The following is a 104,306-nucleotide window of genomic DNA, read 5'->3' on the forward strand; positions in this document are numbered from 1 at the left end:
AATAGTAATTATTTCCCTGCACAGCTAATACTTAAAGGGGAACTCCACTTAAGGGTAAAAACACACTTGCGTATTTGCAGCGAGGCTCGCTGTGGATCTCGTCCCTATACTTTCAATGGCAGACAAACACGCAGCAAATGGCAGACAATCAGTGAGTAGCACCGGGACATGCCGGGACCCGCTGAAGCAAGCAGGAGCGGGGACCCGGTAATGTATAGTGTCCAGCAGCCAGGGGGTTAATGGGGCGGGCTGCGGACAAACTCACATCCCTGTTGCGTGTTTGTCTGCCACTGAAAGTACATGGACGGGATCCGCAGCGAGTCTCGCTGCAAATACGCAGCAAGGGGGCTCGCTGCGGATCCGGACAAGTGTGTTTCTACCCTAATGGTGTGTTCACACCTACAGGATCTGCAGCTGATTTTCTGCAGCAGATTTCATTTAAATAACTGAATACAGCATCAAATCTGTTGCAGATCTGCTGCAGATCCTGTAGGTGTGAACGCACCCTAAGGGTATAAACCCACACACCGTATACACAGCGTATTTACTGCTGCGATACGCAGCGAATACGCAGCAAAAACGCAACAAATACGCAACAAAAACGCAGCAGATTAGATCTAAATAACTGAACTCAGCATTAAATCTTCACCATCAAACTGCTGCGTATTTGCTGCGTATTTGTTGCGTATTTGTTGCGTATTTGCTGCGTATACGGTGTGTGGGTTTGTACCCTAAGAAAGATTTCACCCTGTTTAATCCAACGCATAATGCAAGTTTGTAATTGACTTCTATTACATGAATTGGGCCATTTATCTGCAGCACATCCTGACTCACATCCTGAAGCTGCTGAAAGTCCTCACTTCCTGGTCTACTCTGTCTCTACTCCTCTGTCCTCCCCCTCCCTTCTGAGACCAAAGTCACATGATCTCTGTCTCTTCTGTTGCCAGGCAAGCTGTAACACCTCATCTGTAACCCTGCCCACCACTAACATTGCACCAATTAGTGAGCACCTGGCCAAGGGGTGGGCGGGGAAACAACAGAACAGTGACAGCCACCTGAGCAGTATAGGGGAAATAAAACAGTTATTTCATCTTTCTCTTTCTAAGACAGCGATGAGCAGATACTTCAAGATGAGGCAGATACTTGGCAGTTGGCTCTGAGGTGCAATGCGTGATGGGAAATGTAGTTTCCTGGCCGGCGCCATCATGGATAGGTTTAGAAAAACTTGTAACTCGGGAATGGCGGCAGCTAGAAAGACGGCTCAAAATACCCAGGACAACTTGGGGAGAACAGCTAGGTTTGGGAGCACTTAAAGTTTTAGCTCTTGGGTAGAATACTTCTTCAAGGCCATGTTCACACCAAGTATAACGACGGCCATTCTGTGACCCGGCCAGATCACAAAATGGCCGGTATTACTGAAGAGCATCCCGGCCGGTACTGCAGCAGCGGCCGGATGATCTTCACTTTTGATTAATTCGGATGCCGGTGCGCCCGCATTTTAATTCACTGCTGCACACGCTCTGGCCACATGCTCCATTGTGTGAACTGACATGTCTTCTGCGGCCGCTATTCAATGAAAAACTGACATGTATACACTCCAGCTGGGATTCCATTCATTCACATACAACGTATGTGTTGTGTAAATCACGGCCGTTGTTGCACATTGTGTGAACATGGCACCATTTACATCTGCATTAGAGGGTCCATTCTGCACTTCTAGAACAGTTTTCTTGTTTTTGATGGAAAAAATATTTCGTAAAGCAGAACTATTGTTACTAACAAGAGAACACCTTGGTAGAATCTGATGGACCCTATGTCTGGTGTCTATTGTATAACGCAACCAGCAGAATATCATGGCCGATAAAAACGGAAATGACACTTTCCTTCTTAGCTAAAATACTCTTCAAAAATGCTGAGGCAAAGCACTCGCTTCGGCAGCAAATATACTAATATTGGAACCACAGAGAAGATTAGCATGGGCCCTGTGCAATGATCACAAGCAAATCTGTGAATCGTCTATAGGTTATAAGTATGTAATAAAGTTCTAACCTATATTTTTCTTCACAGAAGAAAAGACCTCGCATGGCATGACCGTTGGTGTGGTTGTCCTCGTCATGCTTTTTCTTGCTGGCGCGGCCGTTGCCGTCTTCTTGGTTTATAAGAGGAGATGGATACAGCCACGACCAGAAAATGGTTTCAATAATCGAATATACCTTGACGGTAACAGCGATGGCATGAATGTCCTAGTGGAAAGCATAGAGCAGAATGAACATTAAAATGATGTAAAATCCAACTGTACCTGTACAATAATATCCTGGATCATGTATTATACATTTATAAAGACTGGTGCACAAGATGCTTCAAATCAATAAACATATTCTTGAGAATACTTGTCATACAAATAAATTTTATTTATAAATATAAATAAATAAAAATTTTTATATGTGCATAATCGCCAAACTAGCACTTACAAGCCAGGGTGTATAGCCCTGTGTGTACAGCTCTGAGCTCTGGAATGAGGGGATGCAATGAGCTGCAGAGTAGTGTCCTATTAGACAAATCGATTTTAACGATAAATGATCAAAAACAAAATTGTTTATCGTTAACTTGAAATTGTTCACCATATTACACAGAACGATAGTTGCTAGTTACGATTGTTACTGTGGAATTACAGCGATTGAATGTGGAACAATTAACGATGATCTAAATCAACAATCAATAACATATGAATCATTTTTTCCCATCGATGCCTGCAAGTACACAGAACAATTATCGTTTAAATTCAAACGATATAACGATTTTTCACACGATAATTGTCCCATGTAACAGGGCCCTAAGAGTGGTGCTGGTGGGATGGTTGGCCTTGTAGTGCACTGCAGCCTTACTCACTCACTCACTCACTCGTCTCTGCTGGCCACTAGGGCTTTATGGGAATTTGTAATTTGAGGTTTGCACCTGGTAACATTATATACTGGTAGGAATATGTGAGAAGTCGTCTTGGTTTAGTACTATATGGATATTACGTGTTGACATTAAGAGGTTCTTCTGTGGGGTTAGCTAAATTAAAGGGGTTGGCCACTTTATAGTAAAATAGTTCAGTATACAGTGTGGTGTCCCACCACGGGTGTTACTGGTCTATACACCCTTTGCAAAAGTCTGTACTTCAAGTGGAGGAATAATGAAGTTGTGCCTAAGTTTTACCACTAGATGTCGCTACTATTTGTATATGCACTTGTATATTGCACAGCTGTAGTGAACAAGGGGTTATTGTTTGTTTATAATCTGCGCACCAATAAGAGCTCTCTTCTCTTCTTCACCTATATCTATTCTTTTCTGTACTGCACTTTGTTCTCCACCACTCACAGTAGGTATTACACATCCTGTAGGAAGTTGTCACATGGGGAGAGGAAGTACACACCCACACTTAGAAAGTCTTACCCAAGTCTTGGTGAAGAGAGGACACAGGACAAGACTGTCCCTGCAGTAGTTCAGCTGGGCTCTGTCTCTTCAAGGTCCCCAACAGGCCAGTGTAGTCTAGTTGTGAGAGAAGCACTGAGTCTCTTTTTTCTCCAAAGCAACACTTATTCTTATTATGCAGTGCTAAACTGTTCGGGAGAGGATAAGTCAGAGATCACCCCAACCCACACCGTGAAAGTGCAGGACAGTATCCTGAAACAAGAGGAACTGATACAGATTGAGCAAAGTTGCTACAAGCCTACATACTCTATCTTACAGCGCAGGTGTAACCAGGTAATTTGGCCACCTTGGTCAACTCAGGTAACAAGGTCTGGGGCTTGTGTCACCCTAGGAGGATGGGTCACCCGACACTGTAGGGCAATAAGTGGTACAGCGACGATTCTATTTTCAAGTCTACTATTTTCGCTTCACTTCTCAGCACACAACCAAGTCCGTTTAGCTCCCCTGCTCCAAAAGCTCTTAACGCAGATTGTGTATAGTAAGAAGTCTATTATCTGCTGCTGTATCAAATATTTCTGCAGTAAAGATTTTATTTATGGTAACAGGACTCAGTGATTATTGTTCCAGCACCTACAGAGTCACTACTCTATCCTTGGATCATCTCCCCTGCTGTGGTTGGCGGAACTGATAGTCCGGGTGGGTCACAGCTCCACTCTGGACCACCGTGATAAGTACCCAAGGGACCCCCTCACAGCCCAGCAGGTCACCAACCACAGGGGAAAGGGTATAGCTAGTCACCCTAAAATCAAAGCAGCTGTGCCTCCATACCTGTGTGCTTAATCGGCACTGGCGTCACGACAGTACAATAACTCCGACTATACTCCGACCAACCACCACAGTAGTGGCGTCACACATCACCATCTGGCAATTAAGCGTTTGACTGTAGTACTTCACATACAGTATAAGTAAGTGTACTCACTGCCCTTACTGACAGCAGCTCCCTGTGTACCTCCAGGCTGTGCTGCCCTGCTCTGTGGTGTTCCTGCCCATAAAATGGCTGACATGAGGAGCATGTGACCGTGCCCCGCCCCCAGTGTCCACCACTGAGCCTGTCTATGGAGATTACAAGGGGCGGAGCATGGTCACATGCTCCTCCATGTTGGCCATTTTATAGGCAGAAACAAATCAGCTTCCATAGCCCTGTCCCTGCGCGGTGATCCACCCAGGAGACGGATCACTCTGCAGGGGGGCAGGGCTATAGTCCCGGTTGGCCCTCCACCTCTAATGATCATCAACGGAGGAGTCTGGCCTGAGGCGGATGACTGCCTCTTGATTATCAATAACCCCTTTAATTCTGATGAAACATGGAGTCCTAGAACTATTTGTTTTAATTGAATACAGTGAATTGCAAAACTGAGGCAGGTCAACCACAGATGTTAATATTAGCTAAAAGGAGAAGTAAAATAAAACCTGCAAACACAGCTTTTTTTTATGTCCGGTATAAAATTACAACATTTTGTTGTTAGTTTGAATAACATGACAGAAATGCATCTTTACAATTCTTCTTCTTCTTTTTTTTTTTTTAGTAAGTAATAAATCACTCGTGTTTTTCTAAGGCTATGTTCACACAGCGTAAGGGAAAGGAAACAAGTCACTATCTGCAACTTTGTATCAACTTCGTAATGCCGGAAGCGATAATCACAGTGAGTTCATAAGCAGCTTGACTGTCCAAGGATTACAAAGAAGCTACAATGTTGTAGATAAAGCCTGCCAGGGACTTATTTACATCAGTCATCTTGGAAGGGAGGGGGGGAGGTGGAGGAGATGGAGAAAAAAGCTCACAAATAGTGTCTTGAGCAGAAAGCAGCAGCTCAGAACTGGGAGAAAAAGCCTGAATAGGTAATAACAAATTGACAGACTCACCATGGGCAGCGGCATATGAAAAGTTATGTTTGAGTGGAATACTACTTTAGGTTATGTCTCGGTTATGCATATATGTAAATGACTACAGGTCAGAACTGATTAGACATTGGGGCATTAAAAATGCTCTCCCTGCTGCTCCATAAAATGTCCCTCAGAGGCTCCTTTTGGGTATTGTACCACTTGGTGAGAGATCAGTGCCTGCAAAATGTTACTCTATGATGCACTCAACATTTTAGAGACTTTAAAAGGGGCACATCAATGGATTGAGAGAAGCAGAATTTTGCCCTCTAGTTCATTCCGACCAAGCTGTGGGACAGTGGTTACATGACGGCACACTGGGAAAACAAAGTCCAGATGGCCCGAATGGACCAGTAGCAGAGAAGATGATCAAGCACAAGCAGCTCCCACAGTTTCCTTGTCAACCATCCAGATACAGGCCAATACACCCCATGTCTCTGCCCTAAACATTTCTAAGCACTTAAAGGGGTTATCCAGAGCTACAAAAACATGGCCACTTTCCCCCCCTCTCTTGGGTGGGGTTTTAAACTCAGTTCCATTGAAGTAAATGGAGCTAAATTGCAAACATCACCTGAACTGGAGACAAGAGAGGCGGAAAAGTGGCCATGTTTTTTGTAGTGCTGGATAACCCCTTTAACAGAAGAAAATCTGGTGTAAAGGCATACATCTTCCCTTCAAGAAATACTTAATAACAGCTAATCAATAATTGATCTTCATGTCCTTACGTCAAGAGAAAAAAAGCTGCTAAACAGTTAGGTCACCTCAAGGGCCCACTAAAGGGTAGGGCCCACCGGGAGATTCCCCTGCTCCCCTGTGGGCCAGTCCGAGCCTAGATAGGGAACCTTTGCTCTCAGGCTGCTGCAAAACTACAATTTCCATCATGCCTGGACAGCCAAAGCTTTAGCTTTGGCTGTCCAGGCATAATGGGAATTGTAGTTTTGCAACAGCTGGAGAGCCAAGGTTCCCTATCCCTGCATTAGTATGAACAGTAGCTAATATCCAGAGGAATCACCATGTGCAGCATGGACAGCAGCTAGACGGGCAGGGAGTCAAAAAGTTCATGGTAAGTATCACAGGTATCTGGAGCCATACCGACTGTACAGCATCTGACAGCCGCTGAAGGGTGCATGGGCGAGGATCTAGAGAGTTGACATGACAACAAGGCGGTCCCACAGATTTACACTTGGGTTCAGGTCTAGGAAATCAGGAGACAAAGATAATACTTGGAGGTCTTGGTCATGCTCTTCTAACCAATTCTGGACGTTTCTGTCCATGTGACATGTCTCATTGTCCTGCTCGACATACCCATCTGCCTCAGGGAAGACAAACAGCATGCAAGTGTGTACAGTACGTGATCTTCAAGGATGGGTTCCTATACAGATAGTGCATCCAAATATTGATATATGATATATTACCATCCTCCTCAATGTAACAGAGCATCATACGGTACACAGGAGGGAGTGTAAACGTTTTCTCTATCTAAAGCCAACTTCAAAGGAATCTGCTAAAAGCCTTAGGTGGCAATGATTGCAGAGTCCCATCAAATCACAGTAATTCCCACTTTAAAAAACTGAGACTGTAAAAAGATTGGCTCAGCTTTAGTTGGGCAATATTCTCTCATGTGCAGCTGCTGCTTCCCTATTTGTTCTTGTTTGTTCTCAGGATATACATTTCTTAGAAAATCTCCCGGCTAAAAGTTCATAATTTATAATATAATATAAAATAATAACAATGATAACAATAATAATAATAATATTTTTATTTATATAAAATTTTTATTGTACACGACTCTTACACGACCCGATGTGCTGTTGGGTATGAAGGGGAATATCAGGTGAATAAGTGTTCCTAAGACCAATTATTACAAATACTTGGTTCATATCTATGAATCGTATGACCCAATTTCCAGACAAGGTGGCACTCAACGGCCACAACAAGGCTAAGACTAAATATGGCTGGTCCTCAACTTCCATTGATATCCATAGCACCTTCCTTCTGTGTATTTCCATCATCGATTCATACAGGTTAATATGTGTTCCAAGTGCCCTGATAGCTTAGGTACCCTCCTAATGTTTCCCAGTCACCTCTAGTCTTGAGGTGGAGGTAGAGACCTGACACCAAACACCACCCAATACATTTTATACACATGGAGATTTTCTACCTCCCTCTCCGATTTTTCCATCTCCTCCCTCTTTTATTTGCGGTTTTCAATTTCACTCTTGGGTTACATCTACATCTGACTCAACGTCAGGCCAACTCCTTACTTTACATATGCGGCAATGTGCCTACACCTTCAGTATTATAGTCAGTATAAAACTTTGATTTACCGAAAGAAAAAAAAAAAGACTAGATAATTTCAAAAACCAAATATGATGCAATGAACTGACCAAGGGGAGTGTTGTCTATTTGAAGGATTGCGGCTTTCTAGTTAAATTGTGTAATAACCATGAACAGGAGTTAGTGCATGAATGTTGTAGGGTGGGGAGGTTCTTTTTGCTTTTGTGGTCATTATATAGAGACCACTCTTTAGACTTTGACACTTTCCGTAGTGGACTGTAACTGGACCTGCTAGGTGTCGTTATAGTCTCACCGTTTCGTTAAGAGCTGGAGAGAAGAATGAGAAATTTACAATGACTGCCTTCATATTACTCCTATTTCTAAATCTTTTGTGGTCATCTTGTGTACTGGGTGAGTAATCCTTCTGATTATGTATATGTGTGTATGTGTGTATACTGTATATACAGCCTATATCGTGAATTATATGATTGTTTGTTTCATGACATACATTTGTGGCATAGATTGTAAGGATATGCAACTAAGGTTGGTGACTTATAGGGCCACTTAATATGTTGGTTTTGATGGTTTCCCTACAGGAGACACCCCTTGGCTTGGCCCGTCCTTCCCAGAGGGATATCTGGCTAGTCCTGTGTTTTGATGAGACTCCATGGGCTCTTCTTTTGCATATTCATGTTTCCCAGGGGGCAATGCACCTAGGATTTTACTGCATTGGGCGCTTTCACTAGCACCCGGCAGTGTTATCGTTTGCTTGATCTCCCTGAGATCAGCGATCTGTTTCTCTTATGGCTCTACTAGGCATTGCTCCCACCTAACCAGAATCCTGCTCCACACTGATGAGGGGCAACACCCCGAAACAGCTGTATGTGGATGGATACCTGGCCTTGATTTTTCTTTGACTTATAGGGCAACTTAATATGGTGGTTTTGGTGGTTTCCCTACAGGAGCCCCCCTTGGCTTTGTCCTTCCCGGAGGGATATCCGGCTAGTTCTGTGTTTTGAGACTCTTTAATGAGGCTCCACAGGCTTTTCTTTTGAATATTCATATTCATGGTCAACCCATGCTTTTTTGTCCATAGATTGCAGGGATCACCACAGTTGGACCTTCTTGGATCTGACACTTTAAGAATTATTTTATGAAGGGTTCACACTACTTTTTTGCAATCCATTTTTTTCATCCGCTTTTGCAAAAAAAACAAAACGTATGCAATTGCGTGCATCCGTTTTTCCATTGACTTCCATTATTAAAAAAACGGATTGCAAAAACGTGTGAACCCAGCCTTATATATTATTTTTAAATAAAGCTGTATCCATTTCTCAGCAGTTTCTCAGGGCTTTCAAAACCTCTGCTTGCAGATATTGAGTAGAAATATTCATTGTTTATATTGTGCATGTCGGCTGATCACGTGCTATTACACCAAACGATTATCGGCTGAAATGGCCGTTAATCAGACAAGTACGTCCAATAATCATTTGGTGTAGTGGGAATATTAATGTAAACCACATCAACTAATCCAATGTTAGCAGGAGGTATTCATAAAAATCTTCTTATTTTTCAGGTGCCAAAACCTTTTTAATCCACAATGAGTCCAGCAAGCGATGTCTACAAGCAGCCAAGTCTGGGCTCATTATGGCCGAATGTGATGAGAACTCCATAATGCAGAAATTTCAATGGATTTCTAAAGAACAGCTTATAAATGTGGGGACGTCACAATGCCTGTCCGTATCATCTCTAGCGGAAGGGTCAGCAGTGATGCTGAGAACGTGTAATGGCAACAGCGACCTCCGGAAATGGGAATGTAAAAACGAGACCTTGTTTGGAGTCCAGAAAGCTGATCTGTACATGTCCTACAAGGATAGAAAGAGACTTGTCCTCTTCTCACAAACACAAGACTGGAGCAAATGGAAAATCTATTCAACCAATGATGATTTATGTGCTAATCCTTATGAAGGTAAGGGGGATATTATACCTGTCATTGAAAGGGTCTTGCCCTCTAAGAAAATGGAGCTCAAAGTCTAAAACTTGGAAAGGTGCAATACCTAAATCTATACTTATCTCTGGTATTACAAGGATAGACATTAAAGGGGAACTCCAGGTAGAGGTTAAAAAAATGAAACTTCTGCAGAAGAATAACGCATTACTTACCTATCTATTCTAGTTTTGAAACTACCAAAAATCCATTTGTTTTTTTGGGGGGGTTTGCTCTGTATTGTGTTTCTGTCCTTCTTGGTTTAGCATTTCCCAGAATGCAATGCTTTTTCTCATGTGACCATCACAGCCCCCACTCATTACAATCAGAAAAATTTGTGCTGCACCTGCTTCTGGCTGGTCTAAGATGGTGAATCAGTCAGGGGATCGGGTTATCCAGCCAAGCCTCCAGTGACATCATGCCCTGCCACCTGTCTGTATCATCAGCCTGTGCTCAGCAAACACATACAATGTGAGACAGGGGCATGTAATATTTGTCTCCTAGGGGGGGATAGCAGCAGGAGCAGGAGACAATGTGAATTGGCACAGAGGTCATTTTCTTTTCACTTCCTGGATTTTTATCAGCTACCAGTGTGGCAGAACCGTACAGATACAGTAATACATTGTATAGACACATATATATATATATATATATATATATATATATATATATATATAAAACTTTTAATGTACTTTTATTAGAAAACAAGTTTTTCTTATGGGAAGTAAGAGCAAGAGTTGGACTTTTATGTTTGGGGCTCCCACATCTGGCGCTGGTCACCTGCTCCACTATGTAGCTTCCTTCATTCCCTATACTAGCTCAGTATAGAAACTACATAATGAACAGGAGACATATGCTGACATGTTTTGTTAATCAGTGAACACTCGCCAGGCATGGGATCGCATAGAGCCGGTTCTTCCACACCAGACTCCCCCTCCATGCCTCTATGGACCTTGCTACAGCAGTGTTTCTCAACTTCAGTCCTCAAGACCCACCAACGGGTCATGTTTTGTGGATATCCCATACAACGAACAGCTGTGGCAGTTACTGGTGCACTGACTATAGTTATATCACCTGTTAAATCCTCAAAACATGACCTGTTGGTGGGTCTTGAAGACTGGAGTTGAGAAACACTGTGCTACAGTATGTACATTGGGGTGCAGTCATGCTGGAACTGAAAACGTCCAAACGCAATTTGTTCCAACAAAGTTGAAAGTGAGAAAATTGTCCAAAATTTCTTGGTGCTGACACATTAGTTACTGTCATTAGACAGGTCAAAAATTATTGATTGCTGCCAAGACCCTCTGCGATCCCGAGATACAACCAGGAGGAGAGCATGGCAGACGTCTCTTCCAAGATGTCAATAAAATTTGACTTTCTTTCTTGCTTCTTACTGTCTATAAAGCGAAAGGCAAACACACAAAAACACAGAACAATGCAACTCCTCACGGCAATGGCAAGATGCAGACCCATTACAGACATGAAAATCGTTAAAAGCAGCCCCCCAAAAAATATTTTAGCAGTTGGGGGGCTGCTTTTTAACGATTTTCATGTCTGTAGTGGGTCTATGTCTTGCCATTGCATCTCTGGATCGCAGTTGGTCTAGGTAGTGATCATTAACATTTGACGTGATGACATGTCAAAAGTTATTTTAAAGTAACTCTTTAAGATCTCCCTTCATTGAAAGTAAGGATCTTAGGCCAACCCCTGATGAACAGCTCCATAGCATTATCTCTCCTCCACCATTCTCCTGGCATTTACCAAATCCGGGCTCAGACCAGATAGAGAAGTGTGAACTGTTGCTCCACCCACCACATATCCACAACCGTACAGTCCAGATGTGGTGTGCCTCACATTGCTCCACCGTCATGTGATGAAGCTGACAATGCAGATTGTCAGCTGTAATTTTATGTGGTTTCCACTTCTCAATGAAAGTTCTCACAAATTCCTTACACATGTTAGTAAAGACAGACTGCATTGGTACCAGATGGATAGTGTACACCTGTTTTTCAGCATTTTTACAATAATGTTATATGTTTTTTTCATAGAAATTTACACATTAGGAGGAAATGGTAATGGTCAACCCTGCAAGTTCCCTTTCAAATATGGCCCAAAAATTTATGTAGACTGTACAACTGATGGACGACAAAATAAAGGACCCTGGTGTTCAACAACTCCAGATTTTAACATAGATAGGCTATTTGGATTTTGTCCCTTGAAAGGTAAGTGTTATAGTGATTTACATTGAATATGTTACCTATTGCACTTATTTTCAGACAAAAACTACTGATTTGGATGCCCCATCAGAAGAACCTGGTGTTAGTCCAGACAGGTACTGTACTAGAACTCTGAATGTTAAAGGGGTATTCCACACAAACCTAACTTTTGATATGTTGCTGCCCATGATGAGACTAACAATTCCTTCGATACTTGTTATTAGCTATTCAGTCTCCTTCTCCCAGTTCTGAGCTGCTGCTTTTTGCTGAAGACACAAAAATTTGTGTGCGCTTTTCTCTCTGTCCCCCCTCCTCCCCGTCCCTTCTGAGACGGTTGATGTAAACAAGTCCTTGACTGGCTTTATCTGCAACACTGTAGCTTCTTTGTAATGCTGGGCGGGTTGTTTTGAGGTCAAGTTGCTAATAAACTCAATGTGATTAAATTACATTGCCCTATGGGGACAAGTAAGAGATTGTGGGGGGTTCGACCTCCGTGCCCCCCAACGATCCTGTGGATAGTGGACAAGTAAGTTTTATAAAAATGGGCACCAATTGGTGCCCATTTTTATATATATTTTTTTTGTTTTTGTAGCTAGCTTGTTTGTACAACACTTTTAGATATACTAAGAAAAGTTAAATTTAATACGTGATTCCGGAAGTATATATATTTATTCCATGTATTTTTTGACCAGTATTATCTGCGGAATACATCGTGTGACACAGCTGTGATTTTTTGACAAGTAAGTTTTAATCAGAAAATCCCTTTAAACATTAAATAGTACCTGTCACCAAAAATAACTTTTGATGGCTGATGACATGTCAAAAGTTGTTGAACACAGTGGATTGCGCTGCTGCCTGCTCTCTCCCCAGCTATATCTCCCTATCACGGGGGGTCTCAGCAGTGAAACCACCTGTGGTCAATAACTTTTGATATGTCTGATATGCCATAATATTATTTTTGATGACAGGAAGTCTTTAAAGATTAAAAACATAAGTAGAGTAAAATAAAGAAATACTGAGCTATTCACTACACAATGGATAACAACGGATCCCGAGAGGGCCCCTTAACCTAGGCTCTGTTCTTCTTCTACTCAGTGGCTGTCATTTCACTGGATTGAATTTTTAATAGGAAGAGTCTCTCTAGGAGACTAATATAAGCAATCACAGGGTTGTTTATACTTATCAATGCAATACTATTTTATTACATTGATCAGCCAGATTGGTGTTCTGCTAGTAAGGTCTGCGGGAAGCAATATGGCTGGCATGGAAGACTAATAAAGACATCTGTCTGCCATATTAACTGATCGGCACCTTGTGATCACATTGCAGCGATGCTAATGAGTCACACGACACCCCGAGGCAGCTGTCAGTGCACCTTGAAAGAACATACTGTCGGATATTAAAGTTTTGATAAAGTTCCTTAAATATGTCACACATTTTTTCTCAGACATGTCTGACAGCAATTGGAAAACAGATCCTTTTAGTGGTGCCAGCTATCAGATTAACTATCCGTCAGCCCTCACATGGCACCAAGCGAGAATAAGCTGCCAGCAACAAGATGCAGAACTACTGAGTATAACCGAGCTACATGAACAAGCTTACATCTCAGGTAAGGAGCAAATAATATGGTAAACAATAGCGTACATTTTACACCATGGGACACTATGTATAATGAATGTGAGAGGAACACTTGGTGTGGTGTGAATATACAGTAGTTGTATATACCCATTGAAAACTTTTTATTTAAAAGTTTTTTTCTGAGCAAAATATTATGATTAGTTATCCACAGGACAGGACATGAGGCACTGATTGGCTGGGTGCCATGACTAAAGCCCAAATTACACGGGGCGACGGAGAAGAGCTGTCAGCGCTCATTTGCTCCTCGTACCCCGCTTGCTGCCGGCGCTATTACTCGTGTCGAAAGCGAGCATGTGAGGGGGCCACGGGAGCTGCCAGGGTGATCGCTAGATCATCCGGGCGGCCCATAGCAGATCTGCTGCCGCTGCTCCTATTCCGCGGAGTGATGGCAGCAGATCGCTGCTATCTAAGTTGTTTGTCTTTCAACATGTTGCAAGACAAATGACTGCAACGATCAGCCGACATCGTTCATTTCGGCTGATCGTTGCCTTCTATTACACAAGATCTTTATCGGCCGTAACGGCCGATATAGGCTGAATACGGACGATAATTGTTTCGGTTAATAGGGCCTTAAGACCTGTAAAAGAAATGCGTTGATCTGCTGACTGCATAGATCAAGCAAATACAAATGTCGGCCTCCTCTTGCCAATTGGGTAGAAAGGGGAAGCGGTATTGCCCGAGGAGAGGTGGAGTGTTCTTCCAAAATTCGCTAAATGTATTTTATTTATGGCTGCACACAAACGTAAATTATGCCTAAAATGTATGGCAGATCGGAGCTGGAGTAGATTTCTGAGATTTCTAAGAAGCTTGTCCAGAAGTGAATGCTTCGTGATAGATCCAGCAAAGCAAACAATTCCTAGTGACCAGGCTTATATTTTTCAATTTTGGCTTCTTAAATTTTGCCTAGTATGACAGATGATCCTCAAGTGCATACTTATACACCAGACACGTTCTGGAACATCTCAGACGAGAGGCAGTAAAGACATCAATAATCAATCTACTGGTAAATAGCAAAGAAGAAACTTCAGTTCAGTTTCTGTTCCTTTGTATCAACTGAATTACATAGAAATAAATCTTTGGAGTTAGAAAACATATGTTTTCAAGGGATAGACTATTGTATATGTAATGTATCATGTTATCTATCTGTATCTTGCAGGATTACTGAGTAGCCTTACTGGAGCCTTATGGATTGGGCTCAATAGTCTGGACCTTAATGCCGGCTGGCGATGGGATGATGGAGATCCTTTTAGGTATCTGAACTGGCTTCCAGGTGAATATTAAGGTTAATTTGGATAAAAATCCATATATCTATAGTCTGCACTAAATAAACATTTGGGGATGTGATGTCAAAGACAATGCTGCGTCCACTGACCTGGCCTGTGCCATTATGCCACTAAACGTGGCAGCTTATCGCAACAAATGCGAGAGCTGTGGGAACCCTGCATTGGTGGTGCAGCGAAGGAGGTGAGGCAGATTAGATGGACCAGTGGTCTCTTTGTGCCGACAATCCTCCATGTTTCTACAATTCATTAGTGTCAATGCCTTGAGATGCACGCTGCACAACACGCCATAGCCATAATTATCATATTGTCATAGCCTAATGATAAAGCTTTAGGGTATAAACCCACACACCGTATAAGCAGCGTATTTACTGCTGCGATACGCAGCAAATACGCAGCAAACACGCAGCAAATACGCAGCAGATTAGATCTAAATAACTGAACACAGCATCAAATCTGTACCAACAAATCTGCTGCGTATTTGCTGCGTATTTGTTGCGTATCTGCTGTGTATACGGTGTGTGGGTTTGTACCCTAAATGTGAATTAGTCAAGATTTATTTAGATGTCTTGTAGTGTAGAGTGTATGGTCTCACATAGTACACCCTCCGGCCGGGATCCCTCGCGGCGCCACAAAGAACTGAATAGCAACCGCAGAAACCCATGTGAGTGCACACTATGAAGCGAGCGGCTCCGGCCGTTTGCTTCAGAGTGTGCTGTGAGGAGTTCTCATGCGCGCGCTCAGATGCATCCGCGTCAGAACTTTGCGGCGTGAAAGATCATCCGGCAGGTACTGCAGTACCGGCCAGGATGATCTTTTCAGAGACCGGCCGTTCCGTGACCTCTTATGTTCCGGCCGGTCTCTTACGACGTGTAAACATAGCCCAAAGTTCAAAGTACTTTGAGGCTAATTTAGTGTGGATTTGGTGCAGGAGTACATAATGGCTACAGAAAAACAATAAACACAGTCCAACCAATGGGGGCCCATTCATTGCAATTGTTGGCAAGTGTCTTGAAACTATTGGTGGACTTCAGTTTTATATAAACAGCAGAATCCTATTGGTAATATTTTATCAACAAGTCCTAGCGATGCTTACTCTCTATTTACTGCAGCAAGTTTTGTTGTTACACCAGGATCCACCCTAGGGATTGCAGTGTACAGCTATGTTCACACAACGTATATTTTCGTAAAATCACTGCCGTTGTACAGCGGCCGTGATTATTACTAGAATATATGTTGCATTGCTGTCTATGGGATCCCGGCTGGAGCGTATACGCATAGTATACACTCCGGCCGGGATCCCTAGCGGCGCCGCAAACAACTGACATGTCAGTTTTCTGTGGCTGCTATTCATTATATAGCAGTAGCAGAAAACCATGTCAGTGCACACTGTTGGAAGCGAGCAGTGGAAAGTTCTGATGTGGGCACGCACGGATGCGCCCGCATCAGGACACTGTGGCCCGAAAGATCATCCGGCCGGTACTGCAGTACCGGCCGGGATGATCTTAGAGACACGGAATGGCCGGTCTCATACAGCATGTGAACATGGCCTACAAATGCAGGGATGCAACATTTATGTACACAATGCCTCTCCTTCAGGGGTTAAACAGATAACAAAGAAATGAAAGAACATCAGTAATCATAGCATACTTTACACTTTTTAGGAAATCCATCAGAAGACCCAGATGTTAACTGTGTAGCGGTAAATTCTGAAAACTCAAAGTGGGAAAGTAAGAACTGCAAGCAGAAACTGGGCTATATCTGTGAAAAAGACAGCAGAAAAGCCCCAGTGGTCCCCTCTCCAGGTAGGAAACAATGGCACCGGCACAGAAGGTTTTCTGGCTGTAAGCAATAGGTGGGACACCTTAACAGCAGGGTATGTTTTTTGCAGATTATTATTCACAGAAGTATACAAAATTTGATGGCCAGATAACCTCTTTAACCCTTTAAGCACAGCGCCCAAAATGGCCTTAAGGACGGGAGCCATAACTCTTTTATTTTTTCCAAGTAAATGGACTAAGGGCTTGTGTTTTTCAGGAACCGATGTACTTTGTAATTGTGCCTTTTGATCTACCATGCCATGTATGATGGAACCCCCATTGGGGGTGAAATTGGGAAAAAAATACAATTCTGCAAATTGTGGTGGTGGTGGTGGTGGGGGTTCAGTGTTTACGAAATGCACTTTACAGTAAAACTGACATGCTATCTTTATTCTATAGGTCAGTCTGAATACAGCGATATACATTTTACATAGCTCTCCTAATGTTTTACTATTTTTATTAACAGTAAAACTTTTTTTTTTTTTTTGCAAATAGATTAGATTACAATGGCCCTTTTTTTTGACTCTAGCGGTTCTATTTTTTCACGTATGGGGGTGTATGGGGTGTAATTTTTTGTGCCATGATCTCTAGTTTTTATTAATATCATATTTGTGTAGATGAGACATAACTGATCAATTTTTTGTTTCATTTTATTTTAAATAAAATGTAATAAAAATAATCAATCCTGGCAGGGTTTTTTTTACCGCTTTTTGTTTACACAGTTTACCGTGCAGGAACAATATTGATTTAGTTTATTAGATCAGACGATTACGCTCGCTACGGTATATATAAAAGTAGGCATGATTTATCATGTGCGACTATGTAAAATAGTCGCACATGGGTCGCAGGCTGACTCCACACTAGAGGTGGTGTATTTCACCACCTAATGTGGAGCCAGTATGCTCTGTGGGTCGGGTGCAGTGCACTCGGTCCAAGGAGTGTAAGCGGTTAAGTAGTGATAAAGTATCAATACTAACCCTCTGTGGCTGTACAGTAAGGAGGGGTGTATAGCGCACCCCTCCTTACAGTACAGGAGCAGGGAATCCCCTCATTAAGCCAGGATTCCCTGCCCTATGGGGTTTCCCACCCACAAGCAGAAAGCAGTCTGCTTCTGAGCTGGAAATCTAAAATCCCTGCACAGAAGTTACAGTCTGGCTCCCTTCCTTGCTGAGGCAGATGCAGTGAGCTCTCCATGTGTGTGTGTGTGTGGGGTGGCTGGGGGTTACCTGCTGCTTTATCGACATACCGACTTACCGGGACATACCGAGACTGCTACCAACTGTGGACAAAGCAGTAGGTAACCCCCAGCCCCCCCCCCCCCATGAAGAGCTCACTGCATCTGCCCCAGCAAGGAAGGGGGCACTTAACACCTTTTCTGCCGGGGTCCCGATCGGTCAGTGACATGAGCACAGCTCCTTTCACTCACGTAAGTGCCGCGATAGTGGCACTGCAGGGGTTAATGGCGGGCCGAGGCGCAAACACAGCAGCCCATCATTAACAGTGAGGACCTGGCTGCATATAGCATATAGTGAGCTCCTGAGCTCACTTCAAAGCACGGCTGTTCTCCATGACATAGGGGTAAGGCATGGGTCCTTAAGGGGTTAAAGAATGTGGCCTTGGTCTCTCCTTAAGGCCCTATTACACAAAGCTATAATCGACCGTATTTGACCAATTATTTCTCAGTACGGCCAATAATCGTTTGGTGTAATAAAATGCAACGATCAGCCGACATGCACAATGTCAACTGTTGTCTTTCAATATCTTTTAACATGTTGAAAGACCGACGTTTCAAATAGCATCTATCTGCTGCTGCTATCTTCTGCGGGCTACCCAGACAATTTAGCGCCCCCACCCCCGCTCTTTCCCACTCACTGTCTGCATGTGTAATAGCGCCGTCAGTGAGCAGGGAACGAGGAGCAAACAAGCACTGACTTGACAGCTCGCTTGCTCCTGCAGATCGGCCCGTGTAATAGGTAAAAAGACCTGAAGATGTTTCCAATAAACATGACATCTACATATTCTTGTCTTATTACAGGGACTAAGGACCCCACCTTTTGTCCTTCATCATGGATTCCTTATAACGGATACTGCTATCATCTGGTTCATGAAAAGAAAACTTGGCAGAACGCCATGTTGTCCTGCAGGAAAGAAGAGGGTGACCTTGTAAGTTTGCACAATATTGAAGAAGCGAGTGCTGTTGCTTCACAGTTTCAGTTTGGTGAGTATCTACTGGTTCCTCCTAACCCTAACATTAGATTATTAGATGGGTCCAGATCCTCTTTTTGATCTTGGCCGTGTCTGGATGTAATAAAATTAAAGTGTAGCTCCATTTACAAAGAAGTCAGCTCTTATATCCAAGGGTTAGAACTGATGTCAGGAGATGCAGTAGGGGAAGCGGGGAAGAAGCCTGACATGTTTGGCAGCTTCGTAGGTGAGAATCTAGGTCCAACTTTTCTTTAGGAATGGTGCACCCTTCCTCCTCTGTTGTATCCCATAATGTCATTATTCTGCATATAGCCATATAAATACCATGTTCTTCCAGGAGATGCAGAGTACATCTGGCTTGGTTTGAATGACTTGAAGACTCAGCTATTTTTTGAGTGGAGCGATGGATCACCAGTGACATATACAACATGGCAGAGAGGAGAACCGTCTCACCTCATTGGAATACAAGAGGATTGTGTTGCGTTATCCACTAAGGTATACCATGGTGAACCTAGAATCATGTTGAAGCTAAAGTTGATGTGTTTATTAATGGTGTTAATAGTGTAATAAATTCTTTCACAGGACGGACAATGGGCGGACAAGATATGTGAAAAATTGTTTCCATATATTTGCAAAATGAAATCCCTGCCGAGTGATCAAGGACAAGTTACCGAGGTTCACCCTGGATGTGATGAGGTAAAGTAGCAATGGATTTTTGCCCTTTTTTTTTTTTATCAAAAATATTTTTGAAGTATATAAAGAGAATGAACATGTAGATATACAAGCAACTTTTAACATTGTAACCCATATATAATAACTAGGAACTGGGAACAATGCCATAGAGTGAGGAAAAGGAGTGGATGTAAAGGAGGGATGGCATGGGTCATGATTAGAGATGAGCGAACCTCGAGCATGGTCGAGTCGATCCGAACCCGAACTTTCGGCATTTGATTAGCGGTGGCTGCTGAACTTGGATAAAGCCCTAAGGCAGGGCCGTTTCTAGCTTTTCTGCTGCCTGAGGCAAAAAAAACTAAATGGCGTACTATTATGGTGTACTATTGGTAAATTAATTATTTTCACATTGGGTATTATGATGGTCTGCAGAACCTCATCATACACCCCATCTGCGGCAGAACATCATAATACACCTCAGCTGCTGCAGAACATCATACTACACCCAATCTGCTGCAGGACCTCATACTACACCCAATCTGCTGCAGGACCTCATACTACACCTCAGCTGCTGCAGAACCTCATACTACACCTCAGCTGCTGCAGAACATCATACTACACCCAATCTGCTGCAGGACCTCATACTACACCCAATCTGCTGCAGGACCTCATACTACACCTCAGCTGCTGCAGAACCTCATCATACACACCTCAGCTGCTGCAGAACCTCATCATACACACCTCAGCTGCTGCAGAACCTCATCATACACACCTCAGCTGCTGCAGGACCTCATCATACACACCTCAGCTGCTGCAGGACCTCATCATACACACCTCAGCTTCTCAGGTGATATATAGCAGCACAAGTGGATATACATGTACACTATGCCCCAGTCTGTACATATACAGTATATATCACATGTGCTGCTATATACCACCACCTCCAGCACTATGCCCCAGTCTGTACATATACAGTATATATCACATGTGCTGCTATATACCACCACCTCCAGCACTATGCCCCAGTGTACATATACAGTATATATCACATGTGCTGCTATATACCACCACCTCCAGCACTATGCCCCAGTGTACATATACAGTATATATCACATGTGCTGCTATATACCACCTCCTCCAGCACTATGCCCCAGTGTACATATACAGTATATATCACATGTGCTGCTATATACCACCACCTCCAGCACTATGCCCCAGTCTGTACATATACAGTATATATCACATGTGCTGCTATATACCACCACCTCCAGCACTATGCCCCAGTGTACATATACAGTATATATCACATGTGCTGCTATATACCACCACCTCCAGCACTATGCCCCAGTCTGTACATATACAGTATATACCACCACCTCCAGCACTATGCCCCAGTGTACATATACAGTATATACCACCACCTCCAGCACTATGCCCCAGTCTGTACATATACAGTATATACCACCACCTCCAGCACTATGCCCCAGTGTACATATACAGTATATATCACATGTGCTGCTATATACTACCACCTCCAGCACTATGCCCCAGTCTGTACATATACAGTATATACCACCACCTCCAGCACTATGCCCCAGTGTACATATACAGTATATACCACCACCTCCAGCACTATGCCCCAGTCTGTACATATACAGTATATACCACCACATCCAGCACTATGCCCCAGTGTACATATACAGTATATATCACATGTGCTGCTATATACTACCACCTCCAGCACTATGCCCCAGTGTACATATACAGTATATACCACCACCTCCAGCACTATGCCCCAGTGTACATATACAGTATATACCACCACCTCCAGCACTATGCCCCAGAGTACATATACAGTATATATCCAGGGGCGGGCTGGGCCGGGGGGCAGGGTGGCATCTGCCCCCCGGGCCGTTCTTCCCCACTTCATTGAAGGGCCGCACAGCTGTCACTCACTGACAGCTGGTTGAAGGTGTCAGGGCTGCCCTGCAGCTTCTTGCCTCCCCAGCGCTCTTTTCTCTGTCACCTAAGAGCGCTGAGAGGCCAGGCTGTATTGCGGGCCACCGCTGAAGCTCCGCCCCCTCCACGCAGTCAAGCCCCGCCCCCTTAGCAGACCCCTATACTTTTAACTAAAGCCTATGAGGCTTATAGTTAAAAGTAAACTGCTGCACCTTCTCCCTCCGGCCACTAGGGGCTGCTCTCTCCCCCCAGCTGCCACTAATACAGCCTGGATAGAGGAGCCGGAAAATTGAGAAGATGGTGGTCTGCAGGGAGCCAGGTAATTACTGTACAGGGGAGGCCTACAGAGCAATCCCTGCAGCCCCCCTATCCCTCCTGATAAGGCCAGCGATACGATTTTACCTACCTGCACCGTACCTATATGACTACACCTATATATATTGCCCTCTTAAGAGACTGGAGATGATCAGAGCGTGATGAGAGCGTGATCAGAGGGTGACAGAGAGATGTTCTGGATAAAGAAGAGGAATGCTGGAAGCACGTCACTGAGAACAACTCCTGGAAAGTTATCATTTGTAGACACAATCCCCAAGGACCCAGAGACACTTATCTATAAACAATTTATGGAAAACAACTACATTGTGCTCTTGGATTCATGAAAAAGTATCTTTGTACAGAATGTATTGTTCTACCCTTTTTGACCTTTTTGAATAATAATAATGAATACTAATATAAATGCCATTGCGCATGACTGAATATCTAAATCACTAGCACCGCCTCATCTATGCCTTATTAGCATTTGTTACCACCCTATATTTTATCTGTCTATAAAATGTGATTACCATAATAAAACTTGGGCCATTTTCTCCAGGCTTATAATCATGATACATTGTCTTATCTGTGTCAGTGACGTATAAGTAACGAGCTGGTAATACTGCAGGATTCCAACTCTAGATATAATTATAAAACCATCCTTTACCTGGGTTTTTGGCTTCTCTCCATAGAGAGAGGTCAACATATAAATTTAACCTTAACATTTGGCGTCCGAACTGGGACTCAGCCTCTTGCAAACTAGAACGCAGACAGACGGGATGTGGTGATTTATCCGTCATCGGACGCGCAGATATAACTGGCCAGGTAAGAAAGACTTTCCTTTCTTACGTACTATCTGTGCCTCAGGGGAACGGATCTAATGAGATTCCCGTCACCTGTGTTCTCTATATGTTTGTAAAGCTGAGTCTAATTGTTAGACAAAGAACTCTGTAACCCAGGATAGGACAAGGTTAAAGTGCTGCATTGCCGTCGCAAACTGTTGTGTGATTGAGATAAGCTGTTGCTGTATTTATGCTGAATTAAGGAAAGGGATTGCCGAACTTATTCACTTCTGCGTCCTTACGGGGAGGCTGTGATTAATGCTTAACCCTTGTAATACAGCATGGCATCGAGAACAGCTGCGAGGTCACAGACAGTAGGCATATAACTTTTGGAGTGAACGGGTTCCTGATAAGTGATATCTGTCTCGAGCAGCGGGAACAATACTTGTATTGATCCCATTATTTGTGCTTGTACTGTGGTAGAGAGCAGGTCAGAAGATCTGTGACTTACCCCCTTGCCCCCTAGGAGGAATTAGCAACGAGGGACAGTAGGTTGCTGTAGTGCGTCGCCATAGTGTGTCACTGTGACGGCTGGGCCTATAGCGGCTGTGCTTGTTAAGACCTAAGGTTTAGGTTTCGTTCCCCAATACGCTACCTAGGGATTAGCTGAGCAAGGATGAGACAGTTATTCTCTAAAAAAAAAGGGATCACCAGTCTCCACAAGAAGTTTATGTGAAGCTGATGTGAAGCTAAGGAAGAGATAGTTAGCGATGGGCATGAGAAGATGCAGTGCAAGATCTAGAACAGATCTTTAGGAGGTTTGATATGAAGGCAGATACATGCCTTAGCCCCACCAACCTCTGGCTCTCTGACCAACACTTGGGAAACCCTTTACACTCCTGTGCACACTTATTTTTGCCTTGTGGGTAGGTAACCAGACCTACATGTAACATGCAGGGCAAATGGGTCCTTGGAATTTCCAGGAACCTTAGGGGTTAATCTAAGTACTATCCCTAAGGGGGAATCAAGGATTAGAGTTCTAAGAGGGGAGGGTGTGGAGTAGATAGATGAGAGCCAGAGGGTCAGACAGAAGGAAAACATTCAGGATAATGGGTGGGAAGCACAGGTCCAGCTGGGTGGACATGTCATGTGCCGGTGACCAACAATATCTAGATAAGACAGAATATTGTAGTGTGTGTGGCAGACCTAAGCCACATCATTATGTTACACCATTGTACCCAGTTTATATCTGTATACAAACCCCAGATCCTGCGAAAAGCCAACCTACGTCCAATGGTGGCGTATAGACCCTTTGCTCTGCAGGAATCTTCCCCTTGGTCGGCTGTTGAAGTAGTTACTTTGATTTAAAGTGCCCCTTACCTGATAGTAAGACCAATGCCTTTTGTGGAGGTGGGCAGCCTAACCTCAAATAGTGTATATTGCCATGTAAGTGTCTAAGTACAATGCCACGTACTCAGACAAGGAGAACAGTCCAGCTCATTGCTAGATACAGTACTGAGAGAGCTGAAGAGGTTAATTAACGTAGTGAAGCAGCATACAAAGTTTTTTTTGTGTGTTATTTGTTATGTTTTGTACAAGGCCATCAACCAGCTCTGAGGGCTGCAGATCACATGCAAGCAGCATTAGAAAAAAAAAAAGAATCAGAGCTGTTAGTGTAATGTAATGTACGCTCCTACATTATACTGTATTTCAGCCAGTCTTACTAAGCTGGTGTTCCCCTTTAGAAGTATGTTACGTGTTAAAAAAAATGTTGATCATTTTCTGTTGTCCCGACCGTGGAACATTTGCTTATTTAGCTACGCCACTTTTCTGTAATCAGCCCTCAAAGATGGCGACGGAAAGCCAACCACTCCCTATATCATCCACGTCTGTATTATAATTGTGACGTCTCAAAACCATGCCCTAAGCCAACACCCCTATATCCGGTTATCTAGTCCGGTGGCCATTTTAACTCCTGGCATTTCTGTCCTCCGCCCATACTGCTTAGTGTCACTGAGGGGGCGGGCACAGGACTCTCCGATAGAGTCTAACAACTGTTTTGCACATTTATTAATGAATATTATTACCTGATGGTGAAGAAAGTTAGACAAAGGTTTGTTGGAGGGAAAAGCAATGAGACTGTTTGAAGGAGCTGGGTCTATTAGACCTATTAGTGTATAAGATTGTTATACGGAAGTGTCAGTAGGAGGAGTCAGAGAGAAAAAGTACGTTTATTTGGAATGTCAAGAGAAAAGTGATAATTGGTAAAGATCAAACGCAGAATTTTGTGCACTTATTAAGAACCCAATGGTATAAGGAGCCTGTAGTAACTTATTACTGTAACTTACACATTTGTTTTTAAAAAGTATGTTGTAGGTATATATATGTATCCCAATATATATTGTAAGCAGATTTTCTTTAAGTGTGTGTCCCCAACGTATGATATTTCTAAGAAGAAGTAGTTTACTACAGTAAAATATATATATATTTCTATGTAACTTTATTTAACAAGTCTTTATATATATGTGTATATATGTGTACACATCTATCCTAATAAGTTCTATGCAAATTGTTTTTTTTTCCTACTAAGTTATAAGTATGTGTGCCACTGTCCAAGGTTACAGTCTGGTGCATAAGAGCACAGCGCTGATATCTTCTGTAACTTCAAGGATGTTAGAAAAAAAAAGAAAAAAAAAAAAAAAAAACTTCCAAGAAATTTTAACTCTTGTATCTATGATTTTACTGCTCACTGCTCAAGGTTAGAAGTGAGGTACAGAGCGTTCTGCTTACTGATAAGAGACGCTTACTAGAGGAATGGATTTATTTCAGCTAATGATGGTACAAATTAAGCTGAAGGTTCTGACAAAAAGAATTATTCTATATACCGTATGTTTTACATTTCATCTTTAAGGTGTGTTTTATTTAATTTTTTTTTTCAAAAGAAGGTTAATATGGGACGAGTGTACAATGTTTAATTATTTTTATTTGTTATTTTTAGGGGTAACAGTTTTGTGATGATTATAGCAAACTGGCTCATGACTATATTTATATATTGTCTTATCACTAGTAAAGCCACACCCATATCCATGGCTCCAGTCTGCACTCCTTATGCCCCGCAATATATATATATCTTGTGCTAAGTGCATTGAATCCAGCATCTCTGTTGCCTATTGATGTAGATTCAAATGGGGGAGGGGATGGAGGTGAATGGAAATGGGAGCAGCCATTTTGATGGAGTAGCCAATTTTGATGTTTTAAATTTTTTTTTAAACACCATACAAATTTTTTATTTTTGAATAAGGATGTTTTTATTACTTATTGTGTTTGATATTTTAAATTGTGAAAGATGAAAATGTAATTGAAAGCCCAAATATTAATGAAAGTTTAAAAGTTTTCATTGTAGATTATCCCAGACTTTTCAAAGATGGATGACACAAGACGCAAGGATATATGGTGACCGCCATGCAGTGTGACGTTCCACTGCAGAAACCGCTCCTGCCATAAGCTGGAGGTGAGGACAATCACTGAGACATGTAAGATGGTTGAAGGTAACTGTGCAGATGTCTATATGAAGCCCACCATTATGGGTTAATTGGCAAATTAGAGATTTGTTCCCTGGGCTTACCAAAAAGCTGCCATAGAGCGGCTGACGCAACGTTCACGCAGACAAACCCTGAAGGGTGATGGATGATGGATGAAACTGGTGATGCAGTGGTTTCTATGCTCTTCCCAAGGTAACAGCGTACAAAGCGTACAAGGGAATGGGGAGATGTTTCCGGTCTCTTCCTGAGGTAACCGTACATAGTGTACAGGTGGAGGAGGAGATGTGGATCTGTTTGTTTTTAAGTCTTTTCCAGAGACAATCAGCAACAAGCTGAGAGACCAGCGGATGGAGAGAAGGTACAGGGTAAAGATGGCATCCAATAACTATTTGCCGACAGCCTTGTATCCCACTGTAAGTTATCTGATAAAACCAGCAGAAGGAAGCCATGTGTAATGTGGTGTAGTATCCTCACATTGGGCAGCCCAGGGGACAACAAATATAGCAGAGAGGGTTGTGTACGGCTGTATTATCTACACCTGTCATAACCTACTGTAAGTAACACCGTAAAGTGCCTGTCTGCATAGTCTGTCATCTTCCTGCCTGTTTCAGGGAATGTAAGTGGACGTCATCCACCTGCCACAGGTGGCCTATATAGGTATGTCCTTGTCTGTATTGGTGTCTTCTTTACAGGTCAAGCCAAAACTATGGGAGACGACAAAGCCAATTTCTGAGGTGATACTAGTGGCCTTAAAAGAAGCGATATAACTGAGGCCAAGAGTCCAAGTGTCTGTAAAGAGGCCTGTCAGTCAAAAGATGGGTTTAAGGATAAAGGATCCATACCAATGCTACTATTACAAAAAGGATCATAGGATATATTATTCTCATAATAAGGTCTTTGAAACCTTAGGTGATGTATCGTTTACACTTTGCTTTTATTTCTATGGTGGTTATCTTATGTGTAATATGTGATGATCTCAGTCAGACAAGAGACAATTCAGTAGGATCCAAATATTATATCGGTAATAAGCGCTAAGTTACTTCATATTATTGGTGTATGTATTATACTATATGATTATGTACAGGAAGAGATGTGACCATGCGACCAGTCATTAGTCCTGTGTGATCTAATCATAAAGACGTTTTCTAGGTACAAAATGAAGTAAAAAGACTAAAAAGAAGTGGGAATTTTGAGAATCCGGTACTAAAGATTGTGAATTCACTAATTGGTTATTATAAGTGAATCTAGTGGTTACATAGTAGGTCACATTGTGGAGATTTTATTGCATTTACCTGTTATGCTGTTTTTGGTTTATGTATCAATGAACTTTTATTTTTTGCTTTTGCCATGAGATAAGATTTGTTCACATCTAAACTTTTCTTTTTCAGAAACTTTTTAAAGTTAGTTGTTGTGACTTTCCAATACCCACATGATACCAAAGTGGTAGAGTCCTTGTGATAGAGTCACGTCTGTTATATACAGTGAAGAACTCATTGTCTGATCACTCAGTGTCACAGGGAGACGTAGGAGTGACAGGAGACTAGTTAGGTTCGGGACGGAGGATTGTCTTACCTTTAAAGCAGTCCTACGGTAAAGGGACCTAGAGAAGGGGGCTACATCTGTAGTCAAGATTAGGGACAAATCTTAGGGACAGGAGTGATGAGACAATAAGGTTTGGTTATTTTGATAAAATCCGGAGAGGTATTTGTCATATACATATATTAGTTTGGGTATTGATAATAAGCTTTTATTTGTTTTGTTGTAACTAAGCTGTATATTGATGTATACTGTACAGACTCACCCATTGTTTAGTATTTTCTTTCGGTTATTGCAGATCTTACTACCACATCTGCTGTAAGTTTGTTTCGCCATCTATAACTTTCAATAAAACGTATGGTACTATTTTTGTCTATCCTATGGTGATGCCCATAAACTAATGGGAGTCCTTCAGGGTCTCTTCCAAGTGGTCTTATGCATAATACTGATCTGTTTTTCAGTAAAAGTGTTCATGTGTATTTTCTCTCGTATAAAACCTCGACAAACAGGAAGAAGCTTCACCCTCATATAAGAGACTAACGTTACTATGCTTTCTTTCTCTTATCGGTTCTCTTGAATCTGTGCCGCCTGGACATTTCTGGAGGTTGGATGCTGTACTAGTACTTGGAGGATGTTTTCACCTGTGGTCCCTTGATCAACCTGCGGCTGAGGGTGGAGTCCTTAAAACCTCCGGCTACGACCCAACCACCAGTGATGAACCATATCCATGCTCCACGTATGTCAAATGGGGGAATGATAAGGCCAGCGATACGATTTTACCTACCTGCACCGTACCTATATGACTACACCTATATATATTGCCCTCTTAAGAGACTGGAGATGATCAGAGCGTGATGAGAGCGTGATCAGAGGGTGACAGAGAGATGTTCTGGATAAAGAAGAGGAATGCTGGAAGCACGTCACTGAGAACAACTCCTGGAAAGTTATCATTTGTAGACACAATCCCCAAGGACCCAGAGACACTTATCTATAAACAATTTATGGAAAACAACTACATTGTGCTCTTGGATTCATGAAAAAGTATCTTTGTACAGAATGTATTGTTCTACCCTTTTTGACCTTTTTGAATAATAATAATGAATACTAATATAAATGCCATTGCGCATGACTGAATATCTAAATCACTAGCACCGCCTCATCTATGCCTTATTAGCATTTGTTACCACCCTATATTTTATCTGTCTATAAAATGTGATTACCATAATAAAACTTGGGCCATTTTCTCCAGGCTTATAATCATGATACATTGTCTTATCTGTGTCAGTGACGTATAAGTAACGAGCTGGTAATACTGCAGGATTCCAACTCTAGATATAATTATAAAACCATCCTTTACCTGGGTTTTTGGCTTCTCTCCATAGAGAGAGGTCAACATATAAATTTAACCTTAACACTCCCCACACACAGCATCCCCTGCAGCCCCCCATCCCCACACACACAGCATCCCCTGCAGCCCCCCATCCCCACACAGCATCCCCTGCAGCCCCCCATCCTCCCACACACATAGCATCCCCTGCAGCCCCCCCTATCCCCAAACACAGCATCCCCGGCAGACCGCCCTATCTCCAAACACAGCATCCCCTGCAGCCCCCCTATTCCTCCCCACACACAGCATCCCCTGCAGCCCCCCTATTCCTCCCCACACACAGCATCCCCTGCAGCCCCCCCCTTCCCCACACACACAGCATCCCCTGCAGCCCCCCCTATCCCCAAACACAGCATCCCCTGCAGACCCCCCTATCTCCAAACACAGCATCCCCTGCAGCCCCCCTATCCCTACACACACAGCATCCCCTGCAGCCCCCCTATCCCTACACACACAGCATCCCCTGCAGCCCCCCTATCCCCACACACACAGCATCCCCTGCAGACCCCCATCCCTACACACACAGCATCCCCTGCAGCCCCCTCCATCCCCCCACACAGCATCCCCTGCAGACCGCCCTATCCCCAAACACAGCATCCCCTGCAGACCGCCCTATCTCCAAACACAGCATCCCCTGCAGCCCCCCTATCCCCACACACACAGCATCCCCTGCAGCCCCCTCCATCCCCCCACACAGCATCCCCTGCAGCCCCCCCTATCTCCAAACACAGCATCCCCTGCAGACCCCCCTATCTCCAAACACAGCATCCCCTGCAGCCCCCCCTTCCCCACACACACAGCATCCCCTGCAGCCCCCTCCATCCCCCCCACACAGCATCCCCTGCAGCCCCCTATCCCCAAACACAGCATCCCCTGCAGCCCCCCATCCCCCCCCACACAGCATCCCCTGCAGCCCCCCCATCCCCCCACACACAGCATCCCCTGCACCCCCCCATCCTTACACACAGCATCCCCTGCAGACCATCATCCCCACACACACAGCATCCCCTGCAGCCCCCCCTATCCCCACACACAGCATCCCCTGCAGACCCCCATCCCTACACACACAGCATCCCCTGCAGACCCCCATCCTCCCACACACACAGCATCCCCTGCAGACCCCCATCCTCCCACACACACAGCATCCCCTGCAGCCCCCCTATCCCCAATCACAGCATCCCCTGCAGCCCCCCCCCCTGTCCCCAAACACAGCATCCCCGGCAGACCGCCCTATCTCCAAACACAGCATCCCCTGCAGCCCCCCTATCCCTCCCCACACACAGCATCCCCTGCAGCCCCCCCTATCCCCACACACAGCATCCCCTGCAGACCCCCATCCCTACACACACAGCATCCCCTGCAGACCCCCATCCCTACACACACAGCATCCCCTGCAGACCCCCATCCTCCCACACACACAGCATCCCCTGCAGCCCCCCTATCCCCAATCACAGCATCCCCTGCAGCCCCCCCCTGTCCCCAAACACAGCATCCCCGGCAGACCGCCCTATCTCCAAACACAGCATCCCCTGCAGCCCCCCTATCCCTCCCCACACACAGCATCCCCTGCAGCCCCCCATCCCCACACAGCATCCCCTGCAGCCCCCCATCCTCCCACACACACACAGCATCCCCTGCAGCCCCCCTATCCCCAAACACAGCATCCCCTGCAGACCCCCCTATCTCCAAACACAGCATCCCCTGCAGCCCCCCTATCCCCACACACACAGCATCCCCTGCAGACCCCCCTATCTCCAAACACAGCATCCCCTGCAGCCCCCCTATCCCCACACACACAGCATCCCCTGCAGACCCTCATCCCTACACACACAGCATCCCCTGCAGCCCCCTCCATCCCCCCACACAGCATCCCCTGCAGCCCCCCCTATCCCCAAACACAGCATCCCCTGCAGACCGCCCTATCTCCAAACACAGCATCCCCTGCAGCCCCCCTATCCCCACACACAGCATCCCCTGCAGCCCCCCTATCCCCACACACACAGCATCCCCTGCAGCCCCCTTCATCCCCCCACACAGCATCCCCTGCAGCCCCCCTATCTCCAAACACAGCATCCCCTGCAGACCCCCCTATCTCCAAACACAGCATCCCCTGCAGCCCCCCCCTTCCCCACACACACAGCATCCCCTGCAGCCCCCTCCATCCCCCCCCACACAGCATCCCCTGAAGCCCCCTATCCCCAAACACAGCATCCCCTGCAGCCCCCCATCCCCCCCCACACAGCATCCCCTGCACCCCCCCATCCTTACACACAGCATCCCCTGCAGACCATCATCCCCACACACACAGCATCCCCTGCAGCCCCCCCTATCCCCACACACAGCATCCCCTGCAGACCCCCATCCCCACACACACAGCATCCCCTGCAGACCCCCATCCCTACACACACAGCATCCCCTGCAGACCCCCATCCTCCCACACACACAGCATCCCCTGCAGCCCCCCTATCCCCAATCACAGCATCCCCTGCAGCCCCCCCCCTGTCCCCAAACACAGCATCCCCTGCAGCCCCCTATCCCCAAACACAGCATCCCCTGCAGACCCCCCCCATCCCCAAACACAGCATCCCCTGCAGACCCCCCTATCCCCAAACACAGCATCCCCTGCAGACCCCCCTATCCCCAAACACAGCATCCCCTGCAGACCCCCATCCCCACACACACAGCATCCCCTGCAGCCCCCCCATCCCTACACACACACAGCATCGCCTGCAGCCCCTCCATCCCCCCCACACAGCATCCCCTGCAGCCCCCCCTATCCCCACACACACACAGCATCCCCTGCAGCCCCCCATCCCCACACACACACACAGCATCCCCTGCAGCCCCCTCCATCCCCCCCACACAGCATCCCCTGCAGCCCCCCCTATCCCCACACACACACAGCATCCCCTGCAGCCCCCTCCATCCCCCCCACACAGCATTTCCTGCAGCCCCCTATCCCCAAACACAGCATCCCCTGCAGACCCCCCATCCCCACACACACAGCATCCCCTGGACCCCCCCATCCTTACACACAGCATCTCCTGCAGCCCCCCTCCACACACACAGCATCCCCTGCAGCCCCCTCCATCCCCCCCACACAGCATCCCCTGCAGCCCCCCCCCTATCCCCAAAAACACACAGCATCCCCTGTAGCCCCCCCTATCTCCAAACACAGCATCCCCTGCAGACCCCCCATCTCCAAACACAGCATCCCCTGCAGACCCCCCTATACCCGAACACAGCATCCCCTGCAGACCCCCATCCCAACACACACACAGCATCCCCTGCAGCCCCCCATCCTACCCTCCCAGCATCCCCTGCAGCCCCCCATCCTACCCTCCCAGCATCCCCTGCAGACCCCCCATCTCCAAACACAGCATCCCCTGCAGACCCCCCTATACCCGAACATAGCATCTCCTGCAGACCCCCATCCCAACACACACACAGCATCCCCTGCAGCCCCCCATCCTACCGTCCCAGCATCCCCTGCAGCCCCCCATCCTACCCCCCCCTCCCAGCATCCCCTGCAGACCCCCCATCTCCAAACACAGCATCCCCTGCAGACCCCCCTATCCCCAAACACAGCATCCCCTGCAGACCCCCATCCCCACACACAGCATCCCCTGCAGCCCCCCTATCCCCACACACACAGCATCCCCTGCAGCCCCCTTCATCCCCCCACACAGCATCCCCTGCAGCCCCCCTATCTCCAAACACAGCATCCCCTGCAGACCCCCCTATCTCCAAACACAGCATCCCCTGCAGCCCCCCCCTTCCCCACACACACAGCATCCCCTGCAGCCCCCCCCTTCCCCACACACACAGCATCCCCTGCAGCCCCCCATCCCCACACAGCATCCCCTGCAGCCCCCCATCCTCCCACACACATAGCATCCCCTGCAGCCCCCCCTATCCCCAAACACAGCATCCCCGGCAGACCGCCCTATCTCCAAACACAGCATCCCCTGCAGCCCCCCTATTCCTCCCCACACACAGCATCCCCTGCAGCCCCCCTATTCCTCCCCACACACAGCATCCCCTGCAGCCCCCCATCCTCCCACACACACACAGCATCCCCTGCAGCCCCCCCTATCCCCAAACACAGCATCCCCTGCAGACCCCCCTATCTCCAAACACAGCATCCCTGCAGCCCCCCTATCCCTACACACACAGCATCCCCTGCAGCCCCCCTATCCCTACACACACAGCATCCCCTGCAGCCCCCCTATCCCCACACACACAGCATCCCCTGCAGACCCCCATCCCTACACACACAGCATCCCCTGCAGCCCCCTCCATCCCCCCACACAGCATCCCCTGCAGCCCCCCCTATCCCCAAACACAGCATCCCCTGCAGACCGCCCTATCTCCAAACACAGCATCCCCTGCAGCCCCCCTATCCCCACACACACAGCATCCCCTGCAGCCCCCTTCATCCCCCCACACAGCATCCCCTGCAGCCCCCCCTATCTCCAAACACAGCATCCCCTGCAGACCCCCCTATCTCCAAACACAGCATCCCCTGCAGCCCCCCCTTCCCCACACACACAGCATCCCCTGCAGCCCCCTCCATCCCCCCCACACAGCATCCCCTGCAGCCCCCTATCCCCAAACACAGCATCCCCTGCAGCCCCCCCTCCCCCCCCACACAGCATCCCCTGTAGCCCCCCCATCCCCCCACACACAGCATCCCCTGCACCCCCCCAACCTTACACACAGCATCCCCTGCAGACCATCATCCCCACACACACAGCATCCCCTGCAGCCCCCCCTATCCCCACACACAGCATCCCCTGCAGACCCCCATCCCTACACACACAGCATCCCCTGCAGACCCCCATCCTCCCACACACACAGCATCCCCTGCAGCCCCCCTATCCCCAATCACAGCATCCCCTGCAGCCCCCCCCCTGTCCCCAAACACAGCATCCCCGCCAGACCGCCCTATCTCCAAACACAGCATCCCCTGCAGCCCCCCCTATCCCCACACACAGCATCCCCTGCAGACCCCCATCCCTACACACACAGCATCCCCTGCAGACCCCCATCCCTACACACACAGCATCCCCTGCAGACCCCCATCCTCCCACACACACAGCATCCCTGCAGCCCCCCTATCCCCAAACACAGCATCCCCTGCAGCCCCCCCCTGTCCCCACACACAGCATCCCCGGCAGACCGCCCTATCTCCAAACACAGCATCCCCTGCAGCCCCCCTATCCCTCCCCACACACAGCATCCCCTGCAGCCCCCCATCCCCACACAGCATCCCCTGCAGCCCCCCATCCTCCCACACACACACAGCATCCCCTGCAGCCCCCCTATCCCCAAACACAGCATCCCCTGCAGACCCCCCTATCTCCAAACACAGCATCCCCTGCAGCCCCCCTATCCCCACACACACAGCATCCCCTGCAGACCCCCCTATCTCCAAACACAGCATCCCCTGCAGCCCCCCTATCCCCACACACACAGCATCCCCTGCAGACCCCCATCCCTACACACACAGCATCCCCTGCAGCCCCCTCCATCCCCCCACACAGCATCCCCTGCAGGCCCCCCTATCCCCAAACACAGCATCCCCTGCAGACCGCCCTATCTCCAAACACAGCATCCCCTGCAGCCCCCCTATCCCCACACACAGCATCCCCTGCAGCCCCCCTATCCCCACACACACAGCATCCCCTGCAGCCCCCTTCATCCCCCCACACAGCATCCCCTGCAGCCCCCCTATCTCCAAACACAGCATCCCCTGCAGACCCCCCTATCTCCAAACACAGCATCCCCTGCAGCCCCCCCCCTTCCCCACACACACAGCATCCCCTGCAGCCCCCTCCATCCCCCCCCACACAGCATCCCCTGAAGCCCCCTATCCCCAAACACAGCATCCCCTGCAGCCCCCCATCCCCCCCCCACACAGCATCCCCTGCACCCCCCCATCCTTACACACAGCATCCCCTGCAGACCATCATCCCCACACACACAGCATCCCCTGCAGCCCCCCCTATCCCCACACACAGCATCCCCTGCAGACCCCCATCCCTACACACACAGCATCCCCTGCAGACCCCCATCCCTACACACACAGCATCCCCTGCAGACCCCCATCCTCCCACACACACAGCATCCCCTGCAGCCCCCCTATCCCCAATCACAGCATCCCCTGCAGCCCCCCCCTGTCCCCAAACACAGCATCCCCTGCAGCCCCCTATCCCCAAACACAGCATCCCCTGCAGACCCCCCCATCCCCAAACACAGCATCCCATGCAGACCCCCCTATCCCCAAACACAGCATCCCCTGCAGACCCCCCTATCCCCAAACACAGCATCCCCTGCAGACCCCCATCCCCACACACACAGCATCCCCTGCAGCCCCCCCATCCCTACACACACACAGCATCGCCTGCAGCCCCTCCACCCCCCCCACACAGCATCCCCTGCAGCCCCCCCTATCCCCACACACACACAGCATCCCCTGCAGCCCCCCATCCCCACACACACACAGCATCCCCTGCAGCCCCCTCCATCCCCCCCACACAGCATCCCCTGCAGCCCCCCCATCCCCACACACACACAGCATCCCCTGCAGCCCCCTCCATCCCCCCCACACAGCATTTCCTGCAGCCCCCTATCCCCAAACACAGCATCCCCTGCAGACCCCCCATCCCCACACACACAGCATCCCCTGGACCCCCCCATCCTTACACACAGCATCTCCTGCAGCCCCCCTCCCCACACACAGCATCCCCTGCAGCCCCCTCCATCCCCCCCACACAGCATCCCCTGCAGCCCCCCCCCTATCCCTACACACACACAGCATCCCCTGCAGCCCCCCCTATCTCCAAACACAGCATCCCCTGCAGACCCCCCATCTCCAAACACAGCATCCCCTGCAGACCCCCCTATACCCGAACATAGCATCTCCTGCAGACCCCCATCCCAACACACACACAGCATCCCCTGCAGCCCCCCATCCTACCCTCCCAGCATCCCCTGCAGCCCCCATCCTACCCCCCCCCTCCCAGCATCCCCTGCAGACCCCCCATCTCCAAACACAGCATCCCCTGCAGACCCCCCTATACCCGAACATAGCATCTCCTGCAGACCCCCATCCCAACACACACACAGCATCCCCTGCAGCCCCCCATCCTACCCTCCCAGCATCCCCTGCAGCCCCCCATCCTACCCCCCCCCTCCCAGCATCCCCTGCAGACCCCCCATCTCCAAACACAGCATCCCCTGCAGACCCCCCTATCCCCAAACACAGCATCCCCTGCAGACCCCCATCCCCACACACAGCATCCCCTGCAGCCCCCCTATCCCCACACACACAGCATCCCCTGCAGCCCCCTTCATCCCCCCACACAGCATCCCCTGCAGCCCCCCTATCTCCAAACACAGCATCCCCTGCAGACCCCCCTATCTCCAAACACAGCATCCCCTGCAGCCCCCCCCTCTCCCACACACACAGCATCCCCTGCAGCCCCCTCCATCCCCCCCCCACACAGCATCCCCTGAAGCCCCCTATCCCCAAACACAGCATCCCCTGCAGCCCCCCATCCCCCCCCACACAGCATCCCCTGTAGCCCCCCCATCCCCCCACACACAGCATCCCCTGCACCCCCCCATCCTTACACACAGCATCCCCTGCAGACCATCATCCCCACACACACAGCATCCCCTGCAGCCCCCCCTATCCCCACACACAGCATCCCCTGCAGACCCCCATCCCTACACACACAGCATCCCCTGCAGACCCCCATCCCTACACACACAGCATCCCCTGCAGACCCCCATCCTCCCACACACACAGCATCCCCTGCAGCCCCCCTATCCCCAATCACAGCATCCCCTGCAGCCCCCCCCCTGTCCCCAAACACAGCATCCCCTGCAGCCCCCTATCCCCAAACACAGCATCCCCTGCAGACCCCCCCATCCCCAAACACAGCATCCCCTGCAGACCCCCCTATCCCCAAACACAGCATCCCCTGCAGACCCCCCTATCCCCAAACACAGCATCCCCTGCAGACCCCCCTATCCCCAAACACAGCATCCCTTGCAGACCCCCATCCCCACACACACAGCATCCCCTGCAGCCCCCCCATCCCTACACACACACAGCATCGCCTGCAGCCCCTCCATCCCCCCCACACAGCATCCCCTGCAGCCCCCCTATCCCCACACACACACAGCATCCCCTGCAGCCCCCCATCCCCACACACACACACAGCATCCCCTGCAGCCCCCTCCATCCCCCCCACACAGCATCCCCTGCAGCCCCCCCTATCCCCACACACACACAGCATCCCCTGCAGCCCCCTCCATCCCCACACACACAGCATTTCCTGCAGCCCCCTATCCCCAAACACAGCATCCCCTGCAGACCCCCCATCCCCACACACACAGCATCCCCTGGACCCCCCCATCCTTACACACAGCATCTCCTGCAGCCCCCCTCCACACACACAGCATCCCCTGCAGCCCCCTCCATCCCCCCCACACAGCATCCCCTGCAGCCCCCCCCCTATCCCCAAACACACACAGCATCCCCTGCAGCCCCCCCTATCTCCAAACACAGCATCCCCTGCAGACCCCCCATCTCCAAACACAGCATCCCCTGCAGACCCCCCTATACCCGAACATAGCATCTCCTGCAGACCCCCATCCCAACACACACACAGCATCCCCTGCAGCCCCCCATCCTACCCTCCCAGCATCCCCTGCAGCCCCCCATCCTACCCCCCCCCCTCCCAGCATCCCCTGCAGACCCCCCATCTCCAAACACAGCATCCCCTGCAGACCCCCCTATCCCCAAACACAGCATCCCCTGCAGACCCCCATCCCCACGCACACAGCATCCCCTGCAGCCCCCCCATCCCTACACACACACAGCATCGCCTGCAGCCCCTCCATCCCCCCCACACAGCATCCCCTGCAGCCCCCCCTATCCCCACACACACAGCATCCCCTGCAGCCCCCCCATCCACACACACACAGCATCCCCTGCAGCCCCCTCCATCCCCCCCACACAGCATCCCCTGCAGCCCCCCCTATCCCCACACACACACAGCATCCCCTGCAGCCCCCTCCATCCCCCCCACACAGCATCCCCTGCAGCCCCCCTATCCCCACACACACACAGCATCCCCTGCAGCCCCCTCCATCCCCCCACACAGCATCCCCTGCAGCCCCCCTATCCCCACACACACACAGCATCCCCTGCAGCCCCCTCCATCCCCCCCACAGCATCCCCTGCAGCCCCCTATCCCCACACACAGCATCCCCTGCAGCCCCCTCCATCCCCCCCACACAGCATTTCCTGCAGCCCCCTATCCCCAAACACACACAGCATCCCCTGCAGACCCCCCATCTCCAAACACAGCATCCCCTGCAGACCCCCCTATACCCGAACATAGCATCTCCTGCAGACCCCCATCCCAACACACACACAGCATCCCCTGCAGCCCCCCATCCTACCCTCCCAGCATCCCCTGCAGCCCCCCATCCTACCCCCCCTCCCAGCATCCCCCGCAGCCCCCCATCCCCACACACACAGCATCCCATGCAGCCCCCCCCCCCCTCCACACACACACAGCATCCCATGTTTATTATTATTTTTACTAATAGGGGGTGCGCACATGAGGGGGGCGAGGGGAATTTCGACAGCAAAAGTGATCATGTGAAGGGAAAAGTGACTATGGTGAAAATACAGAAACCCCAGTTTCCCAGCATCTTGTATTGTACTCAGTGTAATGGAGGTCACCCAGCTTTCCCAGCATCTTATACTCAGTGGTTGGTAGCCTCGGGGAGATGCACAGTAAATCTATACTGTGCAGCTGAAAACCATATCAGCACAATTGTGCTCTTACCAAATATTACCCTCCCAACATCAGTGCAGGGATGGTGGATGATAACCCGGGCCTGTACTTCTGCCAGCAGCACAGTTTGGATAATGTCTCCAGCCCTTCTGGTCATTTGTGACCAGGGAATTCCCACTGCTCTGTGTGAAAGGGCCAGAAGTCTCTTTGTCAATGTAAGTCTATGGGACTATGATCCGTGTCAGCGCTGAGCCGTCCCATGGACTTATACAGGAAAGTGTCTTCCGACCCCTTCACAGGGAACAGTAGGAATTCCTTGTTTACAAATGACTGGAAGGGCTCAATGTGTTATCCGAACTGTGAGAACATTGCCGCTGGAGGGAGTATTGGAGTGGGTGGCATCTACCTTCCTCGCACTGATGTGGGGAGCGTAATAAAAGGTAAGGACCAGAGTGGTCCTTGAAGGATGGGCCGCTAGCCGGCTACTCATGGGCCACTGCTGTGTACCTGCCCCCCAGGCTAAAATGTGCCAGCCAGCCCCTGTATATATCACATGTGCTGCTATATACCACCACCTCCAGCACTATGCCCCAGTCTGTACACTATAGTAATGAAGGGGCTGGAGTCCAGCACAGGCAGGAGGAGGGGGAGCACACACTGTCACAAAGACGGATTATGTGCTTTCTTCAGTGTGCACACTCTCCTAGAAGCACACTGCACTGCCTGTAGCTCACACATCCACACAGAGCACCACACAGTAGTAATCCCAGAGCTACAGACCTGGCACATGGCTCCCTCTTGGGTCTGAGACCTTCTCCCCCACCCCCAATTGTCTGGACCCCCCCTCCAGACCCTCCCCCTTACAAACAATCATGACCCTCAGCCACCAGCCTCCCCCCTTTCCCTCGTTGTTATACTCTCTAGTACTGGGGAGGAGGAGGAGGAGGGATCAGCATGTGGAGCCGCTGTGGCTGTCCGTTCATGCTCCTACCCAATCCTAAGGAAGACTGCCAGGTGACGTCACACATCACAGAGACGAAGCCCAGCAGTTCCTGGGGAGGGCGGCAGGGGGCGGCCAGGCACTCAGCACTGATACGGGTCGGGACTGCTGTCATTTTAGTGAAGTTAAACTTCACTAAAATGACAGTGGCAGAGAAGATTGTGCCGCCCCCTGCAGGAACACAGGAGCTGCCGCCTGAGGCTGAAGCCTCAGTCTGCCTCATGGCAGGAGCGGGCCTGCCCTAAGGCTACGTGGAAAACATGGATATAGTCATTGGCTGTATCCATGTTTTCCAGACAACCTTAGAGCTTTATCCAAGTTCAGCAGCCCCAGCTAATCAACTCGAATCAAAATCGACTCGAACCCGAACCCGGTTCGCTCATCTCTAGTCATGATGGAAATTTTGGTTGGAGTAGTTCTGACACTTCTAGAGATGTGATATGCAAAATCGTGTTACATTGTACTTTGTATATGTTTTAGCATTTCTCTAAAAAGAAATTCCAAGGGGTTAAAATGAGACTGAGAACTCAAACTAACAAATTCCTCCGATTCAAAAACCTGATTGACTTACTTAAGAGATCAATTAACGGATGTTCTGTTCTTTTCCACTTCAAAGTAACGAATTGCTGCACAGCCGTGATCAAATGTATCAACTGTGTGGCTAAGTGCCCTATTACACAAAGTGATTATCGTATGTATTTTGCCGAGTAATGACCATCATGGACGATAATCACTGCGTGTAATAAAAGGCAATGATTAGCCGACATGCACCAACCTGTTGAAACACAAACGGTTAGTATAGCAACGATCTGCTGCTGTCGCTCCATGTAATAGGAGCGGCAGCCGCAGACCGCCACCGTCTCCTATGGGCTCCCCGAATGATCTAAAGATCGTCCAGAGAGCTCCCTGCGCTATCTCTGCTATTACAAGCACCGACAGCAATCGGTGAACTAGGAGCAAGTGAGCGCTGATCTGACATGTTGGCACTCACTTGCTCCCTAAGATCACCCTATGTAATAGGGGCTTTAGTCGCAAGAGTTAGAAAGCATTGGTGGTAATATTTGCCAATTTATCTTGGACTAATATGATCTGTTACACAGAGCCATTAGACATAGAAAAAAGAACCACTCTCTGTTCCACAGTACCGGCAGAGGTCACTGTCACATAAATTGTGCTTGAACATTTGTCAACTTTTAAATGTTTGACAACAAATTGTACATCGGGCGAAGAAAATAAATTAAGTTGATGGTTACCTCTCAGCATGTAGATAGTTGCCCCCCCCCCCCCCATTTCATTGTTTCTTATTAGGAAGACAGTTGCCCTCTCAAATATTTGTCCCCTACTAAGTACATAGGTGCCCTCCTAGTAAGTAGAGAATAGTTGCCACCTTAGTAAGTAGACGTACCCCCAGTAGGAGGATAGTTTCCCCCCAGTAAGTCTTCCTATACTATATAGTTAGTTGTCTTCCTAGTCAGTTGTTGTCCCCCACTAGTTAGATAGTTGCCCTCCTAGTAAGCAGCTGTCCCCCACTAAGTAGATAGTTGCCCTCCTAGTAAGCAGCTGTCCCATACTAGGGAGATAGTAGTCCTCCTTGTAAGCTTGAGGTTATTAGGGACACAGGTGGTGTTCCTCATCCCCCCACTGCACCACTCGGCCCGCCTCCTATTTCTTCGGTCATGCCTACCTATGCGTATTCCATAAAGCATAAGCAGGCCAGTCTTTTAGGTAGGCATGACCAAAGGAGGGGGCGGGTGGGTCAAACATTGCACAGGGGGGCCGAGAAACGCCCCCAATGCTACTAATGAGCTCATTTGCATATATTTTTATTAAAGTTATCAAGAAGGTACGCGGCTGCAGGGAGATATTAGCAGTTTGCACACACCTGCTGATAGTTTCCCTTTAAGAATCACATAAACTATCACATGAAGGAAAATTGTGACTATTTAACTTTATGCTATTGCTTTGCATATGTAAAACACCTTTTATATAGTGTGCTAAGGACACCAGTAATTCCAACACAGTAATCCCTGTTTATAGAGTTAATAGAACTAAAAAAAAATGAAAATAGTAGTAAATAATATTGTATTAACCTTTATTCTTGTATAACCAGGGCTGGAAGAGACACAGTTCCTACTGCTATCAAATAGGTGATTCACTCAGTACATTTGCAGAAGCTAACAGCGCATGTAACCATCACGGAGGCTTTCTGGTGACTGTCAATGACAGGTGATTATAAATTCTACAAATAACATTTCAGTTCTAAAAATAACTTATGGCTATGTAGTTAGGAGCTCACCCACTCATCAAACTGGGCTCTTCTCTAATTGTATCCACATCTCTAGGACTCAAGGGACTTCTGAGCCGGCTGGGGCTCAGCGTCAGACTGACGCTGATCCCGGCTCGGCAATCCATGCATCTGGTCTGCTGCAGACCAGAGCAATACAGCACTGATCTGATGGATCGGTGCTGTATTGCTCTGGTCTGCAGCAGACCAGATGTATAATGCATACTACACTAATCTCTATGGGAGATCAGTGTAGTTGTATTAGAAGTCCCCCAGGGGGACTTCTAATTGATATGTATGTTAAAGAAGAAGTTTTTTTTATTAATAAAAATTCCCCTCCCCTAATAAAAGTATGAATCACTCCCCTGTTCCCATTTAATAAAAATGAATAAATATATTTGGTATCACCGCGTGCATAATCAATTGAACTATTAAATGATCCCATTCCTGATCTCGCACGGTAAATGGTGTAAGCGCAAAAAAAATTCTTAAGTGCAAAATTGCACATTTTTGGTTGTATCAAATCCAGAAAAACTGTAGTAAAAAGTGTTTAAAAAGTCGCATATACCCAAAGAAGGTACCGATAGAAAGTACACATCATGGCGCAAAAAATTACACCTCACACCTTCCCATAGACCAAAAGGCAAAAGCGTTATAATGATGGAAAGCGCAAAACTGAAAATTGGCTCAAACCTTAAGGGGTTAAACCAAACCTTTGAACTAGCATACTGCCTTTGGCATTAGTAGAATAACTCTTTGTCTGCCCTTACCCTTTTTCCATTCATTCATTTGCATTGATGAAAACATTTTTGCACCACAAACTACTATTAAGGACCCTATTACACGGGGCAATAATATGCTGAATCAGGCCGATTTGGCCATTGTTCCATGTAATAGAGACAATGATCAGCTGAAAAGCGATCATCAGCTAATCATTGTCTTTTAGCAAGTTTAAAAATCATAGGCCGCTGACTGTGCGTGGCTACATGTAATAGCAATGCATGGTCGGTGGCTGGTGACAATGTAAGGAAAATAATAAAGTTTATACTTACATGTCCAGGCTTCCCTGTTGTCATGCAGCCTTTACCCATTTTCTTCTCCCCACAGCCACCTCTGACACCTGTATCTGTACTGACAGGCCGCTCAGCCAATCACTGGCTGCGGGACTGTCCTGTCTCGGTTAGTGATTGGCTTAGTGGCTGGTCACTGAAGAGACGGGGCCATAAGTTTCATAGGCGGCGGCTGCGGAGAGCAGGAAACTCCGGGAAAAGGCACCAGGACAATGGGGAAGCATGGGTAAGTATAAACTTTATTATTTTCTATGTGAAATCAAGGGCTGCATGGGCATCGCCAACAATGTCCATCCGCATATGATCATTGAGCTATCTAATAGGCTCAGTAAGTAAGCGCAGATCTAGCAAATCGACGCCCAATTAGACTCACTTACACTGCTCATACGGCTCTAAAGTTACAACATCTTTGTCTGAAGCTTAACATAAAATATATGTTCATTGCAGGATTGAGCAGGCCTATATAACAAGTCTGATTGGGGTCAGAGCTGAGAAATATTTCTGGACAGGACTCTCTGATATAGAGGATAGGAAGACTTATAAATGGGCCAACAAGGAAACAGTATTGTATACACACTGGAATGCCGACATGCCGGGTAAGTCCATTCTATACTCTATGGCGCTCTTACCATGATCCATGTTATGGTTTGCCAACCAACACATTGTTACCTAGACTATACTGTACATGCCCCTGACTATTTGCCATCACATGGGTCCCTGTGCATATCTCCATCATGCCACTCTGCATCAGTATTTTCCTTCTCTGTAGGGAAAGGTTCTGATTAGTGATCCTTCCACAATCTATGTTCCCAAAACGTCTCTTTTTGGCTGTTTTACGCTGTCTTTTTGGATGCCCGTCATTTTGAGACGGCTGTAATCTGCATAATACAGCTATATTTTTGTCTCAAAATGATGGCTGTCCAAAAAGATGGGCATAAAACAGCCAAAAAAGACATTGTGGTAACATAGTCACATAGTGACAGACTCAAATCTGTGAGGTTGGAGCTGGAATTAACCAATAAGCAATTTCCCCTGGTAGCACTCGCCTCCTATGTACTCAATTACATACTGTACATAGGAGGGTTGCAGAGAAAGGACTACAGTATTAAAAGCCATACTAAATAGAGCTCACCCATTCATTGTACAATTATTTATGAGGGTATCCTAAGTTATCCACTGCATAGTTAGTAAGTTCCTGATCACAGGGGGTCCGACCACTGGGACCCCACCGATCGTGAAAATGGGAGTCCCATGTCTCCTGCTAGAATAAAGCACTGTGCTCAGTTATAGTATCTCCTTTAGTCCCATGATTTGTAAATCATTGTTTTGATAACCTGTTGCCCTCGGTTATGACCCACTAAGTTGGGCCAGGCATGCTCAGTTCAGCTGAAATATCCAGGAAGTACAGGCAGTTGGTCTTTACTAAGCCTGGAAGCAAGGTGGATTGTGGGAAAAAGTCTGCACTGTTGCATGGCAATAGCAGGGCCACAGTTCAAAGAGGAAAACAGTACAGAGATGTAAGTTACTTTAGTAAAACATCCCATTTAATCTCCCTTACATACATTATATGTACGAGGTACACATTCAAAATTATCTTGTCTCCATCCTAATTGGACACCTGGCTCCCTGTTCTGGAGATCATGTGGCAGTGTTTGCTAAACAGTTTTTGCTCTCAAGATTACCGTATGTTTTGGCATATAAGGCGACTGGGCATATAAGATGACCCTTGACTTTCAAAAAAATTGTCTGGGGTTTGCCTTATAAGGCGGAAAATGTTAACGCCTACCTGACCGCAGAAGGCGGGTTAACTGTAGTTAAAGAAAAACAAACAGTTAACTCATCTGTGACTCATTTCCAGCAGTCACACGTCTCCCATCCCGTTCCCGGCGCAGGCAGTGTGACGTACACTGTCTGCGCTGGAGATCCGGAAGCTCTCCCAGGCAGCTGAGCGTCTCATCGGAGAAGCTCGGAGACACTCGGCTGCCGGGAAAGCTTCAGATGAATGACAGAGGCTTCGGGGACTTCCGGAGCCTCTGTTGCTCTCCCGAAGCTTTCCCGGCATCCGAACGTCCTCAAGCTTCTCCGATGAGACGCTGGGCTGCCTCCGAGAGCTTGAGATGAAAGCTTCGGCGACCTCCGGCACAGGCAGTGTCAAACTGCCTGCACCGGAAACAGGACAGGAGATGCGCGGCTTCCGGGAACTGGTTACAGGTGATTTAACCGTTAGTTTTTTTTATTGTGGTTGTCGCATACAGTGGGGAAGCGGCCATTTTTGAGCTCCCCCACCGGCAGCAACCATACGCGGCGTATAAAACGAACCCCCGACTTCTGAGAAGATTTTTCGGGGTAAAAAAGTCATCTTATACACCAGAAGATACAGTATTTATATACAGTATAAGCAAACATGAGAAAATATAGTTTTCAGCTGCCAGACCTATTGTGATCATACTTCACGTTAGTTCTATGAACATATATCAATAAGTTTTTTGTCACAACATATAATAATAATTGTTATTGTTATTTATATAGCGCCAACAAATACATAGACGGAAAAAAATCAGACGTTACAGAGATATACATATACTTATCCATACATAAGGAGTAAGGGCCCTGCTCGCATGCATGAGCTCACAGACTATTAGGGGGGGGGGGGGGGTTGAGACAAAATGGCAGAGGGGCAAAGTGCTTCAATGTTACATTTCCTTCAAGGCAGAAGACAGGGCTGTGTCGCTATGAGGACTGGAATTAGAGCAGGATTATGGGATGTTATAAACTGTGAAGAGAAGACTAAGTATGTGTGCAAAAAGTGGGCACAAGGAGCGACACCACCGCCTATCCCGACAACAACAGCAGAACCAACATGTCCAACCAATTGGACTTCAATAGGAGATGCATGCTACAAGGTAAGGGAACCTGTTTATGCAATAATTATATTAATAATCTATCTGTCTGTTTTTGTGCAATGCATCGTGCAAGGGAGGGGCCTGACTTAAACATTGTCCAGGGTAACCAAGTGCGGTCTACCTTCTTACTCTGACCATGTTTCTCTGCTGTCATGGACTCCATACAATGTAGGACGTCTAATTCTGCCACCATTTTTGCAATTAAGGGAGGAACAGTGGACTACTTTAGGGGATGAAAGTTTTTGCTTCCGTCAAAAAAAAGTGGTGCAGTTATTCCTATTTGGCAGCTAGGGAAGGGCCCGGAAGTGACAACAAAGCTAGGCCAGGAGAGGGGTGATATCTTTGTCTGTTACCTCAACACATATATCTCAAAGACATCACACCAGAAAGGCTGTAAAGCCGAGCAATCCCACCAGATGTGGCGCATAGTCCCACAGTCACAAAACAAATTGGAGGTCAGGCAGAGGTCTCAGGCCATAATCCAGGTGTGCCAAACAGTCCACTGTCCTACAAAGTATGTATCTAAATATTCTTCAGATGTCATGATAGCTATAAATTGCAACATGTGAAGTGAACTCCAATGTGGGTCATTACCGGCTGTTTGACTACATTAGTGCAGTCGGACGTAAGTGGGTTAAAGGGGTTGTAAAGCTCCTCTCTTTTCTGCCCAATGTGCCATTGTGTAGGTAGAGATGTTTCTGTAAGGTGTGTGCCACAACTGCTCTGGAAACCATAGGCGTCCTAATAATTAAAATACGGCAACATATATCTCATATCTATTTTTTTATACAGACCCAAAAAAGTCTTGTTTACAGACACAGGGACTCATGCCGGACATAGCTGTGTATACTGACCATCATTCATCATCCATTTTTTTGTTTCTACAAAAGATATACAGAATACTTCTATTTACATATCTGGATTGGTCTCCTAATCAGTAACCCGGATGAAGGCTTCACGTGGTCAGATGGCTCACCTGTAAGTAATGTTAGATCTGGTCAGACCTTGTTTTTTCATTCATTCACGTTTGACGTATGTGCCAGTGCTGAACATATCCATAGCATCGTCCAGAAAGGTGACCTTTACTTTTAACTCACTCTAGTCTTGGTTGCTTTGGAACTCCCTTTTTTACTGTATAGAAAAATGTATCCTCTAGCACTTTCTTATAACTAAGGATGCTTTAAAAAAAAAAAAAAAAAAGGAACTGCACTGTACCTATGTTTTAGTTTCATGGGCTGTCAATGAGCAACGTGTGCCGCTGTATGCCTAAGTGGATCTAATACATCTTTCCAGTACCTGCTATATTTTAGAAACAATACTCCCCCCACCCACCCATCCCCATAGGTAGAAAGAGGGGGGGGGGCAAGAAAGCAATTAAAATAAATTATATACTTCTGCCAAGGATTGCTCTGGTCACTGCAGGAGACTCCACGTCTTCTACGTTAGCCCACATACTCCACATTCTCTTATATTTCTTTGTTGCTTTTTACGATCTTTTGTTTTTTGCTAACCAATATTCATAAGATTCTACTCTATTGACCAGGGCAACCCATTCCTCCAATACTGGAGCATTATCACCAAATCATTTTCTAGCGATGAGTATCTTAGCCAGGTTAACCAGTTTGTTCTTTAGGGATCGAAGATAACTAATAAATTTATGTGAATCAACCTTCCAAATTGTGTATTACTTGTGTGATCAAAGGCAGTCTGGAATCCATATTGGTGAGGCTTGTAAGAGATATAATATTTGGGACAGGATTATCATTTTAACAATCCCTATCCGATCAGCCATTTATAAGGGCAATTTGACCCATATCTCCATCTTATTTTTAAATTTTTTTAACATAGGGACATAAATTCTTCACAAACTCTTGGACCAAAACCAGAATATTTATTCCTAGATATTTCAAGGTTTCACCTTTCTTTAATACTGTAACCAGATCAGATAAAACCGCACTAAATTTTAATTATTTTCTGGATAGTGTGCTCTGGAATCCTTAAAAACAAGAGAATGTCATCTGCATGCAATAAAAATGTATCATTAAGCCCCATCAAAGCCCTGTACTCCATCTTCTTCTCTAAGTCTAGCAGCCATCGGTTCCAGATATAATGCACATAGCAAGGGCCAAAGGGGGCAACCTTGTCTAGTCCCTCTGGACAGTATAGAACATTCTGTATGATTGTCATTATAGCCAACCCTCACCCTAGGCTGAGTATACAGTAGTTTTATCCATGCAATTAGATAGTTCCCCATTCCAAACCTCTCCAACACTTTCCACAGGTAACCCCACTCCACCCTGTCAAAAACCTTCAAAAGATCAGGGACCACTTTGGCCAATCTCCGTGCCAATGCTCAAACTGTTGAGCAGGGAGATCGGCCAAAGCGACTCCACTCTTATGGGGTCCTTATCCTTCTTCCTAATCAGAGTGATACTTGTTTCTCTTGTGTAGCCCGGGAGCACACCCTCCAGACAGGATTCATAAATTGTGTCCATTAACCTCTTAACGACCGCAAGCACATATTAACACCCTGCGGTCGCCTCGGGGAACCTGCGCGGTCCCGGGTGCTTCATACAGCCGGTCAAATCCGCGTGCCTGCTAATCAGCATTTTAAATGCTATTTAAATGCAGCTGTCAAAGTTGACAGCTGCATTTAAAATGCTTGCTGTCCCACTCCCTGGTGGTTTAGTGGGGGTAATCACCCCCCCGCGACATTGTCACGAAGGAGCGATCCACGTGTCTGAGGCCGACCGGGGTCTGTGCCGTAATGGTGCTGATCCCGACTCAGCATTCTATTGTTTTCGGCTGCAGCAGCTGGAAGCAATCCAGTGCCTCATTGATCTATGCTGTATAACTATACTGCATAGATCTCAATGAGAGATCAGTGTGCATATACTAGAGGTCCCCCAGGAGGAATAACCCTAAGCCCAGGGGGAATAACTCTAACCACAGGGAGACTTCTAGTATATGTGTTTAAAAAAAAGTGTTAAAAACCCTCCCCGAATAAAAGTTTGAATCACTCCCCTTTCCCCATGTTATAAATAAAAATAATATATGTATATATTATATGTATATATGTATGTTCGCTACACCCTACTATGGATATTAGGAGGTGTTGGGGGATATGTACTCCGAGTGCACTACTATTCTGACTCCCAAGAATAAATAAATAAACATGTTTTGTATCACCCAAAATATTAATTTATCATATTCCTGATCTCGCACGGTAAGCGCAAAAAAATTCCAAAGAGCAAAATTGCAAAATTGCAAAATTTTTGGTCGCGTCAAATCCAGAAAAATTGTAATAAAAAGCAATCAAAAAGTCGCATATGCACAACCAAGGTATTGATAGAAATAACACCTCATGTTGCAAAAAACGACACCTCACACAGCCCCATAGACCAAAGGATAAAAGCATTATAGGCATGGGAATACAGTAGAGATGAGCGAACCGGGTTCGGGTCCATCCGAACCCGATCGTTCGGTATTTGATTAGCTGGGGCTGCTGAACTTGGATAAAGCTCTAAGGTTGTCTGGAAAACATGGATACAGCCAATGACTATATCCATGATTTCCACATAGCCTTAGGGCTTTATCCAAGTTCAGCAGCCACCGCTAATCAAATGCCGAAAGTTCAGGTTCGGATCGACTCAAGCATGCTCGAGATTCGCTCATCTCTAGAATACAGCAATTTTAAGGAACATATATTTGTTAACAATGGTTTGAATTTTTTACAAGCCATCACATAAAACAAAAGTTATACATGTTAAATATCTTTGTAATTGTAACGACTTGTGGAACATGTATAACAAGTCAGTTTTACCCCAGGGCGAACGGCGTAAAAAAATAAAATAAAAAATGTGTTGTTTTTACAATTTCACCACACATTAAATTTACTTTTGGTTTTGCAGTGTACTTTATGAAAAAATTCAGCCTGTCATTGCAAAGTACAATTAATGGCGCAAAAAATAAGGGCTCATGTGGGTTTCTAGGTGAAAAAATGCAAGTGCTATGGCCTTTTAAGCACAAGGAGGGAAAAACAGAAGTGCAAACATGCAAATTGGCCCGGTCATCTAAGGGGTTAATGCAGGCAGCAAAATATCTGAAAACTCTTTATAGATATCAAAAAGTAACCCGTCTGTACAAGGGGCAGACTGAGAAACTAGCTAAGGATAATCTTAATTCCTCAATCGAAAAATTGAATTTAATTTAATGTATCTAATACATCTTTGAGTACTGAACAGAGCCAACGCAGAGGGCAACTTATGTTTAAAGCATTGTATTTTTTTTGTAGTGTGGTTTTAATATTAGACATCAATTAATGTTACACTTAAATACCAAGGAAGCCATGATGATCCAGCTCAACTCCGCTCCAGATTAGGTGCTTGGATTAGCTGTAATTTCATCGTACAATAACGCATTTCGGGAGTGACATTCTTCTTTCTGTTTCAATCTGGAGAAGGTGGAATCTCACCTCTGAAACACGTTGAACTACCATATTACTTTTAAATAAACTTAAGCTATCCTAGTTGGAAGAAGTGATTGGACACAGTAGTTTATCTGGCATACACCACCAGGCTGAGCCACCCAACTTGCTTTTTTTGCCACATTGTTGGGGGGTAACCATATATTCTATGCCACATTTCTAAGGAGTCACTCCAATCCCGAGAGGGGCTCGCCGGAGCTTTACAGTATTACACAAGAGGCCATTCTATGTTTTTTTTATCTTTCTTTCAGACTGTGCAGTAAGGGTTACCATCTGACTACCTACTGACTGACACTTCTATGTAATTTATACTAGGAGGCTGGTGCCGGTATTCAATATTAAACTTGTCAGTCCTCCTTTACTATGAGCCAATTCAATAGTCCCTTAGTCAGTGAAACTCACACGTACCCATATATGCTCATATATACACACGCCACACCAGCAGCTTCAACAGGTACATATCTTTTTCACTGTTATTATCTGATTAATTATGTTGTTGTTTTTTTTTTTTTAACTAGATGAACTATGAAAACTGGGACTATAACAAACCGGACAATATTCATGAAGAGCTCTGTGGGGCTCTGGGTGGTTTTAGATTAGGATGGCATGATATATTCTGTGATGATCAGTCGCAATGGATTTGTAAGATAAAGAAAGGTACGGTACATATGGTACACTAATAATTGTCGTATTACCAAACCAAGAAATCCCAGTGAAGTGTCATTGTCCACTTAAATGCATACCCATAGAATACATTGGGGGACATCTATGAAGGCTGCAGATCCTGCTGGATTTACTAAGAGGCATGTGTCTTTTAGTGAATCTGGTGGGACAGTTGGGGGTGGGGCCTAATTTTAGAGTACGCTGGTCTTTATTAATGTCCATTGTCTTTCCTGTATTTCTTTCTTCAGTCATCCATCATTATGACCAATCACCACCAATTATTACCGATATATATATGCACACTCTATCAATACTGCTGTGTTCTCTCTCTTCATCTCTCTCCATAAACTGACAGGGAAATTTCTCTCCATATTGGAAGTGTCTCTAGAAGGAAAGAAGGGAAAGGGTTTTAGACCCAACGGGAAATTCTTACCATTGTGCCAGCATTAAAATTTGTACAATTCAAACTTTTACTCTTTTTATTTTCTTGTGTCCAGGAGCGGCGCTAAAGGAAGAACCAAAACGTATTGGTAAGAGGATTTTAGATATAACATGGTAAATTATCAATATATTGCTATATACAAGACAAAAAAGAGCCCAAAGCCCTAACAGATTTCCCCAATGGATATCTAAGCCAGAATACAGTAGCCCCCCTATACCAATGCATATGACAGAATTGATCCCCATAACTACAGATATCAGAGCAGGCCACCCAAATAAATACAGAATCCAGAGCAGACCCAAGACTAGATACAAAAGGACTCAAAATAAGAAACACAGGCTCAGCATAGGGAGAGTATGTTCAAGATGAGTATATTTGAGTCGGCATTCTTGATGGTCTCCATGGTTAGGTTCCAATCCTGGAGAAGAACTTTGGAGATCATTTTTTACTTTTCACGGCACAATAAGCTCAGTCAAAAGTCCACAAATGGCTATCCGGTTTTATTGATTATTTATGTGATTTTAGTGCTGTTAATAAAAGAGGACTCAGATACTTACCTCTCCTTTTTCTTTTAGCTTGCAGCACTCACCACTACCAGAAACCACCACAAATAACACCCTGATGTCCTGATATCCTGGCATCAGCAAGTTGTCTGTGGTCACAACTAGAAGTGAAGAGTACGGCAAAAGCATAGAGACTTGCCAACTCATCTAGGAATCTAAGGGGTCTTTTTTCCAGGAGCCTCCTAGAAAATTGAGAAGAGCTGGCCAATATAATTATAAAATATGGAAATCTGGATCCTTAAAGTGTCACTGTCACTATATCTTTTAAAACCTAAATCAACAGTAGATGTGAAGTAAAGCAAGTTTGCAAATTACATTCATTTATTTTTTAGGTATCATGTAAAACACGGCACTTCCTGTATTCTGACTCCTTTTTTTTTTTTCAAAGAGTCTAAACACAGGAAGTCCCTTGTTTCTCAGGTCATCTGCACTCACAGAGAAGGCAGTCATGTGATTGATGGACACATTGAGCCGTGACTCTCTGTACTAGCCGGACTCTTTTTTTCAATCAGCACAAAACTAAAAATCTTGCTTCAGGAGACTGGACCTTGATTTCTGGTAAGTTCAGCTTTGTTTTACAGCATGATAACAACAAAAAAATCAATATATATTGCAAACCAGCTTTATATCACATCTACTGTTGGTTTAGACTTTGAAAGTTATAGTGACAGGTACACTTTAGTTATACTGCCACTCGCTACCCGAACCCCACAGAGGCAGGGCATGTAAGCATAAAGAGAGGAATGTTGCACTGTAGAATCTTTAAAATGAAAACAGACCTATATCATTGGAGTTCACATTCTGGTTTTCTAACCATGTACACATTATAATCAGATTATTGTATCCTCTTTACAGAATATGAATTTACAAGTGACGGTTGGCTAATTTACAATGACAGTCAATACTATTTTACCCATGAGGATGAAATGCCGATGGAGAAAGCACAAGAATTTTGTAATCGCAATTTTTCCCATCTTGTCACCATTAACAGTGAACCTGAATGGAAATTCCTTTGGAAATATGTGAGTTCTGAAAATTTATTATAGAAATTAATGTTAGTTAGTTAGTTAGTTAGATTAGTTAGTTTTAGGTTAGTGGTCCCAGAGGGACTTTTGGTCATGTAAAAGTTGAGTAAAAATTCTGATCCTCATGGAATTCAAATTTGTGTTCAACCTGTTCCCATTATACATTAATGTCAGTCAGTTTAACCTGCAATTCTGTCTGTCAGAGGTGAAAACATATTCGATGTTTTGCTAAGCACATTATAAGGGGTGATCCAGAATTAGAAAAAGCACAGCTAATTTCTTGCAAAAACAACGTCACTCCTGTCCTTAGGTTGTGTATGGTATAACAATTCAACTCCATTCACTTCAATGGAGCAGAGCAGCAAAATTTCACCGAACCTGAGGCAAGGAGTGCTGCTGTTTCTGTAAACCTAGATAGTCCCTTTTAAAGGTGTTGTGAAAGATTGGAAAAACATGACTGTTTCTCCCCCCAAAAACAGTGCATAGGTCATGAACGCTGTTGCAGCACAACCCCATTTACGTAAATTAAGATAAACTGCAATACCAAGCACAACCTGTGGACAGGTGGAATGCTATTTCTTAAGGAAAACAGCCATGTATTTTTAATCCTGGACAACCCATTTAAGATCGGGTACACTCACTTCACAGTCTTCAGGTCAACTACAAATGTGTCCATCCTTACCTTTAATCTGAACAGTGTCACTATGACTTGAGGTCATGACTTTAGTGAACACTATATAAATTTACGAGAGAAGACATAAACATTGGTATCTCAATTAGTGATTTTCAATCCTTTGCAAGTATATTAGGCTATTATAGTGAAAGGTTGTGATGAAATATTACTTTCTTTGACATATCTAATGAACAGGTAAGGCGGGACACATACATAATTCTATATACAAATTCAATGAGTACAGTGGATGGTGCACAATGAGGCAATCCCTAAATAGTAGATGGCATATTACTATTTTTCTCATTTAAGAGGAAAAAATAATTCCTGACTCAAAATTGGCTAATGAGAATAATTTCCTGAGCCAATGACCCTTCTCCATAATCTTAAAAAATCTCCTGAGTTATGATCATGGATGGACGGGAATGTAAAGGAACTCCAGGGACACCAGTGATCAGTAAATTGCTTATCCCGAATCTGACATTTTTCTACTTACTTGCATACCCCCGTTGTAAGGCTATAAACACAGGACACTAAGTAACCCAGTCAATGATTGCTGAGGTTAGTAGTCCTCTCGGTACACTAGCATGCCCTGAAAGATGGAAAAATACAGATAATGAAAGTTAAAATGAGAAAAAAATTGAAAGATAAAGATTGCAGTTATGGAGTTGGCATCTTTTAGGCTATTTACCGATAACTGTAGTTTTGGAAAATTTAGGTGGTGACAACCCCTTTTCAGCTATTTCAGGTACTATTAGGCCCTAGTAGCAGTGTTCATTTCAGGTACTATTAGGCCCTAGCAGCAAGTATCATTTTCTATTACATCCAGCATAGGAGCTGGTTCCAACTGTGACATGCAGACATGACATGTCCTCATATATAGCCCATCGGTATTACACTAGCAGGCAATGATGACCAAGACTCCTTCACCTTTGACCACTGTACTTATACCATTGACCAATGCTTCTACACCACTGACCAATGCTTCTACACTACTCACCAAGGTTTCTACACCTTTGATCAAGGCTCCCATACCATTAACCAAGGCTCTCACACTTTTGACCAAGGCTCTAATACCATTGACAAAAGCTACTACACAATTGACCAAGCCTCCTACAACTTTCATTGAGGTTCCTTTACCATTGACCAAGGCTCATACACTTTTGAACAAGGTTTCTATACCATTGATCAAAGCTTCTATACCATTGACCAAGGTTCCTACACCTTTGACCACAGTATTTATACCATTGACCAATAGCTTCTACACCATTGACCAAGGTTTCTACACCTTTAATCAAGGCTCTTATACCATTGACCAATAGCTTCTACACCACTGACCAAGCCTCCTACAACTTTGATTAAGGTTCCTTTACCATTGACCAAGGCTCATAAACCATTGAACAAAGTTCCTATACCATTGATCAAAGCTTCTATAGCATTGACCAAGGCTTCTACACCTTTGACCAAAGCCCCTATACCATTGAACAATGTTCCTATACCATTGATCAAGGTTCCTACACCATTAAACAAGGCTCCTACACCATTAAAAACAAGGCTCCTACCACACCGGCTTGCAACTGCACTTTCAACCTTTCCTTTGGATTATGCTTTTTTGTGTCTGTACAGAGCCTTACTCACTTTAATCTTCTCTTTCCTCTTTTTAGATTTCAACTAAAAGACTGGCACCATCTTATTACATTGGCCTGCGTTTGGGGCTGGATCGTGAATTTAAGTAGGTGACTATCAAATAAAGTGGCTCATATGAAATTTGGGTATTGAGAATAAATGGATGATAATTGATTGTTGTGTGAACATAGCCTAAAAACGAGACAACACCCACTAAGTCGCCCACATTTATTATCACTGACATTAAAGGTGGGATAAAATGAGTATTGCATGATCACTCTTTTTCAAAAACAGCACCTCTCCTGTCCTCAGTTTGGGTGTCGTTTTGCAGCTCAGATCCATTGAAATGAATTAAGCCTAATTGTAATACCACACACAACCTGAAGACGAGGGGGCACTGTTCTTGCAAGAAGGTAGCTGTGCTTTATCTAAAACTGGATATCCCCTGTAATGGGAAATTTATAAAAACCGGCATATCTGTACAGCAGTCCTAACTAAATTCCCGCTCCTTTGTTCTACGCCTCTCAATAAATCCAGCACATCTCAGGGTGCTGAGCGGCAGTCTCAGAAATCTTCATCAGCTCTGAGCTGGCATAGATTGTCACCATGCTTTACGTCTTGGTAAATCAGGCACAGAAGGAGGCCATGCACCCTCCATGCCTTGCCGTGCCCCCTGCCTGTCCATCTAGTGTGCCGCTTGCGCATCATCCAAAGTTTCAAACCCCCCCCCCCCAAAGTGTTCTTTCTAATTATCCTTCTTTATGCATGTGTTTTATTATTATATTGCACTTTAACCTTAAATTGACAATGTTGTTTGTTTGTCATTAGGTGGATGGACGGTTCTCCGGTTGACTTTGTTGCTTGGGCGTTAGACCAACCTGACTTTTTCCATAATGATGAGTTTTGCACCGAGATGATTACAGAGAGGGGTACAGCCTAAACCTATAATGATATTTCTATATGTAACAAAAACATTTGGAACTATTCAGTTATTGATTCTTTCTACTACTTAAGTATTTAAGCGCCATTTAACTTTCAACAACTTTTAGGCTATGTTCACACTGCGTAAAACTACGGCCGTAGTTCTCGCCGCAGAACTGCGGCCGTAGTTTTGCGGGGTAGGACATAGCCTATGTGCAATGGGATCCCGGCCAGAGCGTACACACATTGTATAGGCTCCGGTCGGGATCTGTGCGGCGCCGGAAAAAACTGACAGGTCAGTTTTCTGCGGCCGGAATTCAGTGAATTCCGGCCGCAGAAAGACCTGTCAGTTCACACAGTGAAGCGAGCGGCTCTGATGCGCCCGCATCAGAGCTCTGCGGCCGAAAGATCATCCGGCCGGTACTTAAATACAGGCCGAGATGATTCGGCCAGAGACCGGCCGTTCCGTGAACATGGCCCCAAGTGGTAGCAGTTAAAACAAAATGGCGGCTGCTTGTGCTGTCTGGGCAGGAGAAAGGAATTAATAAAAATCCCTAGTGCCCGTCCAATCAGATGCAGGCCCCTCTGTGATGTCAGCACCACACCCTCTATATAAGGAGGTTCGGTAACGGAGGCGGCCAGTCGTCTGTGTGTGGAGGAGAGAGCAGGATGGAACCAGGTAGTTACAGCAGAGCAGAGAGAGACTATCAGAGCGATATAGGGACATAGAGGAGAGGATAGGATAGGAGGGTTGATTGTGGGGGATTGTTTGTTGTAGCTGCCAACCAAGTGTCCAGTTTACCAAGTAACTGGGTGCCTAAAGGAATTCACTGGGACCAGTAAAGACACAGACCATATTATTCACTCACTGGGCACTTTAAACTCCTATTGAGTAATACCAAGTTACGGGGATCAGTGAATGGAGAGTGCGGCTTACATAATCAGTGCTCACACTCCACTCATTAGATTGGATGATTGACTTTTTTGTAATTGTGATTTTCCAACTTTTGACATTTGACATAGAACATGCTATTACAAATTTGTCCTTCTGTAATTGTCCCAGTATTGTAGCTACTATAGTTTGGCTGTTTTATTATAATTCGTTAAGATTCGATCCACGAATATTAACAAATGTGACCCAAAATTCGCTTAGATGTAATCATCACCATTTTTTATTAGTACGTTTTTATTAGTAGTGTTTTCTACAGAACAGGAGCTGTTATGGTCCTTTTACACGGGACAATTATCGTTCGTTTTTGCACGATAACGGTCGAATTCGAACGATAATCGTACGTGCAAACGATCAAATCACGAGTGAGAAATCGTTCATTTTGATCTTTCAACATGTTCTTAAATCATCGTTGATAGTTCGCAAAAAAATTCGCAGATCGTTTTAACGATTTCCCCTATGTGTGAGATAGGCTTAAACGATCGCAAAACGATCGCATAGCGAATTTTCCGTACGATGTATCGTTCCGTCTAAACGCTGATCGTTATAAAAAACATTGTTCATTCAAAATCGCTAATCGTGCGATCGGGCGAATTATCGCACTGTATTAAAGTACCATTAGCCTATTCTTAGGTTTAGCAGCTAGATTAGAAAAAGAACAAGATTTCAGAAATATTTCAAAATATAGGAAAATAAAAAAAAAATTTAAAGAAGTTAGGTTTTGATTTTGGCAGGTTTCACTGCTAATGACACAGAAGTGTGCAACAGGGAGGTGTCAGTATGGTGTCCCACCACAGGTGTTTCTAGTCTTTACACCCTTCGCAAAAGTCTGTACTCTAAAGTAGAAGTGTTAATTAGTAGTAACCAAGTTTTGGCACTAGATGTCGCTGTTATGTGTATTATGTACCTAGGTATTGTACGGCTGGATGTAGCTAAAGGGTTATTGTTTTAGGATCTGTGCACCAATGGGAGTTCTTTCTCTTTTCCTCCTATCTCTATCCTTCTCTTTCTCTTGCACTCTCTTCTCACCCACTCACAGCATACCTTATAACTGCTGTAGAAGGAAGTCCCATGGGGAGAGGAAGTGTAGGCGCACCTTAGTGAGTCGTACTCTGGCTTTTGTTGAGGAAAGATGCAAGCCACATCGGTCCCTGTAGTAGCCAAGAAGGGTCCTGGCTCCTGCCAGGTCCCCTGTGGACAGTCTTACTCTGGTCTCTGTGGTGAACTGATACACATGAGACACCTTAGCGTTCTTTTCTTGAAAACATCCCGGCAGGTCACCGACCACAGGAGAAAGGATAAAGTCAGCCCCTTAAAAAAAAAAAAAAAACTGGCGTCATGACAGCCTGCAGTTCAATGTTTCTACATGTAAAATAATGTACTTGGGGAGGAAAAATCCTCTATCTGAGTATCATATCAGCAGTTCTGTGTTGGCAAAGACCTCAGAAGAGAAGGATTTAGGGATTGTCATTTCTGACAGTCTTAAAATCACAAGCGCAAAAAGGTTGCAGGGAAAGCAAAACGTATGCTGGGCTGTATATATAATTGTGTGCTGGGCTGTATATATATAATGGTATGCTGGGCTGTATATATATATATATATATATATATATATATATATATAATTGTGTGCTGGGCTGTATAGCTAGAGATATAACCAGTAGGATGAGGGAGATTGTGATCCCATGTTAAAGGGCTAAATAAGGTTCAAGAGGGAACAGTTTTTAATTAAAAAAAAAAACAGGACTCAAGAACAAGGGGGCACAATGAGAGGTTAGTTGGGGGAAAGATCAGAAACGACATGAGAAAATATTACTTTACTGAAAGACTAATAGATACTTGGAACTAACTTCCAGCAGAAGTGGTAGGTAAATCCACAATAACTGAATGTAAACCTGCCTGGTATATACATACATCTATCCTAAGATAATAAGAAAAGAAATACTAACAGGGCAGACTAGATGGACCCAGTGGTCGTTTTCTGCTGATAATCTGGTAAACTGGTAATTGTTTCTACTATGCCGATATGTCCGACACTTTAGCTTCATATACTATGATGGGGCCAAAGTGTCGGGCTTAGTGAGATGATGTCAAAAGTTATTTATAATGACAGTGACAGTGATTTTTTTAAGATAAAAACTTAATCTAAATAGTAAAGTTGGTTTTGATTATACCTTCCTACTAACTACTGAATTGTATCTTCCTATTATTTCTTTTTATAGGATTTTGGAATGATCTAAATTGTGGTATTCCTGACGCCTTTATCTGTGAAAGGACAAATAATTTCATTAATGCAACATTTGCACCAACTATTCCTGCACCTGTCGGTGGATGCCCACCAAATTGGCTTTTGTTTGGTCAAAAGGTAATTTTTACCATCTAGAATAGTACAATAGTAGTTTGTATATCTGTCCCCGATATAGTATATGGTGAATATGGGAGGACCTTCTTCACCCTCCTCCCCTAGCGGGCAGTGGGTGGTCCTCACCTTTGACTGAAGGGACCTTGCCGGGCCTAGATAGTGAAAGCAATGTCCTAGAATAGACAGTACTTTCACTTAGTATAAAAGAAGCCCCAGCACCAACAAGATACACACCCATAACACCATGAAGATTGCAGGAGGAGCCTATTTTTAGAATAAAATACTTGTAGACCAAGAAACGAGCTTTGGATCAGCTCAGCTTCTCCTCCATAATGATATCTAGGCATGGGCCAATCCAGAGTAATGGGCTAGAAAATCTATGATTCACAAGGTCCAGCACCAGGATCTTCATCAAATTTATTTATTCTCATCAGCAAGTACTAAGACCTAATCCCAACTGCAAAACACGACAATGAAATGAGTCCTTATTAAACCCTACATTGTGGGACATGTTTATACATAGTAAGAGACAGGCCGTTCCATGACCCTCTGAAAAGATCATCCCGGCTGGTACTGCAGTACTGGCCGGATGATCTTTAGGGCCGCAGAGTTCCGATGCAGGCGCATCCATGCACGCCCGCATCAGAACTCTTCACAGAACACCATGGAGCGAGCGTCCGGAGCCGCACGCTCCATAGTGTGCACTGACAGGGTTCACTATTCACTGAATAGTCCCCGCAGAAAATTGACATGTCAGTTGTTTGCGGCGCCGCTAGGGATCCCGGCCGGAGCGTATACAATGTCCCATAGGCAGCAATTGCACATATATTTTCGTATAAGTCACAGCCGTTGTACAACGGCCGTGGTTTTACGAAAATATACGTTGTGTGAACATAGCCTAAGGCCGGGTTTACACTATGTAAGTCAGTGAAGATTATCCCGGCTGGTACTGCATCCGCATCCCAATTCACCATTGAACACAATCAAAAGTGCGGCCGGAGTTGCACTCTCCATTGTGTGACCTGTTAGGGTTGTGCAGCTGCTATTCAATGAATAGCGGCCGCACAAAGCTGACATGTCTGTTTTCGCTGCGGCTGTTAGGGATCCCATCCGGAGCCTATACAATGTGTATAGGCTCTGTCCAGGATGCCATTGACTCTAGTACAACAACGGCCGTGATTAATATAAAACTTGCGTTGTGTGAACATGGCCTAATGGTAAATTTCTGTATCTGTAACATAAAGGTAACCAAAGGTAAACCTATACTTCATATGATCCCTCTCGCATCTCTTACTATATTTAGGTTGTAATGTGAATTTGTGGTTTGATAGAACATTATAATCAGATTGTATTAATATATTTCAGTGTTATGGAATATTTGGCACTGATGAAGGGGTTCACTGGGATAATGCCAGACGTGACTGCCAGTCCCTAGGAGGAAATTTAGTCACCATAAAGGATGACTTAGTACAATGTAAGTATTTTTTTTTAAGTGTGTATCTTCTATGTTTCTATTGTTGTAAATTCCCTTTGTCAAGCTCTGCAATTGTATCTTACAAGAGTTTTCCAGGACTGAATGATTGGATAGGTTATTATCTGACCTTTGACCTCTGGGACCAAAGCGATCATAAGAATGAAGTCAGGGCTGCTCTTCCTTGATTGTTTGACCACACCTCTTCTTCTGTATGTGTGGGTATGCCTGGCACTAAAAGTATACCTGTCGTCATAATAAAAACCATTTGACATGTTATGTCGGGTCTGAGTGTGCAGTTGTGAGAACGGGCCAGAAGACTGCGCTAAGCGTGATCCTCTCCCGGCTCTGTGGAGCCAGACTCTTTTCACTAACAAAGTCGGGAGCGCTCCCCGCTTGTTCTCACAATTAATACAGGTCTGGACACGCAGACCGATCAAAACTTTTGATATGTCTCTATGACATGAAGAAGAACAACCTCATTTAGTAAGCTCCAAGATAAAAGTTTATCCATCACTGAGACAATTACAGCTGCAACGTTTCAACCTATTGGGACTTTGTTAAGCAAGCAAGCATAGCAAGAGCGAATGGGTTGAAACGTTGCTGTTGTAATTGTCTCGGTAATGGAATAAACTTTTCATTTTGGAGCTTACTGGATGCTCTTGGACCTCTTCTTCTCCATTGCATTTGTTGGTCGGCATCAGGATAGCTGACCCTCCAGCATGCATCTCTTCACCCCTCATAAACTTAGCTGATTATCTGGACTTGTTTCCTTAGTGCTGTTGGACTTTTTTAATATAAGGCATGTCAAAAGTTTTTTTTATGATGACAGGTACACTTAAAGCTTAGCCCAATACAATTGTACATAATAATTAAAGGAGAAGTCCAGTGAAAATGTTTATTAAGTATTGTGTTGCCCCCCAAAAGTTATACAAATCACCAATATACACTTATTACGGGAAATGCACATACATTGCTTTTTTCCCTGCACTTACTACTGCATCAAGGCTTCACTTCCTGGATAAAAATGATGATGTCACTTCCTGGATAACATAATGATGTCACGACCCGACTTCCAGAGCTGTTCAGGCTGTGGCTGCTGGAGAGGATAATGGCAGGGAGACACAGGGCACTGGAGGGAAACTGAGCATCCCCCTGCCATCATCCTCTCCAGCAGCCACAGCCCGAACAGCTCTGGAAGTCCGGTCGTGACATCATTATGTTATCCAGGAACTGACATCACCATGTTATCCAGGAAGTGACTGTCAGGACTGGCAGGTGAAGACAAGACAAGAGACAGTGGGCCCTAGATCTAAACCCCCCCCCCCCCACTGTCACCTACCTACTTGCCTCAGTCGACCCTAGGCGGTCGTGGACAACCACGAAGACGTTCCCTGCGCTACGTAAGTGAACACACAGAACAGAACAGTACAGACAGACGAACACAATAAAGAGTAATGGAACAAGCCAGGTCAAACCACACGGGCAACGCAGTACAAAATCAGCAACACAATGGGATAGTCAAAAGTCAGGCGGAGGTCAGAACACGGGTACGTCAAGCAGAAAAGGAAGAGGACGGGGTTCGCAGGAGTAGGACAAGGAGAGCTGGGACCAGGAGTGAACCTAATTAACCAGCACTGGAACTCTGCCTTTGCTTTGCTTTATACTGAGCAAGAGCCCGGTCCAGATCCTCATTGGACCGGCGCTCTGATTCTCCAGGCTGCAGACAGGCAGAGAAACCAGTCAATCACAGAGACGAGACAGGTGTAAAATCAAGCACAGAAGCTTCTCAGCTTAACTCCTGCATGTCTGGAAGCTGAGAAGCAATCGGGTGTGGCACACAAAAGCAAAACACCAGGCCCAGTTCAGACAAGGCTACTGCAGATTCCTGACAGTGACATCACCATGTTGTCCAGGAAGTGACCACCATGTTATCCAGGAAGTGACATCACCATGTTATCCAGGAAGTGACATCACCATGTTATCCAGGAAGTGAAGCCTTGATGCAGTAGTAAGTGCAGGGAAAAAAACAATTTATGTGCATTTCCTGTAATAAGTGTATATTGGTGATTTGTATAACTTTTGGGGGGCAACACAATACTTTAATAAAAATTTTCACCGGACTTCTCCTTTAAGCAAAAGTGTCCTCATAATAATGATAGTCACAATACATTATTTATAGTGTCCTCAAAACAGTGGAGTGGAGGCTGCCTGTCACTATAGCAGATAGCAATCACCGCTTGCTGTGGAGAGGATGTTGCACACTTTGAGGCTGATTGTGTCGGACATCCTCCACTCCGGGTTCCGGTATGTAAAAATATACAGTACATTGAGGGAATAGGGCCCTGCTTTGTATAGTGCTGTATGGCAGCATTTGAGCAGAGCAGGGGATCAAGAGCAGCAGAGCTTAGACAGCCCTGCAGTTCCCAACACAAATGTTGGTGGCAGCAGAGGGGCCTGTGTCGCCCCTTCCTACTACCAGTCAATGGAAGTAAATAGTAATAAAAAAAAATTATGCATGCATTTTGTTGTAGGAATTATTCTGGGGGTTGAAGAGTATGCATTGACTATATTTTTTTTATTAATATGCGCCAACTACATTTCGCTATATAATGATGCATATATGTTGTGATTGATTTCAGCTTTTTTGATGTCTAATTTGATAAACGTTAAGGTTGATGTATGGATTGGGTTACATTTCACAACTAAAGGAGCCTTTGCTTGGACAGATCAGAATGGAATGCATTATACCCACTGGGCCAAAGGTCATCCATTAATGTATAGTTATGGCACTGTAAGTAATTCATTGTGTTTATGCATTTACTAAGTAATATTAACACTAACAATACACATTTATATATAAGCATCTATCAGTTTCAAGAGGATAAAAAGAAGTACGCTAAGGGGCAGATGCATCAATACCTGGCTTTTTTTGTTCCATACTTATTTTGAATTTTGCAGGGCATGCCTCTTGATATATCCAGTCTATTGGAGGCTGCTGCGAAGCCCCTAGCTCACAGTAATAATCAGACCCTGTCAGTAGTGTTGCGTGAACTTGAGAAAACTGTCTAGGTTTGGAGAAGTTGCCGAACCTAAGCGCTCGGAATTAGAATTCTGGCATGTTTAGAAGTTGGATGCCTATGGCTGTATACATGTATTACTGCAAAGCCATGAGCTCACAGTAATAATCAGACCATGTCAGTAGTGTTGAGTGAACCTGAGAAAACTGTCCAGGTTTGGAGAAGTTGCCGGATCTAAGCTCTCGACATTTGAATTCTGGCATCTAGATAAGTTGGATGCCTAAGGCTGTATCCATGTTTTCCTAACAGCCCTAGGGCAGCATCCAACTTCTCCAGATGTCAGAATTCAAATGCCGAGTGTTTGTGTTTGGAGAAGTTGCCGAACCCTGACAATTTCCTTAACCCCTTAGCGACCCATGACGTACCTGGTACGTCATGGAGCCACAGGGGGTGTTCAGAGCGGGGTCCGCCGGGACCCCGCTCTGAACGGCACCGCTCCCGGCTGCAATCTGCAGCCGGGCAGTGCCTCCATTAGCCGGCGCGGGTCCCGTTGCTGCACCGGCTAATTAAGCACTTCAATGCTGCTGTCAAACCTGACAGCTGCATTGAAGTGCTTTGTACACAGCATCCCTGGTGTCTAGTGGGACGGATCCCCCCCCCCCCCCCGCGATGTGATCGCAGGGGGGAGATCCGTTCTTCTGGCCGGCCCGGGCCTCAGCATCGCAATGACTCTGATCCCGGCCTGGCAATAGATTGCTGTGGCCTGCAGCAGGCCATAGCAATCTATGACCGATGTAATGGATCTTTGCTGTGTATATACACAGCATTGATCTCTATGAGAGATCAGTGCTGTCTATATACAAGTCCCCCAGGGAGACTTCTAGTTTATGTACAAAAAAAAAGTAAAAAAGTGTTTTTATTAATAAAAAATCCCCTCCCCTAATAAAAGTCCAAATCACCCCCCTTTTCCCATTTTATAAATATAAATTAGTAAATAAACAAATAAATAAACATATTTGGTATCGCCGCGCACGTAATCACCCGAACTATTAATTAATCACATTCCTGATCTCGCACGGTAAACGGCGTCAGCGCACAAAAAAATTCAAGTGCAAAATGACACATTTTTGGTCGCATCAAATCCAGAAAAAATTTAATAAGTGATCAAAAAATCGTATTTGCGCAATCAAGGTACCGATAGAAAGAACACATCATGGCGCAAAAAATGACACCTGACACAGCCCCATAGACCAAAGGATAAAAGCGCTATAAGCCTGGGAATGGAGCGATTTTAAGGAACATATATTTGTTAACAATGGTTTGAATTTTTTACCGGCCATCAGATAAAAGTTATACATATTACATATCGTTGTAATCGTAACAACTTGAGGAACATGCATAACAAGTCAGTTTTACCATAGGGTGAACGGCGTAAATGCAAAACTCCCCGAAATCAAAACAAATAAATTTTTTTTTTTTCAATTCGACAGCGCAAATGATTTTTTTCTGGTTTCGCAGCATATTTTATGGAAAAATAATGCCTGTCATTGCAAAGTACAATTTGTTTAGCAAAAAATAAGCGCTCATATAAGTCTCTAGGTGAAAAAATGCAACCGCTATGGACTTTTAAACATAAAATGGAAAAAGCAAAGCGCAAAAACGAAAATTGGCTTTGACCTTAAGGGGTTAAGTCCGCTCAACACTACCTGTTAGTAATAATACCCCCTTTATGCCCCAAAACAGTAATAGAATACTTATACTTGGGCCCCCCCCCCCCCCCCCCCCCCAAAAAAAAAAAAAAAAAAGTTAGAAAACCTTACTACTTAAACAAAATTTGTCCAATGCCACAAAGGGAAGATATGTTTAGGCGTCTTTCGGCCTTAAAAAATGTCAGCAGTATGAAAAGGTGTAATTTGTTTTATTAATTTGATCTTTCTAAGGATTATTGTGTGGCCTTACTATATGGGACTATGCTGGAAGCTGGCAGATGGATTGAGGAAGATTGTAGCCTAAACAAAGGATACATCTGCCAGAAAGATATGGGTAAGTTTAGTGATGGTAAATTTATTTTATGTAGGTGTTTTTGTCATCAATGAGATTGGATGGGTTGTAGATGGTCTCTTCCTGTTTTATGTCACTGGCCTTCAGGATAACCTTAATTTTTTTCCTTAAAGAGTATTTCAACAATGTGTTGAGATTTATGGACTATTCATGATGCAAAGAATATTCTGAATAGAAGAATATGCAAAGCAACTTTCTTTCTCCATATTTTGAACTGAAGGCCTTCTCCAAAAGGTGGCATCAGAGAGCTGCTTTGCTTATATTCACTCCAGCCTAGTACCCTCCAGTAACACAGTGCTGTAACAGGTACCTTCTCCTGGAAATCAATGTTATCTAGGCTGTCCATCTGCTATTTTCTAAACTTTTGCCATGTCTCTAGAGTCATGTCAAAAGTTTTGATCCTCAAGGACTGTGTGTTCAGACTTTGACCGATCACTTGCACCCACTCGGTTCTTTTCCTGCTCTGTATGTTTTTGAACAAGAAAGTGCCATAGACTTGCATTGAGAGTCCATCTCAGTCATGTGACGCAAAACCAGGAGAGAATGTTCTTCCAACTCTTTCTAGTGATCAGTCAAGGTCTGAACCCTTGAATCCAGCCAATCAAGTATCTTGAAATGTGCCAAGGACATGTCAAAAGTTTTATGAGGATAAATTGTCCCTATAATCACATAGTAGGAAACATAAAATAGGGTAATCAAGAAGTGTCCACATGGCAGTATCCATACAAATGCATACGTTCTTACTACAAAAAGGGTTTAGAGTGGAGGTGAGGTCAGTGCAAATGTCTTCTAGAATGGGCCTTTATGTAATGTTTTGTGGACACTCCTGAGTAGTTCAGGACTGGCTTTAAAATGTCTGCCGTAGGAGATACAAGTGTTAGATAGTAGACAAACATATCAGACACATCGGAGGGAATTTGTCAAGCGTGAATGCAAAATTTCAGGAAAGCAGAAAACCCCAATTTCTAATAAATAGGCTTGCGTCTTCCATGGTCATGCACCACTCTCTACTCTAATACCAGCCAGTCAACAGCCATTTTAGTATAGTGATTTGTCCATAACAGATTAGAGTCTAACCGGTAGATCTCTTCCACCAGGGGGAATGTGTTGATGAGAGTACAGGACTGTCTTACAAACCCACACACTCATTGGCCATGGGGATCAAAAGCCACATGTGCCTCCTCCCATGTTATATAGAATTCATTTTATATCTGATATAATGTAATAGGTGTCTTCTGATAACCTATTTACAATAATTTTTTTTTTTTAGATCCAAGTCTTCCAGTTATTCCGACCACTCCTGCAGCCAGTGACTACTATAACTATGGAGATGCCAGCTACAAGTTTGATAAAACCAAGAGGAGTTGGGATGAAGCCCGTCAGGAGTGCCGGAAGGATAACGCACAGCTAGCCAGCATCTTAGACGAGTACACCACATCTTTTCTAAAACTTCAGTTGGTTAAACATAAGGAGCCTTTCTGGATTGGTCTACACAGTGGCAACGAGGTGAGATTATTATAATATTTAACTTTGGTAGAAAAATTCATCCAAAAGTGGATAAGTATTTTCCTTATAGTGGCTTTACTGGGCAAAATCAGCCAGTATGTAGTAGGGATGATCCGAACCTGCCGAGGTTCGGGTTCGTACGAACCTGAACTCTCGGCAATGATTCCCGCTGTCTGCCTGTTCCTTGGAGAGGGTGGATACAGCCGGAGGACCGCCTGGAAAACTGGGATACAGCCATAGCCATAGGCTGTATCCCAGTTTTCCAGGCGGTCCTCCGGCTGTATCCACCCTCTCCACGAAGGTGGAAGACAGCGGGAATCACTGCCTAGAGTTCAGGTTCGTACGAACCTGAACCTCGGCAGTTTCAGACCATCCCTATAAGAAAGTCTGCAATAAGCTTTGTTAACAAATGGTTAGGGATATTAAAAAGACCAACTTCACCACCACTAGTCTAATAGTATCTTCTGATAGTCCAAGTAACAACGATAACTTTCTTCTCTCGATCTTTTGTGCCGTTACTGAAATGCCAGAATTTACCTACGTCAGCTTAGGAATATAAATATTTATTTAGGGTACAAACACACGTACCGCATTCGCAGCTGATTTCCTGCTGCAAAATCCAAAGCAGGTCTGGTGCGTGTGTTTGTACCCTTAACCCTTTAAGGACAGAGCCAATTTCGATTTTTGCGTTTTAGTTTTTTCCTCCTTGTGCTTAAAAGGCCATAGCACTTGCATTTTTCCACCTAGAAACCCACATGAGCCCTTATTTTTTGCGTCACTAATTGTACTTTGCAATGACATGCTGAATTTTTGCATAAAGTACACTGCGAAACCAGAAAAAAATTCAAAGTGTGGTGAAATTGAAAAAAAAAAAGCATTTTGTTTATTTGGGGGAAATGTGTTTTTACGCCATTCGCCCTGGGGTAAAACTGACTTGTTATATATGTTCCTCAAGTCGTTACGATTAAAACGATATGTAACATGTATAACTTATATTGTATCGGATGGCCTGTAAAAAAATTAAACCATTGTCAACAAATATACGTCACTTAAAATCGCTCCATTCCCAGGCTTATAGCGCTTTTATCCTTTGGTCTATGGGGCTGTGCGAGGTGTCATTTTTTGCGCCATGATGTGATCTTTCTATCGGTACTTTGATTGCGCATATACGACTTTTTGATCGCTTTTTATTACAATTTTTCTGGATTTGATGCAACCAAAAATGCGCAATTTTGCACTTTGGGATTTTTTTGCGCTGACGCCGTTTACCGTACGAGATCAGGAATGTGATTAATTAATAGTTCGGGCGATTACGCATGCGGCGCTAGCAAACATGTTTGTTTATTTATTTATTTATTTACTTTTATTTATAACCTGGGAAAAGGGGGTTGATTCAGACTTTTATTAGGGGAGGGGGCTTTTTACTGTTAACAACACTTTTTTTTTTACTTTTACACTTATACTAGAAGCCCCCCTGGGGGACTTCTAGTATAAGTGCTTTGATCTCTCATTGAGATCTCTGCAGCATAGATATGCTGCAGAGATCCATGAGATAGGCACTCGTTTGCTTTCGGCTGCTGCAGCCGGAAGTAAACGAGTGCCGAGCCGGGGACGGCGCCATCTTGGAGCGGTCCCCGGCCGGCTTCAGAAACGGAGATCGCTCCGAGCGATCTCCTCCACTAGACACCAGGGAGACGCTGGATCCGGTAATCGGATGCAGCTGTCATGTTTGACAGCTGCATCTGATTACTGTATTAGCGGGCACGGCGATCGGACCGTGCCCGCTAATACCTGCGGTCCCGGGCTACACGCGGCACCCGGGACCGCCGCGGTTCAGAGCGGGGTCGCCGCGCGGCCCCGCTCTGAACTCCCTTACCGGCATCAGGGCGTAAATTTACGCCCGATGTCGTTAAGGGGTTAAAGACATGCTCATCTAGAGATGGCACTGAGAGACATGGGAATTTGCTCTCTTCCAATGGGTAAATAAACAACTATTAAGTATTATCCAAAATAAAAAATAAAAAAAGTTTTTTGAGAGTCTTGCCTCCCAGCCAACCCATTCCCTATTCTGTACTGGTAAAGGGCAGGATCCCAGAAATCCTCTCTATCTATAGTCTGGCTCGTCATAAAAATGACCACATAGGCTCTTAATCTTAACACAATTAAAACATTTACATGTATATTTCTTTAAGACTAAAAATACATATCAATGGGTTGATAACTGGAAGGTACACTACACAAAATGGGCTGCTGAGGAGCCGAGAGAAAACCTTTACTGTGTATATGTGGATACGGATGGACAATGGAAGACGGCGACTTGTAATAAAAGTTATTCTTCAATCTGCAAACAAACTAATGGTAAGCTAAGCATTTCCTAGCTATCTAATGTCAGACATATTCTGAACATCCAATACAGTGTATGAATCCTTTCAATGTCTGACCTAAATTGACAAAAGATTATGTGCTGGTTGTTTTCCTGAGACAGAGCTTCTTTTTTCTGTTAGTTTTTTTGTTAAATAATAAGATTCAGTCTCATAACAGTCACCTCTGCTTAGAAACAGATTTATAATAAAGTAGTCTGCAGTAAGCTCCCTCTAGTGGTGGCTGCAGGAAGTCACATCTTTATAATTTCATTATACGGCAAAATAAAAGGAATAAAAAAGGAAAGAAATCATCAACATGGAATGTTGGTCCTCTAGGAATCTCTTAAAAGTATTGGGTTCTTAATATTTATTATGCAAACAACATATGGACAAACACATTAAAACAAATAAGCAATCACATTAAAAAATGCAGTGTGAATAGGCTGCAAGTTTCTTTCACCACAACACAGGATCGTTAGATCTAATTTAAGTCTTGTTCAAGTCACTGCCTCCAAAGGGCTCTAAAGAAAATCACAGCAGTGTATCCAAATAGTAACTTACAGAGTTGTTCAGCCAGATGTTCTCATAAAGTCTAAAACACTAAAACATCTCTGGTTATTTAGGTTACAACTGTTTGGAGAGCAATGCTCATTTTTAATCCCGGGGGTGGAATATGTTTCAGTGCCAGCCGCACATCTCACCTATCCTGGCGTTCTTTACTCGTTCCTTTCTATGGTGCACGCCTTCCAAAGTGACAAGGAAGAACGTCTTTCTGGTTGTGCTCTGCTTTTGTAACTGTTGTTGCTGCTTTGCGCAATTAGGCTATGTTCACACAATGTAAGTCTCTCAGAAAACACGTTATACACTCCCGCCGGGATCCCTAGCGACGCCGTAGAAAACTGACAAAACCCTGTCAGTTCACACAATGAAGCGAGCGGCTCCAGCTGGTTCCATTGGGTGCTGTGGGGAGTTCTGATGCGGGTGCGCACTGATGCTCCCACATCAGAACTCAGTGGTGCTAAAGATCATCCGTCCGATACTGAAGTACCTGCCCAGATGATCTCTTCTGAGACCAGCTGGGTCACAGAACGGCCGGTCTCATACTATGACAATAGCCTTAGCGTGGGTGCGGGATTGACAGTCCTCCGCGTCCTGAAAGCGCTTGTGCTGCAGCTGATGATATTGAGGCCCCAATAAAGAGAGTTGTTAATTCAGTGGTGTCTTCCAATGGTAGTGGGGTGTATGTGCATGGACAAACGCGTTTTGGGGTGTAACTAAGTGAACCCCTTTCTCAGTGGTGGTGAAAAATATGTTTCCTTGATATTCCTTGACCCCACTACTATTGGAAGACAGTGGCACTGTAAGTTACTATTTGGATACACCGCTCTAGTGATCATGTTTTTGTTGCCCTGATAAGCGTTCTCTGAATAAGTCTGAATAATAATTAAAAAAAAGAAGCCCGATGACCCATCACTAGTGCCCCAAGTGGTCCCTCTATACCTCTGCCGCTCCTGGGGTGGGGACTTGACATAGTAAGTCAACTTAGCCAATCAGCAGCTGTAGTGGTGTCCTGACTTGTCACTGATTGGCTTCACGGACATGGAATCATGTCTTCAAATCCAGAAGCAGCAGCCCAAAGGGGACTGGAGCAGTGATAATTGCAGCAGGGGAACCAGGGAGGTAAGTACATTTGTCACCTAGATTTTTTTTAATGATTAGCGCCAGATACTAAAACATGTTCTTTATTTATAATTAGTTTCTATTTTCTTTTTTACATTATTATGGGGGCTACCATCTAGTCTGAGCTGAACATAATTTAGAGATAAGCTTTACAGTAAGCCCCATGGACATAGACAACAATAGACAGAACCGGTTACTTTGACATGGACCGAACTGCAAAAACCACACCCAAACTGAGGACAAGAGTGGAAGAAAGCAGTCAAGTCTAGATAATTAATTAATTATTGGTCTAGAAATTCCCTGTAAATACATTGAAACGGAGTCTTAAAAGGGGTTATCCAGCATTTACATTTTTAAAAATATATTGCTGCCCTGTTGTAACCATTATAAACTTCTTATGCTTACCTCTTCACGTCACTCCTGAGACAAGTTTGTTTTCAAAGTAGCCGGGCTGCAATAGGCGGGGGACACCGGTGGCACCACATCGGGACACAGAGGGAGTGCGAAGAGCATAAGATGTTTATTATGTTTACCAATAGTCCACTATTATATAAAAAAAAATTAAACGCTGGATAACCTCTTTAAGGAGTTGTGCTGCCATAACAAAACCTATAGCATAAGGTAATATCATAGATATTTGTAATAGAATGTATACTAATGTCTTCTTCTAACTTTTGATCTGAAGTTGTCTTCCCCACTGACCTACCCGAACCACCTGGAACGTGTCCAAACACAACTTCCTGGATTCCCTTCCGTAAACATTGCTATAACTTTGAACTTTCTTCCACGGCTGACTGGTACAGGGCTTCCATAGAGTGTGTTCGCCATGGTAAGTCCTAGAAAGACTTAATGCAAAAATAAAATGTATAAGAAATCTGAGGTGGGAAAAAATTACAAGCAACATAAGAAGATATTACTTTACATAAAGAGTAGTAGATACTTGGAACAAACTTCCAGCAGATGTGGTTGGTAAATCTACAATGACTAAATTTAAACTTTCCTGGGATAAACGGATATTTATCCTAAGATAATAAGAATGTAAATGCTAAAAGAACAGACTAGATGGACCAAGTGGTCTTCTACAATATGTAACTGTACTGGACCAGGGCTTGAACAGCCCTGCCATGGTGGCAGCAGTGAAGTTGTAAACACAAAAACACAGAAAAATGCAACAGCTCACCGCAATGGCAAGATACAGACCCACTACAGACATGAAAATAGTTAAAAGCAGCCCCCCCAACTGCTAAAAAAAAAATAATGAGGCTTTTGGTTACCATTTGCAAACAGTGTAAACCACCCCACCACGATAGGGTAGCCTCATGTCGGGGCAGACCCTACACTGTACTATGGCCTCTCCATGGCGAATAACATGGCAAAATACGCCATGGAGAGGCCATAGTACAGTGTCGGGTGTGCCCCGACATTAGGCTACCTTATCGTGGTGGGGTGGTTTACACTGTTTGCAAATAGTAACCAAGAGCCTCATTATTTTTGTGGGAATTTTTTTTTAGCAGTTGGGGGGGCTGCTTTACACTATTTGCATGTCTGTAATGGGTCTGTATCTTGCCATAGCAGTGAAGTTGTGTCACCCCCTCCTGCTGACCAAAAAAATAATAAAATGAAAATAAAATTTTATAATAAAGTTAAATAAACAATTAAAAAACATTCATGTAAAAGAGATGTAAAAAGAATAAAAGAATGGCAAAAGCATCACTTAGCCCCGCCCACAATGCCACCATGGGCCCGCCCTTCTGTGACGTCATTGGCACATAGGCCCCTGTCCCCTCTAGGCCCATTGGTATGGGTTGACCTGGAGGGGCTAGGGACTAGACCTTTAGGCCAGCCTGTTCCAATGGTCGGCGAGGGGGCAGGGCCTATGTGCCCATGACGTCACAGAGGGGCATGCCTACGGTGGCGTTTTGGGTGGGGCTAAGTGGCACTGTTGCCACTATCGGCATTTGATTCCTGCTGTCCTCCCGTTCTGTGGGGAAGGTGGAGACAGCCCGAGTCCCACCTGGAAAACAGTCTATGACCTAGGCTATATTCCGGTCTATGACCTAGGCTGTATTCCGGTCTATGACCTAGGCTGTATTCCGGTCTATGACCTAGGCTGTATTCCGGTCTATGACCTAGGCTGTATTCCGGTCTATGACCTAGGCTGTATTCCGGTCTATGACCTAGGCTGTATTCCGGTCTATGACCTAGGCTGTATTCCGGTTTTCCAGGTGGGGCTCGAGCTGTCTCCACCTTCCCCACAGAACGGGTAGACAGCGGGATTCAAATGCCAATGATTCGGGTTCTTACTAACCGAAATCTCTCCCTGGTTCGCCCATCTCTAGTGTCAGTGATCAAACTACTAACAAATTCTCCTCCGTATGTCATTGATTGCATCTTTTAAGTTGACCCCAAAATCCTTGTAAATCCTTCTCATCTTTTACTTTATAGAGTCACAGTATATAGATATGAACGCAATTACGAATAATTACAGATCATATACGAACGCAATAAGGATCATATTTATGAACACATTAACGACTTTTCATAGTGATTTATCTTTTCTAAATGCCTATTGTTTAAAAGACAAAATTATTACTTAAAAGAGCGATGAAGCGATTTATCTGTCTTCCTTAGAGCCCTTTTACACAGAAAGATTATCTGACAGATTATCTGCCAAAGATTTGAAGCCAAAACCAGGAACAGACTATAAACAGGGATCAGGTCATAAAGGAAAGCCTGAGATTTCTCCTCTTTTCAAATCCATTCCTGGCTTTGGCTTCAAATCTTTGGCAGATAATCTGTCAGATAATCTTTCTGTGTAAATGGACCCTTAGAATGCGATCCTATTCAGCCACTAATCAGTCTGTGCCACAGATCAGCCGATAAGCAAGCAAATGATTGTTTGTGCGGCCAGTAAAATCATCATGATCGTCGACACATCTCTTTGTCTAAATGTGCAGCCGAAAAGAATGTATGTGATTGGTGGCATGAATGATACAACAATTGTTCGTGCGGCATGGCGACATAATTGATCGTGTCTTACAAAGGCACTGCGAGTGCCGATCCCGCTGATCAGCTCTTGTTTGCAACCGTACACTGTAGAAACACTATATAGCAGGTTCTTTGCATAAAATCCACAGTGTATATAGTACTGCCATATCCTGGGGTTGCTAGTAGTTGTAAGCAGTGGGCTGTGTGGTGGTATCACTTGTGGTGGAGGCACAGTGGACAGGAGTGGTAATGTCCAAAAATAATAATAATAATAATAATAAAAACAACAAGTGTAACCAGACTTTTCTCTTGGTGGACCACACAGAACTTTAGACTTTAGTGCTCAAAGTTCTCATGGTAGAGTGTGAGGAATAGTTGAGTTGAGTAAGTTAAAGATGAGCAGGTGTAGGGACTGTCGTGGGGACCTTGCCTTTTTTGTAGAGTACTCTGCTGGATTGTTAGGTAGTGACTTTTGTGAAGAAGAAAAAGACTCTTGTTTTCACGTTTAAGATAGGTTGATAAAATATTATGCTAAACAAATCCAGCAAGTGTAAGGTTTGGTAGCACAAGTTTCGGGCTTAAACTAAGAAGGCCGAGCAAGTATCAGTGGAATACGTCAGCTTGGGCTCTTTGTTCCACTGGGGATCAACCTCTGAATCTGTAGATTGTCCTGACTGTAGAAGAATCCCAGGCATAGACAAGGTTAAACCCAGGGGAAAGTTATTACCCCCCCATTGGGCTTAGCAGTGCATACTTGCTTTCTCTCTCTCCATACACCAAACAAAAGACCAGAAAGACCACCCACCACCACCAGAAACTAAGGGACCTAAATAGGAGTGACCGTGACTAAGCACCTATTGGTTGGGAAAGGGCTAAAAAGAGTAGAAGTGTAATAAGTGGAGAGTGTGTGTTACCAGCACCAGCGATTGGTTAACACAGAACATAGAACAGAACAGCAGTTAACCCTTTCCACCTTCAGCTGTGCACAGAATAGGGGAGAGTGAGACACCAAGTGGTGCAGAAAGACAGTCTTCATCCCAGAGGGTGACATCTCACAGAGCTATCCTTTGGACAGGTAGTATACGAGATACAGTGGCGCACCTGTACTGGGCCAATGAAACTGAACTGTTCACTATGTTAATGTTATAGGTGCCAGTTTAATGTCAATTGAAGATTCAATTGAACTAGAATTCCTCCTCCGTCACATTCAATTACTTGGTGTTCAGCAAGAAGCGTTTTGGATTGGACTGTACAAGAATGTGGAAGGTATAATAGGGTAACATTACTTATATTATGAGGACTATTTATTCTTTAAACATAATTGTGCCTTATCCCGACTACTTTTTCCTGGTATTGTATGTATGTCCCCCATTCTCTACAAGTTCCCAATTGCAGGGAATGCAGAATTCTGTCCTATCTGATAGACCAGGAAAGCAGTGATATAGTAATTGGTTCACACAATGTTTGGCAGCAGATCACACTACCTTTTCTGTGTATAGAAGTGGAGTGGGGAAACTTTACCCTTTCTGCATCCGAAAAACAAGAGGCATCATGGGAACGGTAGGCAGTGCTAGAAATCCATATGAGTTAAGAAATAGGAATTAAAATTGTAGAAAGTGCTTCTATTAAAAAATCTCAAGTCTTCCAGTACTTATCAGCTGCTGTATGTCCTGCAGGAAGTGGTGTACTTTCCAGTCTAAAGAGCAGGAAAGGTTTTCTATGGGGATTTGCTACTGCTCTAGAAAGTTCCTGTCACAGAAGGAGAGCACTGTGTCAGACTGGAAAGAATACATCACTTCCTGCAGGACATACAGTAGCTGATAAGTACTGGAAGACTTGACATTTTTTTTTAAATAGAAGTGAATTACAAATCTCTGGCACTTTCTAGCACCAGTTGATTTGAAAGATAAAAATGTTGGTGAAGAACTCCTTTAAGCAAAGCAGACTTTTTGAAGTTAACTCAATATATATATATATATATATATATATATATATATATATATATATATATATATATAGTTTATATTTTGCCTTCTGCTGCCATCTAGTGGCTATTCTGTGGCATGGTCAGAGCAAGTGAGCTATGCACCAATTTTGTGCTTGTAGATAAGTGGTTTTGGTTGGACAATACACCCATGGACTTTGTAAACTGGAAGAATGAGGGGTCCAAAGAAGAGATGTTTGCAAATTGTGTGATGATGGATGCCAAAAGAGGAACATGGAGTTTATCATGGTGTGCTCGGAACCGATGGTATATATGTAAGACATTAAAAGGCAAGTCAATATTAACCTAATAATAATAATAATAATAATAATTATTATTATTATTATTATTATTATTATTATTCCAATTTAGAAACATTATTTTAAACTTATAGAGTTTAAACTTAGAATTATCAATAGTTTTTGTGCGGACTGGTCACAATTTGTTTTAGCTCAGAGGATTGCTGCTTTTCCTGTTTTTTCAGCAAAACTTTGACAAATTATGTGCCCTTTTTACACTAGTTGTCTGGAAATTTCCCACTTTATGCTTTAAAAAAAAAACAACAACAACAGGGGTTTGTGATCTTGAGCAGTTTTGCAATGTAATCTCTTTATTTTTTTTCGTGTTTGAATCAAGATTATACATGTGGCCACTAGATTTCTCTCTTAACTGCTGCACACCCACATTTAAGTAGCAGAGAATCCTGCTTGCATTGCATTGTCAGCTCTCCTGTCACACAGCACCAAAACCTCTGTAACCAGAGACATTCTACTGACTGAATTGTTACATAACAAAGAACCTCCTGGTAAGCAGGCATAGTAGATAATAAAAGTAGCCTAAGGTCATTGCCCTCAGTTGATATATAACCCGCATAATGAACAGGTGTCTTTATTTGTGTGAGCGCACAAAGGACTGGGACTTCCTGTGCTTGGTCTCTTTTTTGAGCAGAGAAAAGACCTAATATTAGCACAGAGGAAGCATGGACTACAGTTTGGCCGTATGTATAACGTTAATTTAAACATTAAAAAAAAGAGAGTGTGTTGCAAAATTGCTTGTGATCACAACCTCTGCTGATTTCTTAAAAAAAGATTTCCACCACCAGTATGCTTTTATGACACAATTTAGATAATTTCTGCTAGGATGTTGGTGTAAATTCCCAAAAATATGACTGCCTAATCTTAGTTTATAAAGCTAAATTCATGATTGTTCGTCAATATGGCAGTATGAATGCAGTTCTGTTTGGGTGCCTTCTTTTCTACTGTCGATGCTGTCATATTTACCATTAGAATTACCTTCCAATCTCAATTTGTGATCATTTTAAGCCCCACTATTACAAAGCATCCCAGAAACAGCCATTTGCCTAAGCCCCTATTGATGTTCAGTAGGAAGACTATATATATAATCTCTCATAAAGGTCACATGTACTGCATTGATCCATTAGATCAGTGCTTGATTACTATGGGCTGCTGAAGCCCATAGTAATTGAGGGCCAAGCTGGGATCAGCATCATTGCAGCACTAACCGCTGGCTTGGCCACAAGCGCAAGTCACCCCTCCACGATCGCATCCACTATAGATGACTACAAATGCAAACGCAAAAATATTTTTTTGATGTACTGTATAACCTTTTGTGTATTGTGTTTACAGCCCCGTTGCCCACAGAAAAGAGAACAGAGAAACCAGGTGCAGTATACTGTGCTTTCTAAAATATCCAGCTGATATAAGCAGTGGTACAGCAACCATTTATTTAAAAAAAAAAAAAAATCATAGGCACTCAACTTTTTACAAAATTTTACTCCTGCAATCCTTCTACTGTATATATTTTTCTGGCTTGTTTTTCTTTTTCTTTTTTTTTTTTTAAATCTCCCGAGATCAGCAGCGTAGGTAGCAGGCGGCATACCCAATCATATGTTGGAACTTAACTACTGCCAGCGGCTCCCCGACGAGTGACCTGGCATTGGTTTGGACAATAATCAGAGGAAGTGCAGCATTACTTACATTGTCTTCTTACTGACTGTTCTCAAGTAGAGTTGAGCAAACTTCAAGCATGCTCAAGGTCGTGCGAACCAGAGCATGTGGCATTTGATGAGCAGTTGCTGCTAAAGTTGGATGCAGCCTTAAGTAGTCCTAGAAAACATGGATACAGTCTGAATACAGCCATGTCCTGGTAACTTTAGGGCTGCATCCAACTTCAGCAGCCATCGCTAATCCAATGCTGCATGCTCGGTTTCGGATAAACTCAAGCATGCTCGAAGGTCGCTCCAGTTTTGTCAAGACCAGTATAGTGTGTCAGTACAATTGGTGATTATTTAAACAGTTTTTAAGGTCCTGGCATCATAATAAATGCTGATGCCGGAAGCTCCGTGGTCCGTTCCACATAATACTTTTGGTGAATGAACAGTATTTTGCGGACATGTGAATGGCCCCTGAGTGTATTGGGCCCCTATATAAACATCTGTTACAGGGCTCACCACCCATTAGAAATGGCGCCTTCTTATGAGGCAGCAGGGTCTTTGGAGCCACTGAGGCATCAGGTAAGACGGCCAAGAGTGCGAAGGGTGCAACTTGTTCTTGTTTAGACCTCTGCTACCTCATTTGCCTGCATTGCTTACCATTTTATTGTCATTGGCAGATGGAGAAAAGCCACTGTCAGACAGTCCGTCTCTTCTTGTCTCTGATAGATAGATGATCGGATGTTTTTAGTTCTCTTAAAGTCCACAATCCACACTCTGTCCTGGGTTCCATTCGGCAGGTGATGCAGGTTGCACCGCATCCCCCTCCCCCCCCCGCCCCTTCTTTCCACCCCCTTCATCATTCGGAATGCCCAAGGCAGGATTTCTCCTATTCATCACCTGTCTGAACACAGCACATGTGTTGGATCATTAAGGCCCATGTGCAATGTTCAGACAAGTGATGAATAGGAGAAATCCTGCCTGGGGCATTCCTAATGATAAAGAAGGCAAGGAGGAGGGATGGAGAGGCGCTTCAGGCCTAGGGCACACAAACTCTAGGCCACATCAATTTAACACAGGGCTACAAGTATAAACATTGCTTATTTAGGACAATAAGTGCATCAGCTTCTGAACGGACCCCAGGACAGATCTTGGATTAAAAGCATCTATCCGATAGTGGGTACAGAATCACTTTAAATTTGTTACGGAGAATTGCACCCTCCTCTTAGGCTAAACATATTCCTCAAAAATGCCAAGGTTTGTACTTTTACTCCGCTGGGAGCTGTTTAGTGCAATATCTTAACTTTCTACTCTATATCTTTCTTTACAGAAGAAAATCCCTTACATGGCATGACCATCGGTGTGGTTGTTCTGGTCATACTCATTGTTGTTGGCACGGCCACTGCAGTCTTTGTTGTATATAGGAAAAGGAACCAGCCACAAACAGAAAATGGTTTTGTTAGAATAGACTTCAATAGCACCAGTGAAGCTGCAGGACATGAAACAAATGTCCTAGTGGAAAATGTTGAGCAAAATGAACACGTAAATTCTAACCTTATATAACTGTCTCTGCACTATAATATCCAGGCGGTAACACGCTCATGTGCAATACCCATCTACAAGGAATAAATAGGACTGGTACACAAGACTCCACATACAGTTATAAAATAGTCTAAATCAGGGAAAGGGAACCTGCGGCCCACCAGCAATTGCAAAAAAACAAAAAGTATATAAAAAACTAAAGTGCAAAATTGTAAAGTTCAAATGAATAATTTTTTATTGTTCTCATATCTGAGTGTTTATTACATTTGTAATGTGAATAAAAAATTTTTGGCGATATATAAATTATTAGTTTTTCTTCCTTTAACTTGATTTACAAATGTGTGTATTCTTGATCCAGGAGCGTTGACATACGGCTATTTCTGTATATGTAGTGCTGAGGATGCTTAACCCCTTGCCTCCGCCTATTTTTCAAATCTGACCTATCTCCCTTTATGTAGTGATAACTCTGTGTGGTTATTATGAGATTGTTTTTTTCTTGACATATTCCTCTTTATGCTTGTGGTATACTTTGGTTCATACATTCAGTAGTAACACAACATTTGCGCAAATATTTGAAAAGTTTATGTTTCTTTATATTTAAAATTCTCTTTTCCTAAGAAAAATAGTCATGTCACATGAACTAATTATTACTGCAACATCTACAAGAAGTCTGCTTTATGGTGACGTCATTTGGTGAGCGTCCTTTTACTTTTTAGGATGTTAGAGGGCTTTGAAATTTTGCAGCGATTTTTCAAATTTTCAGGAAAATTTCAAATTCTGATTTTGTTAGGGACCAGTTCAGTTCTGAGGTGGATTTGTGGGGCCTGTATGTTAGTTATCCGCATAAATCCCTCCACTGTAAAAATTGCACCCCTCAAAGTATTCAAAGTAACATTTCATAAGTTTACTAAACCTTTAGGTATTTCGCAGAAATGTAGGGAAGTTGAATGGGAAATTTTAAAAATTAATTTTTTGGGCAGATATTCAATTTTTTTCCTCTAACACAGCAAATACTAACTGAGAAATGAAACTCATTATTTATTCCCCTTATTCAAATGTTTCTAGAAATCCCCTATATGTTGCCGCAGTGCATCACCTGACTCAGGTTGTTTTAGCCATTATACCATGTCACAGTGGCCTTGCAGTGCCAAAATATTTGTGTAAGACAAGTTAACGTTTCCATCGGTACCATTCTGGGGGACATGTGACACACTGATTATTTTTTATTAGAGATGAGCAAACCTCGAGCATGCTCGAGTCGATCCGATTTATTTATGTATTTGTGTGTGTGGTGTGTTTGAACTTTTACTTTTTCAGGTACATCGAATAGTACATTAGAGCACATGATCTGTGCTGTAATGTATTATAGAGTGAATGAGCTGTCAGTACACTGACAGCTCATTCACATGATCAGACCCCTACCTCAGTGCAGGGGCCTGATCGTTACAACCATAGCAGCCTAGACGCATTGGGCAGTGTCTGGGTTGCTATGGTTACACAACCCCCCCGGGAGCTCGCATGGCTCCAGGGGGGTGAAGGGGGGGCTTGGAGGGAGCAGGGGCGCCTATGGGGTTAACTGAAGGGGGGCGTCTATGGGGTTAACTGCCCAGGGGGGATCGCGGCTCCCCTCCGGGCAGGGGCAGGAGGAGTAGACTGTGTGAGACAGCCTCCTCCTGCTACCCAATCGCCGCTAGGGACAGCGGGGAGAGGCAAGGAAAGCATGACATTCCAGGAATGTCATGTTGCAGGAACTACCTGCTTTACATGACGTTCCTGAAATGTCATTTTGCAGCAAGGGGTTAAAGGGGTACTCCAGTGATTTGTAATTTACTTCTATTAAAAAATCTCCAGTCTTGCAGTACTTATCAGCCACTGTATGTTGAACAGGAAGTGGTGTTTTCTCTCCAGTCTGGAGTGCAGGAGAGCTGGAGTTTTCTATGGGGATTTGCTAGTGCTCTCGACAGTTCCCGTCATGGACAGAGGTGGCAGGAGAGAGCTCTGTATTACTAGAAAAATAAGAAAACACCAGAGATGTGCGTAGTGTAACACTGCAAACTGAAATGAATATTAGTAATGGCTGTATTGCCGCTTACCTTCAGCGATCGTGCTGTGAGCCCAACATCACCAAACGCTTGCTGAAGTATTGCCTCTTGCTGCCCGTTCACGAAGGCGGGAGAACCTGGTATTGAATCAGAAGAAAATGGCACATTGGAGGTCCAAGGGATTATAGGACACCAAGGCGCTGGTCGGCACTGGCCACATCACAGGTAATGGGAGACATAGTTAAGTACATATGACGTTTAATTGATGACGCATTTCAAGGTAAACATGTTCATCAGATCCATCTTCATGGGAACTTCATGGGACCACTAATCCACTGGCACGGATGACCCAAGAAGTTTCATCCGATGACTGTCAACAGACCGTGCACACAATAAAAGTATTGTAGAAGTCTTTAGCTTGGCCATTGATACCCTTGCATTTCCATGACCACATTTCTGATCACCAGTTATCTGCTCGCCATCAGGGATTATTCCGGGAACACACCACCAGTCTTTGCTCTAAACCTAAGTCAAGTTTAATAGTGACACAGGAGATTCACATTCCTGTCCATAGGCCTAGTTGTGACTCCTGTGCTGTTAGGCCCAGTTTACCTACAGTGATTCGGAGTAGCCCCTATAAGGTAAACCATATGTTTAGTCTAGAATCATAGGTACATTTTCTAGTATAATCTGCTTTTCAAAATGTCATTATATCGGCTAGAAGAAAGCCAAAAAGTCATGAGCGAGAAGTATATATGTTTGGTTTTAATAAAGAGTACATTTTTTGCTCAGAGTAAGATCTTGCTAAGAGCCTGAAGCTTCCACAATTTTAATTCATGTCAGTGAACAGCCACCATACAGATACATGCCTCACTGATATCCAGGCAACCACAGGTACTAGGCCTCACTGGTATCCAGGCAACCACAGGTACTAGGCCTCACTGGTATCCAGGCAACCACAGGTACTAGACCTCACTGTTATCCAGACAACCACAGGTACTAGGCCTCATTGGTATCCAGGCAACCACAGGTACGAGGCCGCACTGGTATCCAGGCAACCACAGGTACTAGGCCTCACTGGTATCCAGTCAACCACAGGTACTAGGCCTCACTGGTATCCAGGCAACCACAGGTACTAGGCCTCACTGGTATCTAGGCAAGCACAAGTACAAAGCCACATTGGTATCCAAGCAATCAAAAGTACTAGGTGATACTGGTATCCAGGCAACCACAGGTACTAGGCCTCACTGGTATCTAGGCAATCACAAGTACAAAGCCACAATGGTATCCAAGCAATCAAAAGTACTAGGTCATACTGGTATCCAGGCAACCACAGGTACTAGGCCTCACTGGTGTCTAGGCAACTACAAGTGCAAAGCCACAATGGTATCCAAGCAATCACAAGTACTAAGTCACACTGGTATCCAGGCAACCACAGGTACTATACCTTACTAGTATCCAAACAACCACAGATACTAGACCATGCTGGCCAGTATGTTTGTATGTTCATTGGATTTTTCTCCAATAGTGCCAAAGGCCAATCCACGTCCTCATTTTATTATTCACAGGAAAATCTCTAGTAGTCTTATATACCCCAGCAGTTACACACCAGGGCAGATTTATCGAAACTGATAAATCAAAAACAATGAAATGAAGACAAAAAGGACAAACCTTATTTGCCCATAGCGACCAATGAGATGCCAGAATTAATTTTATCAGAGCATTTTGAGAAATAAAAGTTGAGCCGTGACTGATCTATTTCATTCAACCTCCTAAATACCTAACAGCTATGAGCAACAAAGCTTGGTCTTTTAGACACTCTTGATAAATCTGCACCAATAAGGCTGGGATCATACTACGTTATTGCAGTTATTCTTTTTTCATCCATTTTATGCATAAAAACTTTTGGAAAACCAATGTATTTGTGTGCATTTGTTTTGTTCCGTTTTTCCATTGACTTCCATTATTATACCATGTTAAATTTGGGTCAAATGGTGCCAGAGTTTAAAGGTGGATTTAGGCCAAATCTATAAATCTGGTGCAGGCAGGGGGTGGGGGGAACATAATAAAGAAACTATACTCATAAGGACAGACAAGATGGCGGACACAGACAGCGGACCCTAGGCTGGATCCCGCCCTCTGTCCCTGCCTACTGTACTTGCCATGGTCTGCCCTAGGCAGCAGCAAACAACTGAGCGACAGTCCCTAGCCTAGGCAGGTGAGACACAAAGCACAGACAGGCAAACAAACACAATAACAAGGGTGTGGCAGAGAATTAAGCCAGTGTTCAGACTACAGGTACAGACCTGACAATACTCACCCATCCTTGTGCCCTTGCAGCACAGCGTCACCAGCTCACTGACGGGTGTCAGTCTCCATAGCAACCAATCACAGTTTAGCTTTCATTTCTCATATTTCTCTGGTAAAATGAAACTTGAGCTGTGATTGGTTGCTATGGCCAGCAATGATACCAACACAGTTAAGGCATTTGGATACCTATAGAGAAGAAGCTCTGATAATAGCTGATAACAGAGAACCACAACTAGTAAGGGCTGTGTATGTCCGGCAAGGTCAGAACCCTTTCAACAAACCTTTTAACAAGCCTAGTGCATCTATATGCCAAGCTTAGGGTCATATGGTTGATGTGTTTGGTTGCCTTTAGGGGACAGATATACAGAAATTCACATTTATAACAGAGATTGTAGATGCCCCAAATAACTGGCGTCTGGGAGTTCCATTTATTGCCATTTCCGGCAATTTACTACATCCACAGACTACAACGCAAAACCTTGTCTCCTCCTCTCTAGTGCGCTAAACATGGAGAACCCTCATTCTCCTGAATTACTTCGATTTCATAGATGGAACTCTCACCAATCTATGGAATATTCTAGGAATATTCCATTATGTCCATAGATGGCGGCAGCATTGTGCTATAACCATGATGGAGCTGATGCAGAGAGGATTATTTCTTGTGTTTAAGCTGCTATATCTTATCCTGCAGGAAGGAACTTGTCAGCATCTTCCATTGCTTTGTCCTACATTGATTTCCCTTGCCTTATTTCATTGTCTCCGTCTTAAACATATCAAGGACAACATCCGAATAGCGGGGATATACTGACGAGACTCTCTTCAGATTTACAGACTCTTCGAAAACAACTTCCTGCTCTTCATCACTGGGACACTTCCTCCAGCCTCGGAAATTCACAGACAGGCAAGATTTCTATAAGTAATATGATCTGGTTGTAAAATAAGGATGCTGGTAACTTCCACAGTACTTTATTAGTGTTCTCAATGGCAGAGTGCTAAATTAGTAAAAAAAAAAAAAAAAAAAGTAGAATAATTAATAATGTGTGGACAGACCTACCAATAATTAGCAATAATTAGCTACAACATCCATTTATAGCACTGAAAAGTGCACAGTTTAATCAATGCAATAAAATACAGAACAGTACTAATAGTCAATCCTCTCCCTCCAGCATGCCCCTAGTAGGTAGTTACCCCTCTCCCTTTAGCATGCCCCTAGAAGGTAGTTACCCCCCTCCCTCTAGCATGCCCCTAGTAGGCACTTAATCCCCCCTCCCCCCAAGTAGGATTTCCCTACTAGGTAGTTTAACCCCATTGTCCCAGACAGGATTCCCCAGGTAGGCAGTTAAGCCCCATTTTCTCAGGCAGGAACCTATCCCTATCAAATAATGAAAAAAATAACCTCCAACTCACCTGGGTCCTCTCCGATCAGTTGTAGTCTGTAGGAGAGTGATCCTTTGTTTTAGCCACAGGCAATAAATGACCTCATCATGTGCCACCTGCAGAAGAGGTGCACCGCCCTGGGAAACACTACAGGAGGACAAGAGAAGTCAGGATGCCAGAAGGAGGGGCAGACAAGTGGCACGTACTATACAACCAGGTTGAAATACCAGCTGAAAATGTCAGAGTTCTGAAAGTTTGGAATGTTGCTTCAGGGAAAATGTTTGTTTAAAAGAGTTATGCGGCGCTAAACAATTATTCACTAAATAACACACATTACAAAGTTATACAACTTTGTAATGTATGTTATGTTAGTGAATGGCCCCCTTCCCCGTGTTCCCCCCCACCCATGCTAGACCCGGAAGTGTAGTGCTCTAGACTAACCTGATTCGTGTCAACCCCCATCCGCCATCTTGTGACAATGATATCATCTTCGGGAGGCCGGCCGAACAGCTCCGAACGTCTCTCATGCCGGCCCTAGAGGCTGTCCATGCAACTGCTGTAGGGTCTTTTGGATAAAGGGGCCTGAAAACTATATAGAGCATGGCGAACTTGGCTCCCTTTTCAAGGGCCTAGAAGCTACAATGAAAAAATATCTGCTGTGATGTAAACTATGAATGATATTTGCTGGCATAACATTTTACCTACCAGTTATCGTGAGGAAGGAATACATTTTTTTGATTGTTTCTGAACACAAAGTTATTCACAGGAAGACTACAAAACTATCATTAGATATCAGTCCCTCTACAAGGAAATGGACATAACTGTCTCCTAACACATAAAGTGTCTACACACAGATCATGGATAAAGATTGTATTTTCTATTTGTGGTAACTGTAAAAATATTCCACACTCTAATACTCTACTCTTCCATTGTTTAATAAATGTGTCGGGTTTTTTTCTCTATTACTAGTATCACTGTCGTTTTTTGTTGTTGTTTTTTTTTTTTTGCAGAAATCAATAGTACAGGCAATTTTAAGAAACTTTGTAATTGGGTTTTATTAGCCGAAAAATGCATTTTTATCATGAAAAAGCAGTTTGAAGCTCTCCCCCTGTCTTCATGGTTTTCTATGGAGAAGGGAGGGGTGGAGAGAGATGAGGCACCAAAACAGGACAACAAAGAGTTAATTTACAGCTACATCACTGGGCTATCTCCTCTGAAGTCAGCACAGACCTCTCTGACCTCTGAATACCAGCTTTCACACAGCTCCCACTGTGTAATCCTTTGTTCTCTGATCTCTGCTGGAGACTAATCTCCCTCGTCCCCCTCCACTCTCCATAGGTTAGACAGGGCTCGACTGATGTAAACTAGTCGAGATTTCCTGATAATGAGCAGTGAAGGAGAGAGAGACAGGAGGGGGGGGGGAGACCTGGGGAAAGTCTTCTTGAATGCAAATAATGGCATATTTGCCTAATAAACCCAATTACAAAGTTTCCTAAAATCGCCCGTACTATTAATTTCTGCCACCAACATTTGTTCCTGTACCCCTGGTCTGACCTTACGCTGACGCACAGTACTATACAGAGCAGGATGCCATTCCTCCCATTCCTACATACAGTACCTGGGGTAGGCTTCCCATCACTGTTGCAGCCTCTCCACTGTAAGCGGTGATTACTATCTATCAGTGGGTCTAGCTAAGCGAGCTGTGATAGCAATCACCACTGGTTGTACAGGGGCTGTCGCACACTGGGACAGCTAAAGCCCCTATTCCACGGTGCTACTATGATGAGCAAGCGATCACTATTGGCGCTTGTTTGCTCCTTGTTCCTCGCTCACTGCCATCACTATTACATACAGCGGCAGCAAGTGGCTGAGTGAGGGAGGGGCCGCGGGGAGCTGCAGGGGAGCTGCCCGGGTGATCGCTTGATCGTCCGGGCAGCCCAAAGAGGATAGTGACAGTCTGCTGCCGCTAAACGCGATGAACGATGTCGGCTGATCGTTGCCTTCTATTCCACGGGACAATTATAGGCCGATATCGGCCAAATACGGCCAATAATCGTTCTGTGGAATAGGGCCTTAAGTACAGCAATAGGCTTTTTCTGGCAGCTCCATAGAGAATGAATAGAGCCTCAGGTCACATGCAGACCCACAGCTGTATTTAAAATAAAGGAGTCGGGGGGCATGAAAGTTGGACACCCCGCAATCGCTTACTTGTCTCCTATCCTGTGGATAGGGGGAAGTTTTGATCAAAGAACTCCTTTAATTTTTCTGTTTTCTTTGAAGTAAGAAACTAACCAAGTGCATGTTCACTTGGTTTAATTTGTGTAAAATATCTTGTGTCAGATCCAGAGTAAAATGCTACAGAATTTGTTGGTTCTATATAGATCATGAAAAATAATAAAAGGGGGACTCCAGTGATTTTTTTTCTTTCTTTCAAATCAACTGGTTTCAGAAAGTTATATAGATTAGTAATTTAAAATCTCAAGTCTTCTAGTACTTATTAGCTGCTGTATGTCCTGCAGGAAGTAGTGTATTTTTTCATCTCTCTGTTACCACCTCTGTCCATGTTAGGAACTGTCCACAGGAGTAGCAAGTCCCCAGCTTTAAACAGTTCCTGTCATGGACAGAGTTGAGATTTTTAAAGGGGAACTATCAGCAGGTTAGACCAATTGATCCTGTTGATAGCCCCTGATTGCCGGGGCATGTGCAATATGGGGCATCTAACTCTAATTTTTAGAGTGTGTGCATAGGCCCTCCTATATACATAATGAGGGGTGTATGGGATTCCCTCTTTCCTTTAAATTGTTTTCTGCCCTTGCACTGGCTGCATTGGCTTGATGAATCTACAAGTTCATCCTTCAAAATTCAACAGGATAGGTCTGACCATGCCACACACATGCAATAACAGTTTCTGGTGAGTGTCCTTTGATTTCCTTCTCATCTACAGCATCTATGGTTGTCATAGATGATGGAAACTAAGGTTAGAGATGTCAGCAGGAGGAACAAGTATTGGTGGATGTTGAGGGAGTACCTGGCCGACTGTAACCTTGTCCTCCCTGATCCCTCTGTGCACTTTATTATTGGGTGTCCAAACTGGACACGTGGCTACAACTGTCCCTCTATGCCTTGAAGGTGCTGGCCCACCCTGCCACCAGCATTCTCTCTGAGAGGGTATTCAGAGCAAGGGTATTTTTTTAGGGGTCACGTCAAGGGCCTCCAAATTAATTTTTGGAGGTCTCAACTCTAGGGCCTGAAACTCAATTTATGAAGCCCTACAAAAAATTCAGTTTGAGGCCCATGAAGTCGGCCCTCACCTCAAGGGCGGCAAAATTTATATTTGGAGGTCTTACCTCCAGGGCCTGAAACTCAATTTATGAAGCTCTCCAAAAATTCAGTTGGAGGCCCTTGAAGTCCGCTCTCACCTCAAGGGCCTCAAATAATTTTTGGAGGGTTCACCACACTCAAGGGCCTGAAACTCAATTTTTGAAGCGCTCTTCTCAGTTGCCTGTCAATTAAATTTTGGAGGGCTCACCTCACCCAAGTGCCTCAAACTCAATTTTTGGAGGGCTCATCTTAAGGGCCTGAAGCACAATTTCTGGAGGGCTCACCTCACTCAAGGGCCTCAAGGGCTTCAAACTAAATTAATTATTATTGTGGGCTCACCTCAAGGGCCTCCAATTCAATTTTTACATGGTTTCCATTAGACTCACACCCCTTTATGTAAAGGACGTGTCTTACTGCATGTCATAAACACACACTCACAATGACAGTTAGCGGTGGGTGCTGTTTGATTCCCCCCTTGCCTATGCCACCTGTGGTTGTCATGGGCAAAATGATTTGAAGAGGTGTAGGAAAAAAATTCTGTCCATGCTAAGGTAGGGGAAAGAAGGTTTCCTTGTATTGTGTTGTATATGGACTGTATTGAGCCTGTGATTGCGGGGTAATACTGCGATTTGGGCGTGTTAGATGCAACCAGGCATCCTTCCCTTGCTGTCCCTGTTACATTTCAGAGGTTTTGGCATAATTTTCATTGTGTCATTGTTGACTTGATGACCTCCAAGTGGTCGAATTTAGGTTGCCAAGAAACGAACATGCATCTCCCATTGACTTCAAAGTGATTTGATATTCGAATGGGATGGGATTTAGGCCATGTTTGGCCCGGCTCTGAAAAGATCATCCCGGCCGTTACTGCAGTACCGGCTGGATGATCTTTCGGCCCACAGAGTTCTGATGCGGGCGCATCCGTGCACACCCGCATCAGAACTCCCCACTGCACGCTATGAAGCTTGCGGCCACAGCCGTTTGCTCCATGGTGTGCACTGACATGGTTTTCTTCGGCTGCTATTCAGTGCCAAAACATGTCAGCTGTTTGCGGTGCCGCTAGGGGTTCCGGCCGGAGCGTATACTATGTGTATACACTCCGGCGGGATCCCACAGACACCTGGCCAACATATTTTCTCATATTAACTACGGCCGTTGTTACAACGGCCGTAGAAATACGACTACAAAGAAATATATTGTGTGAACATAGCCTTACAGTGTATTTGAATCGAATTTCGAGCTTTCAAATATTTGACTACTTGCTCATCTCTAGTAAGCCATCCAATCGATGCTGTACTCACAATGCCAGTCAGGGCCGGTTTTAGACTAAATGTGGCCCTGGGCAAAGTTGAAGGTGGGGCCCCGAATGCTGAAATATTGTAGCAGCAATTTAAGGTTCCCATACACTTGTTGGTGGTACCTGCTGCTCGTGGTGGGTTCGGCTATCAGTGTAAGGTGAATGGGGCTCTTTGTACAGTCCTCTGACATGATATCAGTGGACATATGGGGTTGGGCTTGATGGAAAATCAACATCCAACCTCTTTGTTCTCAGAGAGACAAGCCATCATCAGATCTGTCTGGCTATGGCTTACCCCTCCTATAGAGAACACAGAAACGCTCAGCTGTGCCGAACATTCCTGTGTATGGGGAGGACAGGGCCAGATGAGATTTTATATATATATATATATATATATATCATTAGTGATGTGTGTGCAGCCCTTGCTGTATATAGTGAACAATGAAGATATATACTACCTGATCACATTCCCCGGTGTCCTCAGGACTTGTCTGTGGGATCCCCCAGTCCCAGCTCTCACTTCTGGTCCTCTCTCTGAGGTGACAGGCCGTTCAGCCAATCACTGGCCGTAACAAACAGACAAGGCCTGAGGACACCGGGGAACGTGATCAGGTAAGTACCAGCATTATTATGTTATACGCACAGCAGACAATGATTTTTACACTTGCCAAAAGACAATGATCAGCTGATTACAGTTGTCTCTATATACACAGAGCGATATCGGCCAGGTTAGGACAATTTTTGCTCTGTATATTAGGGCCCTTAGTCACATTGAGTCAATTCAGAAGGTTACATGCCGGGACTGCCGCCACGTGCCGGGACTGCCGCCACGTGCCGGGACTGCCGCCACATGCCGGGACTGCCGCCACATGCCGGGACTGTCGGGACTGCCGCCACATGCGGGGACTGCCGCTATTTGCGGGGACTGCCGCTACATGTCAGGACTGCTGCTACATGTCAGGACTGCCGCTAGTGGTGTAAACACAAAAACTATTTATATGCATTGTTTTAAAAAATAAAATAAAAAAATCACTCTATCAGGACCAAATATTACCTCCATACCGTTATTGAAGAAAACTTTACTATATATAGGCCAATATTACCACCATAAAGTGACCGCCCCATAATGACACTATATACACGCCAATATTAGCACCACACCATGACCGCCACATAATGATTCTATATACACTATATACAGACCAATATTACTACTATAGACTGACCACCACATAATGACTCTATATACACTATATCCAGACCAATATTACTGCCATAGAGTGACCACCACATAATAACTCTATATACACTATATACAGACCAATATTACCGCCATAGACTGACCACCGCATAATAACTCTATATACAGACCAATATTACCGCCATAGACTGACCACCGCATAATGACTCTGTATACACTATATACAGACCAATATTACTGCCATAGAGTGACCACTGCATAATGACTCTATATACACACTATATACAGACCAATATTACCGCTATAGACTGACCGCCACATAATGACACTATATACAGACCAGCACACACCATGATCACCACATAATGACTCCATATATACACCATATACAGACCAATATTACCACCATAGTGTGATCACCACATAATGACTCTATATACACACCATATACAGACCAATATTACCGCCATAGTGTGATCACCACATAATGACTCCATATATACACCATATACAGACCAATATTACCACCATAGTGTGATCACCACATAATGACTCTATATACACACCATATACAGACCAATATCATGTGGCGGTCACTGTATGGCGGTAATATTGGTCTGTATTTAGTGTATATAGAGTCGTTATGCAGCGGTCAGTCTATGGCGGTAATATTGGTCTGTATATAGTGTATATATAGAGTCATTATGTGGCGGTCACTGTATGGCGGTAATATTGGTCTGTATATAGTGTATATATAGAGTCATTATGTGGCGGTCACTCTATGGCGGAAATAACTCTATATACACTATATACAGACCAATATTACCGCCATAGACTGACCACTACATAATGACACTATACACACTATATACAGACCAATATTACTGCCAAAAAATGATCACTACATAATGACACTATACACACTATATACAGACCAATATTACTGCCATAGAGTGATCACCACATAATGACTCTATATACACTATATACAGACCAATATCATGTGGCGGTCACTCTATGGCGGTAATAATGGTTTGTATATAGTGTGTATATAGAGTCAGTATGCATTATGTGGCGGTCAGTCTATGGCAGTAATATTGGTCTGTATATAGTGTATATATAGAGTCATTATGTGGCGGTCACTCTATGGCGGTAATAACTCTCTATACACACTATATACAGACCAATATTACCACCATAGACTGACCACCACATAATGACTCTATATACACTATATACGGACCAATATTACCACCATATAGTGACCGCCACCTTATTTTTTTCTCAATAAAATACACTGTACTGCCTTAGTGACATCATCATACACTATACATAGGAGCTGCAGCCAATCATCGGCCTCAGTGGTCACCAGAGAATGGCTGCAGCTCCTATATGCAGTCTATTCACCTCAACACTTGGAGTCAGCAGCGCTAATACACACACACAGTAGTGGATTATAATAGGGGCGTTTTGGGCGGCAGCCCGGAGCCCTGAGCTCCTGGGGGGCCCATGAGCACCCAAAAAGACTTATACTTTCAGTGGTGCACTGTCTCCTGGCTACACTTCCGCCATGATTTGCAAAAAAATCATTTTTTTTTTTTAGGGCAATTTTGCACAAATCAGGACATCATGACATTATCTATACTGTACTATGAATGCCAGGCTAGTGCTGCCATAATTACAGTGGGGTGGGGGGGCCCAGGCTTGGTGAACAGCCCGGGGCCTATGGTAAAGTTAATCCGCCCCTGCACACATACCATTATATATATATATATATATATATACACACACACACACACTAACACATCCATGAAAACACATTATACAGATCCAAACCATCCAGTCCATACACTATACACATGACATGTAACACACACTACACACATGACATGTAACACACACTACATTCATCCATTATACACATAGCATTCATACACACACTGCATGTACAGTATACTTACCCCCTCTAACAGCATGCTGGGTGTAGTTGTCCTTGTCCATGGCAGCAGCAGCAGGAGGTTCTGCTCCTTACACTGCAGCTCTCTCCTCTATCGTCCCGACTGCCACACCAGGAAGAGAGAGGAAATCACATGGTACAGAAGGGAGGGGGAAGCTACACACTCCGGAGCAGAGCGTCCTGCAGCCTCTGTGTGACCCCTGATAGCAGCCATAAGCTGCAGCCAGGGATCACTGACAGAGGCTGCAGGACGCTGTCTGTGCGGTCCTGCACCTAACACTCACTGTAACTGGGGCAGGGGGCCCCTGGGGGATGGGGGCCCTGGGCAACTGCCCTCTTTGCCCCCCCCTAACGCCGGCCCTGATGCCAGTGTGCTCCTAGGGCCCGTGAAAGCCTCCCTGCATGGTTATTGGCTAGTAAAAAGTGCCAATCTTGGTGGAAGGAGAAACTAATTTTTACTGCGTTTTTGCTGGGATACTCCATTGAAAATATAAACATCGAATAGTGTAATTTTCGATTGAATAGCTACTCACTCATCTGTAATCATCGCCTACATTTCACCAGAAACACTGTGTAATTTTCATGTGACCTGCCAAGGTTAGTTGGCAATTCATTCCCCCGCAGTGGCTGACAAAAAGGAAAATGTACAACACAGAACAAGTTCAAATGTTATCGGGAAATACTCTGTATTGCTTAATACTTTGCCGGCCATGATCATTTTTCAGGAGCAGCATCCTGCTGTTTACTGGATGTCCTCAGTCTCTCCTTATGACTGTATAGGAAGAAGGGGTGTTTCATGTACATCTTATATTGGTCCGATATGAAAAGCACTTAAAGGGGTTATCTGGTTAGGTAAAATATATGTTGAATGATGCCCCCCCCCCCCACTCCCCACCGACTGGGGACTAATGGCACTATTATGCCAAATAATTTTTAGCCATGACTAGGGTATTGACAAGGCCCTCCATTAACCCTTTACCACCCCCCACCCCCCACCCTTCCCCCTGGTAATCCCCAAAAGACCACAGACACCTTTTTGGATTTTAATGGCCACAGCAGCCGTTTATTATACATCCCCATATGCATTAACAATACATAACAAATATATATAAACCCCAATGCATCTGAACCTATGTACTAATACTCGACGGGGCGGTCCTCGGAGCCCAAAACCCACAGGCGGACCCCACACCCAGGATTTGCCTCTGGCCGACGAGCACCTGACCCAGAGACACCGAACTAACACCCGTAGTGCAGGGCCACTGGAACTTCCTCTTATGGAGGTTGTACCCCCACCTAAGCCAGTGGCTAACTACTGCCGCCCGGCCATAACATTCTCCATAGACCCAGGGAGTCAGGAACCACTCCACGGTCCCCTCCCATCACAACCAAATTTTCCTCCACCGACTCCAACCCGAGGACCCCCACCGCCCCACTCAGATGCCGTGACAAGCAGTTACCCCAGGCCCGTACCTGAAACCCCTCTAGCTGCTGGCCCATACCAACACCACGCACTCTACCCCGCTAACCAAGGCCCCCAAACCCAAGTAAAAGGGGAGGGTGGGTGGGCGATCTCACCAACTGCTTTACCTAAAATGGCTGCCAACCCCCTGTGAGGCTGACCTATATAACCTATCCCCCCACCCCGTGTTACTCCACCCCCCTCCTGACCAATCACCCCACTGTTTATACCCCCTAAACCCCCTAAACATCTCTCCACCCCTCCTATGATAAACCGCTGTATCCTCGTTAACCCTTCCACTGCTAACCCCTTAATTCCTGTCCTGTCAAATCCCTGTCATGAGGGACTCCCCTTAGGCTTTGCCCCCAGTCTGTCCCCCCTTACTTGGCCGATTACCGCCCATTCTGGACTATAATTGTTTAGTGTAATAGTTCATGTTTAAAGCGACACTATCAGCTGGTTGTTCCCAGAGAACCTGCTGATATGCCACAGTAGCTGTGTCCCTCAGTAGTATATCGCCATTACTTTCACCCCTCTGCTCACCCACATTGTTTCTAAAATCGCTAAATGAATTAAGGGCTTTGCTTGGGGCCGGAGAGCATTGCCGCGACCCGCCCAGCCCGCCCCCTCCCGCCCCGACCACTATGCATATTCATAACTGCATAGTGGGCTCTATACAGGACAACTGCACAGGGATGCAGTCCCGTCGGAGACGGGCTGCTTCCCGCACATTCGTGAATCCCCGGGCCGCCGCCGATGCTCCCGGAGGTCCCTCAGGATGTAAGTTTAGGAGGAGATCCCTGACGAAGTCACCATTCCAGAGCGAGGATACGCGTAGGGTTGAGTCCGGTGTAGCTTGCAGGGTCCTGGGTGACTATAATTTCATTGGGCTCTTCCATTCATTATTATGAAATTTTCTTTATTTATATATGTTTTACACTTTTAATCATGTGACACAATTTTATGTAATTTCTATAGGTTATCATGGTGCATGGGTTTCGAATAGGTTTTTGGAGCATTAGCACTTTATTATGATATTTTTGATAGCACGTGCACTTTATGGTATAATGTTGTAAAATCATGTAAGAACTCAATGGAGATTATTTAATCATACTGTGGACCCTGTCAGTTCCTTATTAGAGGTATAGCTATCCGGTGTAGAAGTATATTTTATTATGATTACTTCTGTGATGGATTTACCCCTTTGTGGGTGTTTTTAAGTGTTTTTATGTTTTTTTGTCTAGTTTTTTCTTATGTGTATCAAATGAATCATGTGAAATAAAATTTATATATATTTGAATATACGTGGGTGCACCTATTTGTGTTTTTGCTTGCCTTGTCTGAGATTGTGATGACAATTTAAACATAGGTAGCATCCAATTGTTATTAGTAATTAGTGACTAGCTCTCTGTGTTTATTTGATTTTGGTAGTAGACCCTTAAAGGAGGACTCTAGCAAAAATAAAGAATTACCCAATAGGCGCTGCGACACAGGCTCCCCCCAAGATGCAATGTCAGCAAGACTCAGGGAAAAATCCATGGCATCCTTTCAAAAGCAGATCTAAGAGGCTGGCAGGAGTCCTGGAGCGGTAAGCCAGTGCTGTGGAGGCACGGGGGGAGGTAAGTAGTGCTTGTTTATTATGTTCCTCCCTGCCCTTGCCTACTGCAAAATTAGGATTTTCTCTGAACTTCTCCTTTAAGGGGTAAATAAGTAAGTGTTACCAGTAAATTCAATTGCTGTTATTTCATCATATTATCCATTTGTAGCTGGCTTTCTTTTTGTACAATACCATTAAGAACACTACAGATACCATCTTAACCAAATGCAACAGGTAACCTAAGGGGCCTATTCCACGGAGCGATAATCGGCCGAATCGGCCTGATTAGGCCGATTATATCTCTGTTTAATAGAGAGAACGATCAGCCAATGATCGTGTCATCGGCTGATCGTTCATTTAGGTTCTAAACCTAAAATCATCGGTCGACACCCGTGAATCTCTACGTGGAATAGCGGTGCGCGACCGGCGATTTAAAAACATCATACGTTACCTATCCAGGCTGCAGGTCTTCTCCTGCGCTCCTTCTCCCGTTCCCGCCCGCAGCAGCAGCTTCGGAGCAGCCTGTCTGAGCTGACAGACCAGTTCAGACAGGCCGCTCCGAAGCTGCTGCTGCGCATCGGACCAGGAGAAGAAGCGCAGAGGACCTGCATCCTGTATAGGTAAAGTATGAAACAAGGGCTGCAAGGACATCGTCAACGATGTCCCTGCAGCCCTCGCTAAACGATTATTGGGCCATGGAATAGGCCCAGTAAACGAGCCCCGATCTAGCAGATTGACACTCATTTACATTGTTGATCGGGCCCTGGTTGGCCCGTGGAATAGGACTCTAAATCCCAGCTCCATAATTGCCAGGTCTCATCTGTCGGTCCTCCTGTGTTCTTCTTCAGAGAAACTAGACCACATAGCATTTACACAGTTTATCTTCGGAAACAAAGTGTCATTCCTGTTAATTCCAGGAAATGCCTGTTATTTCCTTTTCCTATATCCAGACATGTAAAAGCGAAACCTAAGATATATAGATATTTTAATCACTCTTCCCCAGTAAAAAATGTGATGATTTCACAGTAATGGTGGAGAATAAGAGGTTACTTGCTGCTTGCTGACCTTTCATTGTAAAAGGTATTACCCAGTTGTCAATTCTATCCGTATATTCATCACTTGTGGAATGCCAAAGTCATAAACTATATATACATAGAGGTGTGTCTTCCATGGAATACCATTAGCTTACATACAGAATGCATCGAAATAAGAAGTTAGGTAACATATATATATATGTGTTATTCAGGACGAGATTTATGAATCAGCCGCCCAGAACAATGTAAGTAATACATTATTCTATTCAGCTTATCTGTGACTAGTTTATGCTACCCTTAGATAGGACAATATAAACCCACTGACAGTCTCTTTAAGCACAATCAAACAGACAGCACAAGTCCGATGGGTAGGCAGGGGGGGGGCATGCCTGAGCAGGTGTAGTTTATGGTAGAAATCTACACCTGCTCAGGTGTAGATCAGGTCGGATTCACTAAAAGGCCAGTGCCTCTTAGTAAATCTGGTGGGAAAATTGGGGGCAGGGCATTATTTAAGACCGACATAAATTCCCCTTCCCCCTTGTGTCAAACCTTGGAAGGCACAAGTGTTAGAAGAAGTTTTCTATGGGGATTTAGTACTGCTCTGAACAGTTCCTGACATGGACAGAGGTGGCAGCAGAGAGCACTGTGTCAGAACGGACAGATTACATCACTTCCTGCAGGACATACAGCAGCTGATACGTACTGGAAGACTTGAGATTTTTTTTTTCTAAATATAAGTTGTCATTTATAAATTGAAAAAAAAAAATTTTTCTCCAGAGTACCCTTTTAATATATTCTACTCCTTTGCAGGCACTATTGTTACAAAATCATTTTACTGACAGAAAGAGAAAGGAACCGCTACACCTCACACCTATGCAGGGCCGTTTCTGCCAAGAGGCAGAGTGAGTTTTCTGCCTCAGGCGGCAGATTCTTTGCTCCACTAGGGGGTGGCACAATCTGTAAAAAGATGTAAAAAAAAAAAATGAATCCACTGTATAAAAAATGAAAATCACGACTTTTCCCTATTTTTCAAATAAAAAAAAATGTAAACAAGGATATATATAACTATGAGTGGATGTTCACACTATGGAATACGTTCGGAAATTTCAGGCGGAGACAGTGCGGCAGACTCCACTTGAAGTTCCATCTGTCTCATTGACTCAATGATATTCTCAAGCTCAATTCTTTGGGCGGACGGCGGATTGAGCTTGAGAATATCATAGAGTCAATGGGACAGATGGAACTTCAAGCAGAGTCCGCCACACGGCCTAAACTTGAAATGTTTGAGCGTATTCCATAGTATGAACATACCCTGAGACTATAGCCACTATATATATCTACAGAAATATCTAAACAAAAACTACATTACTTTTCCTGCATGGTGAACGCTATAAAAAGAATATATTTGTGCAATATATTCACTATTGGTATATATGTGCTATATATTGCTGCTTGTATATATCTATGTATGTTGGTGGGGGGGGGGGCATTTCATTTCTCGCCTCAGGCAGCAGAAAACCTAGAATCGGCCCTGTGAACATGGTCTAACTACTCACCATCACTCCTGCAAGTAGAATGGGAAGAATAGGAGATACTTGCCATTTGTGCACAGGTGCTTCCTGCTGATTGGGGTCATATGGGTCTTACAAGGAGGAGTGCTAGCACTCAGAAAAGGGAGAGAAGCAAAATGCGGAAAAAAAGAGAAAGGAACTGCTGCACCTCACACCTACGGCTGACTCTAATGCCTCTCTGCTACATTTAAAAACCAATGCAAGGATGTTGGTATATAATTTGATCAAACCATATTGCCTCATGTACCACGTGCAGGTCCCCTGGATCACATGAGTCTCTACACAAACTCAACACTGTGTCGGTCAGCGACCGCAAACCCCGAAAAGCGAGCGCAAGCAGGGAAGGGAGGCCATAGAATGGTCCTGCAACCCCACACTTGTGTTGCTTGGTGGCAGCTTTCTCCACGGACGGCGCCTGCTCGGTTTGGGGGGGCCCTTGGGGTTTGGTCCTGTGACATTAGGGTTGCAGGGCCATTCTATGGCCTCCCTTCCCTGCTTGCTCTCACTCTGTAGGGTTAGCGGTCACTGACCGACACAGTGTTGAGTTTGTGTAGGGACTCATGTGACCCAGGGGACCTGCACGTGGTACATGAGGCAATATGGTTTGATCAAATTATAAACCAACATCCTGGCATTGGTTTTTAAATGTAGCTGAGAGGCATTAGTGTCAGCTTAGGTGTGAGGTGCAGCAGCTCCTTTCTCTCCATGTCGTACAAAATCATTTTATTATCATGTCCTGCCTGTCAGTGGTTATGGCAGATGTACATTATATTGTAAGGGGCATACATTATCATAGGTATTGGTACTGCTATGCTGACACATTGTCCATAATTTTCGGTCATTCACCCTATGTTTTTCTTCCCTCTTCTTGGAAAGCCATGTAGACAATTGGCGTAACATGGAACAAAACAAGCCTGGATCTGTGCCGTGATTGTTCTTCCACTTTCCTGTCGGCAGTCAATCTGTTAACAAATGCCAGTGACTCTTAGGTTTTTCACTGTGCTGTGTCAGACCTGTTCCAAAACTGAATGAATCAGCAAAATGCCTTCTGTACGGGACATAATGTTTTATGAAGCTGTTCACATATATCACAAAAAAATTCAAAAATAATGTTACTGGGAAAAAGTGGGATTAAGGTACTTCTCCTTTTCCATTTTTACACGGGTGTAAAGGGTAAATATAATGGTTTTCATACCTTATTTCATATCATACGTCATGGTGCTTGTTCAAGTAAAAAGTCATCTTTTATCAACTGCAGATTGTGTTAAGTGGACGGGGCCTCGCGGCATTACCGCCACTTAGCCCCGCCCACAACACAACAGTTGGCCCCGCCCCCTCGCCAGCCATTGGAACAGGCTGGCCGAAAGGTATAGACCCCACCCCCTTTACGTCGGCCAACCAATGGGCGTCAAGGGGCGCGGCCAACGGTGTGGGTGGAGCTAAGTGGCGCTAATGCCGAGAGGACACGCCCACTCAATACAATCTGCAGTTGATAAAAGGACACTTTTTACTTGAACAAGCACTATGACATATGATATGAAATAAGGTATGAAAAACGCTAAATTTACACTTTACACCTGTGTAGAGATGTCAGAATGCACAAAGGGGGCGACAGTGTCACTTTAAGGCAAAGGTATCCATACACATTATACTTTCATCCGTCAGTATGAAATGTAAAGGGGTCTCCCGAGACTCCACTGACAGATGATGTTGGTGGAGATAGGAGTTGGTGTCACAATTTAAGTCGTGAATCTGCTTTACCACCGCTAGCGATGGCATCAGGCACACAAGGGAGTGAAGTCTAAGATGCCACTTGTCTTCACCGGTGCCCAATACAAGGCGGGATGGACTTGCTGCTGCAGGCGATCCCCAGGTCACTAACACTGGCTTTGGTTGCTAGCGGCGCAGCTGGAGACAGGTAGGCAGGCAAGCTGTAACACAGCAGGATTCACGTCTGGAACCACAGGCAGCAGGAACTACGGGCAGGAACATTGTCGGACTGGGGTATCTGGGGCCCACCAATAAAGAACCAGTAAAAAACAACATATCAGTCAGTGTTTGTGCAGCTTCTAAATCTAGGGGCCCACCGAAGGATCCTCCGATCCTCTGGTGGGCTGGTCTGACACTGGGCAGGAACCACGGGCAGGAATCACAGGCACAAATCATGGGCAGCTGTGACCAGATGCAATGGGAAGCATGCAGAGACTCCAACACTAGGGTCAGGGCAGGCTGGGATTTATAGGGAGTTGATTAGTGCACCTGGCCAATTAAGGGTGTACCACCCCTCTAAAGAGAGCCGGCGAGCACGCCCTAGGATGCGTGTACATGTGCGTTGGCCACGAGGAGAGCAAGCAGTAGTGTGGCAAGGTAAAAGCCCGGGGAAGGGGGGCGGGCTCAGAGAATGAGTGGACTCACAACATCATGATGAGTTGTTATGAAGACTGAATCTAGCTGGAGATCCTTGCTCCATGTCGGCTCTTTACCATTCTTTGTCTCTTTCTCCCAGTAGAAACAGTTCTACTATAATTTACTCTGGAAAACTGGTGTAAAATGTAGCTGTAACCTACAACAGTTCCTGGCTTCCATAGAAGTTGTAGAAGTGTTGGGGTAATGGAGTTTTGCCACTACCAAATGGATGGAGACTGTAGGCGCACAAGAGGTTCAGTGATGAGACATCAACAATGAATAAAGATGCTTTTAATGCTTCATAGGCAATGCGTTTCGAGGTGCTTAGACCTCTTCATCAAGCCAAGAGAAGACGTACATATAAACAGCTAGATGTCAGTTACATTTAAAGGTCCCGGAGAATGCGCCAAAGGAAAGTGCACGCCTCCCGAGGCAAAGTGTAGAACAAAAATTCATACTTAAAGCATAATTTCTTATAACATGCAGCAAGAAACATAAAAGCACGATGCTGCCGATTGTGATAAAACATAAGATGGATTAGAAGAATAATTTGATGGGTGTGCAAGGGGGAGGGCGTGACAAAGCGCGTAGGAGCCATAGCCTGGAAACAGGCACAAACCAGGCAAAAATTTTCAGAGCAGGTGTAAATCTTTGCACAATGCCAGGCACAATGCCAGCTATGTGCCTCTTGGTAAATCTGGCCGGGAAACTACATTTCCCATTATACAGTTCCCTGATAAGAATGAGAAAAAAACAAGGAAAGGGTACAAGATAGGTTATACATGTATATTAGACATAGGGTGGTATTGGGAAGGGGAATGTAGAGTATATTTTCCAAAGGGGATCATCTAAGATTGGTAGAATCAGAGTCAGCAAACACATATATACCATTCACAAAAAGTTAGGGATATTTGGCTTGCAGGTAAAATTTATTGAAAATGTAAAAAAAGTTTCCACTACAGTGATATTATATCATGGAGCATTTAAAGTGACTCTGTACCCACAATCTGCCCACCCCAAACCGCTTGTACCTTTAGATAGCGGCTTTTAATCCAAGATCTGTCCTGGGGTCCGTACAGCAGGTGATGCAGTTATTATCCTAATAAACAGCTTTTAAACTTGCAGCCCTGTGTCAAATTGGCGTGGCCTAGAGTGTCTGTGCATTAGGCTGGCACAACCTCTCTGTCCCTCCTCCCCGCCCTCCTCATCATTAGGAATGCCCCAGGCAGGTATTCTCCTATTCATCAGCTGTGAGAACACGGCACATGGGCTGAATCGTTAAGGCACCTGTGTAGTGTTCACTGCAGAGGAATAGGAAAAATCCTGCCAGTGGCATTTCTAATGATGAGGAGGGTGGGGAGGAGAGACTGAGGGGTGGTGCAAAGTTAAGGCACAGATACTCTAGGCCACAGCAGTTTGACACAGGGCTGCAAGTTTAAAAGTAGTTTTTTTAGGACAATAACTGCATCACCTGCCGAACGGCCCACAGGACAGATCTTGGATTAAAAGCAGCTATCCGAAGGTACAAGTGGTTTGGGGGGACAGATTGTGGGTACAGAGTCACTTTAAGTAGAAGCAGCTGTGGTGATTTCCTCATCTCAAACAATTTATTGAAACAAAAGCCAACACCAGTGGTGGGTATACATCAAGATAGGTATACCCTAATAAAAAATGTCAATGTCTCAATAACCTTTCATGCCTTTGAGCATTGATGATATCTTGACAACAACGTCTCATGCTGTTCACAAGTTAACTTATTGCCTGCTGCGGCATGGCATCCCACTCTTCTTGAAGGGCGACCCTCGGGTTATTGCAGTTCTGGGGTACAGATTTACGAGCCTTTACACAGTGGCTCAGCTGATCCTATAGGTTTTCTAGCTGTGCTGTTCACTGCTGAAAGTCAATTCAGGCTGAGCAGAAAAGATGACTGCCAACCGTGATGGAGACGTCAAGAAGAGCGATATGTATCAGCCACTGTACAAAGACTAAATTCTTCCCTTTAATAATAGTCAGTTAGCATCTGCCTCACAGGAGTTTTTGCCTTGACCTGCATTAACATTGTAGGATTATAGGATGGACATAATGGACCTAGAAATAGGAAAAAGATGTGAAACTAATATACATCAAAGAATTTATCGGGGGGGATTTTTTCACCCTATTTGATTGACCACCAAGGAGGTATAACCTGCTCCTCTTTGGACCAAAAATTTACAGCCAATTCATTTCAATGAAAACGTGTTCTATATTAAGTAACTATGTAAATAAGATATGTTTCCAGTATTCTTTGTTAGTCATATTATCCGTCGCCCTGTGGTCTTTGGTCGGATCATAACCAGGGGACATGGCTGTATTCCCATTGTGGATAGATGGATGAAATTACCTTCATACATCAAAGTTTCTTTTTTTATCCCA

General features: G+C 44.7%; 2 protein-coding genes and 1 pseudogene across 5 annotated transcripts in view; all 3 read left to right on the forward strand.

The window, feature by feature from the left end:
• The window catches only part of LOC138783824 (macrophage mannose receptor 1-like), a 56,355-nt gene extending 53,968 nt beyond the window's left edge, over positions 1-2,387 (forward strand). For 3 of the 4 annotated variants that reach the window (XM_069959027.1, XM_069959025.1, XM_069959028.1), the window contains one exon: positions 2,068-2,387. In XM_069959027.1, coding sequence (XP_069815128.1) covers positions 2,068-2,276 — 209 coding nt within the window. In that variant the 3' untranslated portion in view covers positions 2,277-2,387. The remainder of the gene's footprint in view (positions 1-2,067) is intronic. The other variant, XM_069959026.1, reaches the window with a different exon arrangement.
• On the forward strand, positions 1,927-2,027 carry LOC138785030 (U6 spliceosomal RNA; annotated as a pseudogene).
• A 5,428-nt stretch (positions 2,388-7,815) lies between the features above and the next one.
• Positions 7,816-80,609, forward strand: LOC138784215 (macrophage mannose receptor 1-like). Its single transcript, XM_069959721.1, has 29 exons — positions 7,816-8,046; positions 9,212-9,604; positions 11,671-11,844; positions 13,286-13,447; positions 14,633-14,746; positions 16,421-16,561; positions 18,612-18,794; positions 19,119-19,276; positions 19,364-19,477; positions 41,903-42,018; positions 43,594-43,742; positions 45,856-46,049; positions 46,890-47,027; positions 51,054-51,192; positions 51,696-51,728; positions 53,059-53,225; positions 55,563-55,630; positions 56,353-56,453; positions 59,617-59,759; positions 61,122-61,230; positions 63,870-64,021; positions 66,188-66,290; positions 67,579-67,814; positions 70,007-70,172; positions 72,543-72,686; positions 75,995-76,111; positions 76,952-77,119; positions 78,476-78,511; positions 80,111-80,609. The coding sequence occupies exons 1-29, from the start codon at positions 7,989-7,991 to the stop codon at positions 80,341-80,343; spliced, it is 4,209 nt and encodes a 1,402-aa protein (XP_069815822.1). The 5' UTR covers positions 7,816-7,988; the 3' UTR covers positions 80,344-80,609.
• Positions 80,610-104,306: the final 23,697 nt, after the last annotated feature.

This window comes from Dendropsophus ebraccatus, chromosome 2, assembly GCF_027789765.1.
Source record: "Dendropsophus ebraccatus isolate aDenEbr1 chromosome 2, aDenEbr1.pat, whole genome shotgun sequence".
Taxonomy (NCBI): Eukaryota; Metazoa; Chordata; class Amphibia; order Anura; family Hylidae; genus Dendropsophus; species Dendropsophus ebraccatus.

Coding starts and splice junctions, on each gene's coding strand:
- LOC138784215 (XM_069959721.1), top strand. CDS start 7,989: ATGACTGCCTTCATATTACTCCTATTTCTAAATCTTTTGTGGTCATCT. Junction 13,448..14,632: donor TGAACAAGCTTACATCTCAG/GTAAGGAGCAAA, acceptor TGTATCTTGCAG/GATTACTGAGTAGCCTTACT. Junction 56,454..59,616: donor CGAGATGATTACAGAGAGGG/GTACAGCCTAAA, acceptor TTCTTTTTATAG/GATTTTGGAATGATCTAAAT.